Below are 144,179 nucleotides of genomic sequence, written 5' to 3'. Positions count from 1 at the left end.
TGGTAGGGTGTTGTGGTAGAGAACAGTCTATGGAGGGTAACATGGTAGGGTGTTGTGGTAGAGAACAGTCAGTCTATGGAGGGTAACATGGTAGGGTGTTGTGGTAGAGAACAGTCAGTCTATGGAGGGTAACATGGTAGGGTGTTGTGGTAGAGAACAGTCAGTCTATGGAGGGTAACATGGTAGGGTGTTGTGGTAGAGAACAGTCAGTCTATGGAGGGTAACATGGTAGGGTGTTGTGGTAGAGAACAGTCTATGGAGGGTAACATGGTAGGGTGTTGTGGTAGAGGTCAGTCTATGGAGGGTAACATGGTAGGGTGTTGTGGTAGAGAACAGTCAGTCTATGGAGGGTAACATGGTAGGGTGTTGTGGTAGAGAACAGTCAGTCTATGGAGGGTAACATGGTAGGGTGTTGTGGTAGAGAACAGTCAGTCTATGGAGGGTAACATGGTAGGGTGTTGTGGTAGAGAACAGTCAGTCTATGGAGGGTAACATGGTAGGGTGTTGTGGTAGAGGTCAGTCTATGGAGGGTAACATGGTAGGGTGTTGTGGTAGAGAACAGTCAGTCTATGGAGGGTAACATGGTAGGGTGTTGTGGTAGAGAACAGTCAGTCTATGGAGGGTAACATGGTAGGGTGTTGTGGTAGAGAACAGTCTATGGAGGGTAACATGGTAGGGTGTTGTGGTAGAGAACAGTCTATGGAGGGTAACATGGTAGGGTGTTGTGGTAGAGAACAGTCTATGGAGGGTAACATGGTAGGGTGTTGTGGTAGAGAACAGTCTATGGAGGGTAACATGGTAGGGTGTTGTGGTAGAGAACAGTCAGTCTATGGAGGGTAACATGGTAGGGTGTTGTGGTAGAGAACAGTCAGTCTATGGAGGGTAACATGGTAGGGTGTTGTGGTAGAGAACAGTCAGTCTATGGAGGGTAACATGGTAGGGTGTTGTGGTAGAGAACAGTCAGTCTATGGAGGGTAACATGGTAGGGTGTTGTGGTAGAGAACAGTCAGTCTATGGAGGGTAACATGGTAGGGTGTTGTGGTAGAGACAGTCAGTCTATGGAGGGTAACATGGTAGGGTGTTGTGGTAGAGAAACAGTCTATGGAGGGTAACATGGTAGGGTGTTGTGGTAGAGAACAGTCAGTCTATGGAGGGTAACATGGTAGGGTGTTGTGGTAGAGAACAGTCAGTCTATGGAGGGTAACATGGTAGGGTGTTGTAGAGGTAGAGTAACATGGTACAGTCTATGGAGGGTAACATGGTAGGGTGTTGTGGTAGAGAACAGTCAGTCTATGGAGGGTAACATGGTAGGGTGTTGTGGTAGAGAACAGTCTATGGAGGGTAACATGGTAGGGTGTTGTGGTAGAGAACAGTCAGTCTATGGAGGGTAACATGGTAGGGTGTTGTGGTAGAGAACAGTCAGTCTATGGAGGGTAACATGGTAGGGTGTTGTGGTAGAGAACAGTCAGTCTATGGAGGGTAACATGGTAGGGTGTTGTGGTAGAGAACAGTCTATGGAGGGTAACATGGTAGGGTGTTGTGGTAGAGAACAGTCAGTCTATGGAGGGTAACATGGTAGGGTGTTGTGGTAGAGAACAGTCAGTCTATGGAGGGTAACATGGTAGGGTGTTGTGGTAGAGAACAGTCAGTCTATGGAGGGTAACATGGTAGGGTGTTGTGGTAGAGAACAGTCAGTCTATGGAGGGTAACATGGTAGGGTGTTGTGGTAGAGACAGTCAGTCTATGGAGGGTAACATGGTAGGGTGTTGTGGTAGAGAGTCAGTCTATGGAGGGTAACATGGTAGGGTGTTGTGGTAGAGAACAGTCTATGGAGGGTAACATGGTAGGGTGTTGTGGTAGAGAAGTCAGTCTATGGAGGGTAACATGGTAGGGTGTTGTGGTAGAGAACAGTCAGTCTATGGAGGGTAACATGGTAGGGTGTTGTGGTAGAGAACATGTCAGTCTATGGGAGGGTAACATGGTAGGGTGTTGTGGTAGAGAACAGTCAGTCTATGGAGGGTAACATGGTAGGGTGTTGTGGTAGAGAACAGTCAGTCTATGGAGGGTAACATGGTAGGGTGTTGTGGTAGAGAACAGTCTATGGAGGGTAACATGGTAGGGTGTTGTGGTAGAGAACAGTCAGTCTATGGAGGGTAACATGGTAGGGTGTTGTGGTAGAGAACAGTCAGTCTATGGAGGGTAACATGGTAGGGTGTTGTGGTAGAGAACAGTCAGTCTATGGAGGGTAACATGGTAGGGTGTTGTGGTAGAGAACAGTCAGTCTATGGAGGGTAACATGGTAGGGTGTTGTGGTAGAGAAGTCAGTCTCTATGGAGGGTAACATGGTAGGGTGTTGTGGTAGAGAGAACAGTCTATGGAGGGTAACATGGTAGGGTGTTGTGGTAGAGAACAGTCAGTCTATGGAGGGTAACATGGTAGGGTGTTGTGGTAGAGAACAGTCAGTCTATGGAGGGTAACATGGTAGGGTGTTGTGGTAGAGAACAGTCAGTCTATGGAGGGTAACATGGTAGGGTGTTGTGGTAGAGAACAGTCAGTCTATGGAGGGTAACATGGTAGGGTGTTGTGGTAGAGAACAGTCAGTCTATGGAGGGTAACATGGTAGGGTGTTGTGGTAGAGAACAGTCTATGGAGGGTAACATGGTAGGGTGTTGTGGTAGAGAACAGTCTATGGAGGGTAACATGGTAGGGTGTTGTGGTAGAGAACAGTCAGTCTATGGAGGGTAACATGGTAGGGTGTTGTGGTAGAGAACAGTCAGTCTATGGAGGGTAACATGGTAGGGTGTTGTGGTAGAGAACAGTCAGTCTATGGAGGGTAACATGGTAGGGTGTTGTGGTAGAGAACAGTCAGTCTATGGAGGGTAACATGGTAGGGTGTTGTGGTAGAGAACAGTCAGTCTATGGAGGGTAACATGGTAGGGTGTTGTGGTAGAGAACAGTCAGTCTATGGAGGGTAACATGGTAGGGTGTTGTGGTAGAGAAGTCAGTCTGTTGTGGAGGGTAACATGGTAGGGTGTTGTGGTAGAGAACAGTCAGTCTATGGAGGGTAACATGGTAGGGTGTTGTGGTAGAGAACAGTCTATGGAGGGTAACATGGTAGGGTGTTGTGGTAGAGAAGTCAGTCTATGGAGGGTAACATGGTAGGGTGTTGTGGTAGAGAACAGTCTATGGAGGGTAACATGGTAGGGTGTTGTGGTAGAGAACAGTCTATGGAGGGTAACATGGTAGGGTGTTGTGGTAGAGAACAGTCAGTCTATGGAGGGTAACATGGTAGGGTGTTGTGGTAGAGAACAGTCAGTCTATGGAGGGTAACATGGTAGGGTGTTGTGGTAGAGAACAGTCAGTCTATGGAGGGTAACATGGTAGGGTGTTGTGGTAGAGAACAGTCAGTCTATGGAGGGTAACATGGTAGGGTGTTGTGGTAGAGAACAGTCAGTCTATGGAGGGTAACATGGTAGGGTGTTGTGGTAGAGAACAGTCAGTCTATGGAGGGTAACATGGTAGGGTGTTGTGGTAGAGAACAGTCAGTCTATGGAGGGTAACATGGTAGGGTGTTGTGGTAGAGAACAGTCAGTCTATGGAGGGTAACATGGTAGGGTGTTGTGGTAGAGAACAGTCAGTCTATGGAGGGTAACATGGTAGGGTGTTGTGGTAGAGAACAGTCAGTCTATGGAGGGTAACATGGTAGGGTGTTGTGGTAGAGAACAGTCTATGGAGGGTAACATGGTAGGGTGTTGTGGTAGAACAGTCAGTCTATGGAGGGTAACATGGTAGGGTGTTGTGGTAGAGAACAGTCAGTCAGTATGGAGGGTAACATGGTAGGGTGTTGTGGTAGAGAACAGTCAGTCTATGGAGGGTAACATGGTAGGGTGTTGTGGTAGAGAACAGTCAGTCTATGGAGGGTAACATGGTAGGGTGTTGTGGTAGAGAACAGTCAGTCTATGGAGGGTAACATGGTAGGGTGTTGTGGTAGAGAACAGTCAGTCTATGGAGGGTAACATGGTAGGGTGTTGTGGTAGAGAACAGTCAGTCTATGGAGGGTAACATGGTAGGGTGTTGTGGTAGAGAACAGTCAGTCTAGGAGGGTAACATGGTAGGGTGTTGTGGTAGAGAACAGTCAGTCTATGGAGGGTAACATGGTAGGGTGTTGTGGTAGAGAACAGTCAGTCTATGGAGGGTAACATGGTAGGGTGTTGTGGTAGAGAACAGTCTATGGAGGGTAACATGGTAGGGTGTTGTGGTAGAGAACAGTCAGTCTATGGAGGGTAACATGGTAGGGTGTTGTGGTAGAGAACAGTCTATGGAGGGTAACATGGTAGGGTGTTGTGGAGGGTAACATGGTAGGGTGTTGTGGTAGAGAACAGTCAGTCTATGGAGGGTAACATGGTAGGGTGTTGTGGTAGAGAACAGTCAGTCTATGGAGGGTAACATGGTAGGGTGTTGTGGTAGAGAACAGTCAGTCTATGGAGGGTAACATGGTAGGGTGTTGTGGTAGAGAACAGTCTATGGAGGGTAACATGGTAGGGTGTTGTGGTAGAGAACAGTCTATGGAGGGTAACATGGTAGGGTGTTGTGGTATGGAGAACATGGTCAGTCTATGGAGGGTAACATGGTAGGGTGTTGTGGTAGAGAACAGTCTATGGAGGGTAACATGGTAGGGTGTTGTGGTAGAGAACAGTCAGTCTATGGAGGGTAACATGGTAGGGTGTTGTGGTAGAGAACAGTCAGTCTATGGAGGGTAACATGGTAGGGTGTTGTGGTAGAGAACAGTCTATGGAGGGTAACATGGTAGGGTGTTGTGGTAGAGAACAGTCAGTCTATGGAGGGTAACATGGTAGGGTGTTGTGGTAGAGAACAGTCAGTCTATGGAGGGTAACATGGTAGGGTGTTGTGGTAGAGAACAGTCTATGGAGGGTAACATGGTAGGGTGTTGTGGTAGAGAACAGTCAGTCTATGGAGGGTAACATGGTAGGGTGTTGTGGTAGAGAACAGTCAGTCTATGGAGGGTAACATGGTAGGGTGTTGTGGTAGAGAACAGTCAGTCTATGGAGGGTAACATGGTAGGGTGTTGTGGTAGAGAACAGTCAGTCTATGGAGGGTAACATGGTAGGGTGTTGTGGTAGAGAACAGTCAGTCTATGGAGGGTAACATGGTAGGGTGTTGTGGTAGAGAACAGTCAGTCTATGGAGGGTAACATGGTAGGGTGTTGTGGTAGAGAACAGTCAGTCTATGGAGGGTAACATGGTAGGGTGTTGTGGTAGAGAACAGTCTATGGAGGGTAACATGGTAGGGTGTTGTGGTAGAGACAGTCAGTCTATGGAGGGTAACATGGTAGGGTGTTGTGGTAGAGAACAGTCAGTCTATGGAGGGTAACATGGTAGGGTGTTGTGGTAGAGAACAGTCAGTCTATGGAGGGTAACATGGTAGGGTGTTGTGGTAGAGAACAGTCAGTCTATGGAGGGTAACATGGTAGGGTGTTGTGGTAGAGAACAGTCAGTCTATGGAGGGTAACATGGTAGGGTGTTGTGGTAGAGAACAGTCAGTCTATGGAGGGTAACATGGTAGGGTGTTGTGGTAGAGAACAGTCAGTCTATGGAGGGTAACATGGTAGGGTGTTGTGGTAGAGAACAGTCAGTCTATGGAGGGTAACATGGTAGGGTGTTGTGGTAGAGAAACAGTCTATGGAGGGTAACATGGTAGGGTGTTGTGGTAGAGAACAGTCAGTCTATGGAGGGTAACATGGTAGGGTGTTGTGGTAGAGAACAGTCAGTCTATGGAGGGTAACATGGTAGGGTGTTGTGGTAGAGAAGTCAGTCTATGGAGGGTAACATGGTAGGGTGTTGTGGTAGAGAACAGTCAGTCTATGGAGGGTAACATGGTAGGGTGTTGTAGTAGAGAACAGTCTATGGAGGGTAACATGGTAGGGTGTTGTGGTAGAGAACAGTCTATGGAGTCTATGTAGAGGTAACATGGTAGGGTGTTGTGGTAGAGAACAGTCAGTCTATGGAGGGTAACATGGTAGGGTGTTGTGGTAGAGAACAGTCAGTCTATGGAGGGTAACATGGTAGGGTGTTGTGGTAGAGAACAGTCAGTCTATGGAGGGTAACATGGTAGGGTGTTGTGGTAGAGAACACAGTCTATGGAGGGTAACATGGTAGGGTGTTGTGGTAGAGAACAGTCAGTCTATGGAGGGTAACATGGTAGGGTGTTGTGGTAGAGAACAGTCAGTCTATGGAGGGTAACATGGTAGGGTGTTGTGGTAGAGAAGTCAGTCTATGGAGGGTAACATGGTAGGGTGTTGTGGTAGAGAACAGTCAGTCTATGGAGGGTAACATGGTAGGGTGTTGTGGTAGAGAAACAGTCTATGGAGGGTAACATGGTAGGGTGTTGTGGTAGAGAACAGTCAGTCTATGGAGGGTAACATGGTAGGGTGTTGTGGTAGAGAACAGTCTATGGAGTAGGTAACATGGTAGGGTGTTGTGGTAGAGAACAGTCAGTCTATGGAGGGTAACATGGTAGGGTGTTGTGGTAGAGAACAGTCAGTCTATGGAGGGTAACATGGTAGGGTGTTGTGGTAGAGAACAGTCAGTCTATGGAGGGTAACATGGTAGGGTGTTGTGGTAGAGAACAGTCAGTCTATGGAGGGTAACATGGTAGAGGGTGTTGTTGTAGAGAGGTCAGTCTATGGAGGGTAACATGGTAGGGTGTTGTGGTAGAGAACAGTCAGTCTATGGAGGGTAACATGGTAGGGTGTTGTGGTAGAGAACAGTCAGTCTATGGAGGGTAACATGGTAGGGTGTTGTGGTAGAGAACAGTCAGTCTATGGAGGGTAACATGGTAGGGTGTTGTGGTAGAGAACAGTCAGTCTATGGAGGGTAACATGGTAGGGTGTTGTGGTAGAGAACAGTCAGTCTATGGAGGGTAACATGGTAGGGTGTTGTGGTAGAGAACAGTCTATGGAGGGTAACATGGTAGGGTGTTGTGGTAGAGAACAGTCAGTCTATGGAGGGTAACATGGTAGGGTGTTGTGGTAGAGAACAGTCAGTCTATGGAGGGTAACATGGTAGGGTGTTGTGGTAGAGAACAGTCAGTCTATGGAGGGTAACATGGTAGGGTGTTGTGGTAGAGACAGTCAGTCTATGGAGGGTAACATGGTAGGGTGTTGTGGTAGAGAACAGTCAGTCTATGGAGGGTAACATGGTAGGGTGTTGTGGTAGAGAACAGTCAGTCTATGGAGGGTAACATGGTAGGGTGTTGTGGTAGAGAACAGTCAGTCTATGGAGGGTAACATGGTAGGGTGTTGTGGTAGAGAACAGTCAGTCATATGGAGGGTAACATGGTAGGGTAACATGGTAGGGTGTTGTGGTAGAGAACAGTCAGTCTATGGAGGGTAACATGGTAGGGTGTTGTGGTAGAGACAGTCAGTCTATGGAGGGTAACATGGTAGGGTGTTGTGGTAGAGAACAGTCAGTCTATGGAGGGTAACATGGTAGGGTGTTGTGGTAGAGAACAGTCAGTCTATGGAGGGTAACATGGTAGGGTGTTGTGGTAGAGAACAGTCAGTCTATGGAGGGTAACATGGTAGGGTGTTGTGGTAGAGAACAGTCAGTCTATGGAGGGTAACATGGTAGGGTGTTGTGGTAGAGAACAGTCAGTCTATGGAGGGTAACATGGTAGGGTGTTGTGGTAGAGAACAGTCAGTGGAGGGTAACATGGTAGGGTGTTGTGGTAGAGAACAGTCTATGGAGGGTAACATGGTAGGGTGTTGTGGTAGAGAACAGTCTATGGAGGGTAACATGGTAGGGTGTTGTGGTAGAGAACAGTCTATGGAGGGTAACATGGTAGGGTGTTGTGGTAGAGAACAGTCAGTCTATGGAGGGTAACATGGTAGGGTGTTGTGGTAGAGAACAGTCAGTCTATGGAGGGTAACATGGTAGGGTGTTGTGGTAGAGAACAGTCATGGAGGGTAACATGGTAGGGTGTTGTGGTAGAGAACAGTCAGTCTATGGAGGGTAACATGGTAGGGTGTTGTGGTAGAGAACAGTCAGTCTATGGAGGGTAACATGGTAGGGTGTTGTGGTAGAGAACAGTCAGTCTATGGAGGGTAACATGGTAGGGTGTTGTGGTAGAGAACAGTCAGTCTATGGAGGGTAACATGGTAGGGTGTTGTGGTAGAGAACAGTCAGTCTATGGAGGGTAACATGGTAGGGTGTTGTGGTAGAGAACAGTCAGTCTATGGAGGGTAACATGGTAGGGTGTTGTGGTAGAGAACAGTCAGTCTATGGAGGGTAACATGGTAGGGTGTTTGTAGAGAACAGTCAGTCTATGGAGGGTAACAGGGTGTTGTGGTCAGTCTATGGAGGGTAACATGGTAGGGTGTTGTGGTAGAGAACAGTCAGTCTATGGAGGGTAACATGGTAGGGTGTTGTGGTAGAGAACAGTCAGTCTATGGAGGGTAACATGGTAGGGTGTTGTGGTAGAGAACAGTCAGTCTATGGAGGGTAACATGGTAGGGTGTTGTGGTAGAGAACAGTCTATGGAGTCTATGGAGGGTAACATGGTAGGGTGTTGTGGTAGAGAAGTCAGTCTATGGAGGGTAACATGGTAGGGTGTTGTGGTAGAGAACAGTCAGTCTATGGAGGTAACATGGTAGGGTGTTGTGGTAGAGAACAGTCAGTCTATGGAGGGTAACATGGTAGGGTGTTGTGGTAGAGAACAGTCAGTCTATGGAGGGTAACATGGTAGGGTGTTGTGGTAGAGAACAGTCTATGGAGGGTAACATGGTAGGGTGTTGTGGTAGACAGTCAGTCTATGGAGGGTAACATGGTAGGGTGTTGTGGTAGAGAACAGTCAGTCTATGGAGGGTAACATGGTAGGGTGTTGTGGTAGAGAACAGTCAGTCTATGGAGGGTAACATGGTAGGGTGTTGTGGTAGAGAACAGTCAGTCTATGGAGGGTAACATGGTAGGGTGTTGTGGTAGAGAACAGTCAGTCTATGGAGGGTAACATGGTAGGGTGTTGTGGTAGAGAACAGTCAGTCTATGGAGGTAACATGGTAGGGTGTTGTGGTAGAGAACAGTCAGTCTATGGAGGGTAACATGGTAGGGTGTTGTGGTAGAGAACAGTCAGTCTATGGAGGGTAACATGGTAGGGTGTTGTGGTAGAGAACAGTCAGTCTATGGAGGGTAACATGGTAGGGTGTTGTGGTAGAGAACAGTCAGTCTATGGAGGGTAACATGGTAGGGTGTTGTGGTAGAGAACAGTCAGTCTATGGAGGGTAACATGGTAGGGTGTTGTGGTAGAGAACAGTCAGTCTATGGAGGGTAACATGGTAGGGTGTTGTGGTAGAGAACAGTCTATGGAGGGTAACATGGTAGGGTGTTGTGGTAGAGAACAGTCAGTCTATGGAGGGTAACATGGTAGGGTGTTGTGGTAGAGAACAGTCAGTCTATGGAGGGTAACATGGTAGGGTGTTGTGGTAGAGAACAGTCAGTCTATGGAGGGTAACATGGTAGGGTGTTGTGGTAGAGAACAGTCAGTCTATGGAGGGTAACATGGTAGGGTGTTGTGGTAGAGAACAGTCTATGGAGGGTAACATGGTAGGGTGTTGTGGTAGAGAACAGTCAGTCTATGGAGGGTAACATGGTAGGGTGTTGTGGTAGAGAACAGTCAGTCTATGGAGGGTAACATGGTAGGGTGTTGTGGTAGAGAACAGTCAGTCTATGGAGGGTAACATGGTAGGTGTTGTTGTAGAGAACAGTCAGTCTATGGAGGGTAACATGGTAGGGTGTTGTGGTAGAGAACAGTCAGTCTATGGAGGGTAACATGGTAGGGTGTTGTGGTAGAGAACAGTCTATGGAGGGTAACATGGTAGGGTGTTGTGGTAGAGAACAGTCTATGGAGGGTAACATGGTAGAGTGTTGTGGTAGAGAACAGTCTATGGAGGGTAACATGGTAGGGTGTTGTGGTAGAGAACAGTCAGTCTATGGAGTGTAACATGGTAGGGTGTTGTGGTAGAGAACAGTCAGTCTATGGAGGGTAACATGGTAGGGTGTTGTGGTAGAGAACAGTCAGTCTATGGAGGGTAACATGGTAGGGTGTTGTGGTAGAGAACAGTCAGTCTACGGAGGGTAACATGGTAGGGGTAGGGTGTTGTGGTAAGTAGTTGTCAGTCAGTCTATGGAGGGTAACATGGTAGGGTGTTGTGGTAGAACAGTCAGTCTATGGAGGGTAACATGGTAGGGTGTTGTGGTAGAGAACAGTCAGTCTATGGAGGGTAACATGGTAGGGTGTTGTGGTAGAGAACAGTCTATGGAGGGTAACATGGTAGGGTGTTGTGGTAGAGAACAGTCAGTCTATGGAGGGTAACATGGTAGGGTGTTGTGGTAGAGAACAGTCAGTCTATGGAGGGTAACATGGTAGGGTGTTGTGGTAGAGAACAGTCAGTCTATGGAGGGTAACATGGTAGGGTGTTGTGGTAGAGAAAGTCAGTCTATGGAGGGTAACATGGTAGGGTGTTGTGGTAGAGAACAGTCAGTCTATGGAGGGTAACATGGTAGGGTGTTGTGGTAGAGAACAGTCAGTCTATGGAGGGTAACATGGTAGGGTGTTGTGGTAGAGAACAGTCAGTCTATGGAGGGTAACATGGTAGGGTGTTGTGGTAGAGAACAGTCAGTCTATGGAGGGTAACATGGTAGGGTGTTGTGGTAGAGAACAGTCAGTCTATGGAGGGTAACATGGTAGGGTGTTGTGGTAGAGAACAGTCAGTCTATGGAGGGTAACATGGTAGGGTGTTGTGGTAGAGAACAGTCAGTCTATGGAGGGTAACATGGTAGGGTGTTGTGGTAGAGAACAGTCTATGGAGGGTAACATGGTAGGGTGTTGTGGTAGAGAACAGTCAGTCTATGGAGGGTAACATGGTAGGGTGTTGTGGTAGAGAACAGTCTATGGAGGGTAACATGGTAGGGTGTTGTGGTAGAGAACAGTCAGTCTATGGAGGGTAACATGGTAGGGTGTTGTGGTAGAGAACAGTCAGTCTATGGAGGGTAACATGGTAGGGTGTTGTGGTAGAGAACAGTCAGTCTATGGAGGGTAACATGGTAGGGTGTTGTGGTAGAGAACAGTCAGTCTATGGAGGGTAACATGGTAGGGTGTTGTGGTAGAGAACAGTCAGTCTACGGAGGGTAACATGGTAGGGTGTTGTGGTAGAGGTCAGTCTATGGAGGGTAACATGGTAGGGTGTTGTGGTAGAGAACAGTCTATGGAGGGTAACATGGTAGGGTGTTGTGGTAGAGAACAGTCTATGGAGGGTAACATGGTAGGGTGTTGTGGTAGAGAACAGTCTATGGAGGGTAACATGGTAGGGTGTTGTGGTAGAGAACAGTCAGTCTATGGAGGGTAACATGGTAGGGTGTTGTGGTAGAGAACAGTCAGTCTACGGAGGGTAACATGGTAGGGTGTTGTGGTAGAGAACAGTCAGTCTATGGAGGGTAACATGGTAGGGTGTTGTGGTAGAGAACAGTCAGTCTATGGAGGGTAACATGGTAGGGTGTTGTGGTAGAGAACAGTCAGTCTATGGAGGGTAACATGGTAGGGTGTTGTGGTAGAGAACAGTCAGTCTATGGAGGGTAACATGGTAGGGTGTTGTGGTAGAGAAGTCAGTCATGGTAGGGTGTTGTGGTAGAGAACAGCCCAAGTCTATGGAGGGTAACATGGTAGGGTGTTGTGGTAGAGAACAGTCAGTCTATGGAGGGTAACATGGTAGGGTGTTGTGGTAGAGAACAGTCAGTCTATGGAGGGTAACATGGTAGGGTGTTGTGGTAGAGAACAGTCAGTCTATGGAGGGTAACATGGTAGGGTGTTGTGGTAGAGAACAGTCAGTCTATGGAGGGTAACATGGTAGGGTGTTGTGGTAGAGAACAGTCTATGGAGGGTAACATGGTAGAGTGTTGTGGTAGAGAAAGTCAGTCTATGGAGGGTAACATGGTAGGGTGTTGTGGTAGAGAACAGTCAGTCTATGGAGAACAACAGTAACATGGTAGGGTGTTGTGGTAGAGAACAGTCAGTCTATGGAGGGTAACATGGTAGGGTGTTGTGGTAGAGAACAGTCAGTCTATGGAGGGTAACATGGTAGGGTGTTGTGGTAGAGAACAGTCAGTCTATGGAGGGTAACATGGTAGGGTGTTGTGGTAGAGAACAGTCTATGGAGGGTAACATGGTAGGGTGTTGTGGTAGAGAACAGTCAGTCTATGGAGGGTAACATGGTAGGGTGTTGTGGTAGAGGTCAGTCTATGGAGGGTAACATGGTAGGGTGTTGTGGTAGAGAACAGTCAGTCTATGGAGGGTAACATGGTAGGGTGTTGTGGTAGAGAACAGTCTATGGAGGGTAACATGGTAGGGTGTTGTGGTAGAGAACAGTCTATGGAGGGTAACATGGTAGGGTGTTGTGGTAGAGAACAGTCAGTCTATGGAGGGTAACATGGTAGGGTGTTGTGGTAGAGAACAGTCAGTCTATGGAGGGTAACATGGTAGGGTGTTGTGGTAGAGAACAGTCAGTCTATGGAGGGTAACATGGTAGGGTGTTGTGGTAGAGAACAGTCAGTCTATGGAGGGTAACATGGTAGGGTGTTGTGGTAGAGGTCAGTCTATGGAGGGTAACATGGTAGGGTGTTGTGGTAGAGAACAGTCTATGGAGGGTAACATGGTAGGGTGTTGTGGTAGAGAACAGTCAGTCTATGGAGGGTAACATGGTAGGGTGTTGTGGTAGAGAACAGTCAGTCTATGGAGGGTAACATGGTAGGGTGTTGTGGTAGAGGTCAGTCTATGGAGTGTAACATGGTAGGGTGTTGTGGTAGAGAACAGTCAGTCTATGGAGGGTAACATGGTAGGGTGTTGTGGTAGAGAACAGTCAGTCTACGGAGGGTAACATGGTAGGGTGTTGTGGTAGAGAACAGTCAGTCTATGGAGGGTAACATGGTAGGGTGTTGTGGTAGAGAACAGTCAGTCTATGGAGGGTAACATGGTAGGGTGTTGTGGTAGAGAAGTCAGTCTATGGAGGGTAACATGGTAGGGTGTTGTGGTAGAGAACAGTCAGTCTATGGAGGGTGTTGGTAACATGGTAGGGTGTTGTGGTAGAGAACAGTCAGTCTATGGAGGGTAACATGGTAGGGTGTTGTGGTAGAGAACAGTCAGTCATGGTAGGGTGTTGTGGTGGTCAGTCTATGGAGGGTAACATGGTAGGGTGTTGTGGTAGAGAACAGTCAGTCTATGGAGGGTAACATGGTAGGGTGTTGTGGTAGAGAACAGTCAGTCTATGGAGGGTAACATGGTAGGGTGTTGTGGTAGAGAACAGTCAGTCTATGGAGGGTAACATGGTAGGGTGTTGTGGTAGAGAACAGTCAGTCTATGGAGGGTAACATGGTAGGGTGTTGTGGTAGAGAACAGTCTATGGAGGGTCATGGTAGGGTGTTGTGGTAGAGAACAGTCAGTCTATGGAGGGTAACATGGTAGGGTGTTGTGGTAGAGAACAGTCAGTCTATGGAGGGTAACATGGTAGGGTGTTGTGGTAGAGAACAGTCAGTCTATGGAGGGTAACATGGTAGGGTGTTGTGGTAGAGAACAGTCAGTCTATGGAGGGTAACATGGTAGGGTGTTGTGGTAGAGAAACAATGGAGGGTAACATGGTAGGGTGTTGTGGTAGAGAACAGTCAGTCTATGGAGGGTAACATGGTAGGGTGTTGTGGTAGAGAACAGTCAGTCTATGGAGGGTAACATGGTAGGGTGTTGTGGTAGAGAACAGTCTATGGAGGGTAACATGGTAGGGTGTTGTGGTAGAGAACAGTCAGTCTATGGAGGGTAACATGGTAGGGTGTTGTGGTAGAGAACAGTCTATGGAGGGTAACATGGTAGGGTGTTGTGGTAGAGAACAGTCAGTCTATGGAGGGTAACATGGTAGGGTGTTGTGGTAGAGAACAGTCAGTCTATGGAGGGTAACATGGTAGGGTGTTGTGGTAGAGAACAGTCAGTCAGTCTATGGAGGGTAACATGGTAGGGTGTTGTGGTAGAGAACAGTCAGTCTATGGAGGGTAACATGGTAGGGTGTTGTGGTAGACAGTCAGTCTATGGAGGGTAACATGGTAGGGTGTTGTGGTAGAGAACAGTCTATGGAGGGTAACATGGTAGGGTGTTGTGGTAGAGAACAGTCAGTCTATGGAGGGTAACATGGTAGGGTGTTGTGGTAGAGAACAGTCTATGGAGGGTAACATGGTAGGGTGTTGTGGTAGAGAACAGTCAGTCTATGGAGGGTAACATGGTAGGGTGTTGTGGTAGAGAACAGTCAGTCTATGGAGGGTAACATGGTAGGGTGTTGTGGTAGAGAACAGTCAGTCTATGGAGGGTAACATGGTAGGGTGTTGTGGTAGAGAACAGTCTATGGAGGGTAACATGGTAGGGTGTTGTGGTAGAGAACAGTCAGTCTATGGAGGGTAACATGGTAGGGTGTTGTGGTAGAGAACAGTCAGTCTATGGAGGGTAACATGGTAGGGTGTTGTGGTAGAGAACAGTCTATGGAGGGTAACATGGTAGGGTGTTGTGGTAGAGAACAGTCAGTCTATGGAGGGTAACATGGTAGGGTGTTGTGGTAGAGAACAGTCAGTCTATGGAGGGTAACATGGTAGGGTGTTGTGGTAGAGAACAGTCAGTCTATGGAGGGTAACATGGTAGGGTGTTGTGGTAGAGAACAGTCAGTCTATGGAGGGTAACATGGTAGGGTGTTGTGGTAGAGAAGTCAGTCTATGGAGGGTAACATGGTAGGGTGTTGTGGTAGAGAACAGTCAGTCTATGGAGGGTAACATGGTAGGGTGTTGTGGTAGAGAAACAGTCTATGGAGGGTAACATGGTAGGGTGTTGTGGTAGAGAACAGTCTATGGAGGGTAACATGGTAGGGTGTTGTGGTAGAGAACAGTCAGTCTATGGAGGGTAACATGGTAGGGTGTTGTGGTAGAGAACAGTCTATGGAGGGTAACATGGTAGGGTGTTGTGGTAGAGAACAGTCAGTCTATGGAGGGTAACATGGTAGGGTGTTGTGGTAGAGAACAGTCAGTCTATGGAGGGTAACATGGTAGGGTGTTGTGGTAGAGAACAGTCAGTCTATGGAGGGTAACATGGTAGGGTGTTGTGGTAGAGAACAGTCAGTCTATGGAGGGTAACATGGTAGGGTGTTGTGGTAGAGAACAGTCTATGGAGGGTAACATGGTAGGGTGTTGTGGTAGAGAACAGTCAGTCTATGGAGGGTAACATGGTAGGGTGTTGTGGTAGAGAACAGTCAGTCTATGGAGGGTAACATGGTAGGGTGTTGTGGTAGAGAACAGTCAGTCTATGGAGGGTAACATGGTAGGGTGTTGTGGTCAGTCTATGGAGGGTAACATGGTAGGGTGTTGTGGTAGAGAACAGTCAGTCTATGGAGGGTAACATGGTAGGGTGTTGTGGTAGAGAACAGTCTATGGAGGGTAACATGGTAGGGTGTTGTGGTAGAGACACAGTCTATGGAGGGTAACATGGTAGGGTGTTGTGGTAGAGAACAGTCAGTCTATGGAGGGTAACATGGTAGGGTGTTGTGGTAGAGAACAGTCAGTCTATGGAGGGTAACATGGTAGGGTGTTGTGGTAGAGAACAGTCAGTCTACGGAGGGTAACATGGTAGGGTGTTGTGGTAGAGAACAGTCAGTCTATGGAGGTGTTGGTAACATGGTAGGGTGTTGTGGTAGAGAACAGTCTATGGAGGGTAACATGGTAGGGTGTTGTGGTAGAGAACAGTCAGTCTATGGAGGGTAACATGGTAGGGTGTTGTGGTAGAGAACAGTCAGTCTATGGAGGGTAACATGGTAGGGTGTTGTGGTAGAGAACAGTCAGTCTATGGAGGGTAACATGGTAGGGTGTTGTGGTAGAGAACAGTCTATGGAGGGTAACATGGTAGGGTGTTGTGGTAGAAACAGTCAGTCTATGGAGGGTAACATGGTAGGGTGTTGTGGTAGAGAACAGTCAGTCTATGGAGGGTAACATGGTAGGGTGTTGTGGTAGAGAACAGTCAGTCTATGGAGGGTAACATGGTAGGGTGTTGTGGTAGAGAACAGTCAGTCTATGGAGGGTAACATGGTAGGGTGTTGTGGTAGAGAACAGTCAGTCTATGGAGGGTAACATGGTAGGGTGTTGTGGTAGAGAACAGTCAGTCTATGGAGGGTAACATGGTAGGGTGTTGTGGTAGAGAACAGTCAGTCTATGGAGGGTAACATGGTAGGGTGTTGTGGTAGAGACAGTCAGTCTATGGAGGGTAACATGGTAGGGTGTTGTGGTAGAGAACAGTCAGTCTATGGAGGGTAACATGGTAGGGTGTTGTGGTAGAGAACAGTCTATGGAGGGTAACATGGTAGGGTGTTGTGGTAGAGAACAGTCAGTCTATGGAGGGTAACATGGTAGGGTGTTGTGGTAGAGAACAGTCAGTCTATGGAGGGTAACATGGTAGGGTGTTGTGGTAGAGAACAGTCTATGGAGGGTAACATGGTAGGGTGTTGTGGTAGAGAACAGTCAGTCTATGGAGGGTAACATGGTAGGGTGTTGTGGTAGAGAACAGTCAGTCTATGGAGGGTAACATGGTAGGGTGTTGTGGTAGAGAACAGTCAGTCTATGGAGGGTAACATGGTAGGGTGTTGTGGTAGAGAACAGTCAGTCTATGGAGGGTAACATGGTAGGGTGTTGTGGTAGAGACAGTCAGTCTATGGAGGGTAACATGGTAGGGTGTTGTGGTAGAGAACAGTCAGTCTATGGAGGGTAACATGGTAGGGTGTTGTGGTAGAGAACAGTCAGTCTATGGAGGGTAACATGGTAGGGTGTTGTGGTAGAGAACAGTCAGTCTATGGAGGGTAACATGGTAGGGTGTTGTGGTAGAGAACAGTCAGTCTATGGAGGGTAACATGGTAGGGTGTTGTGGTAGAGAACAGTCAGTCTATGGAGGGTAACATGGTAGGGTGTTGTGGTAGAGAACAGTCTATGGAGGGTAACATGGTAGGGTGTTGTGGTAGAGAACAGTCTATGGAGGGTAACATGGTAGGGTGTTGTGGTAGAGAACAGTCTATGGAGGGTAACATGGTAGGGTGTTGTGGTAGAGAACAGTCAGTCTATGGAGGTAACATGGTAGGGTGTTGTGGTAGAGAACAGTCAGTCTATGGAGGGTAACATGGTAGGGTGTTGTGGTAGAGAACAGTCAGTCTATGGAGGGTAACATGGTAGGGTGTTGTGGTAGAGAACAGTCAGTCTATGGAGGGTAACATGGTAGGGTGTTGTGGTAGAGAGGGTGTTGTGGTAGAGAACAGTCAGTCTATGGAGGGTAACATGGTAGGGTGTTGTGGTAGAGGTCAGTCTATGGAGGGTAACATGGTAGGTTGTTGTGGTAGAGAACAGTCAGTCTATGGAGGGTAACATGGTAGGGTGTTGTGGTAGAGAACAGTCTATGGAGGGTAACATGGTAGGGTGTTGTGGTAGAGAACAGTCAGTCTATGGAGGGTAACATGGTAGGGTGTTGTGGTAGAGAACAGTCAGTCTATGGAGGGTAACATGGTAGGGTGTTGTGGTAGAGAACAGTCAGTCTATGGAGGGTAACATGGTAGGGTGTTGTGGTAGAGAACAGTCTATGGAGGGTAACATGGTAGGGTGTTGTGGTAGAGAACAGTCAGTCTATGGAGGGTAACATGGTAGGGTGTTGTGGTAGAGAACAGTCAGTCTATGGAGGGTAACATGGTAGGGTGTTGTGGTAGAGAACAGTCAGTCTATGGAGGGTAACATGGTAGGGTGTTGTGGTAGAGAACAGTCAGTCTATGGAGGGTAACATGGTAGGGTGTTGTGGTAGAGAACAGTCAGTCTATGGAGGGTAACATGGTAGGGTGTTGTGGTAGAGAACAGTCAGTCTATGGAGGGTAACATGGTAGGGTGTTGTGGTAGAGAACAGTCAGTCTATGGAGGGTAACATGGTAGGGTGTTGTGGTAGAGAACAGTCTATGGAGGGTAACATGGTAGGGTGTTGTGGTAGAGAACAGTCAGTCTATGGAGGGTAACATGGTAGGGTGTTGTGGTAGAGAAACAGTCTATGGAGGGTAACATGGTAGGGTGTTGTGGTAGAGAACAGTCTATGGAGGGTAACATGGTAGGGTGTTGTGGTAGAGAACAGTCAGTCTATGGAGGGTAACATGGTAGGGTGTTGTGGTAGAGAACAGTCAGTCTATGGAGGGTAACATGGTAGGGTGTTGTGGTAGAGAACAGTCAGTCTATGGAGGGTAACATGGTAGGGTGTTGTGGTAGAGAACAGTCTATGGAGGGTAACATGGTAGGGTGTTGTGGTAGAACAGTCAGTCTATGGAGGGTAACATGGTAGGGTGTTGTGGTAGAGAACAGTCAGTCTATGGAGGTAACATGGTAGGGTGTTGTGGTAGAGAACAGTCAGTCTATGGAGGGTAACATGGTAGGGTGTTGTGGTAGAGAACAGTCAGTCTATGGAGGGTAACATGGTAGGGTGTTGTGGTAGAGAACAGTCTCTGGAGGGTAACATGGTAGGGTGTTGTGGTAGAGAACAGTCAGTCTATGGAGGGTAACATGGTAGGGTGTTGTGGTAGAGAACAGTCAGTCTATGGAGGGTAACATGGTAGGGTGTTGTGGTAGAGAACAGTCTATGGAGGGTAACATGGTAGGGTGTTGTGGTAGAGAACAGTCAGTCTATGGAGGGTAACATGGTAGGGTGTTGTGGTAGAGACAGTCAGTCTATGGAGGGTAACATGGTAGGGTGTTGTGGTAGAGAACAGTCAGTCTATGGAGGGTAACATGGTAGGGTGTTGTGGTAGAGAACAGTCAGTCTATGGAGGGTAACATGGTAGGGTGTTGTGGTAGAGACAGTCAGTCTATGGAGGGTAACATGGTAGGGTGTTGTGGTAGAGAAAGTCAGTCTATGGAGGGTAACATGGTAGGGTGTTGTGGTAGAGAAGTCAGTCTATGGAGGGTAACATGGTAGGGTGTTGTGGTAGAGAACAGTCAGTCTATGGAGGGTAACATGGTAGGGTGTTGTGGTAGAGAACAGTCAGTCTATGGAGGGTAACATGGTAGGGTGTTGTGGTAGAGAACAGTCAGTCTATGGAGGGTAACATGGTAGGGTGTTGTGGTAGAGAACAGTCAGTCTATGGAGGGTAACATGGTAGGGTGTTGTGGTAGAGAACAGTCAGTCTATGGAGGGTAACATGGTAGGGTGTTGTGGTAGAGACAGTCAGTCTATGGAGGGTAACATGGTAGGGTGTTGTGGTAGAGAACAGTCTATGGAGGGTAACATGGTAGGGTGTTGTGGTAGAGAACAGTCAGTCTATGGAGGGTAACATGGTAGGGTGTTGTGGTAGAGAACAGTCTATGGAGGGTAACATGGTAGGGTGTTGTGGTAGAGAACAGTCAGTCTATGGAGGGTAACATGGTAGGGTGTTGTGGTAGAGAACAGTCAGTCTATGGAGGGTAACATGGTAGGGTGTTGTGGTAGAGAACAGTCAGTCTATGGAGGGTAACATGGTAGGGTGTTGTGGTAGAGAACAGTCAGTCTATGGAGGTAACATGGTAGGGTGTTGTGGTAGAGAAAGTCAGTCTATGGAGGGTAACATGGTAGGGTGTTGTGGTAGAGAACAGTCAGTCTATGGAGGGTAACATGGTAGGGTGTTGTGGTAGAGAACAGTCAGTCTATGGAGGGTAACATGGTAGGGTGTTGTGGTAGAGAACAGTCAGTCTATGGAGGGTAACATGGTAGGGTGTTGTGGTAGAGAACAGTCAGTCTATGGAGGGTAACATGGTAGGGTGTTGTGGTAGAGAACAGTCTATGGAGGGTAACATGGTAGGGTGTTTGTAGATAACAGTCAGTCTATGGAGGGTAACAGTCAGTCTATGGAGGGTAACATGGTAGGGTGTTGTGGTAGAGAACAGTCAGTCTATGGAGGGTAACATGGTAGGGTGTTGTGGTAGAGAACAGTCAGTCTATGGAGGGTAACATGGTAGGTGTGTTGTGGTAGAGTAACAGTCAGTCTATGGAGGGTAACATGGTAGGGTGTTGTGGTAGAGAACAGTCTATGGAGGGTAACATGGTAGGGTGTTGTGGTAGAGAAGTCAGTCTATGGAGGGTAACATGGTAGGGTGTTGTGGTAGAGAACAGTCAGTCTATGGAGGGTAACATGGTAGGGTGTTGTGGTAGAGAACAGTCTATGGAGGGTAACATGGTAGGGTGTTGTGGTAGAGAACAGTCAGTCTATGGAGGTAACATGGTAGGGTGTTGTGGTAGAGAACAGTCAGTCTATGGAGGGTAACATGGTAGGGTGTTGTGGTAGAACAGTCAGTCTATGGAGGGTAACATGGTAGGGTGTTGTGGTAGAGAACAGTCAGTCTGGAGGGTAACATGGAGGGTAACATGGTAGGGTGTTGTGGTAGAGGTCAGTCTATGGAGGGTAACATGGTAGGGTGTTGTGGTAGAGAACAGTCTATGGAGGGTAACATGGTAGGGTGTTGTGGTAGAGAACAGTCAGTCTATGGAGGGTAACATGGTAGGGTGTTGTGGTAGAGAACAGTCAGTCTATGGAGGGTAACATGGTAGGGTGTTGTGGTAGAGAACAGTCAGTCTATGGAGGGTAACATGGTAGGGTGTTGTGGTAGAGAACAGTCAGTCTATGGAGGGTAACATGGTAGGGTGTTGTGGTAGAGAACAGTCTATGGAGGGTAACATGGTAGGGTGTTGTGGTAGAGAACAGTCTATGGAGGGTAACATGGTAGGGTGTTGTGGTAGAGAACAGTCAGTCTATGGAGGGTAACATGGTAGGGTGTTGTGGTAGAGAACAGTCAGTCTATGGAGGGTAACATGGTAGGGTGTTGTGGTAGAGGTCAGTCTATGGAGGGTAACATGGTAGGGTGTTGTGGTAGAGAACAGTCAGTCTATGGAGGGTAACATGGTAGGGTGTTGTGGTAGAGAACAGTCAGTCTATGGAGGGTAACATGGTAGGGTGTTGTGGTAGAGAACAGTCTATGGAGGGTAACATGGTAGGGTGTTGTGGTAGAGAACAGTCAGTCTATGGAGGGTAACATGGTAGGGTGTTGTGGTAGAGAACAGTCTATGGAGGGTAACATGGTAGGGTGTTGTGGTAGAGAACAGTCAGTCTATGGAGGGTAACATGGTAGGGTGTTGTGGTAGAGAACAGTCAGTCTATGGAGGGTAACATGGTAGGGTGTTGTGGTAGAGAACAGTCAGTCTATGGAGGGTAACATGGTAGGGTGTTGTGGTAGAGAACAGTCTATGGAGGGTAACATGGTAGGGTGTTGTGGTAGAGAACAGTCTATGGAGTCTATGGAGGTAACATGGTAGGGTGTTGTGGTAGAGAACAGTCAGTCTATGGAGGGTAACATGGTAGGGTGTTGTGGTAGAGAACAGTCAGTCTATGGAGGGTAACATGGTAGGGTGTTGTGGTAGAGAACAGTCTATGGAGGGTAACATGGTAGGGTGTTGTGGTAGAGAACAGTCTATGGAGGGTAACATGGTAGGGTGTTGTGGTAGAGAACAGTCTATGGAGGGTAACATGGTAGGGTGTTGTGGTAGAGAACAGTCAGTCTATGGAGGGTAACATGGTAGGGTGTTGTGGTAGAGACAGTCAGTCTATGGAGGGTAACATGGTAGGGTGTTGTGGTAGAGAACAGTCAGTCTATGGAGGGTAACATGGTAGGGTGTTGTGGTAGAGAACAGTCAGTCTATGGAGGGTAACATGGTAGGGTGTTGTGGTAGAGAACAGTCAGTCTATGGAGGGTAACATGGTAGGGTGTTGTGGTAGAGAACAGTCAGTCTATGGAGGGTAACATGGTAGGGTGTTGTGGTAGAGAAAGTCAGTCTATGGAGGGTAACATGGTAGGGTGTTGTGGTAGAGAACAGTCAGTCTATGGAGGGTAACATGGTAGGGTGTTGTGGTAGAGAACAGTCAGTCTATGGAGGGTAACATGGTAGGGTGTTGTGGTAGAGAACAGTCTATGGAGGGTAACATGGTAGGGTGTTGTGGTAGAGAACAGTCAGTCTATGGAGGGTAACATGGTAGGGTGTTGTGGTAGAGAACAGTCAGTCTATGGAGGGTAACATGGTAGGGTGTTGTGGTAGAGAACAGTCAGTCTATGGAGGGTAACATGGTAGGGTGTTGTGGTAGAGAACAGTCAGTCTACGGAGGGTAACATGGTAGGGTGTTGTGGTAGAGAACAGTCAGTCTATGGAGGGTAACATGGTAGGGTGTTGTGGTAGAGGTCAGTCTATGGAGGGTAACATGGTAGGTTGTTGTGGTAGAGAACAGTCAGTCTATGGAGGGTAACATGGTAGGGTGTTGTGGTAGAGAACAGTCTATGGAGGGTAACATGGTAGGGTGTTGTGGTAGAGAACAGTCTATGGAGGGTAACATGGTAGGGTGTTGTGGTAGAGAACAGTCAGTCTATGGAGGGTAACATGGTAGGGTGTTGTGGTAGAGAACAGTCTATGGAGGGTAACATGGTAGGGTGTTGTGGTAGAGAACAGTCTATGGAGGGTAACATGGTAGGGTGTTGTGGTAGAGGTCAGTCTATGGAGGGTAACATGGTAGGGTGTTGTGGTAGAGAACAGTCAGTCTATGGAGGGTAACATGGTAGGGTGTTGTGGTAGAGAACAGTCAGTCTACGGAGGGTAACATGGTAGGGTGTTGTGGTAGAGAACAGTCAGTCTATGGAGGGTAACATGGTAGGGTGTTGTGGTAGAGAACAGTCAGTCTATGGAGGGTAACATGGTAGGGTGTTGTGGTAGAGAACAGTCAGTCTATGGAGGGTAACATGGTAGGGTGTTGTGGTAGAGAACAGTCAGTCTATGGAGGGTAACATGGTAGGGTGTTGTGGTAGAGAACAGTCTATGGAGGGTAACATGGTAGGGTGTTGTGGTAGAGAACAGTCAGTCTATGGAGGGTAACATGGTAGGGTGTTGTGGTAGAGAACAGTCAGTCTATGGAGGGTAACATGGTAGGGTGTTGTGGTAGAGAACAGTCAGTCTATGGAGGGTAACATGGTAGGGTGTTGTGGTAGAGAACAGTCAGTCTATGGAGGGTAACATGGTAGGGTGTTGTGGTAGAGAACAGTCAGTCTATGGAGGGTAACATGGTAGGGTGTTGTGGTAGAGAACAGTCTATGGAGGGTAACATGGTAGGGTGTTGTGGTAGAGAACAGTCAGTCTATGGAGGGTAACATGGTAGGGTGTTGTGGTAGAGAACAGTCTATGGAGGGTAACATGGTAGGGTGTTGTGGTAGAGAACAGTCAGTCTATGGAGGGTAACATGGTAGGGTGTTGTGGTAGAGAACAGTCAGTCTATGGAGGGTAACATGGTAGGGTGTTGTGGTAGAGAACAGTCAGTCTATGGAGGGTAACATGGTAGGGTGTTGTGGTAGAGAACAGTCAGTCTATGGAGGGTAACATGGTAGGGTGTTGTGGTAGAGAACAGTCAGTCTATGGAGGGTAACATGGTAGGGTGTTGTGGTAGAGAACAGTCAGTCTATGGAGGGTAACATGGTAGGGTGTTGTGGTAGAGAACAGTCAGTCTATGGAGGGTAACATGGTAGGGTGTTGTGGTAGAGAACAGTCTACGGAGGGTAACATGGTAGGGTGTTGTGGTAGAGGTCAGTCTATGGAGGGTAACATGGTAGGGTGTTGTGGTAGAGAACAGTCTATGGAGGGTAACATGGTAGGGTGTTGTGGTAGAGAACAGTCAGTCTATGGAGGGTAACATGGTAGGGTGTTGTGGTAGAGAAACAGTCTATGGAGGGTAACATGGTAGGGTGTTGTGGTAGAGAACAGTCAGTCTATGGAGGGTAACATGGTAGGGTGTTGTGGTAGAGAACAGTCAGTCTATGGAGGGTAACATGGTAGGGTGTTGTGGTAGAGAACAGTCAGTCTATGGAGGGTAACATGGTAGGGTGTTGTGGTAGAGAACAGTCAGTCTATGGAGGGTAACATGGTAGGGTGTTGTGGTAGAGAACAGTCAGTCTATGGAGGGTAACATGGTAGGGTGTTGTGGTAGAGAACAGTCAGTCTATGGAGGGTAACATGGTAGGGTGTTGTGGTAGAGAACAGTCAGTCTGGAGGGTAACATGGTAGGGTGTTGTGGTAGAGAACAGTCAGTCTATGGAGGGTAACATGGTAGGGTGTTGTGGTAGAGAACAGTCAGTCTATGGAGGGTAACATGGTAGGGTGTTGTGGTAGAGAACAGTCAGTCTATGGAGGGTAACATGGTAGGGTGTTGTGGTAGAGAACAGTCAGTCTATGGAGGGTAACATGGTAGGGTGTTGTGGTAGAGAACAGTCAGTCTATGGAGGGTAACATGGTAGGGTGTTGTGGTAGAGAAGTCAGTCTATGGAGGGTAACATGGTAGGGTGTTGTGGTAGAGTCAGTCTATGGAGGGTAACATGGTAGGGTGTTGTGGTAGAGAACAGTCAGTCTATGGAGGGTAACATGGTAGGGTGTTGTGGTAGAGAACAGTCAGTCTATGGAGGGTAACATGGTAGGGTGTTGTGGTAGAGAACAGTCAGTCTATGGAGGGTAACATGGTAGGGTGTTGTGGTAGAGAACAGTCAGTCTATGGAGGGTAACATGGTAGGGTGTTGTGGTAGAGAAACAGTCTATGGAGGTAACATGGTAGGGTGTTGTGGTAGAACAACAGTCTATGGAGGGTAACATGGTAGGGTGTTGTGGTAGAGAGTCAGTCTATGGAGGTAACATGGTAGGGTGTTGTGGTAGAGAACAGTCAGTCTATGGAGGGTAACATGGTAGGGTGTTGTGGTAGAGAACAGTCAGTCTATGGAGGGTAACATGGTAGGGTGTTGTGGTAGAGAACAGTCAGTCTATGGAGGGTAACATGGTAGGGTGTTGTGGTAGAGAACAGTCAGTCTATGGAGGGTAACATGGTAGGGTGTTGTGGTAGAGAACAGTCAGTCTATGGAGGGTAACATGGTAGGGTGTTGTGGTAGAGAACAGTCAGTCTATGGAGGGTAACATGGTAGGGTGTTGTGGTAGAGAACAGTCTATGGAGGGTAACATGGTAGGGTGTTGTGGTAGAGAACAGTCAGTCTATGGAGGGTAACATGGTAGGGTGTTGTGGTAGAGAACAGTCAGTCTATGGAGGGTAACATGGTAGGGTGTTGTGGTAGAGAACAGTCAGTCTATGGAGGGTAACATGGTAGGGTGTTGTGGTAGAGAACAGTCTATGGAGGGTAACATGGTAGGGTGTTGTGGTAGAGGTCAGTCTATGGAGGGTAACATGGTAGGGTGTTGTGGTAGAGAACAGTCAGTCTATGGAGGGTAACATGGTAGGGTGTTGTGGTAGAGAACAGTCTATGGAGGGTAACATGGTAGGGTGTTGTGGTAGAGAACAGTCAGTCTATGGAGGGTAACATGGTAGGGTGTTGTGGTAGAGAACAGTCTATGGAGGGTAACATGGTAGGGTGTTGTGGTAGAGAACAGTCAGTCTATGGAGGGTAACATGGTAGGGTGTTGTGGTAGAGAACAGTCAGTCTATGGAGGGTAACATGGTAGGGTGTTGTGGTAGAGAACAGTCAGTCTATGGAGGGTAACATGGTAGGGTGTTGTGGTAGAGAACAGTCAGTCTATGGAGGGTAACATGGTAGGGTGTTGTGGTAGAGAACAGTCAGTCTATGGAGGGTAACATGGTAGGGTGTTGTGGTAGAGAACAGTCAGTCTATGGAGGGTAACATGGTAGGGTGTTGTGGTAGAGAACAGTCAGTCTATGGAGGGTAACATGGTAGGGTGTTGTGGTAGAGAACAGTCAGTCTATGGAGGGTAACATGGTAGGGTGTTGTGGTAGAGAACAGTCTATGGAGGTAACATGGTAGGGTGTTGTGGTAGAGAACAGTCTATGGAGGGTAACATGGTAGGGTGTTGTGGTAGAGAACAGTCAGTCTATGGAGGGTAACATGGTAGGGTGTTGTGGTAGAGAACAGTCAGTCTATGGAGGGTAACATGGTAGGGTGTTGTGGTAGAGAACAGTCAGTCTATGGAGGGTAACATGGTAGGGTGTTGTGGTAGAGAACAGTCTATGGAGGGTAACATGGTAGGGTGTTGTGGTAGAGAACAGTCAGTCTATGGAGGGTAACATGGTAGGGTGTTGTGGTAGAGAACAGTCAGTCTATGGAGGGTAACATGGTAGGGTGTTGTGGTAGAGAACAGTCAGTCTATGGAGGGTAACATGGTAGGGTGTTGTGGTAGAGAACAGTCAGTCTATGGAGGGTAACATGGTAGGGTGTTGTGGTAGAGAACAGTCAGTCTATGGAGGGTAACATGGTAGGGTGTTGTGGTAGAGAACAGTCTATGGAGGGTAACATGGTAGGGTGTTGTGGTAGAGAACAGTCAGTCTATGGAGTGTAACATGGTAGGGTGTTGTGGTAGAGAACAGTCTATGGAGGGTAACATGGTAGGGTGTTGTGGTAGAGAACAGTCAGTCTATGGAGTGTAACATGGTAGGGTGTTGTGGTAGAGAACAGTCAGTCTATGGAGGGTAACATGGTAGGGTGTTGTGGTAGAGAACAGTCAGTCTATGGAGGGTAACATGGTAGGGTGTTGTGGTAGAGGTCAGTCTATGGAGGGTAACATGGTAGGGTGTTGTGGTAGAGAACAGTCTATGGAGGGTAACATGGTAGGGTGTTGTGGTAGAGAACAGTCAGTCTATGGAGGGTAACATGGTAGGGTGTTGTGGTAGAGAACAGTCAGTCTATGGAGGGTAACATGGTAGGGTGTTGTGGTAGAGAACAGTCAGTCTATGGAGGGTAACATGGTAGGGTGTTGTGGTAGAGAACAGTCAGTCTATGGAGGGTAACATGGTAGGGTGTTGTGGTAGAGAACAGTCAGTCTATGGAGGGTAACATGGTAGGGTGTTGTGGTAGAGAACAGTCAGTCTATGGAGGGTAACATGGTAGGGTGTTGTGGTAGAGAACAGTCTATGGAGGGTAACATGGTAGGGTGTTGTGGTAGAGAACAGTCAGTCTATGGAGGGTAACATGGTAGGGTGTTGTGGTAGAGAACAGTCTATGGAGGGTAACATGGTAGAGTGTTGTGGTAGAGAACAGTCAGTCTATGGAGGGTAACATGGTAGGGTGTTGTGGTAGAGAACAGTCAGTCTATGGAGGTAACATGGTAGGGTGTTGTGGTAGAGAACAGTCAGTCTATGGAGGGTAACATGGTAGGGTGTTGTGGTAGAGAACAGTCAGTCTATGGAGGGTAACATGGTAGGGTGTTGTGGTAGAGAACAGTCAGTCTATGGAGGGTAACATGGTAGGGTGTTGTGGTAGAGAACAGTCAGTCTATGGAGGGTAACATGGTAGGGTGTTGTGGTAGACAGTCAGTCTATGGAGGGTAACATGGTAGGGTTGTTGTGGTAGAGAACAGTCAGTCTATGGAGGGTAACATGGTAGGGTGTTGTGGTAGAGAACAGTCAGTCTATGGTGGGTAACATGGTAGGGTGTTGTGGTAGAGAACAGTCTATGGAGGGTAACATGGTAGGGTGTTGTGGTAGAGAACAGTCAGTCTATGGAGGGTAACATGGTAGGGTGTTGTGGTAGAGAACAGTCTATGGAGGGTAACATGGTAGGGTGTTGTGGTAGAGAACAGTCAGTCTATGGAGGGTAACATGGTAGGGTGTTGTGGTAGAGAACAGTCAGTCTATGGAGGGTAACATGGTAGGGTGTTGTGGTAGAGAACAGTCAGTCTATGGAGGGTAACATGGTAGGGTGTTGTGGTAGAGAACAGTCAGTCTATGGAGGGTAACATGGTAGGGTGTTGTGGTAGAGAGACAGTCTATGGAGGGTAACATGGTAGGGTGTTGTGGTAGAGAACAGTCAGTCTATGGAGGGTAACATGGTAGGGTGTTGTGGTAGAGAACAGTCTATGGAGGGTAACATGGTAGGGTGTTGTGGTAGAGAACAGTCAGTCTATGGAGTGTAACATGGTAGGGTGTTGTGGTAGAGAACAGTCAGTCTATGGAGGGTAACATGGTAGGGTGTTGTGGTAGAGAACAGTCTATGGAGGGTAACATGGTAGGGTGTTGTGGTAGAGGTCAGTCTATGGAGGGTAACATGGTAGGGTGTTGTGGTAGAGAACAGTCTATGGAGGGTAACATGGTAGGGTGTTGTGGTAGAGAACAGTCTATGGAGGGTAACATGGTAGGGTGTTGTGGTAGAGAACAGTCAGTCTATGGAGGGTAACATGGTAGGGTGTTGTGGTAGAGAACAGTCAGTCTATGGAGGGTAACATGGTAGGGTGTTGTGGTAGAGAACAGTCAGTCTATGGAGGGTAACATGGTAGGGTGTTGTGGTAGAGAACAGTCAGTCTATGGAGGGTAACATGGTAGGGTGTTGTGGTAGAGAACAGTCAGTCTATGGAGGGTAACATGGTAGGGTGTTGTGGTAGAGGTCAGTCTATGGAGGGTAACATGGTAGGGTGTTGTGGTAGAGAACAGTCAGTCTATGGAGGGTAACATGGTAGGGTGTTGTGGTAGAGAACAGTCAGTCTATGGAGGGTAACATGGTAGGGTGTTGTGGTAGAGAACAGTCTATGGAGGGTAACATGGTAGGGTGTTGTGGTAGAGAACAGTCAGTCTATGGAGGGTAACATGGTAGGGTGTTGTGGTAGAGAACAGTCAGTCTATGGAGGGTAACATGGTAGGGTGTTGTGGTAGAGAAGAACAGTCTATGGAGGGTAACATGGTAGGGTGTTGTGGTAGAGAACAGTCAGTCTATGGAGGGTAACATGGTAGGGTGTTGTGGTAGAGAACAGTCTATGGAGGGTAACATGGTAGGGTGTTGTGGTAGAGAACAGTCAGTCTATGGAGGGTAACATGGTAGGGTGTTGTGGTAGAGAACAGTCAGTCTATGGAGGGTAACATGGTAGGGTGTTGTGGTAGAGAACAGTCAGTCTATGGAGGGTAACATGGTAGGGTGTTGTGGTAGAGAACAGTCTATGGAGGGTAACATGGTAGGGTGTTGTGGTAGAGAACAGTCAGTCTATGGAGGTAACATGGTAGGGTGTTGTGGTAGAGAACAGTCAGTCTATGGAGGGTAACATGGTAGGGTGTTGTGGTAGAGAACAGTCAGTCTATGGAGGGTAACATGGTAGGGTGTTGTGGTAGAGAACAGTCTATGGAGGGTAACATGGTAGGGTGTTGTGGTAGAGAACAGTCAGTCTATGGAGGGTAACATGGTAGGGTGTTGTGGTAGAGAACAGTCTATGGAGGGTAACATGGTAGGGTGTTGTGGTAGAGAACAGTCTATGGAGGGTAACATGGTAGGGTGTTGTGGTAGAGAACAGTCTATGGAGGGTAACATGGTAGGGTGTTGTGGTAGAGAACAGTCAGTCTACGGAGGGTAACATGGTAGGGTGTTGTGGTAGAGAACAGTCAGTCTATGGAGGGTAACATGGTAGGGTGTTGTGGTAGAGAACAGTCAGTCTATGGAGGGTAACATGGTAGGGTGTTGTGGTAGAGAACAGTCAGTCTATGGAGGGTAACATGGTAGGGTGTTGTGGTAGAGAACAGTCTATGGAGGGTAACATGGTAGGGTGTTGTGGTAGAGAACAGTCAGTCTATGGAGGGTAACATGGTAGGGTGTTGTGGTAGAGAACAGTCTATGGAGGGTAACATGGTAGAGTGTTGTGGTAGAGAACAGTCTATGGAGGGTAACATGGTAGGGTGTTGTGGTAGAGAACAGTCAGTCTATGGAGGGTAACATGGTAGGGTGTTGTGGTAGAGAACAGTCAGTCTATGGAGGGTAACATGGTAGGGTGTTGTGGTAGAGAACAGTCAGTCTATGGAGGGTAACATGGTAGGGTGTTGTGGTAGAGAACAGTCAGTCTATGGAGGGTAACATGGTAGGGTGTTGTGGTAGAGAACAGTCAGTCTATGGAGGGTAACATGGTAGGGTGTTGTGGTAGAGAACAGTCAGTCTATGGAGGGTAACATGGTAGGGTGTTGTGGTAGAGAACAGTCAGTCTATGGAGGGTAACATGGTAGGGTGTTGTGGTAGAGAACAGTCAGTCTATGGAGGGTAACATGGTAGGGTGTTGTGGTAGAGAAAGTCAGTCTATGGAGGGTAACATGGTAGGGTGTTGTGGTAGAGAACAGTCAGTCTATGGAGGGTAACATGGTAGGGTGTTGTGGTAGAGAAAGTCAGTCTATGGAGGGTAACATGGTAGGGTGTTGTGGTAGAGAACAGTCAGTCTATGGAGGGTAACATGGTAGGGTGTTGTGGTAGAGAACAGTCTATGGAGGGTAACATGGTAGGGTGTTGTGGTAGAGAACAGTCAGTCTATGGAGGGTAACATGGTAGGGTGTTGTGGTAGAGAACAGTCAGTCTATGGAGGGTAACATGGTAGGGTGTTGTGGTAGAGAACAGTCAGTCTATGGAGGGTAACATGGTAGGGTGTTGTGGTAGAGAACAGTCTATGGAGGGTAACATGGTAGGGTGTTGTGGTAGAGAACAGTCAGTCTATGGAGGGTAACATGGTAGGGTGTTGTGGTAGAGAACACAGTCTATGGAGGGTAACATGGTAGGGTGTTGTGGTAGAGAACAGTCAGTCTATGGAGGGTAACATGGTAGGGTGTTGTGGTAGAGAACAGTCAGTCTATGGAGGGTAACATGGTAGGGTGTTGTGGTAGAGAACAGTCAGTCTATGGAGGGTAACATGGTAGGGTGTTGTGGTAGAGAACAGTCAGTCTACGGAGGGTAACATGGTAGGGTGTTGTGGTAGAGAACAGTCTATGGAGGGTAACATGGTAGGGTGTTGTGGTAGAGGTCAGTCTATGGAGGGTAACATGGTAGGGTGTTGTGGTAGAGAACAGTCTATGGAGGGTAACATGGTAGGGTGTTGTGGTAGAGAACAGTCTATGGAGGGTAACATGGTAGGGTGTTGTGGTAGAGAACAGTCAGTCTATGGAGGGTAACATGGTAGGGTGTTGTGGTAGAGAACAGTCTATGGAGGGTAACATGGTAGGGTGTTGTGGTAGAGAACAGTCAGTCTATGGAGGGTAACATGGTAGGGTGTTGTGGTAGAGAACAGTCAGTCTATGGAGGGTAACATGGTAGGGTGTTGTGGTAGAGAACAGTCAGTCTATGGAGGGTAACATGGTAGGGTGTTGTGGTAGAGAACAGTCAGTCTATGGAGGGTAACATGGTAGGGTGTTGTGGTAGAGAACAGTCAGTCTATGGAGGGTAACATGGTAGGGTGTTGTGGTAGAGAACAGTCAGTCTATGGAGGGTAACATGGTAGGGTGTTGTGGTAGAGAACAGTCAGTCTATGGAGGGTAACATGGTAGGGTGTTGTGGTAGAGAACAGTCTATGGAGGGTAACATGGTAGGGTGTTGTGGTAGAGAACAGTCAGTCTATGGAGGGTAACATGGTAGGGTGTTGTGGTAGAGAACACAGTCTATGGAGGGTAACATGGTAGAGTGTTGTGGTAGAGAACAGTCAGTCTATGGAGGGTAACATGGTAGGGTGTTGTGGTAGAGAACAGTCAGTCTATGGAGGGTAACATGGTAGGGTGTTGTGGTAGAGAACAGTCAGTCTATGGAGGGTAACATGGTAGGGTGTTGTGGTAGAGAACAGTCAGTCTATGGAGGGTAACATGGTAGGGTGTTGTGGTAGAGAACAGTCAGTCTATGGAGGGTAACATGGTAGGGTGTTGTGGTAGAGAACAGTCTATGGAGGGTAACATGGTAGGGTGTTGTGGTAGAGAACAGTCAGTCTATGGAGGGTAACATGGTAGGGTGTTGTGGTAGAGAACAGTCTATGGAGGGTAACATGGTAGGGTGTTGTGGTAGAGACAGTCAGTCTATGGAGGGTAACATGGTAGGGTGTTGTGGTAGAGAACAGTCTATGGAGGGTAACATGGTAGGGTGTTGTGGTAGAGAACAGTCTCTGGAGGGTAACATGGTAGGGTGTTGTGGTAGAGAACAGTCAGTCTATGGAGGGTAACATGGTAGGGTGTTGTGGTAGAGAACAGTCTCTATGGAGGGTAACATGGTAGGGTGTTGTGGTAGAGAACAGTCAGTCTATGGAGGGTAACATGGTAGGGTGTTGTGGTAGAGAACAGTCAGTCTATGGAGGGTAACATGGTAGGGTGTTGTGGTAGAGACACAGTCTATGGAGGGTAACATGGTAGGGTGTTGTGGTAGAGAACAGTCAGTCTATGGAGGGTAACATGGTAGGGTGTTGTGGTAGAGAACAGTCTATGGAGGGTAACATGGTAGGGTGTTGTGGTAGAGAACAGTCAGTCTATGGAGGGTAACATGGTAGGGTGTTGTGGTAGAGAACAGTCAGTCTATGGAGGGTAACATGGTAGGGTGTTGTGGTAGAGAACAGTCAGTCTATGGAGGGTAACATGGTAGGGTGTTGTGGTAGAGAACAGTCAGTCTATGGAGGGTAACATGGTAGGGTGTTGTGGTAGAGAACAGTCAGTCTATGGAGGGTAACATGGTAGGGTGTTGTGGTAGAGAACAGTCAGTCTATGGAGGGTAACATGGTAGGGTGTTGTGGTAGAGAACAGTCAGTCTATGGAGGGTAACATGGTAGGGTGTTGTGGTAGAGAACAGTCAGTCTATGGAGGGTAACATGGTAGGGTGTTGTGGTAGAGAACAGTCTATGGAGGGTAACATGGTAGGGTGTTGTGGTAGAGAACAGTCAGTCTATGGAGGGTAACATGGTAGGGTGTTGTGGTAGAGAACAGTCTATGGAGGGTAACATGGTAGGGTGTTGTGGTAGAGAACAGTCAGTCTATGGAGGGTAACATGGTAGGGTGTTGTGGTAGAGAACAGTCAGTCTATGGAGGGTAACATGGTAGGGTGTTGTGGTAGAGAACAGTCAGTCTATGGAGGGTAACATGGTAGGGTGTTGTGGTAGAGAACAGTCAGTCTATGGAGGGTAACATGGTAGGGTGTTGTGGTAGAGAACAGTCAGTCTATGGAGGGTAACATGGTAGGGTGTTGTGGTAGAGAACAGTCTATGGAGGGTAACATGGTAGGGTGTTGTGGTAGAGAACAGTCAGTCTATGGAGGGTAACATGGTAGGGTGTTGTGGTAGAGAACAGTCTATGGAGGGTAACATGGTAGGGTGTTGTGGTAGAGAACAGTCAGTCTATGGAGGGTAACATGGTAGGGTGTTGTGGTAGAGAACAGTCAGTCTATGGAGGGTAACATGGTAGGGTGTTGTGGTAGAGAACAGTCAGTCTATGGAGGGTAACATGGTAGGGTGTTGTGGTAGAGAACAGTCAGTCTATGGAGGGTAACATGGTAGGGTGTTGTGGTAGAGAACAGTCAGTCTATGGAGGGTAACATGGTAGGGTGTTGTGGTAGAGAACAGTCAGTCTATGGAGGGTAACATGGTAGGGTGTTGTGGTAGAGAACAGTCTATGGAGGGTAACATGGTAGGGTGTTGTGGTAGAGAACAGTCAGTCTATGGAGGGTAACATGGTAGGGTGTTGTGGTAGAGAACAGTCTATGGAGGGTAACATGGTAGGGTGTTGTGGTAGAGAACAGTCAGTCTATGGAGGGTAACATGGTAGGGTGTTGTGGTAGAGAACAGTCAGTCTATGGAGGGTAACATGGTAGGGTGTTGTGGTAGAGAACAGTCAGTCTATGGAGGGTAACATGGTAGGGTGTTGTGGTAGAGAACAGTCAGTCTATGGAGGGTAACATGGTAGGGTGTTGTGGTAGAGAACAGTCAGTCTATGGAGGGTAACATGGTAGGGTGTTGTGGTAGAGAACAGTCAGTCTATGGAGGGTAACATGGTAGGGTGTTGTGGTAGAGAACAGTCAGTCTATGGAGGGTAACATGGTAGGGTGTTGTGGTAGAGAAGTCAGTCTATGGAGGGTAACATGGTAGGGTGTTGTGGTAGAGAACAGTCAGTCTATGGAGGGTAACATGGTAGGGTGTTGTGGTAGAGAACAGTCTATGGAGGGTAACATGGTAGGGTGTTGTGGTAGAGAAACAGTCTATGGAGGGTAACATGGTAGGGTGTTGTGGTAGAGAACAGTCAGTCTATGGAGGGTAACATGGTAGGGTGTTGTGGTAGAGAACAGTCAGTCTATGGAGGGTAACATGGTAGGGTGTTGTGGTAGAGAACAGTCTATGGAGGGTAACATGGTAGGGTGTTGTGGTAGAGAACAGTCAGTCTATGGAGGGTAACATGGTAGGGTGTTGTGGTAGAGACAGTCAGTCTATGGAGGGTAACATGGTAGGGTGTTGTGGTAGAGAACAGTCAGTCTATGGAGGGTAACATGGTAGGGTGTTGTGGTAGAGAACAGTCAGTCTATGGAGGGTAACATGGTAGGGTGTTGTGGTAGAGAACAGTCAGTCTATGGAGGGTAACATGGTAGGGTGTTGTGGTAGAGGTCAGTCTATGGAGGGTAACATGGTAGGTTGTTGTGGTAGAGAACAGTCAGTCTATGGAGGGTAACATGGTAGGGTGTTGTGGTAGAGAACAGTCAGTCTATGGAGGGTAACATGGTAGGGTGTTGTGGTAGAGAACAGTCAGTCTATGGAGGGTAACATGGTAGGGTGTTGTGGTAGAGAACAGTCAGTCTATGGAGGGTAACATGGTAGGGTGTTGTGGTAGAGAACAGTCTATGGAGGGTAACATGGTAGGGTGTTGTGGTAGATAACAGTCAGTCTATGGAGGGTAACATGGTAGGGTGTTGTGGTAGAGAACAGTCTATGGAGGGTAACATGGTAGGGTGTTGTGGTAGAGAACAATCAGTCTATGGAGTGTAACATGGTAGGGTGTTGTGGTAGAGAACAGTCAGTCTATGGAGGGTAACATGGTAGGGTGTTGTGGTAGAGAACAGTCAGTCTATGGAGGGTAACATGGTAGGGTGTTGTGGTAGAGAACAGTCAGTCTATGGAGGGTAACATGGTAGGGTGTTGTGGTAGAGAACAGTCAGTCTATGGAGGGTAACATGGTAGGGTGTTGTGGTAGAGAACAGTCTATGGAGGGTAACATGGTAGGGTGTTGTGGTAGAGAACAGTCAGTCTATGGAGGGTAACATGGTAGGGTGTTGTGGTAGAGAACAGTCAGTCTATGGAGGGTAACATGGTAGGGTGTTGTGGTAGAGAACAGTCAGTCTATGGAGGGTAACATGGTAGGGTGTTGTGGTAGAGAACAGTCAGTCTATGGAGGGTAACATGGTAGGGTGTTGTGGTAGAGAACAGTCAGTCTATGGAGGGTAACATGGTAGGGTGTTGTGGTAGAACAGTCAGTCTATGGAGGGTAACATGGTAGGGTGTTGTGGTAGAGAACAGTCAGTCTATGGAGGGTAACATGGTAGGGTGTTGTGGTAGAGAACAGTCAGTCTATGGAGGGTAACATGGTAGGGTGTTGTGGTAGAGAACAGTCTATGGAGGGTAACATGGTAGGGTGTTGTGGTAGAGAACAGTCAGTCTATGGAGGGTAACATGGTAGGGTGTTGTGGTAGAGAACAGTCTATGGAGGGTAACATGGTAGGGTGTTGTGGTAGAGAACAGTCAGTCTATGGAGGGTAACATGGTAGGGTGTTGTGGTAGAGAACAGTCAGTCTATGGAGGGTAACATGGTAGGGTGTTGTGGTAGAGAACAGTCAGTCTATGGAGGGTAACATGGTAGGGTGTTGTGGTAGAGAACAGTCAGTCTATGGAGGGTAACATGGTAGGGTGTTGTGGTAGAGAACAGTCAGTCTATGGAGGGTAACATGGTAGGGTGTTGTGGTAGAGAGTCAGTCTATGGAGGGTAACATGGTAGGGTGTTGTGTGTCAGTCTATGGAGGGTAACATGGTAGGGTGTTGTGGTAGAGAACAGTCAGTCTATGGAGGGTAACATGGTAGGGTGTTGTGGTAGAGAACAGTCAGTCTATGGAGGGTAACATGGTAGGGTGTTGTGGTAGAGAACAAGTCTATGGAGGGTAACATGGTAGGTGTTGTGGTAGAGAACAGTCTATGGAGGGTAACATGGTAGGGTGTTGTGGTAGAGAACAGTCAGTCTATGGAGGGTAACATGGTAGGGTGTTGTGGTAGAGAACAGTCAGTCTATGGAGGGTAACATGGTAGGGTGTTGTGGTAGAGAACAGTCAGTCTATGGAGGGTAACATGGTAGGGTGTTGTGTAGAGAACAGTCAGTCTGGAGGGTAACATGGTAGGGTGTTGTGGTAGAGAACAGTCTATGGAGGGTAACATGGTAGGGTGTTGTGGTAGAGAACAGTCTATGGAGGGTAACATGGTAGGGTGTTGTGGTAGAGAACAGTCTATGGAGGGTAACATGGTAGGGTGTTGTGGTAGAGAACAGTCAGTCTATGGAGGGTAACATGGTAGGGTGTTGTGGTAGAGAACAGTCAGTCTATGGAGGGTAACATGGTAGGGTGTTGTGGTAGAGAACAGTCAGTCTATGGAGGGTAACATGGTAGGGTGTTGTGGTAGAGAACAGTCAGTCTATGGAGGGTAACATGGTAGGGTGTTGTGGTAGAGAACAGTCAGTCTATGGAGGGTAACATGGTAGGGTGTTGTGGTAGAGAACAGTCTATGGAGGGTAACATGGTAGGGTGTTGTGGTAGATAACAGTCAGTCTATGGAGGGTAACATGGTAGGGTGTTGTGGTAGAGAACAGTCTATGGAGGGTAACATGGTAGAGTGTTGTGGTAGAGAACAGTCTATGGAGGGTAACATGGTAGGGTGTTGTGGTAGAGAACAGTCAGTCTATGGAGTGTAACATGGTAGGGTGTTGTGGTAGAGAACAGTCAGTCTACGGAGGGTAACATGGTAGGGTGTTGTGGTAGAGAACAGTCAGTCTATGGAGGGTAACATGGTAGGGTGTTGTGGTAGAGAACAGTCAGTCTACGGAGGGTAACATGGTAGGGTGTTGTGGTAGAGATCAGTCAGTCTATGGAGGGTAACATGGTAGGGTGTTGTGGTAGAGGTCAGTCTATGGAGGGTAACATGGTAGGTTGTTGTGGTAGAGAACAGTCAGTCTATGGAGGGTAACATGGTAGGGTGTTGTGGTAGAGAACAGTCTATGGAGGGTAACATGGTAGGGTGTTGTGGTAGAGAACAGTCTACGGAGGGTAACATGGTATGGTAGTCAGTCTATGGAGGGTAACATGGTAGGGTGTTGTGGTAGAGAACAGTCTATGGAGGGTAACATGGTAGGGTGTTGTGGTAGAGAACAGTCTATGGAGGGTAACATGGTAGGGTGTTGTGGTAGAGAACAGTCTATGGAGGGTAACATGGTAGGGTGTTGTGGTAGAGAACAGTCAGTCTATGGAGGGTAACATGGTAGGGTGTTGTGGTAGAGAACAGTCAGTCTATGGAGGGTAACATGGTAGGGTGTTGTGGTAGAGAACAGTCAGTCTATGGAGGGTAACATGGTAGGGTGTTGTGGTAGAGAACAGTCTATGGAGGGTAACATGGTAGGGTGTTGTGGTAGAGAACAGTCAGTCTATGGAGGGTAACATGGTAGGGTGTTGTGGTAGAGAACAGTCTATGGAGGGTAACATGGTAGGGTGTTGTGGTAGAGAACAGTCTATGGAGGGTAACATGGTAGGGTGTTGTGGTAGAGAACAGTCAGTCTATGGAGGGTAACATGGTAGGGTGTTGTGGTAGAGAACAGTCAGTCTATGGAGGGTAACATGGTAGGGTGTTGTGGTAGAGAACAGTCAGTCTATGGAGGGTAACATGGTAGGGTGTTGTGGTAGAGAACAGTCAGTCTATGGAGGGTAACATGGTAGGGTGTTGTGGTAGAGACACAGTCTATGGAGGGTAACATGGTAGGGTGTTGTGGTAGAGAACAGTCAGTCTATGGAGGGTAACATGGTAGGGTGTTGTGGTAGAGAACAGTCTATGGAGGGTAACATGGTAGGGTGTTGTGGTAGAGAACAGTCAGTCTATGGAGGGTAACATGGTAGGGTGTTGTGGTAGAGAACAGTCAGTCTATGGAGGTGTTGGTAACATGGTAGGGTGTTGTGGTAGAGACAGTCAGTCTATGGAGGGTAACATGGTAGGGTGTTGTGGTAGAGAACAGTCAGTCTATGGAGGGTAACATGGTAGGGTGTTGTGGTAGAGAACAGTCTATGGAGGGTAACATGGTAGGGTGTTGTGGTAGAGAACAGTCAGTCTATGGAGGGTAACATGGTAGGGTGTTGTGGTAGAGAACAGTCAGTCTATGGAGGGTAACATGGTAGGGTGTTGTGGTAGAGAACAGTCAGTCTATGGAGGGTAACATGGTAGGGTGTTGTGGTAGAGAACAGTCAGTCTATGGAGGGTAACATGGTAGGGTGTTGTGGTAGAGAACAGTCAGTCTACGGAGGGTAACATGGTAGGGTGTTGTGTAGAGAGAACAGTCAGTCTATGGAGGGTAACATGGTAGGGTGTTGTGGTAGAGAACAGTCAGTCTATGGAGGGTAACATGGTAGGTGTTGTGGTGTTGTGGTAGAGAACAGTCTATGGAGGGTAACATGGTAGGGTGTTGTGGTAGAGAACAGTCAGTCTATGGAGGGTAACATGGTAGGGTGTTGTGGTAGAGAACAGTCTACGGAGGGTAACATGGTAGGGTGTTGTGGTAGAGGTCAGTCTATGGAGGGTAACATGGTAGGGTGTTGTGGTAGAGAACAGTCAGTCTATGGAGGGTAACATGGTAGGGTGTTGTGGTAGAGAACAGTCAGTCTATGGAGGGTAACATGGTAGGGTGTTGTGGTAGAGAACAGTCAGTCTATGGAGGGTAACATGGTAGGGTGTTGTGGTAGAGAACAGTCTATGGAGGTAACATGGTAACATGGTAGGGTGTTGTGGTAGAGAACAGTCAGTCTATGGAGGGTAACATGGTAGGGTGTTGTGGTAGAGAACAGTCAGTCTATGGAGGTAACATGGTAGGGTGTTGTGGTAGAGAACAGTCAGTCTATGGAGGGTAACATGGTAGGGTGTTGTGGTAGAGAACAGTCTATGGAGGGTAACATGGTAGGGTGTTGTGGTAGAGAACAGTCAGTCTATGGAGGGTAACATGGTAGGGTGTTGTGGTAGAGTCAGTCAGTCTATGGAGGGTAACATGGTAGGGTGTTGTGGTAGAGAACAGTCTATGGAGGGTAACATGGTAGGGTGTTGTGGTAGAGAACAGTCAGTCTATGGAGGGTAACATGGTAGGGTGTTGTGGTAGAGAACAGTCAGTCTATGGAGGGTAACATGGTAGGGTGTTGTGGTAGAGAACAGTCTATGGAGGGTAACATGGTAGGGTGTTGTGGTAGAGAACAGTCAGTCTATGGAGGGTAACATGGTAGGGTGTTGTGGTAGAGAACAGTCAGTCTATGGAGGGTAACATGGTAGGGTGTTGTGGTAGAGAACAGTCTATGGAGGGTAACATGGTAGGGTGTTGTGGTAGAGAACAGTCAGTCTATGGAGGGTAACATGGTAGGGTGTTGTGGTAGAGAACAGTCTATGGAGGGTAACATGGTAGGGTGTTGTGGTAGAGAACAGTCTATGGAGGGTAACATGGTAGGGTGTTGTGGTAGAGAACAGTCAGTCTATGGAGGGTAACATGGTAGGGTGTTGTGGTAGAGAACAGTCAGTCTATGGAGGGTAACATGGTAGGGTGTTGTGGTAGAGAACAGTCAGTCTATGGAGGGTAACATGGTAGGGTGTTGTGGTAGAGAACAGTCTACGGAGGGTAACATGGTAGGGTGTTGTGGTAGAGGTCAGTCTATGGAGGGTAACATGGTAGGGTGTTGTGGTAGAGGTCAGTCTATGGAGTGTAACATGGTAGGGTGTTGTGGTAGAGAACAGTCTATGGAGGGTAACATGGTAGGGTGTTGTGGTAGAGAACAGTCTATGGAGGGTAACATGGTAGGGTGTTGTGGTAGAGAACAGTCAGTCTACGGAGGGTAACATGGTAGGGTGTTGTGGAAGAGAACAGTCAGTCTATGGAGGGTAACATGGTAGGGTGTTGTGGTAGAGAACAGTCAGTCTATGGAGGGTAACATGGTAGGGTGTTGTGGTAGAGAACAGTCAGTCTATGGAGGGTAACATGGTAGGGTGTTGTGGTAGAGAACAGTCAGTCTATGGAGGGTAACATGGTAGGGTGTTGTGGTAGAGAACAGTCAGTCTATGGAGGGTAACATGGTAGGGTGTTGTGGTAGAGAACAGTCTATGGAGGGTAACATGGTAGAGTGTTGTGGTAGAGAACAGTCTATGGAGGGTAACATGGTAGGGTGTTGTGGTAGAGAACAGTCAGTCTATGGAGGGTAACATGGTAGGGTGTTGTGGTAGAGAACAGTCAGTACGGAGGGTAACATGGTAGGGTGTTGTGGTAGAGAACAGTCAGTCTATGGAGGGTAACATGGTAGGTGTTGTGGTAGAGAACAGTCAGTCTATGGAGGGTAACATGGTAGGGTGTTGTGGTAGAGACAGTCAGTCTATGGAGGGTAACATGGTAGGGTGTTGTGGTAGAGAACAGTCTATGGAGGGTAACATGGTAGGGTGTTGTGGTAGAGAACAGTCAGTCTATGGAGGGTAACATGGTAGGGTGTTGTGGTAGAGAACAGTCTATGGAGGGTAACATGGTAGGGTGTTGTGGTAGAGAACAGTCTATGGAGGGTAACATGGTAGGGTGTTTGTAGAGGTCAGTCTATGGAGGGTAACATGGTCAGTCTATGGAGGTAACATGGTAGGGTGTTGTGGTAGAGAACAGTCAGTCTATGGAGGGTAACATGGTAGGGTGTTGTGGTAGAGAACAGTCAGTCTATGGAGGGTAACATGGTAGGGTGTTGTGGTAGAGAACAGTCTATGGAGGGTAACATGGTAGGGTGTTGTGGTAGAGAACAGTCAGTCTATGGAGGGTAACATGGTAGGGTGTTGTGGTAGAGAACAGTCTATGGAGGGTAACATGGTAGGGTGTTGTGGTAGAGAACAGTCTATGGAGGGTAACATGGTAGGGTGTTGTGGTAGAGAACAGTCAGTCTATGGAGGGTAACATGGTAGGGTGTTGTGGTAGAGACACAGTCTATGGAGGGTAACATGGTAGGGTGTTGTGGTAGAGAACAGTCAGTCTATGGAGGGTAACATGGTAGGGTGTTGTGGTAGAGAACAGTCAGTCTATGGAGGGTAACATGGTAGGGTGTTGTGGTAGAGAACAGTCAGTCTATGGAGGGTAACATGGTAGGGTGTTGTGGTAGAGAACAGTCAGTCTATGGAGGGTAACATGGTAGGGTGTTGTGGTAGAGAACAGTCAGTCTATGGAGGGTAACATGGTAGGGTGTTGTGGTAGAGAACAGTCTATGGAGGGTAACATGGTAGGGTGTTGTGGTAGAGAACAGTCAGTCTATGGAGGGTAACATGGTAGGGTGTTGTGGTAGAGAACAGTCTATGGAGGGTAACATGGTAGGGTGTTGTGGTAGAGAACAGTCTATGGAGGGTAACATGGTAGGGTGTTGTGGTAGAGAACAGTCAGTCTATGGAGGGTAACATGGTAGGGTGTTGTGGTAGAGAACAGTCTATGGAGGGTAACATGGTAGGGTGTTGTGGTAGAGAACAGTCAGTCTATGGAGGGTAACATGGTAGGGTGTTGTGGTAGAGAACAGTCTATGGAGGGTAACATGGTAGGGTGTTGTGGTAGAGAACAGTCTATGGAGGGTAACATGGTAGGGTGTTGTGGTAGAGAACAGTCAGTCTATGGAGGGTAACATGGTAGGGTGTTGTGGTAGAGAACAGTCAGTCTATGGAGGGTAACATGGTAGGGTGTTGTGGTAGAGAACAGTCTATGGAGGGTAACATGGTAGGGTGTTGTGGTAGAGAACAGTCTATGGAGGGTAACATGGTAGGGTGTTGTGGTAGAGAACAGTCAGTCTATGGAGGGTAACATGGTAGGGTGTTGTGGTAGAGAACAGTCTATGGAGGGTAACATGGTAGGGTGTTGTGGTAGAGAACAGTCAGTCTACGGAGGGTAACATGGTAGGGTGTTGTGGTAGAGAACAGTCTATGGAGGGTAACATGGTAGGGTGTTGTGGTAGATAACAGTCAGTCTATGGAGGGTAACATGGTAGGGTGTTGTGGTAGAGAACAGTCTATGGAGGGTAACATGGTAGGGTGTTGTGGTAGAGAACAGTCTACGGAGGGTAACATGGTAGGGTGTTGTGGTAGAGAACAGTCAGTCTATGGAGGGTAACATGGTAGGGTGTTGTGGTAGAGAACAGTCAGTCTATGGAGGGTAACATGGTAGGGTGTTGTGGTAGAGAACAGTCAGTCTATGGAGGGTAACATGGTAGGGTGTTGTGGTAGAGAACAGTCTATGGAGGGTAACATGGTAGGGTGTTGTGGTAGAGAACAGTCTATGGAGGGTAACATGGTAGGGTGTTGTGGTAGAGAACAGTCAGTCTATGGAGGGTAACATGGTAGGGTGTTGTGGTAGAGAACAGTCTATGGAGGGTAACATGGTAGGGTGTTGTGGTAGAGAACAGTCAGTCTATGGAGGGTAACATGGTAGGGTGTTGTGGTAGAGAACAGTCTATGGAGGGTAACATGGTAGGGTGTTGTGGTAGAGAACAGTCAGTCTATGGAGGGTAACATGGTAGGGTGTTGTGGTAGAGAACAGTCAGTCTATGGAGGGTAACATGGTAGGGTGTTGTGGTAGAGAACAGTCTATGGAGGGTAACATGGTAGGGTGTTGTGGTAGAGGTCAGTCTATGGAGGGTAACATGGTAGGGTGTTGTGGTAGAGAACAGTCTATGGAGGGTAACATGGTAGGGTGTTGTGGTAGAGAACAGTCAGTCTATGGAGGGTAACATGGTAGGGTGTTGTGGTAGAGAACAGTCAGTCTATGGAGGGTAACATGGTAGGGTGTTGTGGTAGAGAACAGTCTATGGAGGGTAACATGGTAGGGTGTTGTGGTAGAGAACAGTCAGTCTATGGAGGGTAACATGGTAGGGTGTTGTGGTAGAGGTCAGTCTATGGAGTGTAACATGGTAGGGTGTTGTGGTAGAGAACAGTCAGTCTATGGAGGGTAACATGGTAGGGTGTTGTGGTAGAGAACAGTCAGTCTACGGAGGGTAACATGGTAGGGTGTTGTGGTAGAGAACAGTCTACGGAGGGTAACATGGTAGGGTGTTGTGGTAGAGGTCAGTCTATGGAGGGTAACATGGTAGGGTGTTGTGGTAGAGAACAGTCTATGGAGGGTAACATGGTAGGGTGTTGTGGTAGAGAACAGTCTATGGAGGGTAACATGGTAGGGTGTTGTGGTAGAGAACAGTCAGTCTATGGAGGGTAACATGGTAGGGTGTTGTGGTAGAGAACAGTCTACGGAGGGTAACATGGTAGGGTGTTGTGGTAGAGAACAGTCAGTCTATGGAGGGCAACATGGTAGGGTGTTGTGGTAGAGAACAGTCAGTCTATGGAGGGTAACATGGTAGGGTGTTGTGGTAGAGAACAGTCAGTCTATGGAGGGTAACATGGTAGGGTGTTGTGGTAGAGAACAGTCAGTCTATGGAGGGTAACATGGTAGGGTGTTGTGGTAGAGAACAGTCAGTCTATGGAGGGTAACATGGTAGGGTGTTGTGGTAGAGAACAGTCTATGGAGGGTAACATGGTAGGGTGTTGTGGTAGAGAACAGTCAGTCTATGGAGGGTAACATGGTAGGGTGTTGTGGTAGAGAACAGTCTATGGAGGGTAAAATGGTAGGGTGTTGTGGTAGAGAACAGTCTATGGAGGGTAACATGGTAGGGTGTTGTGGTAGAGAACAGTCAGTCTACGGAGGGTAACATCGTAGGGTGTTGTGGTAGAGAACAGTCTATGGAGGGTAACATGGTAGGGTGTTGTGGTAGATAACAGTCAGTCTATGGAGGTTAACATGGTAGGGTGTTGTGGTAGAGAACAGTCTATGGAGGGTAACATGGTAGAGTGTTGTGGTAGAGAACAGTCTATGGAGGGTAACATGGTAGGGTGTTGTGGTAGAGAACAGTCAGTCTATGGAGTGTAACATGGTAGGGTGTTGTGGTAGAGAACAGTCAGTCTATGGAGGGTAACATGGTAGGGTGTTGTGGTAGAGAACAGTCTATGGAGGGTAACATGGTAGGGTGTTGTGGTAGAGAACAGTCTACAGAGGGTAACATGGTAGGGTGTTGTGGTAGAGAACAGTCAGTCTATGGAGGGTAACATGGTAGGGTGTTGTGGTAGAGAACAGTCTATGGAGGGTAAAATGGTAGGGTGTTGTGGTAGAGAACAGTCAGTCTACGGAGGGTAACATGGTAGGGTGTTGTGGTAGAGAACAGTCTATGGAGGGTAACATGGTAGGGTGTTGTGGTAGATAACAGTCAGTCTATGGAGGTTAACATGGTAGGGTGTTGTGGTAGAGAACAGTCTATGGAGGGTAACATGGTAGAGTGTTGTGGTAGAGAACAGTCTACGGAGGGTAACATGGTAGGGTGTTGTGGTAGAGAACAGTCAGTCTATGGAGGGTAACATGGTAGGGTGTTGTGGTAGAGAACAGTCAGTCTATGGAGTGTAACATGGTAGGGTGTTGTGGTAGAGAACAGTCAGTCTATGGAGGGTAACATGGTAGGGTGTTGTGGTAGAGAACAGTCTATGGAGGGTAACATGGTAGGGTGTTGTGGTAGAGAACAGTCTATGGAGGGTAACATGGTAGGGTGTTGTGGTAGAGAACAGTCAGTCTATGGAGGGTAAAATGGTAGGGTGTTGTGGTAGAGAACAGTCTATGGAGGGTAACATGGTAGGGTGTTGTGGTAGAGAACAGTCAGTCTACGGAGGGTAACATGGTAGGGTGTTGTGGTAGAGAACAGTCTATGGAGGGTAACATGGTAGGGTGTTGTGGTAGATAACAGTCAGTCTATGGAGGTTAACATGGTAGAGTGTTGTGGTAGAGAACAGTCAGTCTACGGAGGGTAACATGGTAGGGTGTTGTGGTAGAGAACAGTCTACGGAGGGTAACATGGTAGGGTGTTGTGGTAGAGGTCAGTCTATGGAGGGTAACATGGTAGGGTGTTGTGGTAGAGAACAGTCTATGGAGGGTAACATGGTAGGGTGTTGTGGTAGAGAACAGTCAGTCTATGGAGGGCAACATGGTAGGGTGTTGTGGTAGAGAACAGTCAGTCTATGGAGGGTAACATGGTAGGGTGTTGTGGTAGAGAACAGTCTATGGAGGGTAACATGGTAGGGTGGTGTGGTAGAGAACAGTCAGTCTATGGAGGGTAACATGGTAGGGTGTTGTGGTAGAGAACAGTCAGTCTACGGAAGGTAACATGGTAGGGTGTTGTGGTAGAGAACAGTCTATGGAGGGTAACATGGTAGGGTGTTGTGGTAGATAACAGTCAGTCTATGGAGGGTAACATGGTAGGGTGTTGTGGTAGAGAACAGTTTATGGAGGGTAACATGGTAGAGTGTTGTGGTAGAGAACAGTCTATGGAGGGTAACATGGTAGGGTGTTGTGGTAGAGAACAGTCAGTCTATGGAGGGTAACATGGTAGGGTGGTGTGGTAGAGAACAGTCTACGGAGGGTAACATGGTAGGGTAGTGTGGTAGAGAACAGTCAGTCTATGGAGGGCAACATGGTAGGGTGTTGTGGTAGAGAACAGTCTATGGAGGGTAACATGGTAGGGTGTTGTGGTAGAGAACAGTCAGTCTATGGAGGGTAACATGGTAGGGTGTTGTGGTAGAGAACAGTCAGTCTATGGAGGGTAACATGGTAGGGTGTTGTGGTAGAGAACAGTCTACGGAGGGTAACATGGTAGGGTGTTGTGGTAGAGGTCAGTCTATGGAGGGTAACATGGTAGGGTGTTGTGGTAGAGAACAGTCTATGGAGGGTAACATGGTAGGGTGTTGTGGTAGAGAACAGTCTATGGAGGGTAACATGGTAGGGTGTTGTGGTAGAGAACAGTCAGTCTATGGAGGGTAACATGGTAGGGTGTTGTGGTAGAGAACAGTCAGTCTATGGAGGGTAACATGGTAGGGTGTTGTGGTAGAGAACAGTCAGTCTATGGAGGGCAACATGGTAGGGTGTTGTGGTAGAGAACAGTCAGTCTATGGAGGGTAACATGGTAGAGTGTTGTGGTAGAGAACAGTCTATGGAGGGTAACATGGTAGGGTGTTGTGGTAGAGAACAACATGGTAGGGTGTTGTGGTAGAGAACAGTCAGTCTATGGAGGGTAACATGGTAGGGTGTTGTGGTAGAGAACAGTCAGTCTACGGAGGGTAACATGGTAGGGTGTTGTGGTAGAGAACAGTCAGTCTATGGAGGGTAACATGGTAGGGTGTTGTGGTAGAGAACAGTCTATGGAGGGTAACATGGTAGGGTGTTGTGGTAGAGAACAGTCTATGGAGGGTAACATGGTAGGGTGTTGTGGTAGAGAACAGTCAGTCTATGGAGGGTAACATGGTAGGGTGGTGTGGTAGAGAACAGTCTACGGAGGGTAACATGGTAGGGTAGTGTGGTAGAGAACAGTCAGTCTATGGAGGGTAACATGGTAGGGTGTTGTGGTAGAGAACAGTCAGTCTATGGAGCGTAACATGGTCGGGTGTTGTGGTAGAGAACAGTCAGTCTATGGAGGGTAACATGGTAGGGTGTTGTGGTAGAGAACAGTCAGTCTATGGAGGGTAACATGGTAGGGTGTTGTGGTAGAGAACAGAGAACAACGTTTCATATTCCAGTGATCCCTTTTGTAACAGAGACCACAGTGGAGATGCCTCATTCTCCTGTCAGTAGTGTCTCTTCATATGATTCCTTTCAATAAATACAGCACAAGTGTACAGTGCATTCGGAAAGTATTCAGACCCCTTGATTATTCCACATTTTGTTATGTTACAGCCTTGTTATAAAATTGATTAAATTGTTCAGTGTGTCAGACTCCAACTACTACAGGCCTCTGTTCTTATTGTGATTCAAGAGAAAGAAGAATAGAAAGAATGGAAACACACAGAGCCTTCAGAAAGTATTCAGACCCCTTGACTTTTCACACATTTTGTTAGGTTACAGCCTTATTCTAAAATGGACGACATTGTTTCCCCCCCTCATCAATCTACACACAATACCCAATAATGACATCACAATACCCAATAATGACATCACAATACCCAATAATGACATCACAATACCCAATAATGACGCTCATCTATAAAAAAAAAATTAAAAAATGAAATATCACATTTACATAAGTATTCAGACCCTTTACTCAGTACTTTGTTGAAGCACCTTTGGCAGCGATTACAACCTCGAGTCTTCTTGGGTATGACGCTACAAGCTTGGCACACCTGTATTTGGGGAGTTTCTCCCATTCTTCTCTGCAGATCCTCTCAAGCTCTGTCAGGTTGGATGGGGAGCGTTGCTGCACAGCTATATTCAGGTCTCTCCAGAGATGTTATTTATTTAATTTAACCTTTTTTAACAAGGCAAGTCAGCTAAGGACAAATTCTTATTTACAAAAATTGCCTACCCCGGCCAATTGTGCGCCGGACTCCAACTCACGGCTGGATGTGATACAGCATGGTATCGAACCAGGGTCTGTAGTGATGCCCCTAGCACTGAGATGCAGTGCTTTAGACCGCTGCGCCACTCGAGTTTAAGTCCGGGCTCTGGCTGGGCCACTCAAGGACATTCAGAGACTTGTCCCGATGCCACTCCTGTGTTGTCTTGGCTGTGTGCTTAGGGTCGTTGTCCTGTTGGAAGGTGAACCATCAGTCTGAGGTCTTGAGTGGTCAGAAGCAGGTTTTCATCAAGGATCTCTCTGTACATTGCTCCGTTAATCTTTGCCTTGATCCTGACTAGTCTCCCAGTCCCTACCACTGAAAAACATCCCCACAGCATGATGCTGCCACCACCATGCTTCACCGTAGGGATGGTGCCAGGTTTCTTCCAGACGTGACACTTGGCATTCAGGCCAAATAGTTCAATCTTGGTTTCATCAGACCAGAGAATCTTGTTTATGTGCCGGCTGTCATGTGCCTTTCCGTCTGGTCACTCTACCACAAAGGCCTTTGGTGGAGTGCTGCAGAGATGGTTGTCCTTCTGGAAGGTTATTCCATCTCCACAGAGGAACTCTGGAGCTCTGTCAGAGTGACCATCGGGTTCTTAGTCACCTCCCTGACCAAGGCCCTTCTCCCCCCGATTGCTCAGTTTGGCCGGGTGGCCAGCTCTAGCAATAGTCTTGGTGGTTCCAAACTTCTTCAATTTAAGAATGATGGAGTCCACTGTGTTCTTGGGGACCTTCAAATCTGCAGACATTTTTTGGTACCCTTCCCCAGATCTGTGCCTTGACACAATCCTGTCTCGGAAGCTCTACAGACAATTCATTCGACGGCCCAATCTCCTTCGGGCCGTCCATCAACATTACTCTCTCAGAACCACATCAGGACCCATTCAGCCTCAACATCTCTCAGTGACACTCAAACTGATAAACAGGGTTAGGATTAAGACCTCGCAACACACAGGCCAAGGTCAGGGTGGAGAGGAGAGGAGGGAGAGGAACAGTTGAGGAGGGAGAGAAAGGGGGATGAGGAGGAGAAGGAGAGACCTCTTCAAAGGGCCCCACTGTTTACAGAGATGTCTCTCCACTTCCCCAGCTGGCAACTCCCACTCCTCTCTGGATAAAGGACCTCCATCCATCAACTAAGCCCAGACACCCCACTCCTCAACTCCCCTTACCTCCTCCCCCACCTCTCCTTTACCTCCTCCCCATCCTCACCGCTCCCCTCACCCCCATCCCCCACCTCTCTCTGACCTCAGGCCCACCCTCACCCCACTCCCGCAGCCCAGCCCACTCCTCAACTCCCCTTACCTCCTCCCCCACCTCTCCTTTACCTCCTCCCCATCCTCACCGCTCCCCTCACCCCCATCCCCCACCTCTCTCTGACCTCAGGCCCACCCTCACCCCTCTCCCGCAGCCCAGCCCACCCCACTCCTCAACTCCCTCTTACCTCCTCCCCCACCTCTCCTTTACCTCCCTCCCCACCCTTACCCCCCCCCACCCCCACCTCTCCTTTACCTCCTCCCCACCCCTCACCGCTCCCCTAACCCCCCATCCCCCACCTCTCTCTGACCTCAGGCCCACCCTCACCCCTCTCCTGCAGCCCAGCCCACATCCCGTCTGACCGGAGGGAGGGAAACACAAACAGACCCAGACCCAACAGAGCCTCAGGACAGCATCACAATTAGACCCAACAGAGCCCCAGGACAGCATCACAATTAGACCCAACAGAGCCCCAGGACAGCATCACAATTATACCCAACAGAGCCCCAGGACAGCATCACAATTAGACCCCACAGAGCCCCAGGACAGCATCACAATTAGACCCCACAGAGCCCCAGGACAGCATCACAATTAGACCCCACAGAGCCCCAGGACAGCATCACAATTAGACCCCACAGAGCCCCAGGACAGCATCACAATTAGAGCCCCAAGACAGCATCACAATTAGACCCCACAGAGCCCCAGGACAGCATCACAATTAGACCCCACAGAGCCCCAGGACAGCATCACAATTAGACCCCACAGAGCCCCAGGACAGCATCACAATTAGACCCAAGAGAGCCCCAGGACAGCATCACAATTAGACCCCACAGAGCCCCAGGACAGCATCACAATTAGACTCAACAGAGCCCCAGGACAGCATCACAATTAGACCCCACAGAGCCCCAGGACAGCATCACAATTAGACTCAACAGAGCCCCAGGACAGCATCACTATTAGACTCAACAGAGCCCCAGGACAGCATCACAATTAGACTCAACAGAGCCCCAGGACAGCATCACAATTAGACCCAACAGAGCCCCAGGACAGCATCACAATTAGACCCCACAGAGCCCCAGGACAGCATCACAATTAGACCCAATAGAGCCCCAGGACAGCATCACAATTAGACCCAACAGAGCCCCAGGACAGCATCACAATTAGACCCAACAGAGCCCCAGGACAGCATCACAATTAGACACCACAGAGCCCCAGGACAGCATCACAATTAGACCCAACAGAGCCCCAGGACAGCATCACAATTAGACCCCACAGAGCCCCAGGACAGCATCACAATTAGACCCCACAGAGCCCCAGGACAGCATCACAATTAGACCAAACAGAGCCCCAGGACAGCATCACAATTAGACCCCACAGAGCCCCAGGACAGCATCACAATTAGACCCCACAGAGCCCCAGGACAGCATCACAATTAGACCCCACAGAGCCCCAGGACAGCATCACAATTAGACCCCACACAGCCCCAGGACAGCATCACAATTAGACCCAACAGAGCCCCAGGACAGCATCACAATTAGACCCCACAGAGCCCCAGGACAGCATCACAATTAGACCCAACAGAGCCCCAGGACAGCCTCACAATTAGACCCCACAGAGCCCCAGGACAGCATCACAATTATACTCAACAGAGCCCCAGGACAGCATCACAATTAGACTCAACAGAGCCCCAGGACAGCATCACAATTAGACCCAACAGAGCCCCCATGACAGCATCACAATTAGACCCCACAGAGCCCCAGGACAGCATCACAATTAGACTCAACAGAGCCCCAGGACAGCATCACAATTAGACCCAACAGAGCCCCAGGACAGCATCACAATTAGACCCCACAGAGCCCCAGGACAGCAGCACAATTAGACTCAACAGAGCCCCAGGACAGCATCACTATTAGACTCAACAGAGCCCCAGGACAGCATCACAATTAGACCCAACAGAGCCCCAGGACAGCATCACAATTAGACCCCACAGAGCCCCAGGACAGCATCACAATTAGACCCAATAGAGCCCCAGGACAGCATCACAATTAGACCCAACAGAGCCCCAGGACAGCATCACAATTAGACCCAACAGAGCCCCAGGACAGCATCACAATTAGACACCACAGAGCCCCAGGACAGCATCACAATTAGACCCAACAGAGCCCCAGGACAGCATCACAATTAGACCCCACAGAGCCCCAGGACAGCATCACAATTAGACCCCACAGAGCCCCAGGACAGCATCACAATTAGACCAAACAGAGCCCCAGGACAGCATCACAATTAGACCCCACAGAGCCCCAGGACAGCATCACAATTAGACCCCACAGAGCCCCAGGACAGCATCACAATTAGACCCCACAGAGCCCCAGGACAGCATCACAATTAGACCCCACAGAGCCCCAGGACAGCATCACAATTAGACCCAACAGAGCCCCAGGACAGCATCACAATTAGACCCCACAGAGCCCCAGGACAGCATCACAATTAGACCCAACAGAGCCCCAGGACAGCCTCACAATTAGACCCCACAGAGCCCCAGGACAGCATCACAATTATACTCAACAGAGCCCCAGGACAGCATCACAATTAGACTCAACAGAGCCCCAGGACAGCATCACAATTAGACCCAACAGAGCCCCCATGACAGCATCACAATTAGACCCCACAGAGCCCCAGGACAGCATCACAATTAGACTCAACAGAGCCCCAGGACAGCATCACAATTAGACCCAACAGAGCCCCAGGACAGCATCACAATTAGACCCCACAGAGCCCCAGGACAGCAGCACAATTAGACTCAACAGAGCCCCAGGACAGCATCACTATTAGACTCAACAGAGCCCCAGGACAGCATCACAATTAGACACAACAGAGCCCCAGGACAGCATCACAATTAGACCCAACAGAGCCCCAGGACAGCATCACAATTAGACCCCACAGAGCCCCAGGACAGCATCACAATTAGACCCTACAGAGCCCCAGGACAGCATCACAATTAGACCCCACAGAGCCCCAGGACAGCATCACAATTATACTCAACAGAGCCCCAGGACAGCATCACAATTAGACTCAACAGAGCCCCAGGACAGCATCACAATTAGCCCCAACAGAGCCCCAGGACAGCATCACAATTAGACCCAACAGAGCCCCAGGACAGCATCACAATTAGACCCAACAGAGCCCCAGGACAGCATCACAATTAGACCCCACAGAGACCCAGGACAGCATCACAACTAGACCCCACAGAGCCCCAGGACAGCATCACAATTAGACCCCACAGAGCCCCAGGACAGCATCACAATTAGACAGAGCCCCAGGACAGCATCACAGAGCCCCAGGACAGCATCACAATTAGACCCCACAGAGCCCCAGGACAGCATCACAATTAGACCCCACAGAGCCCCAGGACAGCATCACAATTAGACCCAACAGAGCCCCAGGACAGCATCACAATTAGACTCAACAGAGCCCCAGGACAGCATCAGAGCCCCAATTAGACAGCATCAACAGAGCCCCAGGACAGCATCACAATTAGACCCAACAGAACCCCAGGACAGCATCACAATTAGACCCCACAGAGCCCCAGGACAGCATCACAATTAGACTCAACAGAGCCCCAGGACAGCATCACAATTAGACTCAACAGAGCCCCAGGACAGCATCACAATTAGACACTCAACAGAGCCCCAGGACAGCATCACAATTAGACCCAACAGAGCCCCAGGACAGCATCACAATTAGACCCCACAGAGCCCCAGGACAGCATCACAATTAGACCCAACAGAGCCCCAGGACAGCATCACAATTAGACCCCACAGAGCCCCAGGACAGCATCACAATTAGACCCAACAGAGCCCCAGGACAGCATCACAATTAGATCACAGAGCCCCAGGACAGCATCACAATTAGACCCCACAGAGCCCCAGGACAGCATCACAATTAGACCCAACAGAGCCCCAGGACAGCATCACAATTAGACCCCACAGAGCCCCAGGACAGCATCACAATTAGACCCCAGGACAGAGCCCCAGGACAGCATCACAATTAGACCAAACAGAGCCCCAGGACAGCATCACAATTAGACCCCACAGAGCCCCAGGACAGCATCACAATTAGACCCCACAGAGCCCCAGGACAGCATCACAATTAGACCCCACAGAGCCCCAGGACAGCATCACAATTAGACCCAACAGAGCCCCAGGACAGCATCACAATTAGACCCAACAGAGCCCCAGGACAGCATCACAATTAGACCCCACAGAGCCCCAGGACAGCATCACAATTAGACAGGACAGACAACAGAGCCCCAGGACAGCATCACAATTAGACCCAACAGAGCCCCAGGACAGCATCACAATTAGACCCCAGGACAGAGCCCCAGGACAGCATCACAATTAGACCCTACAGAGCCCCAGGACAGCATCACAATTAGACCCCACAGAGCCCCAGGACAGCATCACAATTATACTCAACAGAGCCCCAGGACAGCATCACAATTAGACTCAACAGAGCCCCAGGACAGCATCACAATTAGACCCAACAGAGCCCCAGGACAGCATCACAATTAGACCCAACAGAGCCCCAGGACAGCATCACAATTAGACCCAACAGAGCCCCAGGACAGCATCACAATTAGACCCCACAGAGCCCCAGGACAGCATCACAATTAGACCCCACAGAGCCCCAGGACAGCATCACAATTAGACCCAACAGAGCCCCAGACAGCCCCAACAGAGCCCCAGGACAGCATCACAATTAGACCCAACAGAGCCCCAGGACAGAGCCCCAGGACAGCATCACAATTAGACCCCACAGACCCCACAGAGCCCCAGGACAGCATCACAATTAGACCCCACAGAGCCCCAGGACAGCATCACAATTAGACCCCACAGAGCCCCAGGACAGCATCACAATTAGACTCAACAGAGCCCCAGGACAGCATCACAATTAGACCCAACAGAGCCCCAGGACAGCATCACAATTAGACCCACAGAGCCCCAGGACAGACCCCACAGAGCCCCAGGACAGCATCACAATTAGACCCCACAGAGCCCCAGGACAGCATCACAATTAGACCCCACAGAGCCCCAGGACAGCATCACAATTAGACCCACAGAGCCCCAGGACAGCATCACAATTAGACCCAACAGAGCCCCAGGACAGCATCACAATTAGACCCAACAGAGCCCCAGGACAGCATCACAATTAGACCCAACAGAGCCCCAGGACAGCATCACAACCCAACAGAGCCCCAGGACAGACCCCACAGAGCCCCAGGACAGCATCACAATTAGACTCAACAGAGCCCCAGGACAGCATCACAATTAGACCCAACAGAGCCCCAGGACAGCATCACAATTAGACCCCACAGAGCCCCAGGACAGCAGCACAATTAGACTCAACAGAGCCCCAGGACAGCATCACTATTAGACTCAACAGAGCCCCAGGACAGCATCAAAATTAGACCCAACAGAGCCCCAGGACAGCATCACAATTAGACCCCACAGAGCCCCAGGACAGCATCACAATTAGACCCAATAGAGCCCCAGGACAGCATCACAATTAGACCCAACAGAGCCCCAGGACAGCATCACAATTAGACCCAACAGAGCCCCAGGACAGCATCACAATTAGACACCACAGAGCCCCAGGACAGCATCACAATTAGACCCAACAGAGCCCCAGGACAGCATCACAATTAGACCCCACAGAGCCCCAGGACAGCATCACAATTAGACCCCACAGAGCCCCAGGACAGCATCACAATTAGACCAAACAGAGCCCCAGGACAGCATCACAATTAGACCCCACAGAGCCCCAGGACAGCATCACAATTAGACCCCACAGAGCCCCAGGACAGCATCACAATTAGACCCCACAGAGCCCCAGGACAGCATCACAATTAGACCCCACAGAGCCCCAGGACAGCATCACAATTAGACCCAACAGAGCCCCAGGACAGCATCACAATTAGACCCCACAGAGCCCCAGGACAGCATCACAATTAGACCCAACAGAGCCCCAGGACAGCCTCACAATTAGACCCCACAGAGCCCCAGGACAGCATCACAATTATACTCAACAGAGCCCCAGGACAGCATCACAATTAGACTCAACAGAGCCCCAGGACAGCATCACAATTAGACCCAACAGAGCCCCCATGACAGCATCACAATTAGACCCCACAGAGCCCCAGGACAGCATCACAATTAGACTCAACAGAGCCCCAGGACAGCATCACAATTAGACCCAACAGAGCCCCAGGACAGCATCACAATTAGACCCCACAGAGCCCCAGGACAGCAGCACAATTAGACTCAACAGAGCCCCAGGACAGCATCACTATTAGACTCAACAGAGCCCCAGGACAGCATCACAATTAGACACAACAGAGCCCCAGGACAGCATCACAATTAGACCCAACAGAGCCCCAGGACAGCATCACAATTAGACCCCACAGAGCCCCAGGACAGCATCACAATTAGACCCTACAGAGCCCCAGGACAGCATCACAATTAGACCCCACAGAGCCCCAGGACAGCATCACAATTATACTCAACAGAGCCCCAGGACAGCATCACAATTAGACTCAACAGAGCCCCAGGACAGCATCACAATTAGCCCCAACAGAGCCCCAGGACAGCATCACAATTAGACCCAACAGAGCCCCAGGACAGCATCACAATTAGACCCAACAGAGCCCCAGGACAGCATCACAATTAGACCCCACAGAGACCCAGGACAGCATCACAACTAGACCCCACAGAGCCCCAGGACAGCATCACAATTAGACCCCACAGAGCCCCAGGACAGCATCACAATTAGACGCCACAGAGCCCCAGGACAGCATCACAATTAGACCCCACAGAGCCCCAGGACAGCATCACAATTAGACCCCACAGAGCCCCAGGACAGCATCACAATTAGACCCCACAGAGCCCCAGGACAGCATCACAATTAGACTCAACAGAGCCCCAGGACAGCATCACAATTAGACCCAACAGAGCCCCAGGACAGCATCGCAATTAGACTCAACAGAGCCCCAGGACAGCATCACAATTAGACCCAACAGAACCCCAGGACAGCATCACAATTAGACCCCACAGAGCCCCAGGACAGCATCACAATTAGACTCAACAGAGCCCCAGGACAGCATCACAATTAGACTCAACAGAGCCCCAGGACAGCATCACAATTAGACTCAACAGAGCCCCAGGACAGCATCACAATTAGACCCAACAGAGCCCCAGGACAGCATCACAATTAGACCCCACAGAGCCCCAGGACAGCATCACAATTAGACCCAACAGAGCCCCAGGACAGCATCACAATTAGACCCCACAGAGCCCCAGGACAGCATCACAATTAGACCCAACAGAGCCCCAGGACAGCATCACAATTAGACACCACAGAGCCCCAGGACAGCATCACAATTAGACCCAACAGAGCCCCAGGACAGCATCACAATTAGACCCCACAGAGCCCCAGGACAGCATCACAATTAGACCCCACAGAGCCCCAGGACAGCATCACAATTAGACCAAACAGAGCCCCAGGACAGCATCACAATTAGACCCCACAGAGCCCCAGGACAGCATCACAATTAGACCCCACAGAGCCCCAGGACAGCATCACAATTAGACCCCACAGAGCCCCAGGACAGCATCACAATTAGACCCCACAGAGCCCCAGGCCAGCATCACAATTAGACCCCACAGAGCCCCAGGACAGCATCACAATTAGACCCCACAGAGCCCCAGGACAGCATCACAATTAGACCCCACAGAGCCCCAGGACAGCATCACAATTAGACCCCACAGAGCCCCAGGACAGCATCACAATTAGACCCAACAGAGCCCCAGGACAGCCTCACAATTAGACCCCACAGAGCCCCAGGACAGCATCACAATTATACTCAACAGAGCCCCAGGACAGCATCACAATTAGACTCAACAGAGCCCCAGGACAGCATCACAATTAGACCCAACAGAGCCCCCATGACAGCATCACAATTAGACCCCACAGAGCCCCAGGACAGCATCACAATTAGACTCAACAGAGCCCCAGGACAGCATCACAATTAGACCCAATAGAGCCCCAGGACAGCATCACAATTAGACCCCACAGAGCCCCAGGACAGCATCACAATTAGACTCAACAGAGCCCCAGGACAGCATCACTATTAGACTCAACAGAGCCCCAGGACAGCATCACAATTAGACACAACAGAGCCCCAGGACAGCATCACAATTAGACCCAACAGAGCCCCAGGACAGCATCACAATTAGACCCCACAGAGCCCCAGGACAGCATCACAATTAGACCCTACAGAGCCCCAGGACAGCATCACAATTAGACCCCACAGAGCCCCAGGACAGCATCACAATTATACTCAACAGAGCCCCAGGACAGCATCACAATTAGACTCAACAGAGCCCCAGGACAGCATCACAATTAGACCCAACAGAGCCCCAGGACAGCATCACAATTAGACCCAACAGAGCCCCAGGACAGCATCACAATTAGACCCAACAGAGCCCCAGGACAGCATCACAATTAGACCCCACAGAGACCCAGGACAGCATCACAACTAGACCCCACAGAGCCCCAGGACAGCATCACAATTAGACCCCACAGAGCCCCAGGACAGCATCACAATTAGACCCCACAGAGCCCCAGGACAGCATCACAATTAGACCCCACAGAGCCCCAGGACAGCATCACAATTAGACCCCACAGAGCCCCAGGACAGCATCACAATTAGACCCCACAGAGCCCCAGGACAGCATCACAATTAGACTCAACAGAGCCCCAGGACAGCATCACAATTAGACCCAACAGAGCCCCAGGACAGCATCACAATTAGACCCCACAGAGCCCCAGGACAGCATCACAATTAGACTCAACAGAGCCCCAGGACAGCATCACAATTAGACCCAACAGAACCCCAGGACAGCATCACAATTAGACCCCACAGAGCCCCAGGACAGCATCACAATTAGACTCAACAGAGCCCCAGGACAGCATCACAATTAGACTCAACAGAGCCCCAGGACAGCATCACAATTAGACTCAACAGAGCCCCAGGACAGCATCACAATTAGACCCAACAGAGCCCCAGGACAGCATCACAATTAGACCCCACAGAGCCCCAGGACAGCATCACAATTAGACCCAACAGAGCCCCAGGACAGCATCACAATTAGACCCCACAGAGCCCCAGGACAGCATCACAATTAGACCCCACAGAGCCCCAGGACAGCATCACAATTAGACCCCACAGAGCCCTAGGACAGCATCACAATTAGACCCAACCAAATCATGAGAAAACAAAAATATAATTACTTGACACATTGGAAAGGCATAAAAAAAAACAGAATACCTGACCACTGTCACTGACCCAAAATTAAGAAAAGCTTTGACTATGTACAGACTCAGTGAGCATAACCTTGCTATTGAGAAAGATCGCCATAGGCAGACATGGCTCTCAAGGGAAGACAGGCTATGTGCTCACTGCCCACAAAATGAGGTGGAAACTGAGCTGCACTTCGAAACCTCCTGCCCAATGTATGACCATATTAGAGACACACATTTCCCTCAGATTACACAGACCCACAAAGAATTGAAAAACAAACCCCATTTTGATAAACTCCCATATCTACTGGGTGAAATTCCACAGTGTGCCATCACTGCAGCAAGATTTGCGACCTGTTGCCGCAAGAAAAGGGCAACCAGTGAAGAACAAACACCATTGTAAATACAACCTATATTTATGTTTATTTATTTTCCCTTTTGTACTGTAACTATTTATTTTAGAACTTTTGTGAGTCTAATGTTTACTGTACATGTTTTGTATTGTTTATTTCACTTTTATGCAACATGAGCTCATGGGCTCTCATCGAGGGTTTGATTAGATTTACGAAAACATTTGCATTGATGTCACAGTGATTAGAGGGACATCAGAGTGTTAACAGGATAACAGGTAGTTAGCCTGTTACTCACCCCCCTGTACTCATCCCCCTGTACTCATCTATCTGTACCCATCTATCTGTACCCATCCCCCTGTACCCATCTATCTGTACCCATCTCCCTGTACCCATCTATCTGTACCCATCTCCCTGTACCCATCTATCTGTACCTATCCCCCTGTACCCATCCCCCTGTACCCATCCCCCTGTACCCATCTATCTGTACCCATCTATCTGTACCCATCTCCCTGTACCCATCTATCTGTACCCATCTATCTGTACCCATCTCCCTGTACCCATCTATCTGTACCCATCTCCCTGTACCCATCCCCCTGTACATATCTATCTGTACCCATCTATCTGTACCCATCTATCTGTACCCATCCCCCTGTACCCATATCCCTGTACCCATCCCCCTGTACCCATATCCCTGTACCCATCCCCCTGTACCCATCCCCCTGTACCCATCTCCCTGTACCCATCTATCTGTACCCATCTCCCTGTACCCATCCCCCTGTACCCATCTCCCTGTACCCATCTATCTGTACCCATCTCCCTGTACCCATCCCCTGTACCCATCCCCCTGTACCCATCTCCCTGTACCCATCTATCTGTACCCATCTCCCTGTACCCATCTATCTGTACCCATCTCCCTGTACCCATCCCCCTGTACCCATCTATCTGTACCCATCCCCCTGTACATATCTATCTGTACCCATCCCCCTGTACCCATCTCCCTGTACCCATCTCCCTGTACCCATCTCCCTGTACCCATCTATCTGTACCCATCTCCCTGTACCCATCTCCCTGTACCCATCCCCCTGTACCCATCCCCCTGTACATATCTATCTGTACCCATCCCCCTGTACATATCTATCTGTACCCATCCCCCTGTACCCATCTCCCTGTACCCATCTCCCTGTACCCATCTCCCTGTACCCATCTATCTGTACCCATCTCCCTGTACCCATCTCCCTGTACCCATCCCCCTGTACCCATCCCCCTGTACATATCTATCTGTACCCGTCCCTCTTCTCAATAGCAGCAGCACATGTGAGTGTATGAAAGTGGAGGGTGGGGGGCTTGGGGGTGAGAGGATAACTAGAACCATGTCATCCTCTCCAACTGTTCCTAACGTTCACAAACCAGTTTCTTCTGATTGAAGAGTGTATAAAGCCTCAGAAACTCAAAAATCTGGACTTTCACTAGCAATACATCAGCAGCACGTTAGAATTATTTTTTATTTTTCTCTTCCTGTAATGCCACAGTATGTCATTCGTGGAAGAGTATATTCCAATTGGCCGGTGGATCCTGACGAATCATCCAAGGAGTGAAGTGCTTGACGGTGAAGATGTCCTAAAAACAGCATTAAGACGGGGCGCTCACATCGTTTTCCCACGTCAGAGTACGCCACTGCAAGAGAGGTGCTCAACTTCACTCCATTTTGGATGGCTCACATCGTTTTCCCACATCAGAGTACGCCACTGCAAGAGAGGAGCTCAACTTCACTCCATTTTGGATGGCTGGTTGCCGGCTTCCCTGATTGGAGAAATGTCCAATTTCAGTCATTAATAAACTCCGTGCCTCAATGTGACCGAACACTGAATAAGGAGGAGCTAGAGATGGGACATCCAGGAGTCCTTTTCTCCCCAAACCAACTGATAGTTAACGCTACATATTCAGTATGTGGTCTATGCTGAAATCCAGACATAATTGGGGACCATGTGGCTCTCTCTACCCCCTCTTTCCAGCTCTTCCCCCGGGTCTCAGTTCTCCTCCCCATCTCAGTACTCCCTGGCCTCCTCCAGTTGAGCCTGATGCACCTCCTCGTGTGGGTTGTCGGGACACAGCAGCCCGTTGTTGGGTGGCCTCACCGAGTGGAAGCGGCTCCAGTCCCCGTTACACAGGATCCAGGGCAGCACGTCCACTTTGTAATGCAGCTCCGGCGAGAACTCAGTACTGATGAGGTTCGGAGCGCCCGCCCCTTTACCCCGCGTGATAAGCATTGCGTGGTCGTCGTAGCAACAGTGCTGCGCGGCCAGGGTGGTGCTATTGGAGGAGATCATGGAGCGCGTGCAGAAGCGAGCGGAAGGCTTGTAAATGTCCAGGCGTTCTCTGGGGCCGGAGGCGTCGCGCCAGCGGTAGGTCTTACGCAGCGTCGTGTCGAAGATGTGGACGGCGTTGTAGACGGCCTCGGACGGGTAGGTACAGGGGCAGCTGGGTAGTTCGGTCAGCACCTTATGGAGGTACTTCTGGAGGAAGTCGTTCTTACAGCTCAGCCACTTGTCACAGCTGTCCACATCTGGGGAGGAGAGAAATCCTATAGGAGTCAATCGTGTAGGAGTCAATCATGTAGGAGTCAATCATATAGCAGTCAATCATATAGGAGTCAATCATGTAGGAGTCAATCATGTAGGAGTCAATCATATAGCAGTCAATCATATAGGAGTCAATCATGTAGGAGTCAATCATGTAGGAGTCAATCATATAGCAGTCAATCATATAGGAGTCAATCATATAGGAGTCAATCATGTAGGAGTCAATCATGTAGGAGTCAATCATATAGCAGTCAATCATATAGGAGTCAATCATGTAGGAGTCAATCATGTAGGAGTCAATCATGTAGGAGTCAATCATGTAGGAGTCAATTGTAAAGCAGTCAATCGTATAGCAGTCAATCGTATAGGAGTCAATCGTATAGGAGTCAATCGTATAGGAGTCAATCGTATAGGAGTCAATCATGTAGGAGTCAATCATGTAGCAGTCAATCATATAGGAATCAATCATATAGGAGTCAATCATATAGGAATCAATCATATAGTAGTCAACCATATACAGTAGGAATCAATCATATACACTGAGTGTACAAAACATTAAGAACACCTGCACTTTGCATTAAATAGACTGACCAGATGAATCCAGGTGAAAGCTATGATCTATTGTGAAGAATTACATAATTAATTAAAGCTATCTCGTATTTTACCGTTTAAAGAGTTGTCTCTCGTTATATGTTAGTGTTTTTTCTACCCTGAAACAGACGTGTCTTTGTGGGACTGAGTCATCAGACTGGGCGTATAGCTAAAGGTCCACTTGGGTGCGACCTCAGCAGGTGACATCCTGTGGGTTTACTATCTACAGGAAGTCGCGTGTATGGAAACTTATAGTTTCATTATAGTGCTTTGCTTTCGTGAACAGCAGTTAGACGCTTGAGCCCTCGGGCTATCAACCTTGTGTTATCTTAAATCTGCACATACAACTAATTATCTTTTACACAATATCTACTGACTGCCGTGTTTTCAGAAAGGGGTTGTGTGTATTTTCTCTATAAAAGCATTGAACCGGCACAGTTCGTTGAGCTGTTGAGTGGATAGTTGATTTGGCACAGTTCGTTGAGCTGTTGAGTGGATAGTTGATTTGGCACAGTTCGTTGAGCTGTTGAGTGGATAGTTGATTTGGCACAGTTCGTTGAGCTGTTGAGTGGATAGTTGATTTGGCACAGTTCGTTGAGCTGTTGAGTGGATAGTTGATTTGGCACAGTTCGTTGAGCTGTTGAGTTGATAGTTGATTTGGCACAGTTCGTTGAGCTGTTGAGTGGATAGTTGATTTGGCACAGTTCGTTGAGCTGTTGAGTGGATAGTTGATTTGGCACAGTTCGTTGAGCTGTTGAGTGGATAGTTGATTTGGCACAGTTCGTTGAGCTGTTGAGTGGATAGTTGATTTGGCACAGTTCGTTGAGCTGTTGAGTGGATAGTTGATTTGGCACAGTTCGTTGAGCTGTTGAGTGGATAGTTGATTTGGCACAGTTCGTTGAGCTGTTGAGTGGATAGTTGATTTGGCAAATCTCATAATGAAAGTGTTGTTTGAAAGAATCTGCATTCTTTCTTCCCTTTGATTGGCTAGATATTGATTAGATATGGATTAGATATTGATTAGATATGGATTAGATATTGATTAGATATTGATTAGATATGGATTAGATATTGATTAGATATTCCACTCCAGGTCCCTGTCACCTGTTGAATCCACTCTAATCACTGTAGATGAAGGGGAGGATACAGGTTAAACTTTTACTCTAGTGGGTTAATTCAGGGGCATTGATGTCACAGTGATTAGAGGGACATCAGAGTGTTAACAGGATGACAGGTAGCTAGCCTGTTACTCATCCCCCTGTAGTGTTTCTTGGTAGTCTTAAACAAATCTACTTTGAAACAAAAGTGTACACCTCATACACATGGTTATGGCCTTTAACAAAAAGAAGACACCTGTACCATGTCAGATATAGAGTTGAAATGTATTCCATTTTGAGTTTGAATCCCAATATTACATTTTATATACAGTACCAGTCAAAGGTTTGAACACACCTACTCATTCAAAGGTTTTTCTTTATTTAAAAAAAAACGATTTTCTACATTGTAGAATAATAGTGAAGACATCAAAACTATGAAATGACACATAGAATCATGTAGTAATAACCAAAAAAGTGTTAAACAAATAAAACATTATTTTGTATTTTAGATTCTTCAAAGTTGCCACCCTTTGCCTTGATGACAGCTTTGCACACTCTTGGCATTCTCTCAACCAGCTTCACCTGGAATGCTTTTCCAACCATCTTGAAGGAGTTCCCACATGCTGAGCACTTGTTGGCTGCTTTTCCTTCACTCTGCGGTCCAACTCATCCCAACTGGGTTGAGGTCGGGTGATTGTGGAGGCCAGGTCAACTGATGCAGCACTCCATCACTCTCCTTCTTGATCAAATAGCCCTTACACAGCCTGTAGGTGTGTTGGGTCATTGTCCTGTTGAAAAACAAATGATAATCCCACTAAGCGCACACCAGATGGGATGGCGTATCGCTGCAGAATGCTGTGGTAGCCATGCTGTTTAAATGTGCCTTGAATTCTAAATAAATCACTGACAGTGTCATCAAAGCACCCCCACACTATCACACCTCCTCCTCCATGCTTCACGGTGGGAACCACACATGCGGACATCATCCGTTCACCTACTCTGCGTCACATAAAGACACGGTGGTTGGAACCAAAAATCTAACATTTAGACCAAAGGACAGATTTCCACCAGTCTAATGTCCATTGTTCGTGTTTCTTGCTCCAAGCAAATATCTTCTTATTATTGGTGTCCTTTAGTTGTGGTTTCTTTGCAACAATTTGACCATGAAGGACTGATTCACGCCGTCTCTTCTGAACAGTTGATGTTGAGATGTGTGTGTTACTTGAACTCTGTGAAACATTGATTTGGGCTGCAATTTCTGAGGCTGGTGACACTAACGAACTTATCCTCTGCAGCAGAGGTAACTCTGGGTCTTCCTTTCCTGTGGCGGTCCTCATGAGAGCCAGTTTCATCATAGCACTTGATGGTTTTTGCAACTGCACTTGAAGAAACTTTCAAAGTTCTTGAAATTATCCATATTGACTGACCTTCATGTCATAAAGTAATGATGGACTGTCATTTCTCTTTTCTTATTTGAGCTGTTCTTGCCATAATATGGACTTGGTCTCTTACTAAATTGGGCTATCTTCTGTATACCACCCCTAACTTGTCACATCACAACTGATTGGCTCAAACGCATTAAGAAGGAAAGAAATTCCACAAATCAACTTTTAACAAGGCATATCTGTTCATTAAAATGCATTCCAGGTGACTACCTCATGAAGCTGGTTGAGAGAGTGCTAAGAGTGTGCAAAGCTGTCATCAAAGGCAAAGGGTGGCTATTTGAAGAATATCAAATATAAATATTGACCAGTACTGTACATCACAGATCACTGAAATATAACTAAGCTGTTTGACAACAGCAACACTAGATTTTTGGCGGGAATAATTTTCACAAATTATGAAATTTATACATTTTATGTTACCTTTATTTAACTAGGCAAATCAGATGAGAACAAGGTCTTATTTTCAATGACAATGGGTTAACTGCCTTGTTCGGGGGGCAGAAGGACAGATTTTTACCTTGTCAGCTCGGGGATAACCTTTCAGTTACTCGTCCAATGCTCTAACCACTAGGCTACCCCGGCAGGTAACATTCCACCCATGAGGCCACTAGGTTATTTGACTGCAGGAAAGGGCTACAGACCAAGTTTTAAACATGGATTGTGTATGTGTGCCATTCAGAGGGTGTATGGACAGGATAACAGATTTAAGTGCCTTTGAACGGGGTATGGTAGTAGGTGCCAGGCGCACCAGTTTGTGTCAAGAACTGCAACGTTGCTGCGTTTTTTTCACACTCAACAGTTTCCCATGTGTATCAATAAGGGTCCACCACCCACAGGACATCCAGCCAACTTGACACAACTTGGGTGGATTATACGTGAAGACAGCATTGATTATCTTGAGGAAACCAGAGAGAGAGAGAGACTTTCCAAGCATAAAGGAGTGATTTCAGCACCTTAAAACCCTTTGCTTTAAACCCGGGGGAGTGCAAAGCTCTCAAAGACAACAGAGCTCGAACAAGAGCGGGTTGAAAACTCAACCACGTCCGTACACGCTGCCAAATAATACAATCTATGTTATAGGCTGTGTTCAAATGGGAACCTATTCATTATAAGAATGTACAGTGTATGTTCGATAGAGGATTGGGGAAAGACACTTTTTCTCTATATGTTTCCGATAGTTTTATTCTTTGATATGATTGGCCGGAGTGGAGAGAGCTATCAGCGGGGGTACTAAAAGACAAACTAAAGAAACAATTCAAGAATTTCTTGGAGGAACAGTCATGTTTTCCATTGGCTGTGCAACACTCTTGGTTGAGCAATCCTTAACGAGGTGAAGGGGGTTTCTGACTCCCACAGTCCCTCTATGATTGGAGCCCCAGTAGAGCAGTTTAAACCATCCTAAACGGAACAGACCATGAAGGCCCCCTAAATACTACAACAGGCCCTGTTGACTACAGGCGCACACACACACACACACACACACACACACACACACACACACACACACACACACACACACACACACACACACACATTGCAACAAACGTACTTGTGTCAAGGGAGTCAGTGCCATTGGTTTTCTCCAGAGGCATCAGCTCAGTAACTGCTAGGAGGTCATCTACAGAAAGAGAGGGGAAAGAGACAATATGAAACCTGCTGAATGGAGAGCACAAGATACCACAAAAAGGAAAAAAAAATGTTTCAGTGGGTAGCTGTTAAACAGTCACCCCTAGCCAGCACCTGCCCAGTACCCTGCCCTGAACATTAGTCACTGTTACTAGCCAGCTACCACCTGGTACTCTACCCTGCACCTTACAGACTGCTGTCCAATGTACATAGAGTCATTACACACTGGTCACTTTAATAATGTTTACATATATTTGTTTGTTGTTGTATTTTTCTGGATTTTGTGTGTATATATTTTTAACTTGCTAGGTATTAATGCACAGTTGGAGCTAGAAACACAAGCACTTAGCTAGGTATTAATGCAGAGTTGGAGCTAGAAACACAAGCATTTAGCTAGGTATTACTGCACAGTTGGAGCTAGAAACACAAGCATTTAGCTAGGTATTAATGCAGAGTTGGAGCTAGAAACACAAGCATTTAGCTAGGTATTAATGCACAGTTGGAGCTAGAAACACAAGCACTTAGCTAGGTATTAATGCATAGTTGGAGCTAGAAACACAAGCATTTAGCTAGGTATTACTGCACAGTTGGAGCTAGAAACACAAGCATTTAGCTAGGTATTAATGCAGAGTTGGAGCTAGAAACACAAGCATTTAGCTAGGTATTAATGCACAGTTGGAGCTAGAAACACAATCATTTAGCTAGGTATTACTGTTGGAGCTGGAGACACAAGCATTTAGCTAGGTATTACTATTGGAGCTGGAGACACAAGCATTTAGCTAGGTATTACTGTTGGAGCTGGAGACACACGCATTTAGCTAGGTATTACAGTTGGAGCTGGAGACACAAGCATTTAGCTAGGTATTACTGTTGGAGCTGGAGACACAAGCATTTAGCTAGGTATTACTGTTGGAGCTGGAGACACAAGCATTTAGCTAGGTATTACAGTTGGAGCTGGAGACACAAGCATTTAGCTAGGTATTACTGTTGGAGCTAGAAACACAAGCATTTAGCTAGGTATTCCTGTTGGAGCTAGAAAAACAAGCATTTAGCTAGGGATTACTGTTGGAGCTAGAGACACAAGCATTTAGCTAGGGATTACTGTTTGAGCTAGAGACACAAGCATTTAGCTAAGTATTACTGTTGGATCTAGAAACACAAGCATTTAGCTAGGTATTCCTGTTGGAGCTAGAAACACAAGCATTTAGCCAGGTATTACTGTTGGAGCTAGAAACACAAGCATTTAGCTAGGTATTACTGTTGGAGCTAGAGACACAAGCATTTAGCGAGGTATTACTGTTGGAACTAGAGACACAAGCATTTAGCTAGGTATTACTGTTGGAGCTAGAGACACAAGCATTTAGCTAGCTATTACTGTTGGAGCTAGAGACACAAGCATTTAGCTAGGTATTACTGTTTGAGCTAGAGACACAAGCATTTAGCTAGGTATTACAGTTGGATCTAGAGACACAAGCATTTAGCTAGGTATTACTGTTGGAGCTAGAAACACAAGCATTTAGCTAGGTATCACTGTTGGAGCTAGAGACACAAGCATTTAGCTAGGTATTACTGTTTGAGCTAGAGACACAAGCATTTAGCTAGGTATTACAGTTGGATCTAGAGACACAAGCATAGGTATTACTTAGCTAGAGACACAAGCATTTAGCTAGGTATTACTGTTGGAGCTAGAAACACAAGCATTTAGCTAGCTATCACTGTTGGAGCTAGAGACACAAGCATTTAGCTAGGTATTACTGTTTGAGCTAGAGACACAAGCATTTAGCTAGGTATTACAGTTGGATCTAGAGACACAAGCATTTAGCTAGGTATTACTGTTGGAGCTAGAAACACAAGCATTTAGCTAGGTATCACTGTTGGAGCTAGAGACACAAGCATTTAGCTAGGTATTACTGTTGGAGCTAGAAACAAGCATTTAGCTAGGTATTACTGTAGGAGCTAGAGACACAAGCATTTAGCTAGGTATTACTGTTGGAGCTAGAGACACAAGCATTTAGCTAGGTATTACTGTTGGAGCTAGAGACACAAGCATTTAGCTAGGTATTACTGTTGGAGCTAGAGACACAAGCATTTAGCTAGGTATTACTGTTGGAGCTAGAGACACAAGCATTTAGCTAGGTATTACTGTTGGAGCTAGAGACACAAGCATTTAGCTAGGTATTACTGTTTGAGCTAGAGACACAAGCATTTAGCTAGGTATTACTGTTGGAGCTAGAGACACAAGCATTTAGCTAGGTATTACTGTTGGATCTAGAAACACAAGCATTTAGCTAGGTATTACTGTTGGAGCTAGAAACACAAGCATTTAGCTAGGTATTACTGTTGGAGCTAGAGACACAAGCATTTAGCTAGGTATTACTGTTGGAGCTAGAAACACAAGCATTTAGCTAGGTATTACTGTTGGAGCTAGAGACACAAGCATTTAGCTAGCATTACTGTTGGAGCTAGAGACACAAGCATTTACTAGGTATTACTGTTGGCGCAAGACACAAGCATTTAGCTAGGTATTACTGTTGGAGCTAGAGACACAAGCATTTAGCTAGGTATTACTGTTGGAGCTAGAGACACAAGCATTTAGCTAGGTATTACTGTTGGAGCTAGAGACACAAGCATTTAGCTAGGTATTACTGTTGGAGCTAGAGACACAAGCATTTAGCTAGGTATTACTGTTGGAGCTAGAGACACAAGCATTTAGCTAGGTATTACTGTTGGCGCTAGAGACACAAGCATTTAGCTAGGTATTACTGTTGGCGCTAGAGACACAAGCATTTAACTAGGTATTACTGTTGGCGCTAGAGACACAAGCATTTAACTAGGTATTACTGTTGGAGCTAGAAACACAATCATTTCGTTGCACCTGGGATATTATCTGTAAATCTGTGTACGTAACCAATAAACTTATATTTTTTATTTGATGATTAGCTGTGGATATATGACTGGCGTGAATGTCTGTGCCCACACACACACACACACACAATCTCCTCTACCCTCCAGCTCTGTGGTACAAACCTCCATTGAGCGGAGCGAAACAGCCATAGAGCTGTGTACACACCAGGACTCCTCAGGGGAGCAACAAGCAGGCAGCTCACTACTCAACACAGGAGTCCCAGCTGGACTGCATCTAAGTCCCATTTGCACTGAGCACATTCCACTGATATAAAGAGCCTTGTACTGGAAGCATCAGGCTGACCCATCAGGAAGAGCCTACTGGTACGATCACTGTACAAGACACACAAGCAACTGACCGGTAAATATTGCTTATGAAGTCCTTTGGCATCAGTGATCATGAAGGAAAGGAGACAGATGCTATTTGGAACTACTGGGACACAACCAGAGACACAGCCATTATTGATGACGTCATCCAGGCCATTAAGATGACATCACCCAGGGTATTATTGATGACATCACCCGGGGTATTATTGATGACATCACCCAGGGTATTATTGATGTCATCACCCAGGGAATTATTGATGACGTCACCCAGGTTTCTATCTCACCTGGGCATCTGTCCAGGTCGCAGGTCCGGGACTCGGTCGCTGTGCATGCGTAACCACAGGAACGGATACGCTTCTGGTTGCCATTACCGCAGGTGACGCTACATGGCGACCAGTCACTCCACTCCTCCTCCTCGTACTCTGAGATGGAGGGATAAGAGGGGGGGGGAGGGTGTATTTAAAGCCTTGTTCACATTGTCAGTTTGAAGTGACTCAGGTTGTAATGTAACAAAATGAGGAAAAAGTCAAGGGGTCTGAATACTTTCCGAATGCATTGTACATAAACTCAGCAAAGAAAGAAACGTCCCTGTTTCAGGACCCTGTCTTTCAAAGATAATTCATAAAAATCCAAATAACTTCACAGATCTTCATTGTAAAGGGTTTAAACACTGTTTCCCATGCTTGTTCAATGAACCATAAACAATTAATGAACATGCACCTGTGGAACGGTTGTTAAGACACTAACAGCTTACACTAACAGCTTACAATTAAGGTCACAGGTATGAAAACTTAGGACACTGAAGAGGCCTTCCTACTGACTCTGAAAAACACCAAAAGAAAGATGCCCAGGGTCCCTGCTCATCTGCATGAACGTGCCTTAGGCATGCTGCAAGGAAGCATGAGGACTGCAGATGTGGCCAAGGCAATAAGTTGCCATGTCCATACAGTGAGACGCCTACGACAGCGCTACAGGGAGACAGGATGGACAGCTGATCGTCTTCACAGTGGCAGACCTCATGTAACAACACCTGCACAGGATCGGTACATCCGAACATCACACCTGCGGGACAGGTACAGGATGGCACCAACAACTGCCCGAGTTACACCAGGAACGCACAATCCCTCCAACAGTGCGCAGAGACAAAGAGAGAAGACAGATAGAGACAGATAGAAGACAGATATGGACAGATAGAAGACAGAGAGAGACAGATAGAGACAGAGAGAGACAAAGAGAGAGACAGAGAGAAGACAGAGAGAAGACAGAGCAGAGACAGAGAGAAGACAGATAGAGGGGCGGCAGGGTAGCCTAGTGGTTAGAGCATTGGACTAGTAACCGGAAGGTTGCAAGTTCAAACCCCCGAGCTGACAAGGTACAAATCTGTCGTTCTGCCCCTGAACAGGCAGTTAACCCACTGTTCCCAGGCCGTCATTGAAAATAAGAATTTGTTCTTAACTTACTTGCCTGGTTAAATAAAGGTAAAATTAAAAAATTAAAGACAGAGAGAAGACAGATAGAGACAGAGAGAAGACATTGGCTTATGAATTACCGGGGATAGAGACAGAGACAAGACAGACAGAGACAGAGAGAAGACATTGGCTTATGAATAACAGGGGATAGAGACAGAGCGGAGACAGAGAGAAGACAGATAGAGACAGAGAGAAGAAAGATAGAGACAGAGAGAAGAAAGATAGAGACAGAGAGAAGACAGAGCGATAACAACAGTGGCTGATTTTGCTCTCTATTTAGGAGGCGGGATCAGGTTCCGACAAAAAGTTATCTAATTCATAAAAAATATATTACTGTACTCAAAGATCTGGAAATTGCCTTTAACATTCCTCACACGGGGCATCAATATTAATTGTCGTTTTTGAACAATTTAAAAGTAAATGCTACAGACATCACTTCTATGCAAAAGACAAATTGTTGGTTAATATTTTCTTTATCAACACTTGATGGTGTTTCTATCACCTGCCTTGGTATAGTCTCTGAGATTAAATAGACTGTCACGCTCCTATCCTGCCTTGGTATAGTCTCTGAGATTAAATAGACTGTCACGTTCCTATCCTGCCTTGGTATGGTCTCTGAGATGAAATAGACTGTCACGCTCCTATCCTGCCTTGGTATAGTCTCTGAGATTAAATAGACTGTCACGCTCCTATCCTGCCTTGGTATAGTCTCTGAGATTAAATAGACTGTCACGCTCCTATCCTGCCTTGGTATGGTCTCTGAGATTAAATAGACTGTCACGCTCCTATCCTGCCTTGGTATAGTCTCTGAGATGAAATAGACTGTCACGCTCCTATCCTGCCTTGGTATAGTCTCTGACATTAAATAGACTGTCACGCTCCTATCCTGCCTTGGTATAGTCTCTGAGATTAAATAGACTGTCACGCTCCTATCCTGCCTTGGTATAGTCTCTGAGATTAAATAGACTGTCACGCTCCTATCCTGCCTTGGTATAGTCTCTGAGATTAAATAGACTGTCACGCTCCTATCCTGCCTTGGTATAGTCTCTGCTGTAAACTGATCTAGGTCCTGTCAAGTAAAGTGAATCTCCTTAACAGAGACAGACACCAACCTGCTGTAATCTGATCTAGGACCTGTCAAGTAAAGTGAATCTCCTTAACAGAGAAAGACACCAACCTGCTGTAATCTGATCTAGGACCTGTCAAGTAAAGTGAATCTCCTTAACAGAGACAGACACCAACCTGCTGTAATCTGATCTAGGACCTGCCAAGTAAAGTGAATCTCCTTAACAGAGACAGACACCAACCTGCTGTAAACTGATCTAGGACCTGTCTCTGTCTTAGTTAGACTCCTTCCCAACACCAGAGAACTGTGAACTGTTCCGTTTCCACAAAGAAGTAAACGATGTGGGACTAAATTAATATTGCATATTTTTCAGGAAAGTATGATGTCACTAATGATTAGGCTATGGGGCCAGCTGGCAGCTTAGGATGTGTGTGTGTGTGTGTGTGTGGACGCGTGTGCCTCCTCGTAAGTGTGTATGCTTGCATGCTCGTTCATGTACCAGTCTGTGTGTGTGTGTATGTGTGTGTGTGTATGTGCCAGTGTGTGTGTGTGTGTGTGTGTGTGTGTGTGTGTGTGTGTATGTGCCAGCGCGTGTGTGTGTGTGTGTGCCAGTGTGTGTGTGTGTGTGTGTCAGCGTGTGTGTGTGTATGTTCCAGCTTGTGTGTGTGTGTGTATGTGCCAGCGTGTGTGTGTGTGTATGTGCCAGCGTGTGTGTGTGTGCCAGCGTGTGTGTATGTGCCAGCGTGTGTGTTTGCGTGTGTGTGTGTGTCTATGTGTGTTTCTCCTAGCTATAATACACACAGTATGTCAATGGTAAATTCAGCAGCTTCCAGCAGAGTGGAGCCAAAACAAACAATGCCCCAGGACAGTTAGACCTCTACCAGGCTGGCTAATAGGTTTTCTGTTTAATGAACAATGAGTTCTCTCCCCATGTTAAAGAGATTACAGACTCAGTGGAGGGATGGAGGGATGGAGGGATGGAGGAAGAGCGTGAGAAGGAATAGAAGGGATAGAAGGAGGGAAGAGAGAGACAAACAGCGAGGGAGAGCAATGGAAAAAAATGAGAGGGTTAAAATTGTGAGTGAGGAGAAGATGGAGGGAGCAATGCTAGGTAGGAGATAGGGAGAGATCCAGCAAGGAACATATTTAACATGTGATCAAGGGATGGAGGGAATGAGAAGAGAAGAGGAAATGAGAGGAGAGAGAAGAGAAGAAGAGAGGAGAAGAGGAGAGAAGAGGAGAGAATATGAGAAAATAGGAGAAGAGAAGAGAGAATAGGAGAAAAGGAGAGACGAGAAGAAGAGAGGAGAAGAGGAGAGAATAGGATAAAAGAGGAGAAGAGAAGAGAGAATAGGAGAAAAGGAGAGAAATGAGAAAAGAGGAGAAGAGAAGAAGGGAGAAGATAAGAGGAGAGAAGAGAAGAGGAGAGAAGATAAGAGGAGAGAAGAGAAGAGGAGAGAAGAGAAGAGGAGAGAAGAGAATAGGAGAGAAGAGAAGAGAAGAGAAGAGGAGAGAAGAGGAGAGAAGAGAATAGGAGAGAAGATAAGAGGAGAGAAGAGAAGAGAAGAGAAGAGGAGAGGAGAGGAGAGGAGAGAAGAGAATAGGAGAGAAGATAAGAGGAGAGAAGAGAAGAGGAGAGAAGAGAATAGGAGAGAAGATAAGAGGAGAGAAGAGAAGAGGAGAGAAGAGAAGAGGAGAGAAGATAAGAGGAGAGAAGAGAAGAGAAGAGGAGAGGAGAGAAGAGAATAGGAGAGAAGAGAAGAGGAGAGAAGAGAATAGGAGAGAAGATAAGAGGAGAGAAGAGAAGAGGAGAGAAGAGAAGAGAATAGGAGAGAAGAGAAGAGAAGAGAAGAGGAGAGAAGAGAAGAGGAGAAGAAGAGAAGAGGAGGAGAGGAGAGAGGAAAGAATTAGGAGAGGAGAGAAGTAGGAGAGGAGAGGAGAGAAGGAGAGAAAAGAAGAAGAAATAAGTGGAGAGAAGAAGTGAGAAGATAAGAGGAGAGAAGAGAAGAAGAGAGAAAAGAAGAAGAGATGAGAGGAGAGGAGAGGAGAGGAGAGGAGAAAGAAGTAGGAGAGGAGAGGAGAGGAGAGGAGAGGAGAGGAGAGGAGAGGAGAGGAGAGGAGAGGAGAGGAGAGGAGAGGAGAGGAGAGGAGAGGAGAGGAGAGGAGAAAGAAGTAGGAGAGGAGATTACTTCATCCAGCATCCTGCATTTATCATCTGTTTATTTATATTCACTTTCATATATTTGCACATTTTTAAAACATTGCCAATAATATAACATCTGAAGTGTGTCTATTATTTTAAAACTATTGTGTGTGTAATGTTTACTGATATTGTGGAGTATTTCCCTTTTGTTTCTTGTCTTTTTCACTCCCTTTGGCAATGTAAACATATTGTTTTCCATGCGATTAAAGCCCTTTTAATTGAATTGAACTGAGAGAGACAGAGAGATAGAAAGAGATAAAGAAAGCGAGAGTGAGAGAGAAAAATAGACAGAAAGAGAGAGAGATAGAAAGAGATAAAGACAGCGAGAAAGAGAGAGAGAGAGATAATAATAGCAGTATTTCTAAAGAAATCAACCTACAGGCCTACAATATACCATAGCAAGTATAAAGTAAGTTATTTGATCGTATATCCGAAACTCTAGGATGTCAACAAACGCCTCTAATCGTGTCCCCAGAAGACAGAAAGCCCCTCCCTTACCTAGGCAGGGTGAACACAGTAGACCTTACAGGCCATGTCCAGCCTGTTCGTCCCTCTCCCTGACTGTTTTAAAATATGCATCAGATTGCTGAGGGAGGGAGAGTTTGGGAGAGAGCCCGAAGGAGGGAAGGAGGAAGGAAGGAGAGAGGATGGATGAGGGAGGGTGAGGGAGGGAGATAGGATGAGGCAGGGAGAATGAGGGAGGATGAGGGAGGGAGGATGAGGGAGGGAGGATGAGGCAGGGAGGATGGGGGAGGGAGGATGAGGCAGGGAGGATGAGGCAGGGAGGATGAGGGAGGGAGCATGAGGGAGATAGGATGAGGCAGGGAGGATGGGGGAGGGAGGATGGGGGAGGGAGGGAGTTGGCATGTTTATGTAGCCGACCTTGAAAGAACAGCCTGGAATCATAAATCATGTCAGAGGAACAGAGGGTCAGAGAGAGGGGGGGGGGGGGGTATCACTGTCTCTGAGCCCCACGGAGGAAACTGTCACAACGAAAACATCTGACAGCTCGCTGCATACATGCCCTGGCCCCGGCACCTGACCCCTGACCTAGAATCATACACAAACACCAGCCCTCTCTCAGACCTGTGATAAGGGACACCAAACAAACAGGAGTAGCAGTACACAAGCCAATACTTTCTCTTAGAAACACTCTGCACGTTATTGTGACATTTTAATGATATTGACCTATAGACCATATCTTGTGTTGTTGCTGTTCAGACCCCAGTCCTAATCTACCTACAGGTTATAGCAGAAGATCAGAAATCTCTGTTCAGACCCCAGTCCTAATCTACCTACAGGTTATAGCAGAGAGCAGGAGATCAGAACTCTCCATTCAGACCCCAGTCCTACCGACCTACAGGTTATAGAAAATGTGCACTTTTTGTATTTCTCCAGTAGGTTTCCTGAAGAAAAAAGCCTCCACTTCTATGTCAAAGGGATTAAAACAAAAACACTATAGTAGATATGACAGTATACTACAGTCTGTAAAACACTATAGTAAATTGAATGAAAACAAGGCTAAATCTGGCAGTGTCCCTTTAAGAGGATGTTATTTGCAAGGTATCTTCCAGGTAGGTACTGGTGCTACACATCACATTGGTACACATTGTAACTTAATACTGCTGAATTGTTCCTTCTTAATCCGCCATTTCAAGATAATTACAACAAAAACATTTAAACATAAAAAACTTACCATAGTTTTCCTTGGAGCCCCATCCTTTGTTGTTTCTCCAGTGGCTCCCCCAGTCTCCCCCTATCCCCACCCCGGTCCCAGTCCCCCCGGTCTTCAACCCAGACCCTGTCCCAGTCCCTCCGGTCTTCACCCCCACCCCTGTCCTAGTCCCCCGGTCTTCACCCCAGCCCCTGTCCCAGCCCCAGTCCCCCGGTCTCCACCCCAGTCCCCCAGTCTCCACCCCAGCCCCAGTCCCCCCGGTCTCCACCCCAGCCCCAGTCCCCCAGTCTCCACCCCAGCCCCAGTCCCCCGGTCTCCACCCCAGCCCCAGTCCCCCGGTCTCCACCCCAGCCCCCCCGGTCTCCCCAGTCTCCACCCCAGCCCCCGGTCTCCCAGTCTCCACCCCAGTCCCCCAGTCTCCACCCCAGCCCCATTCCCCCGGTCTCCATCCCAGCCCCAGTCCCCCGGTCTCCCGGTCTCCACTCCAGTCCCCTGGTCTCCCCGGTCTCCACCCCAGTCCCCCTGGTCTCCACCCCAGTCCTGCCGGTCTCCACCCCAGCCCCAGTCGCCCCGGTCTCCACCCCAGTCCCTCTGGTCCCACTAAGCTCAGGTTCCTGTTCCTCAGGGTCATAGTTGTAGTCCTCTGTGGGCTGCTCCTGTTCCTGTTCTTCCGGGCTGGCCATGCCGCCTTGCCCACTCTCAGTCTCAGCTTGGTCCGGGTACTCCCAGAACAGGGCCAAGAACAGCTTCTTGTGGCCGAGCCACTCCTTTGAGGACAGGGACCAGTCGTTGCGGCCCCCATCACCCCCCTCCTTGGCCAGGTCCATCTCCATCTCTGTTTCCGTCTGGGGGTCCTCAACCACCTCAATGGTCACCTGGGGGGAAGGGGAGGGGGAGGAGAGAGAGAGAAATTGAGGGGGGGTATATTGGTAAAAGGGGTCATTTGGGATGCAAAGATGGAGTCCCAGATCTGATGCAGTTGATGGCCAGCATTTACTGATCACACAGTACTTTCCCAGACGACTATAAAGCAACGCTGATCACACAGTACTTTCCCAGATGACTATAAAGCAATGCTGATCACACAGTACTTTCCCAGATGACTATAAAGCAATGCTGATCACACAGTACTTTCCCAGATGACTATAAAGCAATGCTGATCACACAGTACTTTCCCAGATGACTATAAAGCAATGCTGATCACACATACAGTGTCTTCACTAAGTATTCACACCCCTTTGAGTTTCTCCCATTTTGTTGTGTTATAAAGATTCAAATTGATTTAATTGTCATGTTCTGTTAGCCATCTACACAGAATACTCTCTGTAATGTCAAAGTAGTAGAAAACAAAAATAAAGATTACAAATAAAACAATAATATATCTTGATTAGAGAAGTATTCAACCCCCTGAATCAAAACATGTTAGAATCACCTTCCGCAGCGATTACAGCTGTGAGTCTCTAAGAGCTATGCACACTTAAATCGTGCAATATTTACAGATTCTTCTTCTTACCGATCCTTCAAGCTCTGTCAAGTTGTTTGTTGATCATCGCTAGACAGCCAATTTCATGTCTTGTCATAGATTTTCAAGCTGATTAAATCAGAACCGTAACTCGGCAACTCGGGCACATTCAATGTTCTATTGGTAAGAAACTCCAGTGTAGATTTTGTCCTTGTGTTTTAGGTTATTGTCCTGTTGAAAGGTGATTTTTTCCCCAGTGTCTGTTGGAAAGCAGACTGAAACAGGTTTTATTCTAAGACACCCTCATTTATATTCCATGTATTTTAGTCCTAAAGAAAATCCACAGTTCTTGCCGATGACAAGCATATCCATAACCTGATGCAGCAACCACCGTGCTTGAAAATATGAAGAGAGTTACTCAGTGGTGTGTTGGATTTGCCCCAAACATAACTCTTTGTATTAAGGACATAAAGCACATTTTGAGCTCAATGTTTTGCAGTTTTACTTTTGTGCCTTTTCTGTATATTGAAGCTGTACTGTACTGTACTGTACTGTGTAGGACCTCTGCATATTGAAGCTGTGCTGTACTGTACTGTATAGGACCTCTGTATATTGAAGCTGTACTGTACTGTACTGTATAGGACTGTGAACTGTATACTGGACCTCTGTATATTGAAGCTGTACTGTACTGTACTGTATAGGACCTCTGTATATTGAAGCTGTACTGTACTGTACTGTATAGGACCTCTGTATATTGAAGCTGTACTGTACTGTACTGTATAGGACCTCTGTATATTGAAGCTGTACTGTACTGTACTGTATAGGACCTCTGTATATTGAAGCTGTACTGTACTGTACTGTATAGGACCTCTGCATATTGAAGCTGTACTGTACTGTACTGTATAGGACCTCTGTATATTGAAGCTGTACTGTACTGTACTGTATAGGACCTCTGCATATTGAAGCTGTACTGTACTGTACTGTATAGGACCTCTGCATATTGAAGCTGTACTGTACTGTATAGGACCTCTGTATATTGAAGCTGTACTGTACTGTATAGGACCTCTGCATATTGAAGCTGTACTGTACTGTACTGTATAGGACCTCTGCATATTGAAGCTGTACTGTACTGTACTGTATAGGACCTCTGCATATTGAAGCTGTACTGTACTGTATAGGACCTCTGCATATTGAAGCTGTACTGTACTGTATAGGACCTCTGCATATTGAAGCTGTACTGTACTGTATAGGACCTCTGCATATTGAAGCTGTACTGTACTGTATAGGACCTCTGCATATTGAAGCTGTGCTGTACTGTACTGTATAGGACCTCTGTATATTGAAGCTGTACTGTACTGTACTGTACTGTATAGGACCTCTGTATATTGAAGCTGTACTGTACTGTACTGTATAGGACCTCTGTATATTGAAGCTGTACTGTACTGTATAGGACCTCTGCATATTGAAGCTGTGCTGTACTGTACTGTATAGGACCTCTGCATATTGAAGCTGTACTGTACTGTACTGTATAGGACCTCTGCATATTGAAGCTGTACTGTACTGTATAGGACCTCTGCATATTGAAGCTGTGCTGTACTGTATAGGACCTCTGTATATTGAAGCTGTACTGTACTGTATAGGACCTCTGTATATTGAAGCTGTACTGTACTGTACTGTATAGGACCTCTGAATATTGAAGCTGTACTGTACTGTACTGTACTGTATAGGACCTCTGCATATTGAAGCTGTGCTGTACTGTATAGGACCTCTGTATACTGTACTGAGGAGCTGTACTGTACTGTATAGGACCTCTGAATATTGAAGCTGTACTGTACTGTACTGTATAGGACCTCTGTATATTGAAGCTGTACTGTACTGTACCTCTAGGACTGTACTGTATAGGATCTGTATATTGAAGCTGTACTGCTGTACTGTATAGGACCTCTGTATATTGAAGCTGTACTGTACTGTACTGTATAGGACCTCTGAATATTGAAGCTGTACTGTACTGTACTGTATAGGACCTCTGCATATTGAAGCTGTGCTGTACTGTACTGTATAGGACCTCTGCATATTGAAGCTGTACTGTACTGTACTGTATAGGACCTCTGTATATTGAAGCTGTACTGTACTGTATAGGACCTCTGCATATTGAAGCTGTACTGTACTGTACTGTATAGGACCTCTGTATATTGAAGCTGTACTGTACTGTATAGGACCTCTGTATATTGAAGCTGTACTGTACTGTACTGTATAGGACCTCTGCATATTGAAGCTGTACTGTACTGTACTGTATAGGACCTCTGTATATTGAAGCTGTACTGTACTGTATAGGACCTCTGCATATTGAAGCTGTACTGTACTGTATAGGACCTCTGTATATTGAAGCTGTACTGTACTGTACTGTATAGGACCTCTGTATATTGAAGCTGTACTGTACTGTATAGGACCTCTGCATATTGAAGCTGTACTGTACTGTATAGGACCTCTGTATATTGAAGCTGTACTGTACTGTACTGTATAGGACCTCTGCATATTGAAGCTGTACTGTACTGTATAGGACCTCTGCATATTGAAGCTGTACTGTGCTGTATAGGACCTCTGCATATTGAAGCTGTACTGTACTGTATAGGACCTCTGTATATTGAAGCTGTACCTGTACTGTACTGTATAGGACCTCTATATTGAAGCTGTACTGTACTGTACTGTATAGGACCTCTGTATATTGAAGCTGTACTGTACTGTAGGACTGTATAGGACCTCTGTATATTGAAGCTGTACTGTACTGTACTGTATAGGACCTCTGTATATTGAAGCTGTACTGTACTGTACTGTATAGGACCTCTGTATATTGAAGCTGTACTGTACTGTACTGTATAGGACCTCTGTATATTGAAGCTGTACTGTACTGTACTGTATAGGACCTCTGTATATTGAAGCTGTACTGTACTGTTGTATAGGAGCTGTATTGAAGCTGTACTGTACTGTACTGTATAGGACCTCTGCATATTGAAGCTGTACTGTACTGTATAGGACCTCTGCATATTGAAGCTGTACTGTACTGTATATAGGACCTCTGCATATTGAAGCTGTACTGTACTGTACTGTATAGGACCTCTGTATATTGAAGTACTGTACTGTACTGTACTGTACTGTATAGGACCTCTGCATATTGAAGCTGTACTGTACTGTATAGGACCTCTGTATATTGAAGCTGTACTGTACTGTACTGTACTGTATAGGACCTCTGCATATTGAAGCTGTACTGTACTGTACTGTATAGGACCTCTGTATATTGAAGCTGTACTGTACTGTACTGTACTGTATAGGACCTCTGCATATTGAAGCTGTACTGTACTGTACTGTATAGGACCTCTGCATATTGAAGCTGTACTGTACTGTATAGGACCTCTGCATATTGAAGCTGTACTGTACTGTATAGGACCTCTGCATATTGAAGCTGTACTGTACTGTATAGGACCTCTGTATATTGAAGCTGTACTGTACTGTACTGTATAGGACCTCTGTATATTGAAGCTGTACTGACTGTACTGTTATAGGACCTCTGTATATTGAAGCTGTACTGTACTGTATAGGACCTCTGCATATTGAAGCTGTACTGTACTGTACTGTATAGGACCTCTGCATATTGAAGCTGTACTGTACTGTATAGGACCTCTGCATATTGAAGCTGTGCTGTACTGTGCTGTATAGGACCTCTGTATATTGAAGCTGTACTGTACTGTATAGGACCTCTGTATATTGAAGCTGTACTGTACTGTACTGTACTGTGCTGTATAGGACCTCTGTATATTGAAGCTGTACTGTACTGTAAGGTACTGTACTGTATAGGACCTCTGTATATTGAAACTGTACTGTACTGTACTGTACTGTATAGGACCTCTGCATATTGAAGCTGTACTGTACTGTACTGTATAGGACCTCTGTATATTGAAGCTGTACTGTACTGTACTGTACTGTATAGGACCTCTGTATATTGAGCTGTAAGGCTGTACTGTACTGTACTGTATAGGAGCATATTGAAGCTGTACTGTACTGTATAGGACCTCTGTATATTGAAGCTGTACTGTACTGTACTGTATAGGACCTCTGTATATTGAAACTGTACTGTACTGTACTACTGTATAGGACCTCTGCATATTGAAGCTGTACTGTACTGTACTGTATAGGACCTCTGTATATTGAACTGTACTGTACTGTACTGTATAGGACCTCTGTATATTGAAGCTGTACTGTACTGTACTGTATAGGACCTCTGTATATTGAAGCTGTACTGTACTGTACTGTACTGTATAGGACCTCTGTATATTGAAGCTGTACTGTACTGTACTGTATAGGACCTCTGTATATTGAAGCTGTACTGTACTGTACTGTATAGGACCTCTGCATATTGAAGCTGTACTGTACTGTACTGTATAGGACCTCTGTATATTGAAGCTGTACTGTACTGTACTGTATAGGACCTCTGCATATTGAAGCTGCTGTACTGTACTGTACTGTATAGGACCTCTGCATATTGAAGCTGTGTATAGGACCTCTGTACTGTACTGTATAGGACCTCTGTATATTGAAGCTGTACTGTACTGTATAGGACCTCTGCATATTGAAGCTGTACTGTACTGTACTGTATAGGACCTCTGTATATTGAAGCTGTACTGTACTGTACTGTATAGGACCTCTGCATATTGAAGCTGTACTGTACTGTATAGGACCTCTGCATATTGAAGCTGTACTGTACTGTATAGGACCTCTGCATATTGAAGCTGTACTGTACTGTATAGGACCTCTGCATATTGAAGCTGTACTGTACTGTATAGGACCTCTGCATATTGAAGCTGTACTGTACTGTATAGGACCTCTGCATATTGAAGCTGTACTGTACTGTACTGTATAGGACCTCTGTATATTGAAGCTGTACTGTACTGTACTGTACTGTATAGGACCTCTGTATATTGAAGCTGTACTGTACTGTACTGTATAGGACCTCTGCATATTGAAGCTGTACTGTACTGTACTGTATAGGACCTCTGCATATTGAAGCTGTACTGTACTGTATAGGACCTCTGCATATTGAAGCTGTACTGTACTGTATAGGACCTCTGCATATTGAAGCTGTACTGTGCTGTATAGGACCTCTGCATATTGAAGCTGTACTGTACTGTATAGGACCTCTGCATATTGAAGCTGTGCTGTACTGTACTGTATAGGACCTCTGAATATTGAAGCTGTACTGTACTGTATAGGACCTCTGCATATTGAAGCTGTGCTGTACTGTATAGGACCTCTGAATATTGAAGCTGTACTGTACTGTACTGTATAGGACCTCTGTATATTGAAGCTGTACTGTACTGTACTGTATAGGACCTCTGTATATTGAAGCTGTACTGTACTGTATAGGACCTCTGTATATTGAAGCTGTACTGTACTGTACTGTATAGGACCTCTGTATATTGAAGCTGTACTGTACTGTACTGTATAGGACCTCTGTATATTGAAGCTGTACTGTACTGTACTGTATAGGACCTCTGTATATTGAAGCTGTACTGTACTGTACTGTATAGGACCTCTGTATATTGAAGCTGTACTGTACTGTACTGTATAGGACCTCTGCATATTGAAGCTGTACTGTACTGTACTGTATAGGACCTCTGCATATTGAAGCTGTACTGTACTGTATAGGACCTCTGCATATTGAAGCTGTACTGTACTGTACTGTATAGGACCTCTGCATATTGAAGCTGTACTGTACTGTACTGTATAGGACCTCTGAATATTGAAGCTGTGCTGTACTGTACTGTATAGGACCTCTGTATATTGAAGCTGTACTGTACTGTATAGGACCTCTGCATATTGAAGCTGTACTGTACTGTACTGTATAGGACCTCTGCATATTGAAGCTGTACTGTACTGTATAGGACCTCTGCATATTGAAGCTGTGCTGTACTGTGCTGTATAGGACCTCTGTATATTGAAGCTGTACTGTACTGTATAGGACCTCTGTATATTGAAGCTGTACTGTACTGTACTGTACTGTGCTGTATAGGACCTCTGTATATTGAAGCTGTACTGTACTGTAAGGTACTGTACTGTATAGGACCTCTGTATATTGAAGCTGTACTGTACTGTACTGTATAGGACCTCTGTATATTGAAACTGTACTGTACTGTACTGTACTGTATAGGACCTCTGCATATTGAAGCTGTACTGTACTGTACTGTATAGGACCTCTGTATATTGAAGCTGTACTGTACTGTACTGTATAGGACCTCTGTATATTGAAGCTGTACTGTACTGTACTGTATAGGACCTCTGTATATTGAGCTGCTGTACTGTATAGGACCTCTGCATATTGAAGCTGTACTGTACTGTATAGGACCTCTGTATATTGAAGCTGTACTGTACTGTACTGTATAGGACCTCTGCATATTGAAGCTGTACTGTACTGTACTGTATAGGACCTCTGTATATTGAAGCTGTACTGTACTGTATAGGACCTCTGTATATTGAAGCTGTACTGTACTGTACTGTATAGGACCTCTGTATATTGAAGCTGTACTGTACTGTACTGTATAGGACCTCTGTATATTGAAGCTGTACTGTACTGTACTGTATAGGACCTCTGCATATTGAAGCTGTACTGTACTGTACTGTATAGGACCTCTGCATATTGAAGCTGTACTGTACTGTATAGGACCTCTGCATATTGAAGCTGTACTGTACTGTATAGGACCTCTGCATATTGAAGCTGTACTGTGCTGTATAGGACCTCTGCATATTGAAGCTGTACTGTACTGTAAGGTACTGTACTGTATAGGACCTCTGTATATTGAAGCTGTGCTGTACTGTATAGGACCTCTGCATATTGAAGCTGTACTGTACTGTACTGTATAGGACCTCTGCATATTGAAGCTGTGCTGTACTGTATAGGACCTCTGCATATTGAAGCTGTACTGTACTGTACTGTATAGGACCTCTGTATATTGAAGCTGTACTGTACTGTACTGTATAGGACCTCTGTATATTGAAGCTGTACTGTACTGTAAGGTACTGTACTGTATAGGACCTCTGTATATTGAAGCTGTACTGTACTGTACTGTATAGGACCTCTGTATATTGAAACTGTACTGTACTGTACTGTACTGTATAGGACCTCTGTATATTGAAGCTGTACTGTACTGTACTGTATAGGACCTCTGTATATTGAAGCTGTACTGTACTGTACTGTATAGGACCTCTGTATATTGAAGCTGTACTGTACTGTACTGTAGGAACTCTGTGAAGCTGTACTGTACTGTACTGTATAGGACCTCTGTATATTGAAGCTACTGTACTGTACTGTATAGGACCTCTGTATATTGAAACTGTACTGTACTGTACTGTATAGGACCTCTGCATATTGAAGCTGTACTGTACTGTACTGTATAGGACCTCTGTATATTGAAGCTGTACTGTACTGTACTGTACTGTATAGGACCTCTGTATATTGAAGCTGTACTGTGCTGTACTGTATAGGACCTCTGCATATTGAAGCTGTGCTGTACTGTACTGTACTGTATAGGACCTCTGCATATTGAAGCTGTACTGTACTGTATAGGACCTCTGCATATTGAAGCTGTACTGTACTGTACTGTATAGGACCTCTGTATATTGAAGCTGTACTGTACTGTACTGTATAGGACCTCTGTATATTGAAGCTGTACTGTACTGTACTGTACTGTATAGGACCTCTGCATATTGAAGCTGTACTGTACTGTACTGTATAGGACCTCTGCATATTGAAGCTGTACTGTACTGTACTGTATAGGACCTCTGTATATTGAAGCTGTACCTGTCTGACCTCTGTATATTGAAGCTGTACTGTACTGTATAGGACCTCTGCATATTGAAGCTGTACTGTACTGTATAGGACCTCTGTATATTGAAGCTGTACTGTACTGTACTGTACTGTATAGGACCTCTGCATATTGAAGCTGTACTGTACTGTAAGGTACTGTACTGTATAGGACCTCTGCATATTGAAGCTGTACTGTACTGTACTGTATAGGACCTCTGCATATTGAAGCTGTACTGTACTGTATAGGACCTCTGCATATTGAAGCTGTACTGTACTGTACTGTATAGGACCTCTGTATATTGAAGCTGTACTGTACTGTACTGTATAGGACCTCTGTATATTGAAGCTGTACTGTACTGTACTGTATAGGACCTCTGTATATTGAAGCTGTACTGTACTGTACTGTACTGTATAGGACCTCTGCATATTGAAGCTGTACTGTACTGTACTGTATAGGACCTCTGTATATTGAAGCTGTACTGTACTGTACTGTATAGGACCTCTGCATATTGAAGCTGTACTGTACTGTATAGGACCTCTGCATATTGAAGCTGTACTGTACTGTACTGTATAGGACCTCTGTATATTGAAGCTGCTGTACTGTACTGTACTGTATAGGACCTCTGTATATTGAAGCTGTACTGTACTGTACTGTATAGGACCTCTGTATATTGAAGCTGTACTGTACTGTACTGTACTGTATAGGACCTCTGCATATTGAAGCTGTACTGTACTGTACTGTATAGGACCTCTGTATATTGAAGCTGTACTGTACTGTACTGTATAGGACCTCTGTATATTGAAGCTGTACTGTACTGTACTGTACTGTATAGGACCTCTGCATATTGAAGCTGTACTGTACTGTATAGGACCTCTGCATATTGAAGCTGTACTGTACTGTATAGGACCTCTGCATATTGAAGCTGTACTGTACTGTATAGGACCTCTGCATATTGAAGCTGTGCTGTACTGTACTGTATAGGACCTCTGCATATTGAAGCTGTACTGTACTGTACTGTATAGGACCTCTGTATATTGAAGCTGTACTGTACTGTACTGTATAGGACCTCTGTATATTGAAGCTGTACTGTACTGTACTGTATAGGACCTCTGTATATTGAAGCTGTACTGTACTGTACTGTATAGGACTCTGTATATTGAAGCTGTACTGTACTGTACTGTATAGGACCTCTGCATATTGAAGCTGTACTGTACTGTACTGTATAGGACCTCTGAATATTGAAGCTGTACTGTACTGTACTGTATAGGACCTCTGCATATTGAAGCTGTACTGTACTGTACTGTATAGGACCTCTGCATATTACTGTATAGACCTCTGTACTGTACTGTACTACTGTATAGGACCTCTGTATATTGAAGCTGTACTGTACTGTACTGTATAGGACCTCTGCATATTGAAGCTGTACTGTACTGTACTGTATAGGACCTCTGTATATTGAAGCTGTACTGTACTGTACTGTATAGGACCTCTGTATATTGAAGCTGTACTGTACTGTATAGGACCTCTGTATATTGAAGCTGTACTGTACTGTACTGTATAGGACCTCTGTATATTGAAGCTGTACTGTACTGTACTGTATAGGACCTCTGTATATTGAAGCTGTACTGTACTGTATAGGACCTCTGTATATTGAAGCTGTACTGTACTGTACTGTATAGGACCTCTGTATATTGAAGAAGCTGTAGGACTGTACTGTACTGTATAGGACCTCTGCATATTGAAGCTGTACTGTACTGTACTGTATAGGACCTCTGCATATTGAAGCTGTACTGTACTGTATAGGACCTCTGCATATTGAAGCTGTGCTGTACTGTACTGTATAGGACCTCTGTATATTGAAAGTGTACTGTACTGTATAGGACCTCTGTATATTGAAGCTGTACTGTACTGTACTGTATAGGACCTCTGTATATTGAAGCTGTACTGTACTGTATAGGACCTCTGTATATTGAAGCTGTGCTGTACTGTATAGGACCTCTGTATATTGAAGCTGTACTGTACTGTATAGGACCTCTGTATATTGAAGCTGTACTGTACTGTATAGGACCTCTGCATATTGAAGCTGTGCTGTACTGTACTGTATAGGACCTCTGTATATTGAAAGTGTACTGTACTGTATAGGACCTCTGTATATTGAAGCTGTACTGTACTGTACTGTATAGGACCTCTGCATATTGAAGCTGTACTGTACTGTACTGTATAGGACCTCTGTATATTGAAGCTGTACTGTACTGTACTGTATAGGACCTCTGTATATTGAAGCTGTACTGTGCTGTATAGGACCTCTGCATATTGAAACTGTACTGTACTGTACTGTATAGGACCTCTGCATATTGAAGCTGTACTGTACTGTACTGTATAGGACCTCTGTATATTGAAGCTGTACTGTACTGTATAGGACCTCTGTATATTGAAGCTGTACTGTACTGTATAGGACCTCTGCATATTGAAACTGTACTGTACTGTACTGTATAGGACCTCTGCATATTGAAGCTGTACTGTACTGTATAGGACCTCTGCATATTGAAGCTGTGCTGTACTGTACTGTATAGGACCTCTGTATATTGAAGCTGTACTGTACTGTACTGTATAGGACCTCTGTATATTGAAGCTGTACTGTACTGTACTGTATAGGACCTCTGTATATTGAAGCTGTACTGTACTGTATAGGACCTCTGCATATTGAAGGACCTGTATAGGACCTCTGTATATTGAAGCTGTACTGTACTGTACTGTATAGGACCTCTGTATATTGAAGCTGTACTGTACTGTACTGTATAGGACCTCTGTATATTGACGCTGTACTGTACTGTACTGTACTGTATAGGACCTCTGCATATTGAAGCTGTACTGTACTGTATAGGACCTCTGTATATTGAAGCTGTACTGTACTGTATAGGACCTCTGTATATTGAAGCTGTACTGTACTGTACTGTATAGGACCTCTGTATATTGAAGCTGTACTGTACTGTACTGTATAGGACCTCTGTATATTGAAGCTGTACTGTACTGTACTGTACTGTATAGGACCTCTGTATATTGAAGCTGTACTGTACTGTATAGGACCTCTGCATATTGAAGCTGTACTGTACTGTACTGTATAGGACCTCTGTATATTGAAGCTGTACTGTACTGTACTGTATAGGACCTCTGTATATTGAAGCTGTACTGTGCTGTACTGTATAGGACCTCTGCATATTGAAGCTGTACTGTACTGTACTGTATAGGACCTCTGCATATTGAAGCTGTACTGTACTGTACTGTATAGGACCTCTGCATATTGAAGCTGTACTGTACTGTACTGTATAGGACCTCTGTATATTGAAGCTGTACTGTACTGTACTGTATAGGACCTCTGCATATTAAAGCTGTGCTCTGTTCTCTCCCTCGTGTCTGAGCGGTAATTATAAGAGTGTATTAGGCCTCACTACGACCCATTAGAGGCTGTGACTCGTACATAGCTGTAGATCTGAAGGATAGCCACTTCCACCCTTAATACCCCAGACAAACCATACATGAACCAAGCTACTCCAGTCAAATATTTACTGGATATTGTCAATCAGGAGATTATAATGTACAGAATGTTAGTAATTTATTAACGGTGAAGAGATCAGGCCAATGTCTGTGTGCAAGACAGAGATATTTGAACACCCTCATTTATATCATGGATCTACTGCGTTCTATTCTATTCTACTCTACTGTTGTATTCTATTCCCCATAGTGCACCAGTACAGTGTGGTATGGTTCACTCAGCTTGTCAAGCTATGACCCTCCACAGTCAAAACCAATGAATTCCAGCCGACGTGATAACAAGGTGAAAAGCCCATGAAAGCAGTCGAGACTATTAGCCGCTGGCTCCCAAAGAAAGAATGATAAAACCAAATATCTTTGTCTGGTTCCTATAAACTAGAAGAGGATGGCCCAATCCCACTTGGATGAAGAACACATGTTCCTTGTTATTAAAACAAAAACGAGGCGCTCTCAATTTCTGGATACCTGGGGTTCTCTTGTGTCGGTTTTACCCCAAAGTCTAACTTAATTTATTTTCTAATCCACCTGCACATATAAACCATCTCTGTCATAACCCAAAATATTAAATAAAACCTCTACATCCTGGTAGATAATTGAGAGCTGCTGCTCTTGGAGAGCACGTTAATACGCTGACCTTTCACCCCTTAGATTTGTCTGTTTTTCGGCTCAGGGATTCAAACCAGTGACCTTTCAGTTATTGGCCCAATGCTCCCAACCGCTAGGCTACCTGCCACCCTTAGTTTTAATGCAGGGGTGTGTGTGTGTGTGTGTGGCTTACGGTAATGCTGAGCTGCCATTAAAAACACCCTGAGATCTTTGATGTGAAAACTCTATGCTTTCAGTCAACCTTCCCTTTCTGCCAGAATGAAATGGTACTGATGGTATAGTACTAAATGGTACTAATGGTAATGAGTCCCACCTGTACAGTATGTTGTGGTTATTATATTAGGGTGTGTGGGTTAGGGTTCTACCTGTACAGTATGTTGTGGTTATTATATTAGGGTGTGTGGGTTAGGGTTCTACCTGTACAGTATGTTGTGGTTATTATATTAGGGTGTGTGGGTTAGGGTTCCACCTGTACAGTATGTTGTGGTTATTATATTAGGGTGTGTGGGTTAGGGTTCTACCTGTACAATATGTTGTGGTTATTATATTAGGGTGTGTGGGTTAGGGTTCTACCTGTACAGTATGTTGTGGTTATTATATTAGGGTGTGTGGGTTAGGGTTCTACCTGTACAGTATGTTGTGGTTATTATATTAGGGTGTGTGGGTTAGGGTTCTACCTGTACAGTATGTTGTGGTTATTATATTAGGGTGTGTGGGTTAGGTTTCTACCTGTATATTAGGGCTGTGAGATCCCAGGTCTGCGTTGGCCAACTCAGGGAAGTTCCTGAGGTCCAGGATGAACGGTTCTGGTTCCTCCTCTGGTTCTGGTTTGGGCAAAACCACGTGGGACCAGCTCCGGCATCGGGGTCTCTGGGATGGCTGGGTGGAGGACGCCAGGCTTTGCAGCTGGTTCTGCTGCTGGAGGTCCTCCAGAGTCTCACCCACATCGCCACCCGGGCTGGCCTGAGATATTGCCTGTAGGCGAAAAAAAAAGAGAGAGACCTTTTTTCATGCATCACCTCATACAGGTTGACGGTAGAATCCCGTATTTGATCCATTGACATGATCTCTGACATCATTCACATTGATTTATTGACTTGATCCATTGAGAGCAGGTATCTCTTTTGTTGGCTGGGTGGGGCTGGAGGAATGGGATGGGAGGTTGGAGGTAGAGGCCCATTTCTTTTTGTCACGCCCTGACCTCAGAGAGCCTTGTTTATTTGGTTAGGTCAGGGCGTGACTTGGTTGGGCATGTCTATGTTTCTATTTCTTTGTTGGCCTAGTATGGTTCCCAATCAGATGCAGCTGTCTATCGTTGTCTCTGATTGGGGATCATACTTAGGCAGCCCTTTTTCCCACCTTAGATTGTGGGATCTTGTTTTTGTATAGTTGCTGTGTTGCGCTACAAAACATTACGTGTCGTTTATGTTCATTTAATAAATGTATGATGTACGCCTAACACGCTGCACCTTGGTCTAATCCATCTTTCAGCGAACGTAACACTTTTTTCTGTTTATACTGAATTTATTATTACTTAAACTTTAAAAAATCTGATCAATATTATCAATACTTTTGTAATGTTTTATTTTACTATCTCTTCTTATTTTCTTCTTTAAAAGTGTAGGAATGTAGGAATAATTATTTTAAAATATATAGAATATGAAATTGTATCAATTAACATATTGTACCTGGCTGTAACCCACCTCAACGAACACCCCCCCTCCCCCAAAATAATTGTTTTAATTAAATAATAATTGGCCATAAAAAAAAAGTATTTTTCTTTTCACAAAATGTTGTGAAATGTTCAGAGAGAATAACCCTGTACGTTACCAAAAAACACACATATTTTAAAGATGTTTAAAATGTAAAGATATTTTCTAATTTCTCTCCCTCATGATGAGAGAGGATAACGAACGTTCACAGAAGAAACAGGTAAAGGTAAACCTACTAAGGAGTTATAGTGTTTCTAATTACTTAACAATCATACAATGTGATTTTCTGGATTATTGTTTTAGATTCCGTCTCTCACAGTTGAAGTGTACCTATGATAATAAAATTACAGACCTCTACATGCTTTGTAAGTAGGAAAACCTGCAAAATCGGCAGTGTATCAAATATTTGTTCTCCCCACTGTATGTTCAGCTCATAGTGTCTCCTGTTACTGTCCTCCCTTCCACTGACTGTAATGTTCATCTCATAGTGTCTCCTGTTACTGTCCTCTCTTCTACTGACATACTGTTATGTTCAGCTCATAGTGTCTCCTGTTACTGTCCTCTCTTCTACTGACTGTTATGTTCAGCTCATAGTGTCTCCTGATACTGTCCTCCCTTCTACTGCCTGTTATGTTCAGCTCATAGTGTCTCCTGTTACTGTCCTCCCTTCCACTGACTGTTATGTTCAGCTCATAGTGTCTCCTGTTACTGTCCTCCCTTCTACTGACATACTGTAATGTTCAGCTCATAGTGTCTCCTGCTACTGTCCTCCCTTCTACTGACATACTGTAATGTTCAGCTCATAGTGTCTCCTGTTACTGTCCTCCCTTCTACTGACATACTGTTATGTTCAGCTCATAGTGTCTCCTGCTACTGTCCTCCCTTCTACTGACATACTGTAATGTTCAGCTCATAGTGTCTCCTGCTACTGTCCTCCCTTCTACTGACATACTGTAATGTTCAGCTCATAGTGTCTCCTGCTACTGTCCTCCCTTCTACTGACATACTGTAATGTTCAGCTCATAGTGTCTCCTGCTACTGTCCTCCCTTCTACTGACATACTGTAATGTTCAGCTCATAGTGTCTCCTGCTACTGTCCTCCCTTCTACTGACATACTGTAATGTTCAGCTCATAGTGTCTCCTGTTACTGTCCTGCCTTCTACTGACTGTTATGTTCAGCTCATAGTGTCTCCTGTTACTGTCCTCCCTTCCACTGACTGTTATGTTCAGTTCATAGTGTCTCCTGTTACTGTCCTCCCTTCCACTGACTGTTATGTTCAGCTCATAGTGTCTCCTGTTACTGTCCTCCCTTCCACTGACTGTTATGTTCAGCTCATAGTGTCTCCTGTTACTGTCCTCTCTTCCACTGACTGTTATGTTCAGCTCATAGTGTCTCCTGTTACTGTCCTCCCTTCCACTGACTGTTATGTTCAGTTCATAGTGTCTCCTGTTACTGTCCTCCCTTCTACTGACATACTGTTATGTTCAGCTCATAGTGTCTCCTGTTACTGTCCTCCCTTCCACTGACTGTTATGTTCAGCTCATAGTGTCTCCTGCTACTGTCCTCTCTTCTACTGACATACTGTTATGTTCAGCTCATAGTGTCTCCTGCTACTGTCCTCCCTTCCACTGACTGTTATGTTCAGCTCATAGTGTCTCCTGTTACTGTCCTCCCATCCACTGACTGTTATGTTCAGCTCATAGTGTCTCCTGTTACTGTCCTCCCTTCCACTGACTGTTATGTTCAGCTCATAGTGTCTCCTGCTACTGTCCTCTCTTCTACTGACTGTTATATTCAGCTCATAGTGTCTCCTGTTACTGTCCTCCCTTCCACTGACTGTTATGTTCAGCTCATAGTGTCTCCTGTTACTGTCCTCTCTTCTACTGACTGTTATGTTCAGCTCATAGTGTCTCCTGTTACTGTCCTCTCTTCTACTGACATACTGTTATGTTCAGCTCATAGTGTCTCCTGTTACTGTCCTCCCTTCTACTGACATACTGTTATGTTCAGCTCATAGTGTCTCCTGTTACTGTCCTCCCTTCTACTGACATACTGTTATGTTCAGCTCATAACTGTTTTCTTTCTTTGTCTGTCATCTGGAGGTCAAAGCAACTATTAAAACAGTCTGAACAACCCCCCTCTGTCTCTCCCTCCCTCCCACCCCCCTCTCTCTCTCTCTCTCTCTCTCTCTCCCTCCCACCCTCTCTCTCTCTGTCTCTCCCTCCCTCCCACCCTCTCTCTCTCCTTCCCTCCCACCCTCTCTCTCTCTCTCCCTCCCACCCTCTCTCTCTCTCTCCCTCCCACCCTCTCTCTCTCCCTCCCACCCTCTCTCTCTCTGTCTCTCCCTCCCTCCCACCCTCTCTCTCTCCCTCCCTCCCACCCTCTCTCTCTCTCTCTCTCCCTCCCACCCTCTCTCTCTCTGTCTCTCCCTCCCTCCCACCCTCTCTCTCTCCTTCCCTCCCACCCTCTCTCTCTCTCTCTCCCTCCCACCCTCTCTCTCTCTGTCTCTCCCTCCCTCCCACCCTCTCTCTCTCCCTCCCTCCCACCCTCTCTCTCCCTCCCTCCCACCCTCTCTCTCTCTCTCTCTCTCTCTCTCCCTCCCACCCTCTCTCTCTCTCCCTCCCACCCCCTCTCTCTCTCTCTCCCTCCCACCCCTCTCTCTCTCTCTCTCTCCTTCCCACCCTCTCTCTCCCTCTCTCTCTCCTTCCCACCCTCTCTCTCTCTCTCTCTCTCCTTCCCACCCTCTCTCTCTCTCTCTCTCTCTCCCTCCCACCCTCTCTCTCTCTCCCTCCCTCCCACCCTCTCTATCTCTCTCTCCCTCCCACCCTCTCTCTCTCTCTCCCTCCCACCCCCTCTCTCTCTCTCTCTCTCTCTCTCTCCCTCCCACCCCCTCTCTCTCTCTCTCTCCCTCCCACCCCCCTCTCTCTCTCTCTCCTTCCCACCCTCTCTCTCTCTCTCTCCCTCCCTCCCACCCCTCTCTCTCTCTCTCCCTCCCACCCTCTCTCTCTCCTCCCTCCCACCCTCTCTCTCTCTCTCCTTCCCACCCTCTCTCTCTGATCTGAGACAAATGAGGACAATGAAGCAAAACACAACACTTAACAGAATGAAATACATACAACACAAGTCTAGGTTTGCTCTTAACAGAGAAGAGTCAGTCCGTCAGTCATTCAGTCAGTCAGTCAGTCAGTCAGTCAGTCAGTCAGTCCGTTAGTCAGTCAGTCCATTAGTCAGTCATTCAGTAAGTCAGTCATTTAGTCAGTCAGTCAGTCTGTCTCTCCATCCGTCAGTCAGTAGGTCCGTTAGTCAGTCAGGCAGTCAGTCAGTACACTAGTCAGCCAGTCATTCCGTCTCTCCATCAGTCAGTCAGGCAGTCAGGCAGTTAGTCAGTACGCTAGTCAGTCAGTCCATTAGTCAGTCAGGCAGTTAGTCAGTACGCTAGTCAGTCAGTCCGTCTGTCCTTCTGTCAGTCAGTCTGTTAGTCATTCAGTCATTCTGTCTCTCCATCAGTCAGTCAGTCAGTCCATCTATCCTTCTGTCAGTCAGTTATTCAGTCAGTCCGTCTACCCTTCTGTCAGTCAGTCTGTTAGTCATTCAGTCATTCTGTCTCTCCATCAGTCAGTCAGTCAGTCCGTCTGTCCTTCTGTCAGTCAGTCTGTTAGTCATTCAGTCATTCTGTCTCTCCATCAGTCAGTCAGTCAGTCCGTCTGTCCTTCTGTCAGTCAGTTATTCAGTCAGTCCGTCTACCCTTCTGTCAGTCAGTCCGTTAGTCCGTCTATCCTTATGTCAGTCAGTCAGTCAGTCAGTCAGTCAGTCAGTCATTCAGTCAGTCAGTCATTCTGTCTCTCCATCAGTCAGTCAGTCAGTCTATCAGTCAGTCTATCAGTCCGTCAGTCAGTCAGTCAGTCAGTCAGTCAGTCAGTCAGTCAGTCAGTCAGTCAGTCAGTCAGTCAGTCAGTCAGTCAGTCAGTCAGTCTATCAGTCCGTCAGTCAGTCAGTCAGTCAGTCAGTCAGTCATTCAGTCATTCTGTCTCTCCATCAGTCAGTCAGTCAGTCACTTCAGTAAGTCTATCAGTCCGTCTACCCTTCTGTCAGTCGGTCTACATCACATCTGGTTGGCGTTAGCAGTAATACCATCTGTAGGGATGGAGGAGGTCCGTTTAGACCTGAAGGGAGGCTCGGGTGGTACAAGCTGGTAGAGAATCAAACAGACACACGGATCTCCATCATCTGGTTCACTTTAGTAGAGTCTGTCTGTTTAACCCATCACTGTCTGTCTGTATCGTGAGACATCACATTGTACTGTTCCAATGGATATATATTACATTGTCAATGCTGCTGGGTTCACAGTGAGAGTTGAGAGGTTCTGGGAGGGGGGAGAGAATAAGGTGAGTGGAGGTTAAGAGTTATTGGAGAAAGAAGATGGTAGAGTTGGGGAGGGGGACAGGGGGTAAAGGAAGAGGAGGAGGAGGAAGAGGAGAAGGAGGGGAGTTGGGAGAAAGAAGATGGTAGAGTTGGGGAGGGGGACAGGGAGAGGAGGAGGAGGGTAGAAGGAGTGGGTCATAAGGAGGGAGGAGGTAATGGGGGGCTGCTCTGCCTCTGATCAAAGCCTTCTCTCCCCTGATCATGTGATCATGTGTATCCTGTCTTGACTCACGTCTCTGGCTGTGTCTCTAACGCACGCAAAACAGATGTCCTCTCCCCAATCCGACCCATACCACCCATACATACTGTACATTCCATCTCCAGCCTACAGCCCTCAGATAGATTTCAACATGACCTAAAAGCAGAGGTCTGCAGCAGAGAAGGATTAGGTTGGGGCTTTACTTTAGCAGAGGCTGGGTGTTAAAGCACAACTATCCCAGTACTCATAACAGATGAGCCTGCCTTTCAATGAGTCAAAGACAAGAGTTGGAGACCAAGAACTAAAGGTTCTGTGCCAGGAAGAATAACTATTCATGAGTAAGTCTGGATTCACCTGGCACACCGTATAATAAAAGCAAAGTTATTCTAGTCTTAAAGGCCCAGTGCAGTCAAAAACAGGATTTCCTGTATTTTATATACTGTATATTTCCACAATATGAAGTTTGAATAATACGGTGAAATTGTGAAAATGATGATAATGACCTTTTAGGGTAAGAGCTGTTTGAAAAGACCACCTGAAAATGTCAGCCTGTTTTGGTGGGATGGAGTTTTGGCCTGCATGGTGACATCACCAGTAAACTAGTTAATAGACCAATAATAAAAGAGAGTTCCAAATCTATCTTCCAATAACAGCTAGTTCTCAGTTGTCCCCTCCCCACTCAGACCACTCCCAGACAGTCCTAGCAAAATCCTTGCTTGAGAAATTGCTCTTTGCTTAATTAAGAAGCTATTTTTGTTTATTTCTACCCATTTTAATTGAAAACAATCACATTAAGGTACTTAATTGTTACCCAAAAATGAGAGAAAAAAAACCCTGGCTATATTGGACCGTTAACTACTTCCATCCAGATACAGTACGACACACAGAGGGGATGGAGGTAGAGGGGTAGAGGGCTGGAGAAGACAAGACCAAAAAAGAGAAGAGAAAGGGCGAGGTGAGGAGAGGAGAGGAGAGAAGTGCAGAGATGCTCCTTCCATAACCCTTGATTAGCACTACATTACTGTACATTACTGTAGTCTAAAATGACTTACGCCCTCTAGCCTCTTGGCCCTCTAGCCACTTTACTCTTTCTCTGGTGACCATAATGACAGGTCACGTAGAAACTGGTTCAGCTCCATAATGTATGAATGACTAATAAAAAATAAATACAGTACCAGTCAAAAGTTTGGATACACCTACTCATTCAAGGGTTTTTCTTATTTAAAAAATAAATACAGTACCAGTCAAAAGTTTGGATACACCTACTCATTCAAGGGTTTTTCTTATTTAAAAAATAAATACAGTACCAGTCAAAAGTTTGGATACACCTACTCATTCAAGGGTTTTTCTTATTTAAAAAATAAATACAGTACCAGTCAAAAGTTTGGATACACCTACTCATTCAAGGGTTTTTCTTATTTAAAAAATAAATACAGTACCAGTCAAAAGTTTGGATACACCTACTCATTCAAGGGTTTTTCTTATTTAAAAAATAAATAAATTCTACATTGTAGCTTAATAGTGAAGACATCAAAACTATGAAATAACACATATGGAATCATGTAGTAACCAAAAAAGTGTAAAAACAAAATCAAAATACATTTGAGATGAGATTCTTCAAAGTAGCACTAAATAAACTTCAGTTAGTGCTAAATACGGCTGCTAGAATCCTGACTAGAACCAAAAAATTTGATCATATTACTCCAGTGCTAGCCTCCCTACACTGGCTTCCTGTGAAGGCAAGGGCTGATTTCAAGGTTTTACTGCTAACCTACAAAGCATTACATGGGCTTGCTCCTACCTATCTCTCTGATTTGGTCCTGCCGTACATACCTACACGTACACTACGGTCACAAGACGCAGGCCTCCTAATTGTCCCTAGAATTTCTAAGCAAACAGCTGGAGGCAGGGCTTTCTCCTATAGAGCTCAATTTTTATGGAATGGTCTGCCTACCCATATGAGAGATGCAAACTCAGTCTCAACCTTTAAGTCTTTACTGAATACTCATCTCTTCAGTGGGTCATATGATTGAGTGTAGTCTGGCCCAGGAGTGTGAAGGTGAACGGAAAGGCTCTGGAGCAACGAACCGCCCTTGCTGTCTCTGCCTGGCCGGTTCCTCTCTTTCCACGGGGATTCGCTGCCTCTAACCATATTACAGGGGCTGAGTCACTGACTTACTAGGGCTCTTTCATACCGTCCCTAGGAGGGGTGCGTCACTTGAGTGGGTTGAGTCACTGACGTGATCTTCCTGTCTGGGTTGGCGCCCCCCCTTGGGTTGTGCCGTGGCGGAGATCTTTGTGGGCTTTACTCGGCCTTGTCTCAGGATGGTAAGTTGGTGGTTGAAGATATCCCTCTAGTGGTGTGGAGGCTGTGCTTTGGCAAAGTGGGTGGGGTTATATCCTTCCTGTTTGGCCCTGTCCGGGCGTGTCATCGGATGGGGCCACAGTGTCTCCTGACCCCTCCTGTCTCAGCCTCCAGTATTTATGCTGCAGTAGTTTATGTGTCGGGGGGCTAGGGTCAGTTTGTTATATCTGGAGTACTTCTCCTGTGCTATCCGGTGTCCTGTGTGAATTTAAGTATGCTCTCTCTAATTCTCTCTTTCTTTCTCTCTCTCGGAGGACCTGAGCCCTAGGACCATGCCTCAGGACTACCTGACATGATGACTCCTTGCTGTCCCCAGTCCACCTAGCCGTGCTGCTGCTCCAGTTTCAACTGTTCTGCCTGTGATTATTATTATTTGACAATGCTGGTCATTTATGAACATTTGAACATCTTGGCCATGTTCTGTTATAATCTCCACCCGGCAAGGCCAGAAGAGGACTGGCCACCCCACATAGCCTGGTTCCTCTCTAGGTTTCTTCCTAGGTTTTGGTCTTTCTAGGGAGATTTTCCTAGCCGCCGTGCTTCTACACCTGCATTGCTTTCTGTTTGTGGTTTTAGGATGGTTTTCTGTACAGCACTTTGAGATATCAGCTGATGTACGAAGAGCTATATAAATAAATTTGATTTGATTTGATTAGCCAACCTTTGCCTTGATGACAGTTTTGCACACTCTTGGCATTCTCTCAACCAGCTTCATTAACCTGGAATCCATTTCAATTAACAGGTGTGTCTTCTTAAAAGTTAATCTGTGGAATTTCTTTCCTTCTTAATGCATTTGAGCCAATCAGTTATGTGTTGTGACAAGGTAGGGGTGGTATACAGAAGATAGCCCTATTAGGTAAAAGAGCAACAACAAAAATATAAACACAACATGCAACAATTTCAAAGATTTTACTGAGTTACTGAGTTCAAGGAAATCAGTCATTTGAAATAAACTCATTAGGCCCTAATTTATGGTTTTCACATGACTGTGGATACATCTGTTGGTCAAATATACCTTCAAAAAAGGTAGGGATGTGGATCAGAAAACCAGTCAGTATCTGGTGTGACCACCATTTGCCTCATGCAGCACAACACATCTCCTTCGCATAGAGTTGATCGGCCTGTGGAATATAGTTCCACTCCTCTTCAATGGTTGTGTGAAGTTGCTGGATATTGATGGGAACTGGAACACGCTGTTGTACATGTCCATCCAGAGCATCCCAAACATGCTCAATGGGTGACATGTCTGGTGGGTATGTAGGCCATGGGAGAACTGGGACATTTTCAGCTTCCATGAATTGTGTACAGATCCTTGCGACATGGGGGAGTGCATTATCATGCTGAAACATGAGGTGATGGCAGTGGATGATTGGCACAACAACGGGCCTCAGGATCAAGTCACGGTATCACTGTGTATTCAAATTGCCATCGATAAAATACAATTGTGTCAATTGTCCGTAGCTTATGCCTGCCCATTTCATAACCGCCCAAAGCGTGAGCGGTTCCCTGACGTCAGGAAACACAACGCCATACACGTGGTCTGCGGTTGTGAGGCCGGTTGGACGTACTGCCAAATTCTCTAAAATGACATTGGAGGCAGTTTATGGTAGAGAAATGAACATTACATTATCTGGCAACAGCTCTGGTGGACATTCATGCAGTCAGCATGCCAACTGCACGCTCCCTCAAAACTTGAGACATCTGTGGCATTGTGTCGTGTGACAAAACTTCACTTTTTAGAATGGCCTTTTATTGTCCCCAGCACAAGGTGCACCTGTGTAACTGTTTTATCAGCTTCTTGATATGCTACGTCTGTCAAATGGATGGATTATCTTGGCAAAGGAGAAATGCTCACTAACAGGGATGTAAACAAATTTGTGCACCAAGTGTTGAGAGAAATAAGCTTTTTTTGTGAATATGGAACATGTTGCATTTATATTTTTGTTCAGTGTTATGCTTCCAATGAATTCTTTCAGATCTCTCTGTGTGTGTATGCACTGTGTGAGTGCACGTGCGTGTCGGTGTGTGTGTGTCAGTGTGTGCGTGCTAATGTTACACTGAAACATTAGCTTATGTTTCTTCCTCATTAAAACTTTGAGCTGAGCTCGCAGTGTGTGTCCCCTGCAGGCTTTACTGTCATACCTACATGATGGTATACAGTTTCAGATGGACCTCAATTAGGGCGCTGGACATTTGAGAGATTTCCAGACCACACAGTCATCCCCCGCTACCATATAGAAGAGCAACATGAACTTCTGAACGTGCTCTGGGGGGGGGGACCGGACGATCTTCCAGAATGATGTGGTTTAAACAATTTACCAGAGCCTTTACTCCATCCCTGCTGCTCTCTGTCTTCATACATCACACACATCACACACGCACACACACACGCATCACACATATCACACACATCACACACATCACACACACACACACACACACATCACACACACACACACATCACACACATTACACACACACACATCACACACACACACACACACACACACACACACATCACACATACACATCACACATCACGCAGACACATATCACACACATCACACACACACACACACACATCACACACACATCACACATATCACATACACATCACACACACACATCACACATATCACATCACACATATCACATCACACACACACACACACACATCACACACATCACACACACACATCACACATATCACACACATCACACACACACATCACACATCACACATACACATCACACATCATATCACATACACATCACACATCACACACACACATACACATCACACACACACACACATATCACACACACACACACACACATCACACACACACATCACACATACACATCACACATCACACATATCACATACACATCACACACACACATCACATACACATCACACACACACATCACACATCACACATACACATCACACACACATCACACACACATCACACATATCACACACACATCACACATCACACATCACACATACACATCACACATCACACACACATCACACATCACACACATCACACATCACACACACACATCACACATCATCACATACACATCACACACACACATCACACATACACACACACATCACACACACACACACACACATCACACACACATCACACATCACACACACACATCACACATATCACATACACATCACATCACACACACACATCACACATATCACACACACACACATCACACACACACACACATATCACACACACATCACACACACACACACACACACATTTCACATCACACACATTACACACACACACATCACACACACACACACACACACACATCACACATACACATCACACATCACACAGACACATATCACACATATCACATACACATCACACACACACACACACACACACACACACACACACATCACACACATCACACACACACATCACACATCACACATCACACACACATCACACACACACACACATCACACATATCACATACACATCACACATCACACACACACATCACACACACACACACACATACACATACACATCACACAAACACACACACACACACACACACACACACACACACACACACACACACACACATCACACATCACATACACATCACACATCACACACACACACACATCATCACATATCACACACACATCACACATCACACACACACATCACACACACACATACACACACATCACACACACACACACATATCACACACATCACACATATCACACACACATCACACATCACACACACACATCACACATCACACATCACACACATCACACACATCACACACACATATCACACATACACATACACACACACATCACACACATCACATCACACATCACACACACACATCACACATATCATCACACACACACATCACACATCACACACACACATCACACACACACACACACATATCACACATACACATCACACACACACACATCACACACATCACACACACACACATCACATCACACACACACACATCACACACATCACACATCACACATATCACATACACACACACATCACATCACACATCACACACACACATCACACATCACACATCACACACACACACATCACACACACACACACACATACACATTACACACACACACACACACACACATCACACACACACATCATCACACACACACATCACACACATCACACATACACACACACACATCACACACACACATCACACACACATCACACATCACACACATATCACACACACACACACACACACACACACACATCACACATCACACATATCACACACACATCACACACACATCACACACACACATCACACACATCACACACACATCACACATATCACACACACATCACATCACACACACATCACATCACACATCACACATCACACACACACACACACACACATACACACACACACATCACACACACATCACACATCACACATACACACACACACACACACACACACATCACACACACACATCACACACACACATCACACACATCACACACACACACATCACACATATCACACACACACACACACACACACACATCACACATCACACATCACACACACATCACACACACACACATCACACACACATCACACATCACACACACACACATCACACACACACACACACATATCACACATATCACACACATCACACATCACACACACATCACACACATCACACACACACATCACACATACACACACATCACACACACATCACACACACACACACACACATATCACACACACACACATCACACATCACACACATCACACACACACACACACACACATACACATCACACACACACATATCACACATATCACATACACATCACACATACACATACACATCACACACATCACACATTTCACACACATCACACACACACACACACATCACACATCACACATCACATATCACACACACACACACATCACACATCACACACACACATCACACACACATATCACACACATCACACATCACACACACACACACACATCACACATCACACATCACACATCACACACACACACATCACATCACACATCACACACATCACATCATCACACACACACACACATCACACACACATACACATCACACATACACATCACATACACATCACACACACACACACACACATCACACACACACACATCACACACATCACACATCACACACACACACACATCACACACACACATATCACACACATCACATACACATCACACATACACACACATCACACATATCACTCACACATCACACACATCACACACACATCACACATATCACATACACATCACACATCACACACACACATCACACACACACATCACACATCACACACACATCACACATATCACATCACACATCACACATCACACATCACACATCACACACATCACACACACATCACACACACACATCACACACACACACATCACACATCACACACACACATCACACATCACACACACACATCACACATCACACACATCACACACATCACACATCACACATCATTCACATATCACACACACATCACACACATCACACACATCACACATCACACATCACACACACACATACACACATCACACACACATCACACATCACACACACACATCACACACACACATCACACATCACACACATCACACACACACACATCACACATCACACACACACACACACATCACACATCACACATCACACACACACATCACACACATACACACACACATCACATCACACATATCACACATCACATCACACATCACACACACACACACACACATCACACACACACATCACACACACACACACACACACACACACATCACACATCACACATCACACACACACATCACACACACACACACATCACACATCACACATCACACATCACACACACACACACACACATCACACACACACACATCACACACACACATCACACACACACATCACACATATCACACACACATCACACACACACACACACACACACATCACACACATCACATATCACATCACACATCACACACACACATACACACACACACACACATCACACACACACACACACACATCACACACACATCACACATCACACATATCACACACACATCACACACACACACACACACACACACACATCACACACATCACACATCACATCACACACACACACACACATCACACACACATCACACACACATCACACACACACATCACACATATCACACACACATCACACATCACACACACACATCACACATCACACATACACACACACATCACACACACACACACACACACACATCACACATCACACATCACACATCACACACACACATCACACATCACATCACACACACACACATCACATACACATCACACATCACACACACATACACACATCACACACACATCACACATCACACATCACACACACACATCACACATCACACACATCACACACACACACACACACATCACATCATCACACATCACACATCACACATCACACATACACATACACATCACACATATCACACACACACACACACACACACACATCACATCACACATCACACACACATCACACATATCACACACACATCACACACACACATCACATATCACACACACACACACACACACATCACATCACACATCACACACACACACACACACACATACACATCACACACACACAGACACATATCACACATATCACACACACATCACACACACACATCACACATCACACACACATATATCACATACACATCACACATCACACACACACATCACACATACACATCACACATCACACATCACACATCACACATCACACACATCACACACACATCACACACACACATCACACATCACACACACACATCACACATATCACATACACATCACACACACACATCACACACATCACACATCACACACACACATCACACACATCACATACACACACACACACATCACACATATCACACACACACACACACATATCACATACACATCACACATCACATACACACATCACACACACATCACACATACACATCACACACACACATCACATACACATCACACACACACATCACACATCACACACACACATCACACACACATCACACATATCACATACACATCACACACACACATCACACATCACACACACACATCACACATCACACATACACATCACACATACACATCACACACACATCACACATTTCACACACATCACACACATCACACACACACATCACACATCACACACATCACACATCACACACACACACACACATACACACACACACATCACACACACACATCACACACATCACACATCACACATCACACACATCACACATACACACACATCACACACACACACATCACACATACACATCACACACACACACACACATCACACACACACATCACACATCACACATATCACACATCACACATCACACACACACATCACACACACACATCACACACACACACACACACACATCACATCACACACACACATCACACATCACACATCACACATCACACATCACACATACACACACACACACATCACACATCACATCACACATCACACATCACACACACACATCACACACACACATACACAGACACATCACACACACACATCACACACATCACACATCACACACACACACACATCACACACATCACACATACACATCACACACATCACACATCACACACACATACACATCACACACACATCACACACACACATCACACACATCACACATCACATACACATCACACATCACACACACATCACACATCACATACATCACACATCACACATCACACATCACACATCACACATCATCACATCACACATCACACACACACACACACACATCACACATCACACATCACACACACACATCACACATATCACATCACACATCACACACACATCACACACACACACACACATCACACACACACACACACACATCACACACACACACATCACACACACATCACACACACACATCACACATATACACATCACACATCACACATCACACACACATCACACATCACACACACACATCATCACACACACATCACACATCACACATCACACACACATATCACACACACATCACATCACACATATCACATACACATCACATCATCACACACACATCACACATCACACATCACACACATCACACACACATCACACATCACACATCACACATCACACATCACACATATCACACACACACACACACACATCACACATCACACATATCACATACACATCACACATCACACATCACACATCACACACATCACACATATCACATACACATCACACACACCACACACATCACACACACACATCAGACACACACACACACATCACACATACACATCACATCACACACATACACACACATACACATCACACACACATCACACACACATCACACACACATCACACACATCACACAAACACACATACATCACACACACATCACACATATCACACATACACACACATCACACACACACACACACACACACATCACACACACACATCACACATATCACATACACATCACACATATCACATACACATCACATCACACACATCACACATATCACATACACACATCACACATCACACACACACATCACACATCACACATATATCACACATCACACACACACATCACACATATCACACACATCACACACATCACATCACACATCACACATCATCACATCACACATCACACATCACACATCAGACACATATCACACACACATCACACACACACATCACATACACATACACATCACACATCACACACACATCACACATATCACACATATCACATCACACATCACAGGGCATCACACATATCACACACACATCACACACACATCACACATATCACACACACACACATACACACACATCACACATACACATCACACACATTATCACACACACACATCACACACACACATATCACACACACATCACACACACACATCACACATATCACACACATCATCACACACACACATCACACACACACACACACACACACACATCACACACACACACACATCACACATACACATCACACATAGACACACATCACACATCACACACACATCACACACATCACACACATCACACATATCACACACACACATCACACACACACACACACACACATCACACATCACACATACACATCACACACACACATCACATCACACACACACACACACATATCACATCACATCACACATCACACATCACACACACACATCACACATCACACATATCACACACATCACACATATCACACATCACACATCATCACATACACATCACACACACATCACACACACACACATCACACATCACACACACACACACACATACACATCACACACACACACACATACACACACACATCACACACACACACATCACACAAATCACATCACACATCACACACACACATCACACATATCACACACACACACACACACACACACACACACACACACACATCACACATATCACATACACATCACACACAGGAACACTCCACACACACACACACACACATCACACATCACACACACACATCACACATACACATCCACATCACATCACACATACACATCACACATCACACACACATCACACATATCACATACACATACACATCACACATCACACATCACACACACATCACACACACACACACACACATCACACATATCACATACACATCACACACATCACACATATCACATCACACATCACAGAACACACATCACACATATCACACATCACACATCACACATCACACACACACATCACACACATCACACACATCACACATATCACATCACACATCACACACACATCACACATCACACATCACACACACACATCACACACACACATCACACACACACATACACATATCACATACACATCACATCACACACACACATCACACATCACACACACACATCACACACATCACACATCACATCACACATCACACACACACATATCACACACACACACATCACACATCACACACATATCACACACACACATCACACATCATCACACATCACACACACACACACATCACACACACATCACACACATCACACACACATCACACATATCACACACATCACATGTTCACACATACACATCACATCACACATCATCATCACACATACACACACACACATCACACATCACACACACACATCACACATCACACACACACATCACACACATCATCACACATATCACACATCACACATCACACATCACACACATCACACATCACACACATCACACACACACATCACACACACACATCACACATATCACACACATCACACATCACACATCACACATCACATCACACATCACACATACACACACACATCACACATACACATCACATACACATCACACAGACACATCACACACACACATCACACATCACACACATCACACATCACACATCACACACACACATCACACACATATCACATACACACACACACATCACACATATCACATACACATCACACACACAACACATCACACACACACACACACATCACACACACACACATACACACACACATCACATCACACACATCACACACACACACATCACACACATCACACATCACACATCACACATCACACATCACACATCACACACACACATCACACATCACACACACACACACACATCACACATATCACACACATCACACACATACACACGCACACACACATCACACATCACACATCACACACACACATCACACATACACACATCACACATCACACACATCACACACATCACACACATCACATCACACACATCACATCACACACACACACACATCACACACACACACATCACACATCACACACATCACACACACACACACACATCACACACATCACACACACATCACACACACACATCACACACACACACACACACATCACACATCACACATCACACATCACACATCACACACACACATCACACATATCACATCACACATATCACACACATCACACATCACACACACACATCACACACATCACACATATCACACACACACATCACACATCACACACACACATCACATACACACACACACATCACACACACACACATATCACATACACATGACACATATCACACACATCACACATCACACATATCACACACATCACACACACAAACATCACACATCACACACACACATCACACACATCACACATATCACACACATCACACATCACACATCACACATCACACACACACATATCACATACACATCACACATATCACACATACACATACACATCACACACACACATCACACATCACACACACACACACACATCACACATCATACACATACACATCACACACATCACACACACATCACACACACACATCACACATATCACATACACATCACACATCACACACATCACACATCACACATATCACACATCACACATATCACATACACATCACACATCACACACACACATCACACACACACACATATCACACACACATCACACACACACATCACACATCACACACACATCACACATCACACACACACATCACACATCACACATATCACATACATCACATCACACATATCACATCACACATCACACATCACACATCACATCACACACACACATCACACATCACACATATCACACACACACATCACACATATCACATACACATCACACATCACACACACACATCACACATATAACACACAGATCACACACACACATCACACATATCACATACACATCACACACACACACACACACATCACACATCACACACACACACACACACACACACACATCACACATCACACACAAACACACATCACACATTCACAATCACACACATCACACATATATCACACACACACACACACACACACACACACACACACACACACACACACATCACACACACACATCACACATCACACATCACACATCACACACACACATCACACACATCACACATACACACATCACACATCACACACACACATCACACATCACACATACACATCACACATCACACACATCACACACACATATCACACATCACACATATCACACACATCACACATCACACACACATCACACATCACACATACACATCACACATCACACACATCACACACACATCACACATATCACACATATCACATTCACATCACACATCACACACACATCACACACACACATCACACACATCACACACACACACATCACACACATCACACACACACATCACACACACACATCACACATATCACATCACACATCACACACACACACACACATCACACATATCACACACACACACACACATCACACATCACACATCACACACACACACACACATCACACATATCACATATCACACATATCACACACACACACACATCACACACATACACACACACACAGACACACACACACATCACACATCACATCACACACACACACATCATCACACATCACACACACACACACATCACACACACACATCACACACACATCACACACATCACACACATCACACACACACACACACACACACACATCACACACATCACACATCACACATCACATCACACACAAACATCACACACACACATCACACACATCACACACACACATCACACATATCACACACACACACATCACACACACACACACATCACACACACACACACATCACACACATTACACACACACACATTACACACACACATCACATCACACACACATCACACATATCACACACACATCACACACACACACACACACACACACACACACACACACACATCACACACACACATCACACACATCACACACACACACATCACACATATCACACACACACACACACACACACACACATCACACATATCACACACACATCACACACACACACATCACACACATCACACACACACACACACACATCACACATACACATCACACATCACACAGACACATATCACACATATCACATACACATCACACACACACACACACACACACATCACACACACACATCACACATATCACACACACATCACACACACACACATCACACATGTCACACACACACACATCACACACATTACACACACACACATCACACACACACACACACACACACATCACACATACACATCACACATCACACAGACACATATCACACATATCACATACACATCACACATATCACATACACATCACACACACACATCACACATTTCACATACACATCACACATATCACACACACATCACACATATCACACACACATCACACACACACACATCACACATACACATCACACATCACACACACACATCACACATCACACATATCACACACACATCACACATACACATCACACATCACACACACACATCACACATCACACACACACATCACACATCACACATACACATCACACATCACACACACACATCACACATATCACATACACATCACACATATCACATACACATCACACATATCACATATCACATACACATCACACACACACATCACACACATCACACACACATATATCACATACACATCACACATCACACACACACATACACATCACACACACACATATCACATACACATCACACACACACATCACACATTTCACATACACATCACACATCACACATATCACTCACACATCACACATATCACACACACATCACACATATCACATACACATCACACATCACACACACACATCACACATCACACATCACACATCACACACACACATCACACATATCACATACACATCACACATCACACACACACATCACACATCACACATACACATCACACATCACACACATCACACACACATATCACACACATCACACATATCACACACACATCACACATCACACACACACATCACACATCACACATACACATCACACATCACACACATCACACACACATATCACACATATCACACATATCACATTCACATCACACATATCACATACACATCACACACACACATCACACATATCACACACACACACATCACACACATCACACACACACATCACACACACACATCACACATATCACACACACATCACACACACACACATCACACATATCACACACACACACATCACACACATTACACACACACACATCACACACACACATCACACATATCACACACACATCACACACACACACATCACACATATCACACACACACACATCACACACACACATCACACACACACACACACACACATCACACATATCACACACACACACATCACACACACACATCACACACACATTACACACACACACATTACACACACACACACATCACACACACACATCACACATATCACACACACATCACACACACACACATTACACACACACACATCACACACACACATCACACACACACATCACACACATCACACACACATCACACATATCACACACACACACACACACACACACACACATCACACATATCACACACACATCACACACACACATCACACACACACATCACACACATCACACACACACACATCACACATATCACACACACACACATCACACACACACACACATCACACACACACACACATCACACATATCACACACACACATTACACATCACACACACACATCACACATATCACACACACACACACACACACACATCACACATATCACACACACATCACACACACACACATCACACACATCACACACACACACACACACATCACACATACACATCACACACACACACACATCACACATATCACATACACATCACACACACACACACACACACACACACACACACATCACACACACATCACACACACACATCACACATGTCACACACACACACATCACACACATTCACACACATCACACATCACACACATCACACACACACACACACACACACACATCACACACATCACACACACACAGACACATCACACATATCACATACACATCACATACACACATCACACACACACACACATCACACACACACATCACACATATCACACACACACACATCACACACACACACACATCACACATGTCACATATCACACACATCACACACACACACACACACACATCACACACACACATCACACACACACATCACACATATCACATCACACATCACACACACACACACACACACACATCACACACACACATCACACATATCACACACACATCACACACACACACATCACACATCACACACACACATCACACACATCACACACACACACACATCACACATATCACACACACATCACACATACACATCACACATCACATCACACACACATCACACATATCACACACACATATCACACACACATCACACACACACATCACACATATCACACACACATCACACATATCACACATCACACATCACACATACACATCACACACACACATCACACACATCACACACACACACACATCACACACACACACACATCACACACATCACACACACACACACACACACACACACATCACACACACACACACACACACACATCACACACACACATCACACATCACACAGACACATCACACATATCACACACACACATCACACACATCACATCACACATCATCACATCACACACATCACACATCACACATATCACACACACATCACACATACACATCACACATCACACACACACATCACACATCACACACACACATCACACATCACACATATCACATACACATCACACATATCACATACACATCACACACACACATCACACATATCACACATCACACACACACATCACACATCACACACACACATCACATCACATACACATCACATCACACATATCACATACATCACACACACATATCACACATCACACACACACATCACACACATCACACACACACATCACATACACATATCACATACACATCACACATATCACATACACATCACACACACATATCACACATCACACACACACATCACACACATCACACACACACATCACATACACATATCACATACACATCACACATATCACATACACATCACACACACATATCACACATCACACACACACATCACACATCACACACACACATCACATACACACACATCACATACACATCACACATATCACATACACACACACACACACATCACACATACACACACACATCACACACATCACACACATATCACACATCACACACACACATCACACATCACACACACACACACACACATCACACACACACATCACACATACACATCACACATACACACACACATCACACATCACACACACACATCACACATACATATCACACACACACATCACACATCACACACACATCACACACACACACATCACACATATCACACACACACACACACATCACACACACACATCACACACATCACACACACACACACATCACACATACACATCACACATCAAACAGACACATATCACACATCACACATCACACATCACACACACACATCACACATACACATCACACATCACACACACATCACACATCACACATATCACACACATCACACATACACATCACACATCACACACACACATCACACACACACATCACACATCACACACACACATCACACATATCACATACACATCACACATATCACACACATCACACACACACATCACACACACACATCACACATATCACATCACACACATCACACACATCACATCACACACATCACACATACACATCACATACACATCACATCACACACACATTATCACACATCACACACACACATCACACACATCACACACACACATCACATACACATATCACATACACATCACACATATCACATACACATCACACACACATATCACACATCACACACACACATCACATCACATCACACACACACACACACACACACATCACATACACATCACACATCACACACACATATCACATACACATCACACACACACATCACACACATCACACACATCACACATATCACATACACATCACACATCACACACACACACACACATCACACATCACACACACACATCACACATATCACACACATCACACATCACACACACACATCACACATATCATCACACATCACACACACACATCACACATCACACACACATCACACATATCACATACACATCACACACACATCACACACACATCATCACATCACACATCACACATATCACATACACACACACATCACACACACATCATCACACACACACACACATCACACACATCACACACACATCACACACACACATCACACATCACACATATCACATACACATCACACATCACACACACACATCACACATATCACATACACATCACACACACACATCACACACACACATCACACATCACACATATCACACATATCACATACACATCACACATATCACATACACATCACACATCACACACACACACATCACACACACACACACACATCACACACACACACACACATCACACATCACACACACACATCACACATATCACACATATCACACACATCACACATCACACACACACATCACACACACACATCACACATCACACACACACATCACACATACACATCACACACACACATCACACACACACATCACACATCACACACACACATCACACACACACATCACACACACACACACATCACATCACACACACACACACACACACACACACACACACACACACACACACACACACACACACACATCACATACACATCACACATCAGACACACATCACACACACACACACACACATCACACATACACATCACACATCACACACACACACATATCACATACACATCACACACACACATCACACATATCACACACACATCACACACACACATCACACATATCACATCACACATCACACACACACATACACACACACACACACATATCACATCACACATCACACACACACATCAAACATCACACACACATCACACATATCACATACACATCACACACACACATCACACATATCACATCACACATCACACACACACATCACACACACACACACATATCACATACACATCACACACACACATCACACATCACACATCACACACACACACACATATCACATACACATCACACACACACATCACACATATCACATACACATCACACACACACATCACACACACACATCACACATCACACATCACACACACACATCACACATCACACACACACACATATCACATACACATCACACACATCACACATATCACATACACATCACACATCACACACACACACACACACATCACACATATCACACATCACACACACACATCACACACACACATCACACATCACACATCACACATACATCACACACACACATCACACATCACACACACACATCACACACACACACACACACACACACATATCACATCACACATCACACACACACACACACACACACACACACACACACACACACACACACACACACATCACACATGTCACATACACATCACACATCAGACACACACACACACACACACACACACACATCACACATCACACACACATCACACACACACACATATCACACACATCACACACACACATCACACATATCACATACACATCAAACATCACATACACACATCACACATATCACATACACATCACACACACACATCACACATATCACATCACACATCACACACACACACATATCACATCACACATCACACACACATCACACATATCACATACACATCACACACACATCACACACATCACACATCACACATCACACACACACATCACACACACACATCACACATACACATCACACACATCACACATCACACATATCACACACACACATCACACATATCACATACACATCACACACACCACACACACACACACACATCACACATCACACACACAAACACACATACACATTTAACACACAGACCACACACACACATCACACATATCACATACACATCACACACACCACACACACACCACACATCACACACACACACACCCACACACGCACACACATCACACACACACACAAACACACATACGCATTTAAACACACATCACACACATATCACACACACACACACACACACACACACACACACACACACACACACACACACACACATCACACACACACACATCACACACATCACACATATCACATCACACATCACACACACACATCTCACACACACACACACACATCACACATCACACATCACACATCACACACACACACACACACACATCACATACACACACACACACACACACACACACACACACACACACACACACACACACACACATACACATCACACATATCACATCACACACACACACATCACACATATCACATACACATCACACACATCACACACACATCACACACACATATCACACATATCACACACATCACACATCACACATCACACACACACATCACACATCACACACACACATCACACATCATCACACACATCACACATATCACATACACACACACATCACACATCACACATCACACGCACACATCACACATCACATATCACATACACATCACACACACACATCACACATCACACATATCACACACACACATCACACATATCACATCACACATCACACACACACACACACACACACACACATCACACATCACACACACATATCACATCACACATCACACACACACACACACACACACACACACACACACACACATCACACATATATCACACATCAGACACACACATCACACACACACACACACATCACACATCACACACACACATCACATACAAATCACACACACACATCACACATATCACATACACATCAAACATCACACACACACATCACACACATCACACATATCACATACACATCACACATCACACATCACACACACACATCACACATATCACACATATCACACATATCATACACATCACACATCACACACACACATCACACATATCACATACACATCACACATCACACACACATCACACACACATCACACATATCACACATATCACACATATCACACACATCACACATCACACACACATCACACACACACATCACACACACACATCACACATCACACATCACACACACACATCACACATATCACATACACATCACACACACACATCACACACACACATCACACATCACACACACACATCACACATCACACACACACACACATATCACATCACACACACACACACACACACACACACACACACACACACACACACACACACACACACACACACATCACACATATCACATACACATCACACATCACACACACACACACACACACATCACACATACACATCACACATCACACACACATATCACATACACATCACACACACATCACACATCACATACACATCAAACATCACACACACATCACACATATCACATACACATCACACACACATCACACATATCACATCACACATCACACACACACACACACACACACACATCACACACATCACACACACACATCACACATATCACATACACATCACACATCACACACACACATCACACATATCACATACACATCACACACACACATCACACATCACACACACACACACATATCACACACATCACACACACACATCACACATCATCACACACATCACACACATACATCACACATACACATACACATCACACACACACATCACACACACACATCACACATCACACACACACACACACATATCACATACACATCACACACACACATCACACACATACACATCACACATCACACACACACATCACACACACACATCACACATATCACATATCACACACACACACACACACATCACACACACACATCACACATCACACATCACATACATCACACACACACATCACACATCACACACACACATCACACACACACATCACACACACACACACATATCACATCACACATCACACACACACACACACACACACACACACACACACACACACACACACACACACATCACACATGTCACATACACATCACACATCACACACATCACACACACACACATCACACACATCACACATACACATCACACATCACACACACACACACATACACATACACATCACACACACACATCACACATATCATACACATCAAACATCACACACACACATCACACATATCACATACACATCACACACACACATCACACATATCACATCACACATCACACACACACACACATATCACATCACACATCACACACACACATCACACATATCACATACACATCACACACACAGACATCACACACACACATCACACATCACACATCACACACACACATCACACACACACATCACACATCACACACATCACACATCACACATCACACACACACATCACACATATCACATACACATCACACACACCACACACACACACACACAAACACATCACACACACAAACACACATACGCATAACACACAGACCACACACACACATCACACATATCACACACATCACACACACACATCACACATCACACACACACACACACATATCACACACACATCACACACACACACAAACACACATACGCATCACACACATCACACACATCACACACACACACACACACACACACACACACACACACACACACACACACACACACACACACACACACACATCACACACATCACACATATCACATACACATCACACACACACATCTCACACACACACACATATCACATCACACATCACACACACACACACACACACACACATACACATCACACACACACACACACACACACACACACACACACACACACACACACACACACACATACACATCACATCACATCACACACACACACATCACACATATCACATACACATCACACATCACACACACACATCACACACACATATCACACATATCACACACATCACACATCACACATCACACACACCACACACATCACACACACACATCACACATCACACATCACACACACACATCACACATATCACATACACACACACATCACACACACACATCACACATCACACATCACACATCACACATATCACATACACATCACACACACACATCACACATCACACATATCACACACACATCACACATATCACATACACATCACACACACCACACACACACACACACACATCACACATCACACACACATATCACATCACACATCACACACACACACACACACACACACACACACACACACATCACACATCACACATCACACACACACATCACACACACACACACACATCACACATCACACACACATATCACATACAAATCACACACACACATCACACATATCACATACACATCAAACATCACACACACACATCACACACATCACACATATCACATACACATCACACACACACATCACACACACACATCACACATATCACACATATCACACATATCACACACATCACACATCACACACACACATCACACATATCACATACACATCACACATCACACACACACATCACACACACACATCACACATATCACACATATCACACATATCACACACATCACACATCACACACACACATCACACACACATCACACACACATCACACATCACACATCACACACACACATCACACATATCACATACACATCACACACACACATCACACACACACATCACACATCACACACACACATCACACATCACACACACACACACATATCACATCACACATCACACACACACACACACACACACACACACACACACACACACACACACACACACACACACACACACATCACACATATCACATACACATCACACATCAGACACACACATCACACACACACATCACACATACACATCACACATCACACACACACATATCACATACACATCACACACACACATCACACATATCACATACACATCAAACATCACACACACACATCACACATATCACATACACATCACACACACACATCACACATATCACATCACACATCACACACACACACACACACACACACATATCACATACACATCACACACACACATCACACATATCACATACACATCACACATCACACACACACATCACACATATCACATACACATCACACACACACATCACACATCACACACACACACACATATCACATACACATCACACACACACATCACACATATCACATACACATCACACACATACATCACACATATCACATACACATCACACACACACACACACACATCACACATATCACACATATCACATATCACATACACATCACACATCACACACACACACATCACACATATCACATACACATCACACATCACACACACACATCACACACATCACACATATCACACATATCACACACATCACACATCACACACATCACACACACACATCACACATCACACACACACATCACACATCACACATCACACATCACACACACATCACACATATCACATACACATCACACACACACATCACACACACACATCACACATCACACACACACATCACACATATCACATACACATCACACATATCACATACACATCACACACACAAACATCACACATCACACATACACATCACACACACACATCACACATATCACATACACATCACACATCACACATCACACATATCACATACACATCACACACACACATCACACACACACACACATATCACATACACATCACACATATCACATACACATCACACATCACACACACACATCACACACACACATCACACATATCACATACACATCACACACACACATCACACATATCACATCACACATCACACACACATCATCACACATCACACACACACATATCACATACACATCACACAGACACATCACACACACATATCACACATATCACATACACATCACACATCACACACACACATGACACACACATCACACATATCACATACACATCACACATATCACACATATCACATACACATCACACACACAAACATCACACATCACACACACACATCACACACACATCACACATATCACATTCACATCACACATCACACAGACACATCACACACACACATCACACATATCACATACACATCACACATCACACACACACATCACACATCACACACACATATCACACATCACACATATCACATACACATCACACACACACATCACACATCACATCACACATCACACACACACATCACACATCACACACACACATCACACACATCACACAGACACACACACACACACATATCACACACATCACATACACATCACACATCACACACACACATGACACACACATCACACATATCACATACACATCACACATATACACATACACATACACACACACACACATCACACATCACACACACACACACACATCACACATATCACATTCACATCACATACATCACACAGACACATCACACACACACATCACACATATCACATACACACACATCACACACACATCACACATCACACACACATATCACACATCACACATATCACATATCACATCACACATCACACAGACACATCACACACACATCACACATATCACACACATCACACACACATCACACATATCACATACACATCACACACACACATCATCACACATATCACACATATCACATCACACATCACACATCACACACACACACATCACACATATCACATACACATCACACATCACACACACACATCACACACATCACACATATCACACATATCACACACATCACACATCACACACACACATCACACACACACATCACACACACACATCACATCACACATCACACATCACACACACATCACACATATCACATACACATCACACACACACATCACACACACACATCACACATCACACACACACATCACACATATCACATACACATCACACATATCACATACACATCACACACACAAACATCACACATCACACATACACATCACACACACACATCACACATATCACATACACATCACACATCACACATCACACATATCACATACACATCACACACACACATCACACATCACACACACACATATCACATACACATCACACATATCACATACACATCACACATCACACAGACACATCACACACACACATCACACATATCACATACACATCACACACACACATCACACATATCACATCACACATCACACACACACATCACACATCACACACACACATATCACATACACATCACACAGACACATCACACACACATATCACACATATCACATACACATCACACATCACACACACACATGACACACACATCACACATATCACATACACATCACACATATCACACATATCACATACACATCACACACACAAACATCACACATCACACACACACATCACACACACATCACACATATCACATACACATCACATACATCACACAGACACATCACACACACACATCACACATATCACATACACATCACACATCACACACACACATCACACATCACACACACATATCACACATCACACATATCACATACACATCACATACACACACAGACACATCACACACACATCACACATACACATCACACACACACATCACACACACACATCACACATCACACACACACATCACACATCACACATACACATCACACACACACACACACATCACACATCACACACACATCACACACACACACACACACATCACACATCACACATATCACACACACACATCACACATATCACATACACACATCACACACACCACACACGCACACACACACAAACACATCACAGACACAAACACAAACACACATACGCATTTAACACACAGACCACACACACACATCACACATATCACATACACATCACATCACACACACCACACACACACCACACATCACACACACACACACACACACGCACACACATCACACACACACACAAACACACATACGCATTTAACACACACATCACACACATATCACACACACACACACACACACACACACACACACACACATACACACACACACACACATCACACATATCACATACACATCACACATCACACAGACACATCACACACACACATCACACATATCACATACACATCACACATCACACACACACATCACACACATCACACATATCACATACACATCACACACACACATCACACATCACACACACACATATCACATACACACCACACAGACACATCACACACACACATACCACATATCACATACACATGACACATATCACATACACATCACACATATCACACATATCACATACACATCACACACACAAACATCACACATCACACACACACATCACACACACACATCACACATATCACATACACATCACACATCACACACACACATGACACACACATCACACATATCACATACACATCACACATATCACACATATCACATACACATCACACACACAAACATCACACATCACACACAAACATCACACACACACATCACACATATCACATACACATCACATACATCACACAGACACATCACACACACACATCACACATATCACATACACATCACACATCACACATCACACACACACATCACACATCACACATCACACACACATATCACACATCACACATATCACATACACATCACATACATCACACAGACACATCACACACACACATCACACATATCACATACACATCACACACACATCACACACACACATCACACATCACACACACACATCACACATCACACACACACATCACACATCACACATATCACATACACATCACACACACACATCACACATCACACATCACACACACACATCACACACACATCACACACACACATCACACATCACACATATCACACACACACATCACACATATCACATACACATCACACACACCACACACGCACACATACGCATTTAACACACAGACCACACACACACATCACACATATCACATACACATCACACACACCACACACACACCACACATCACACACACACACACACACACGCACACACATCACACACACACACAAACACACATACGCATTTAACACACACATCACACACATATCACACACACACACACACACACACACACACACACACACACACATCACATACACACACACATCACACACATCACACATATCACATACACATCACACACACACATCACACATCACACACACACATATCACATACACATCACACAGACACATCACACACACACATCACACATATCACATACACATCACACATCACACACACACATGACACATATCACATACACATCACACATATCACACATATCACATACACACACACACACAAACATCACACATCACACACACACACACACACACATCACACATATCACATACACATCACACATCACACAGACACATCACACATATCACACACATATCACACATCACACATATCACATACACATCACATACATCACACAGACACATCACACATATCACATACACATCACACATCACACATCACACACACACATCACACATCACACATCACACACACATATCACACATCACACATATCACATACACATCACACACATCACACACACACATCACACATATCACATACACATCACACACACACACACACATCACACATCACACACACACATCACACATATCACATACACATCACACACACACATCACACATCACACATCACACATCACACACACACATCACACATCACACACACACACATCACACATCACACATCACACATCACACATCACACATCACACATATCACACACACACATCACACATATCACATACACATCACACACACCACACACGCACACACACACACAAACACATCACAGACACAAACACAAACACACATACGCATTTAACACACAGACCACACACACACATCACACATATCACATACACATCACACACACACACACACACACACATCACACACACACACACACACACACACACATCACACACACACACACAAACACACATACGCATTTAACACACACTTCACACATCACACACACACACACACACACACACACACACACACACACACACACATCACACACATCACACACACATCACACACACACATCACACACACACACATATCACATCACACATCACACATCACACACACACACACACACACACACACACACACACACACATCACACATATCACACACACATCACACACACACACACACACACACACACACACACACACATACACATCACACATATCACATACACATCACACACACACACACACATCACACATATCACATACACATCACACATCACACATCACACATATCACACATCACACATCACACATCACACACACACATCACACACACACATCACACATCACACATCACACACACATACACACATATCACACACATCACACATCACACACACACATCACACACACACATCACACATCACACACACACATCACACATCACACATCACACACACACATACACATACACATCACACAGACACATCACACACACACATCACACATATCACATACACATCACACATCACACATCACACACACACATCACACATCACACACACACATCACACATATCACATACACATCACACACACACATCACACACACACATCACACACACACATCACACACACACATCACACACACACATCACACACATCACACATCACACATATCACACACACACATCACACATATCACATACACATCACACACACCACACACGCACACACACACAAACACATCACACACACAAACACACATACGCATTTAACACACAGACCACACACACACATCACACATATCACACACATCACACACACACACACACACCACACATCACACACACACACACCACACGCACACACATCACACACACACACAAACACACATACGCATTTAACACACACATCACACACATATCACACACACACACACACACACACACACACACACACACACACACACACACACACACACATCACATACACACACACATCACACACATCACACATATCACATACACATCACACACACACATCTCACACACACACATATCACATCACACATCACACATCACACACACACACACACACACATACACATACACATCACACACACACACACACACACACACACACACACACACACACACACACACATCACACATATCACATCACACACACACACATCACACATATCACATACACATCACACATCACACACACACATCACACACACATATCACACATATCACACACATCACACATCACACATCACACATCACACACACACATCACACATCACACACACACATCACACATCACACATCACACACACACATCACACATATCACATACACATCACACACACACATCACACACACACACACATCACACATCACACATCACACGCACACATCACACATCACACATATCACATACACATCACACACACACATCACACATCACACATATCACACACACACATCACACATATCACATACACATCACACACACCACACACACACACACACACACATCACACATCACACACACACACACATATCACACATCACATCACACACACACACACACACACACACACACACACACACACACACACACACACACACATCACACATATATCACACATCAGACACACACATCACACACACACACACATCACACATCACACACACACATATCACATACAAATCACACACACACATCACACATATCACATACACATCAAACATCACACACACACATCACACACATCACACATATCACATACACATCACACACACACATCACACATACACATCACACATCACACACACACATCACACATATCACATACACATCACACACACACATCACACATCACACATCACACATATCACATACACATCACACACACATATCACATACACATCACACACACACACACACACACACACACACACACACACACACACACACACACACACACACACATATCACATCACACATCACACACACATCACACATATCACATACACATCACACATCAGACACATCACACACACACATCACACACACACACACACACACACATCACACACACACACACACACACACACCACACACGCATACACACACACCACACATCACACACACAAACACACATACACATTTAACACACACATCACACACATTTCACACACACATCACACACATATCACACACACACACACACACACACACACACACACACACACACACACACACACACACACACACACACATCACACATCACACACACACATCAGACACACACATCACACACACACATCACACACATCACACATATCACATACACATCACACACACACATCACACATCACACACACACATATCACATATCACATCACACACACACACACATCACACATATCACATACACATCACACATCACACACACACATGACACATATCACATACACATCACACATATCACACATATCACATACACATCACACACACAAACATCACACATCACACACACATCACACATATCACATACACATCACATACATCACACAGACACATCACACATATCACATACACATCACACATCACACATCACACACACATATCACACATCACACATATCACATACACATCACATACATCACACAGACACATCACACATATCACATACACATCACACATCACACATCACACACACATATCACACATCACACATATCACATACACATCACATACATCACACAGACACATCACACATCACACACACACATCACACATCACACATCACACACACATATCACACATCACACATATCACATACACATCACATACATCACACACACACATCACACATATCACATACACATCACACACACACATCACACACACACATCACACATCACACACACACATCACACATCACACATATCACATACACATCACACACACACATCACACATCACACATCACACATCACACACACACATCACACATCACACACACACATCACACATACACATCACACACACACATCACACATCACACATATCACACACACACATCACACATATCACATACACATCACACACACCACACACGCACACACACACAAACACATCACAGACACAAACACAAACACACATACATTTAACACACAGACACACACACATCACACATATCACATACACATCACACACACACACACACACACACATCACACACACACACACACACACACACGCACACACATCACACACACACACACAAACACACATACGCATTTACACACACATCACACACATATCACACACACACACACACACACACACACACACACACATACACACACACATCACACACATCACACACACATCACACACACACATCACACACACACACACATATCACATCACACATCACACATCACACACACACACACACACACACACACACACACACACACATCACACATATCACATAAACACACACACACACACACACACACACACACACACACACACACATACACATCACACATATCACATACACATCACACACACACACACACATCACACATATCACATACACATCACACATCACACACACACATCACACATATCACACACATCACACATCACACACACACATCACACACACACATCACACATCACACACACACATCACACACACACATCACACATCACACATCACACACACATATCACACATATCACACACATCACACATCACACACACACATCACACACACACATCACACATCACACACACACATCACACATCACACATCACACATCACACATATCACATACACATCACACAGACACATCACACACACACATCACACATATCACATACACATCACACATCACACATCACACACACACATCACACATCACACACACATCACACATATCACATACACATCACACACACACATCACACACACACATCACACATCACACATCACACACACACATCACACACACACATCACACATACACATCACACACACACATCACACATCACACATATCACACACACACATCACACATATCACATACACATCACACACACCACACACGCACACACACACAAACACATCACACACACAAACACACATACGCATTTAACACACAGACCACACACACACATCACACATATCACATACACATCACACACACCACACACACACCACACATCACACACACACACACACCCACACGCACACACATCACACACACACACAAACACACACATTTAACTCACACATCACACACATATCACACACACACACACACACACACACACACACACACACACACACACACACACACACACACACACACACACACACACACACACACACACACACATCACATACACACACACATCACACACATCACACATATCACATACACATCACACACACACATCTCACACACACACACATATCACATCACACATCACACATCACACATCACACACACACACACACATACACATCACACACACACACACACACACACACACACACACACACACACACATACACATCACACATCACATCACACACACACACATCACACATATCACATACACATCACACATCACACACACATCACACACACATATCACACATCACACACACACATCACACACACACACACACACACACACACACACACACACACACATCACACATATCACATACACATCACACACACACATCACACACACACACACATCACACATCACACATCACACGCACACATCACACATCACACATATCACATACACATCACACACACACATCACACATCACACATATCACACACACACATCACACATATCACACACATCACACACATCACACACACACATCACACATCACACACACACACACATCACATCACACATCACACACACACACACACACACACACACACACACACACACACACACACACACACACACACACACACACACACACACACACATCACATACACACACACATCACACACATCACACATATCACATACACATCACACACACATCTCACACACACACACATCACATCACACATCACACATCACACATCACACACACACACACACATACACATCACACACACACACACACACACACACACACACACACACACACACATACACATCACACATATCACATCACACACACACATCACACATATCACATACACATCACACATCACACACACACATCACACACACATATCACACATCACACACACACATCACACATCACACACACATCACACATCACACATCACACACACACATCACACATATCACATACACATCACACACACATCACACACACACACACATCACACATCACACATCACACGCACACATCACACATCACACATATCACACACATCACACACACACATCACACATCACACATATCACACACACACATCACACATCACACACATCACACACACCACACACACACACATCACACATCACACACACACACACATATCACATCACACATCACACACACACACACACACACACACACACACACACACACACATCACACATATATCACACATCAGACACACACATCACACACACACACACACATCACACATCACACACACACATATCACATACAAATCACACACACACATCACACATATCACATACACATCAAACATCACACACACACATCACACACATCACACATATCACATACACATCACACACACACATCACACATACACATCACACATCACACACACACATCACACATATCACATACACATCACACACACACATCACACATCACACATCACACATATCACACACATCACACACACATATCACACACATCACACACACACACACACACACACACACACACACACACACACACACACACACATCACACATCACACACACACACACATCACACATATCACATACACATCACACATCAGACACATCACACATCACACATCACACACACACACATCACACATCACACACACACATCACACACACCACACACGCATACACACACACCACACATCACACACACAAACACACATACACATTTAACACACACATCACACACATTTCACACACACATCACACACATATCACACACACACACACACACACACACACACACACACACACACACACACACACACACACACACACACACACACACACACATCACACACACACACATACACATCACACACACACATCAGACACACATATCACACACACACACGAGAGTCATATCCAATATCGCTGCCTACATTCCAGTTCAGAGTTTGGATTAGTAAGTGGTTGTTTGTGTGTAAGACAGGCGTCCCTCAAATGTTCAGCCTCTCCGGCTCACTCTGACCTATGTGACCCAACCACTCGCTTCAATGAAAACACATACCCCAGCACTCTACAGATCACACATCACACACACACATCACACACACACATCACACATATCACATACACATCACACACACACATCACACATCACACATATCACACACACACATCACACATATCACATACACATCACACACACCACACACGCACACACACACACACACATCACACATCACACACAAACACACATACGCATTTAACACACACATCACACACATCACACACACCACACACGCACACACACACACCACACATCACACACACACACCACACATCACACACACACACATCACACACACACACACACACACACACACACACACACACACACACACACACACACACACACATCACACACACACACAAACACACATACGCATTTAACACACACACACATCACACACACACACAAAACACACATCACATACACATCACACATCACACACATCACACACACACATCACACACACACACACACACACACACACACACACACACACACACACACACACACACGCATATCACATCACATCACACATATCACATACACATCACACACACACATATCACATACACATCACACAGACACATCACACACACACACACAAACACACATACACATTTAACACACACATCACACACATTTCACACATATCACATACACATCACATACATCACATACACATCACACAGACACATCACACACACCACACACGCACACACACACACCACACATCACACACACACACATCACACACACACACAACACACACACACATTTAACACACACATCACACACATTTCACACACACATCACACATATCACACATACACACATCACACATATCACATACACATCACACATCACACATCACACATCACACACACACATCACACATCACACATCACACATATCACATACACATCACACACACACATCACACACACCACACACGCACACACACACACACACATCACACACACACACATCACACACACACACACAAACACACATACACATTTAACACACACATCACACACATTTCACACACACATCACACACATCACACACACACACACACACACACACACACACACACACACACACACACACACACACACACACACACACACACACATACACATCACACACACACATCAGACACACATATCACACACACACACGAGAGTCATATCCAACATCAGCTGCCACATTCCAGTTCAGAGTTTGGATTACAAGACAGGCGTCCTCAAATGTTCAGCCTCTCCGGCTCACTCTGACCTATGTGAACCAACCACTCGCTTCAATGAAACACATACCCCAGCACTCTACAGATCACACACACACACACATCACACACACACATATCACACACACACATCACACATATCACATACACATCACACACCACACACGCACACACACACACACACATCACACACACACACAAACACACATACGCATTTAACACACACATCACACACATCACATACACATCACACACACCACACACGCACACACACACACACCACACATCACACACACACACACCACACATCACACACACACACACACACACACACACACACACACACACACACACACACACACACACACACACATCACACACACACACAAACACACATACGCATTTAACACACACACACATCACACACATCACACACACACACACACACACACATCACACACATCACACACAACACACACATCACACCCACACATCACACACACACACACACACACACACATATCACATCACACATCACATCACACATATCACATACACATCACACACACACACACACACACACACACACACACACACACACACACACACACACACACACACACATCACACATATCACATACACATCACACATCAGACACATCACACACACACACACACACATCACACATACACATCACACACATATCACATACACATCACACACACACATCACACATATCACATCACACATCACACACACACATCACACACACACATCACACACACACATCACACATATCACACACATCACACATACACATCACACATCACACACACATCACACATATCACATCACACATATCACATCACACATCACACACACACATCACACACACACATCACACACACACACATCACACATATCACATACACATCACACATATCACATCACACATCACACACACATCACACACACACATCACATCACACATCACACACACATCACACACACACACATCACACATATCACATCACACATCACACATACACATCACACATCACACACACACATCACACACACACACATCACATCACACACACATATCACATCACACATCACACACACACATCACACATCACACACACACATCACACACACACACATCACACATATCACACACATCACACATCACACACACATCACACACACACATCACACACACACATCACACATATCACATACACATCACACATCACACATCACACATACACATCACACACACACACACACACACAAACATCACACACACACATCACACATCACACACACACATCACACATCAAACACACACATCACACATACACATCACACACACCACACACGCACACACAAACACACACGCATTTAACACACACATACACACATCACACACACATCACACACACACACACACACACACACACACACACACACACACACACACACACACACACACACACACACACATACACATACACATCACACACACACACATCACACACACATATCACACACACACACATCACACACACATATCACACAAGAGAGTCATATCCAATATCGCTGCCTACATTCCAGTTCAGAGTTTGGATTAGTAAGATGGTTGTTTGTGTGAAGACAGAGCGTCCTCAGAATAAGATTCAGAGAGAGAGAGAGAGAGAGAGAGAGGGGAGAAAGAGAATAAGATGGAGGGAACCAGAGAATAAGATGGAGGAGAAAATAAGATGGAGGGGAGAGAGAGAGAGAGGGGAGAAAGAGAATAAGATGGAGGGAGAGAGAGAGAGAGAGGAGAAAGAGAATAAGATGGAGGGAGAGAGAGAGGGGAGGAAGAGAATAAGAGAGGGAGAAAGAGAATAAGATGGAGAGGAGAGAGAGGGAGGGAATAAGATGGTGGGAGAAAGAGAAGAGAGAGGGAGAAAGAGAATAAGATGGAGGGAGAGAGAGAGAGGGGAGAAAGAGAATAAGATGGAGAGAGAAAGAGAATAAGATGGAGGGAGAGAGAGAGAGAGGGGAGAAAGAGAATAAGATGGAGGGAGAGAAGAGAGAGAGAGGGGAGAAAGAGAATAAGATGGAGGGAGGGGAGAGAGAGAGGGGAGGAAGAGAATAAGATAGATGGAGGAAGAGAGAGGGGGAGAATAAGATAGAGGGAGGAAGATAATAAGATGGAGGGGAGAGAGAGAGAGAGGGGAGAAAGAGAATAAGATGGAGGGAGAAAGAGAATAAGATGGAGGGAGGAGAGAGAGGGGAGAAAGAGAATAAGATAGAGGGAGGAAGAGAATAAGATGGAGGGAGGAAGAGAGAGGGGAGAAAGAGAATAAGATGGAGGGAGAGAGAGAGAGAGGGAGAAAGAGAATAAGATGGGGAGAGAGAGAAAGAGAATAAGATAGAGAGAAGAGAGAGGGGAGAAAGAGAATAAGATAGAGGGAGGGAGAAGGGAGAAGAGAATAAGATAGAGGGAGAAAGAGAATAAGATGGAGGGGAGAGAGGAGAGGAGAGAGAGAGGGAGAAAGAGAATAAGATGGTGGGAGAAAGAGAATAAGATGGAGGGAGAAAGAGAATAAGATAGAGGGAGGAAGAGAGAGAGAGGGGAGAAAGAGAATAAGATGGAGGGAGAAAGAGAATAAGATGGAGGGAGAGAGAGAGAGAGAGAGAGGGGAGAAAGAGAATAAGATGGAGGGAGAGAGAGAGAGAGAGGGGAGAAAGAGAATAAGATGGAGGGAGGAGAGAGAGAGAGGGGAGAAAGAGAATAAGATGGAGGGAGAGAGAGAGAGAGGGGAGAAAGAGAATAAGATGGAGGGAGAGAGAGAGAGAGAGGGGAGAAAGAGAATAAGATGGAGGGAGAAAGAGAATAAGATGGAGGGAGGAAGAGAGAGGGGGAGAAAGAGAATAAGATAGGGGGAAGAGAATAAGATGGAGGGAGAGAGAGAGAGAGAGAGAGGGAGAAAGAGAATAAGATGGAGGGAGAAAGAGAATAAGATGGAGGGAGAAAGAGAATAAGATGGAGGGAGAGAGAGAGAGAGGGGAGAAAGAGAATAAGATGGAGGGAGAAAGAGAATAAGATGGAGGGAGAGAGAGAGAGAGAGGGGAGAAAGAGAATAAGATGGAGGAGAGAGAGAGAGAGAGGGGAGAAAGAGAATAAGATGGAGGGAGGGAGAGAGAGAGGGGAGGAAGAGAATAAGATAGATGGAGGAAGAGAGAGGGGGGAGAATAAGATGGAGGGGAGAAAGAGAATAAGATGGAGGGAGAGAGAGAGAGAGAGGGGAGAAAGAGAATAAGATGGAGGGAGAAAGAGAATAAGATGGAGGGAGGAAGAGAGAGGGGGAGAAAGAGAATAAGATAGAGGGAGGAAGAGAATAAGATGGAGGGAGGAAGAGAGAGGGGGAGAAAGAGAATAAGATGGAGAGAGAGAGATAAAGGGGAGGAAGAGAATAAGATAGAGGGAGAGAGAGAAAGAGAATAAGATAGAGGGAGGAAGAGAGAGGGGGAGAAAGAGAATAAGATAGAGGGAGGAAGAGAGAGGGGGAGAAAGAGAATAAGATGGAGGGAGAGAGAGAAAGGGAGGAAGAGAATAAGATAGAGGGAGAGAGAGAAAGAGAATAAGATAGAGGAAGGAAGGGGTACAGCGAGAGAGAGAGGTACAGACTCAGTGAGCATAGCCTTGCTATTGAGAGGGGAGCAGACATGGCTCTCAAGAGAATAATGTGCTCACTGCCCACAAAATGAGGTGGAAACTGAGCTGCAAACCTCCTGCCCAATGATGACCATATTAGAGAGACATATTTCCCTCAGATTGATCCACAAAGAATTTGAAAACAAATCCATTTTGATAAACTCCCATATCTACTGGGTGAAATTCCACAGTGTGCCGTCACAGCAGCAAGATTTGTGACCTGTTGCCACGAGAAAAGGGCAAAACCAGTGAAGAACACACACCAATATTTATGCTTATTTATTTTATCTTGTGTCCTTTAACCATTTGTACCTTGTTAAAACACTGTATATATATAATATGACATTTGTAATGTCTATTGTTTTGAAACTTCTGTATGTGTAAGTTTACTGTTAATTTTTATTGTTTATTTAACTTTATATATTCACTTTATATATTATATGCCTCACTTGCTTTGGCAATGTCAACACATGTTTCCCATGCCAATAAAGCCCTTGAATTGAATTCAATTGAATTGAGAGGGGAGGAGAAAGAGAATAAGATAGAGGGAGAAGAGAGAGAGGGGGAGAAAGAGAATAAGATGGAGGGAGAAAGAGAATAAGATGGAGGGAGGAGAGAGAGAGAGGGGAGAAAGAGAATAAGATGGAGGGAGAAAGAGAATAAGATGGAGGGAGAGAGAGAGAGAGAGGGGAGAAAGAGAATAAGATGGAGGAGAGAGAGAGAGAGAGGGGAGAAAGAGAATAAGATGGAGGGAGGGAGAGAGAGAGGGGAGGAAGAGAATAAGATAGATGGAGGAAGAGAGAGGGGGGAAATAGAATAAGATAGAGGGAGGAAGATAATAAGATGGAGGGAGAGAGAGAGAGAGAGAGGGGAGAAAGAGAATAAGATGGAGGGAGAAAGAGAATAAGATGGAGGGAGGAAGAGAGAGGGGGGAGAAAGAGAATAAGATAGAGGGAGGAAGAGAATAAGATGGAGGGAGGAAGAGAGAGGGGGAGAAAGAGAATAAGATAGAGGGAGGAAGAGAATAAGATGGAGGGAGGAAGAGAGAGGGGGGAGAAAGAGAATAAGATGGAGGGAGAGAGAGAGAAAGGGGAGGAAGAGAATAAGATAGAGGGAGAGAGAGAAAGAGAATAAGATAGAGGGAGGAAGAGAGAGGGGGGGAGAAAGAGAATAAGATAGAGGGAGGAAGAGAGAGGGGGGGAGAAAGAGAATAAGATGGAGGGAGAGAGAGAGAAAGGGGAGGAAGAGAATAAGATAGAGGGAGAGAGAGAAAGAGAATAAGATAGAGGGAGGAAGGGGTACAGAGAGAGAGAGAGGTACAGACTCAGTGAGCATAGCCTTGCTATTGAGAAAGGCCGCCGTAGGCAGACATGGCTCTCAAGAGAAGACAGGCTATGTGCTCACTGCCCACAAAATGAGGTGGAAACTGAGCTGCACTTCCTAACCTCCTGCCCAATGTATGACCATATTAGAGAGACATATTTCCCTCAGATTACACAGATCCACAAAGAATTTGAAAACAAATCCAATTTTGATAAACTCCCATATCTACTGGGTGAAATTCCACAGTGTGCCGTCACAGCAGCAAGATTTGTGACCTGTTGCCACGAGAAAAGGGCAACCAGTGAAGAACACACACCATTGTAAATACAACCCATATTTATGCTTATTTATTTTATCTTGTGTCCTTTAACCATTTGTACCTTGTTAAAACACTGTATATATATAATATGACATTTGTAATGTCTATTGTTTTGAAACTTCTGTATGTGTAATGTTTACTGTTAATTTTTATTGTTTATTTAACTTTATATATTCACTTTATATATTATATGCCTCACTTGCTTTGGCAATGTCAACACATGTTTCCCATGCCAATAAAGCCCTTGAATTGAATTCAATTGAATTGAGAGGGGGAGAAAGAGAATAAGATAGAGGGAGGAAGAGAGAGGGGGGGGAGAAAGAGAATAAGATGGAGGGAGAAAGAGAATAAGATGGAGGGAGAGAGAGAGAGAGAGGGGAGAAAGAGAATAAGATGGAGGGAGAAAGAGAATAAGATGGAGGGAGAGAGAGAGAGAGAGAGGGGAGAAAGAGAATAAGATGGAGGGAGAAAGAGAATAAGATGGAGGGAGGAAGAGAGAGGGGGAGAAAGAGAATAAGATAGAGGGGAGGAAGAGAATAAGATGGAGGGAGGAAGAGAGAGGGGGAGAAAGAGAATAAGATGGAGGGATAGAGAGAGAAAGGGGAGGAAAAGAATAAGATAGAGGAGAGAGAGAGAAAGAGAATAAGATAGAGGGAGGAAGAGAGAGGGGGAGAAAGAGAATAAGATAGAGGGAGGAAGAGAGAGGGGGAGAAAGAGAATAAGATGAGAGAGAGAGAGAGAGAGAAAGGGGGAGAGAAGAGAATAAGATAGAGGGAGAGAGAGAAAGAGAATAAGATAGAGGGAGGAAGGGGAAAGAGAGAGAGGAGAGAGGAGAAAGGGGTAGATAGATAGATAGATAGATAGATAGATAGATAGATAGATAGATAGATAGATAGATAGATAGATAGATAGATAGATAGATAGATAGATAGATCTTAAACATCAAAGACCGCCACTGATAGATAGAGAAAGAGAGAGAGAGAATGAGAGGGAGAGTACGAGGACCCCTCCCCAGTTCTGTAAATCATCATTAAGTGTACTAGCCGAAGGCTACACTTGCTTAACCCTCTGACCTCTGACCCTTTACTTTTGACATGCTCCCTGAACCCTGGAAGACACATGATGACTAGTAACTGAGTCATGACTGTATAGCATAGTAATACCATCATAATCAAATGCAGGTCTATGTGAAGTGCAATGCCTTCATCTTCATACAGATTAGAATACAGCCCATCACTGTATAAACTGGAGAAGGTCTACGGAGAAAGTCTATGGAGCAAGTCTATTCAGCAACATAATATAATCATATATATGCCATTTAGCAGATGCCTTTACCCAAATCGATTTACAGTCATTTGTGCATACAATTTGCATATGGGTTGTTCCCGGGAATCCAGCCCACAATCCTGACTTGGCAAGCGCCATACTCTACCAACTGAGGCCTCCTGGATCACATTAGACAACCAAACTGGCAGACCTGAGGGGGGTATTTGGGGTCTGATGGGGTATGAGTTCCTCCCTCACAGGGTGTTATCATCACTGGACCATCTCTGCTACTGTCCCTGTCAGCCCCAGAACTGCCTGAGATCATTCATTCTGCAGTACATTTTTGTATGTACACGTAAAGAGAAAACAAACGTTTCACATGATTTAGTGTCTAGTGCTCTTCCCAGCTCCCGACCCCGTCAGTTTTCACTTCATCAAAGTGATTGCGCAATGTAGCCACTTTGGACGACTTCATCGTTGTTCACGGTCTCTGACCTATTGGGCTCTCAGAAGTAAGAGTTTCACCCGATAGATTTACCTTATGATGTATGCTGCCAATCCCTAAACAATAACGTCATTTCAGGCTACAATGTGTTACACGCAGCCAAGGTGTGAATGTGACATTACGCATCAATTCATAAATGTTACCCTGTGAAGTTTCACCACATTTCCAATTTCCCAATCATAAAACAAGTTTTTTGTATTTTGTTAATAAAATTAACAAATGACATAAACCCCTCGTTATTGATAAAGTGGGCATGCTTTTACCTCCGTGGTCGAAGTGCTCCTGCCGTTGGGGACTGCGCTTTTTTGACTGTTGGTGGGGAAGCTCTTGACTGACACCTGGATGGTCACCAGGAGGACAACACACAGTAGCTGAACCTGCCTGCGCATCTTCTGCATGGTTTCTCCACGTTGGGACAAAGTCCGCTAATGTTGAGATGCTGTGGTCGGTCTCTCCTTTGATCTTTAGAAGCCCTTAGCGTCCTGGACACGTTTTCAGTACCCTCGCATTTGGTCCATAAATATAATCAATATAATTCCTAAATCAATATACATGATACTTAATCCAACATTGTCTAAAAATTACCTGAACTTTTAACCAATTTGATGCGTCTTACCAGTGCTATTTGCTTTCTAAATGCGCCGTTATGTTGACGCTCAAAAGTTGCTTGGAACATTTGGCGCCGTGATCAATAAATCCCGTCGATTCATCTCCGGGTTATATCCACAACTGTTCTTGTATCAAACCCGTTCAGAAGCTGGTATCTAGGCTATATATCCTTCGTTGACTTCACACTGTCTCATTCCTTGCTCGCTTTCCGTGCAAGCGTCTTCTCTGTGCTGCTTGTTGCGACCTTATACTCCTTTGAAATAAGTTGATATAATTGTAGGTAGGGAACTTTTGTCGAACCATTATTATTGCAAATGTACACATACATCTTTCCCCATGCGCTCTGAGAAAATATTTCTATAGTTAGTTGTAAAAGAACCTCTTCTTTGAATGCTTGAGAACAACCGTTTGTCATCTACAGCCCACTGGTTTTGACACTGCATGTCTCTCCGTCACCATCTGTTCAGGACCAGACTATGGCATGTGGGGCCCTGGGGCACCTACCTCCAGAGTGAGAGTGTTTTCTCATAGACTGAAGATACATAGATATGAAGTGAAGCAGAGGGGTGTGACCATGTAAACTAAAGTGGGAGGAATGATACACAGACAGATCCTAATAGCTATGGGTCCAGAGGGCCAGCACCCCCTGATAAATCACAATTAAAACTATTATTCATAGAAAAAATAAAACATAACAATTTAAGATAATTAAAAAAAAAATACGGTATGGGCGAGGCAGCAAAAAAATTGGATACATTTGATTAATTTATTTTATTTAACCTTTATTTAAATGCATCTTCCCACAGCCATACAGCACCACTGAACCCGCGCTACTGAACCCGCGGTACTGAACCCGCACCACTGAACCCGCGCTACTGAACCCGCGCCACTGAACCCGCGCCACTGAACCTGCGCCACTGAACCCGCACCACTGAAACGGCGCCACTGAACCCGCACCACTGAATCCACGTTATGTTAGAATACATCCACGTTATGTTAGAACACATCCACGTTACTGTATGTTAGAACACATCCACACTATGTTAGAACACATCCGCGTTATGTTAGAACACATCCGCGTTATGTTAGAACACATCCGCGTTAAGTTAGAACACATCCACGTTAAGTTAGAACACATCCACGTTATGTTAGAACACATCCACGTTATGTTAGAACACATCCACGTTATGATAGAACACATCCACGTTATGATAGAACACATCCACGTTATATTAGAACACATCCGCGTTATGTTAGAACACATCCACGTTATGTTAGAACATATCCACGTTATGTTAGAAAACATCCACGTTATGTTAGAACACATCCACGTTATATTAGAACACATCCGCGTTATGTTAGAACACATCCACGTTATGTTAGAACACATCCACGTTATGTTAGAACACATCCACGTTATGATAGAACACATCCACGTTATGTTAGAACACATCCACGTTATGTTAGAACACATCCACGTTATGTTAGAACACATCCACGTTATGTTAGAACACATCCACGTTATGTTAGAACACATCCACGTTATGATAGAACACATCCACGTTATGTTAGAACACATCCACGTTATATTAGAACACATCCGCGTTATGTTAGAACACATCCACGTTATGTTAGAACACATCCACGTTATGTTAGAACACATCCACGTTATGATAGAACACATCCACGTTATGTTAGAACACATCCACGTTATGTTAGAACACATCCACGTTATGTTAGAACACATCCACGTTATGATAGAACACATCCACGTTATGTTAGAACACATTAGTTAGAACACATCCACGTTATGTTAGAACACATCCACGTTATGATAGAACACATCCACACTATGTTAGAACACATCCACGTTATGTTAGAACACATCCACATTATGGTAGAACACATCCACACTATGTTAGAACACATCCACGTTATGTTAGAACACATCCACATTATGGTAGAACACATCCACGTTATGGTAGAACACATCCACGTTATGGTAGAACACATCCACATTATGTTAGAACACATCCACACTATGTTAGAACACATCCACGTTATGTTAGAACACATCCACATTATGGTAGAACACATCCACGTTATGGTAGAACACATCCACGTTATGGTAGAACACATCCACATTATGTTAGAACACATCCACACTATGTTAGAACACATCCACGTTAAGTTAGAACACATCCACGTTATATTAGAACACATCCGCGTTATGTTAGAACACATCCACGTTATGTTAGAACACATCTGCGTTATGTTAGAACACATCCACGTTATGATAGAA

The 144,179-nt window shown here is 45.4% G+C and overlaps 1 protein-coding gene across 1 annotated transcript; it reads right to left on the bottom strand.

Moving 5' to 3' along the window:
- Positions 1-60,606: 60,606 nt before the first annotated feature.
- LOC115125439 (isthmin-2-like) lies at positions 60,607-141,666 on the bottom strand. Its single transcript, XM_065025082.1, has 7 exons — positions 141,532-141,666; positions 89,749-89,994; positions 76,125-76,418; positions 75,565-75,655; positions 69,415-69,552; positions 65,823-65,891; positions 60,607-61,124 (listed from the first exon to the last, which is right to left on the bottom strand). Exons 1-7 carry the CDS (start codon positions 141,664-141,666, stop codon positions 60,607-60,609), a joined length of 1,491 nt encoding a protein of 496 aa, XP_064881154.1.
- Between the last annotated feature and the right edge of the window lie 2,513 nt (positions 141,667-144,179).

This window comes from Oncorhynchus nerka, linkage group LG12 (genome assembly GCF_034236695.1).
Source record: "Oncorhynchus nerka isolate Pitt River linkage group LG12, Oner_Uvic_2.0, whole genome shotgun sequence".
NCBI lineage: Eukaryota > Metazoa > Chordata > Actinopteri > Salmoniformes > Salmonidae > Oncorhynchus > Oncorhynchus nerka.
This window is presented reverse-complemented; position numbering and strand designations above follow the sequence as displayed.

Coding starts and splice junctions, on each gene's coding strand:
- LOC115125439 (XM_065025082.1), bottom strand. CDS start 141,666: ATGCAGAAGATGCGCAGGCAGGTTCAGCTACTGTGTGTTGTCCTCCTG. Junction 76,419..89,748: donor CTCACAGCCCTAATATACAG/GTAGAAACCTAA, acceptor CCTTCCCCCCAG/GTGACCATTGAGGTGGTTGA. Junction 69,553..75,564: donor GGGCTCCAAGGAAAACTATG/GTAAGTTTTTTA, acceptor CCTCCATCTCAG/AGTACGAGGAGGAGGAGTGG.